At 42.8% G+C, this 144,179-nt stretch overlaps 1 protein-coding gene across 7 annotated transcripts; it reads left to right on the top strand.

The window, feature by feature from the left end:
• Positions 1 to 30,235: 30,235 nt before the first annotated feature.
• On the top strand, positions 30,236 to 130,909 carry LOC135412645 (bifunctional heparan sulfate N-deacetylase/N-sulfotransferase 4). Of its 7 annotated transcripts, none has more exons than XM_064651402.1 (18): positions 30,236 to 30,351; positions 31,356 to 31,478; positions 54,569 to 55,243; positions 61,766 to 64,331; positions 77,106 to 78,352; positions 97,634 to 97,721; positions 102,220 to 102,374; positions 107,231 to 107,416; positions 108,291 to 108,419; positions 119,374 to 119,556; positions 120,055 to 120,151; positions 120,576 to 120,699; positions 121,525 to 121,699; positions 122,683 to 122,853; positions 124,164 to 124,273; positions 126,973 to 127,075; positions 127,319 to 127,839; positions 130,416 to 130,909. In XM_064651402.1, exons 5-17 carry the CDS (start codon positions 77,372 to 77,374, stop codon positions 127,436 to 127,438), a joined length of 2,622 nt encoding a protein of 873 aa, XP_064507472.1. In that variant the 5' UTR covers positions 30,236 to 30,351; positions 31,356 to 31,478; positions 54,569 to 55,243; positions 61,766 to 64,331; positions 77,106 to 77,371; the 3' UTR covers positions 127,439 to 127,839; positions 130,416 to 130,909. The 7 variants fall into 7 exon arrangements, with proteins under 7 accessions (XP_064507472.1, XP_064507473.1, XP_064507471.1 ...); XM_064651403.1 differs by lacking the exon at positions 30,236 to 30,351 and adding an exon at positions 30,371 to 30,482 and having other exon boundaries at positions 54,569 to 54,708; XM_064651401.1 differs by lacking the exon at positions 30,236 to 30,351 and adding an exon at positions 30,371 to 30,482 and having other exon boundaries at positions 54,569 to 54,708; positions 61,763 to 64,331.
• The last annotated feature ends 13,270 nt before the right edge of the window (positions 130,910 to 144,179 follow it).

Below are 144,179 nucleotides of genomic sequence, written 5' to 3'. Positions count from 1 at the left end.
TAGAAAGATAATTACATTCTCATGGTTTAGTGCTGCCATTTGATTATTTGAAATGTCCTTTAGACTTTCAAAATTGATGCCATATAAGAACAAAAACACTTATCTCATGTTCAAGTCAGAAGTGCTTTTCAAATATTACATGCGGTATAGTTTAGAATTTATGTAACAGTTAAAGATCTTATTGAGCTGGAAAATAGAGAGATTTTTCTTTCCCAATTTGTTCCTCAGTTATTTTCCAGTCGAGTAACATAATCCTACTTTAAAACTTATAGTCAGTAAAGTGCAGTTGACTGTTCACAGGTTTTCAGCAATACAAATTGACAGCAATATTTGATAAAATATGTGGATCTCTGAAAGAAGGTTGGTTTGACAATTTTTAAATGTTAAGTTATGTAACTTCATGCATAATATTGTACTATTTTCCTTTAACAGCTTTTTCTGTCACAAGGCAATAAGTTTACATATTTACATGTGTTTGTGTACAAGAAAATATTGTATTGGTTTAAGTGGAGAAATAAATAGCCCATACACACACAAAAAAGGTCCACTTGCTAAAATAATCATACACATAAAGGAAAAGGAAATTTATTACTTAATTTTCATTTACTTAATTGTAAATAAGTGTAAAACCTACGCTTTGCATCACTCACATGCAGTCAGCATCATAAGGCAAAGTGATTTGTATATTGTAAGTAGTTTTAAATGTTATTCATCCTCAGTATACAATATTGATAAACTGACATAGAAAAATACATCTCCAAGCAGTGCAAGATCCACCTCTGCCGAAATGTTTTGTTTCCAAAGCAGAACGTTTCAGAAATGCATGGCTTCTGATAAAACTTCGAACATGAAGTCGTCTCAGGTCCAAGGTGAACATTCCCTGGTTACTCCAGACTAGAGAGACTCAAATTGAAAACTTGACCTTTCAGACTAGTAATAGACGTTTCAGCAGTTCCATTTCACAAAAATATATAAATTCTTTTGTTTCATTCTCACACTGAATGCCTGTGAAAGATGGCTGGTGTTCTCTAAACATCAGCAGCAAGTAATTTTAGCAAGGATCTTGTCATATTCTGTACTTCTAACTTTCAAAAAAAACCCCCAAACTATCACATAGTAGAACGATGTTATTTGGGTTTGGGGGAGAGTTTTTCTGGTTTCATTTTTTTTGCCTGTTTGTTTTAATAAAACCAGCTGTAAAATTCTATACTGTTATTTTATCAAGTTCATTTTAAATAATTACTGTCCTTTAAATTGTAGACATGTAGTCCTATTACCACAAGACACATCTTTCATTGGCTACCTAGGTAATTAAAAAGTCATAAACAGGCAAGTAAAATTTAAAATTTTGGCTAATGTTCTCATTAGGATCAATTGTCACTAAGAGGTTAACCTAATCACAAAAGCTTCCCAGAGACTCAAAGGAAGGTTGTTAGAACATGAGAATTCAAGACACCCGTGGCACCCCAGCACTAGAAAGACACTGTTTGAAGAATTCTAGGCCTTTCACTACCAACTCAATTTTTCAGCCATTTCCAGCTGAAATGTAAATTGTACATTAAGTTGGTGCAATACATTTTTATGTCAGTTCTCGAGCCTATTCCCAACCCAGGGAGATGGATGTGATCAGTGGGATGCTGCATCTCTCTGCACCCAGGGAGCAGCTGGCAGATACTCTTCATGGGATTCCCATTACTGCAACCAAAAAAAGGCAAAGCCCACCTACCCACAACCAAAGCACAGGATAAGTCAGTCTTTCATGTCAGACAAGTAAAACCCTATTTCAAACATCAGTAAGAAGTTTGTGAAATAGTAAAGGCCTATTAAGTAACCCAGACCTGAGGTGTGGTGTGAAGCTCCCATGAAATAGCTCCTCAAGAAAGACAGCTGGAACCATGAACCTGACAAAGTCTTTACCAGTTCTCAGAGGAGTTTCCAGGTAGAAAAAAAATTAAGAAAATAGAAGAAAATATTAAGAAAAGATGGGTTTTAAGTATGAGGAAGATGAGGCATGTATTCTACAGCATAATAAGCAATCTAGAAATTACAGTACAGCTTCTTTTCTTCAGCTGAAAGGAAAATGTAAAGTCCCTAAGCAAAGTCTCAGAATACAGGATTCAGGAAAAAAAAATCTGTAAATAGCTATGGAGAAGAAGAACAGGGTGCTAGTAGAGAGGAACCAAATATTTACACAGAGTTTGCATTTACTGCCATGTCACTTTTTTTTTGTCATGTGCCTTCAATGTCATCTTCTCTTAGGTTGATCAAACTCCAGCAAATTTTTGTTACCATACTTGGATTCAGTTTCAATTTGTTAGATACATCCCTGCAGACGTGCAAGGTGATTTGGAGTCCTGAAAGAAGATATTTTATTGCAATTGCAGTATTTCAGGACCCAAGACACAAATCTCCTCCTATCCATAATACAGATATATAGATATGTATGTTTGTGTAGTGCCTATGCATAAATGCTTCCATATATTTGTATATATACATACAAATATATATTTACAATATGTTATTACACATACACACATTTATATATATTATGAGGTTCCAAGGAGAAAAATCTCATTTGATCCATAGCTAAAACAAATTATTGTCTAAAGGTTTGAGAAGAGAAAGTGGGACATGAGAGAACAGCATTAGCAAGCACTTACTGAATAATTACCACAGTTCAAGAGACATTCTTTGACAAAGCACCATTTCTCTGAAAGCAAACTCTGAGTGCCCTGCACATCAAGTGCTGAACACTGAATTCATTTGGAATGAACACCGACCATTCCAGAGCATCCCAGGGAAAGCCCAAGGTGATGTGTCACACACTGATCAGGAACCCACCTTCAGCCCTGCTGCTATTGCTTGGACATCAGTGTGTGAATTAGCTGAGACTCACCAACAAGCCTGTTTTCCACCTCTATGAAACAATTAAATATGATACTATTAGCAGCATCAATTAAGGCAGATAAAGTAATAGCCTAATGGAATGCTCGAGGAGGCTAATGGCTTTGCTTTCACTTTGTAATGGATTGCACTCTGTGTTCCTGGGCTAGAAAGCCAGACCTGGGATCAATAGTTTCTTCTGCTTAGAAAGCCTCCTTGCCTGGGGCATAATAGATATCTAATTTAAGATTCTTTGCTCAGGCTTTCTTCTCTTAATCAAGGAATAATACATCATTTTTAAAAAAAAAATACTTTTTTTGGAGGCATAATTTCCCCATCATTGTGTTTTAAGAAAGTTTTAAGTAACTTCCTCAGCTTTAATTCCAAGGAAGCAAAAGGTCCATTTATCTTAGGACACATTCCGATGCTCACTTGGTAAAGGAGACTCTCCTGACCAGTTCAGCTGCAGAAATGTGTCCGTGTTTGGAGCCTTGCTCTCCCAGAAGGGCTCTTTAGAGACTGCAGAATGCACTACACTAACAGAGTTTGCATCCTTACAATTCAATTGAGAGGGGAAAAAAATAATTTGAATAATTTTATTGTTTTCCTTGTTCAAGGAAACATGTTGGTGGTTTTTTTTTCCTCGAGGAAGATTACCGTGAACAGATTTTGTGGCATTTCAACCCCGAATCAATGCAAAGGAGAGCTCTCAGACCCCAAATGCACCAGGATACTGAACACTCTACTATCATTTAGAACTCATATTTTCAAGGACAAATATTTTCTATTGATTGCTGGAAAACAGTGCGTCAAGAATGAATCTGTGTAAGCGACAAAGAAAAACTTTTGAGGCTCTCGTAGGAGTAGGACTTTGAAAAGAAATGGATCATGAAGGAAGAAATACTGACCTCAGCTACATTTAGCTGAAAATATATTTATATTAAAAGAGAGAGTAACCAGTAACAAACAGGCTAAATGGTTGGTGGTGAGATTTCAAAATACTAAGCAAATAATGGAATATGATTTGCTTTTAGCACTGAAATCAGAGAGTAACACGGGCAAAGAACAGCTTTTTAAAGCTGTTGATTCTGCATTTACCAGAAAAATCAGAGCAAACATGCTCACAACAGGGAAGGTATAAAATTTGTAAAGGGGAAGACAGATACAATGTTTTTTAGGACACTGTCCATTCCTCAGAATGACAATATTGTGGGTCTCTAGCGCAGGTTCCTTATCACAAATACCTGTGGCACCCGGAGGGGATGGTTCACACTCCAGTGAGCTCGAAGCACTTCGAGGAGCAGGACAAGCTCGTCCTGATTCCAGGTGGGAGGCTCAAAGCCACGCTAAGGAGGGTTCCCACACAAGCACTGCAGAGCCTCAGCTGGATAAAACAGAGGAATGCCAGAGCACAGCCCTGCGAGCAGAGAAAGCTGCAATACCTCCCAGCAACCACTGACACGGAGAGGGAGTGCGAGCTGTGCCGGGGACTGAATGCCGGCAGCGAGTTCAGGTAATGGTTATAAATATTCCAAATGGTGTTACATAGTGTCACTTATTCCCTGCTGTTATGGCAGAGTTTGACTGGAAAGCTGTACGTTTGAGGTTAATACTGTATGACACAGAGACAGTCGGAACAAACACTGAATGAAGCAGATCTCTCTCAAGGACCTGTTCCTGGAGAGAGATCCTAAAGACTCTTCACCAAGGTGTCTTTTCCAGGTATGCGATGCAATATACATTTGAAATAGGTATTATTAAAGCAGCCCCTTCAAATGACTCCCTTTCCTACTCTGAGCTGAGAAGTCTGCATTTCTGCGTTGTCAATTGTTCTCCTGAGGAATTCCCACACCCATTCCACTACTGCCTTGGGTCTGAAGGGTCTGAAAAGGCTCCACCTCAGCGTTATATTAAATCAAGAGATTTAGCTAATAACTTCATAAATACAAAATGCACATGAGTAACTTCTAACACAGTAAGAAGTAAACTAATCCAGAAACAGAGGAAGTTGGCAAACTCTTTCAAACATAAACAAGTATTTATATATATTTCTAACTTCTAGTAATCCCAGAAAAAAGCATACTGCTTTTACTGCCTTTTTTTTAGGTATATAAATGTATAAATACATATTTCTTTCTAACTCTAAGACTGACTTGCATTGAAATGCAACGGTATCCTCTCCAGCCAGTAGCAGACTATAAATTACAACACTACTCCAAAAGTAGCCTTGGTTTGCCACTGCATTTGTTTAGCTCTCTCTTCAGTTAGGTAGCTGGTGTTTTAATTCCAAATTAATCAAGGCAAACCTTTGGTGCTTCTTTCACCACCCACTATTTGCCCAGATTTAGAACTCCTCTGTGAGATTCAGACTCCCTGAGCTCTGTACAGTCCTTAGGCAGACACATTACTTAGGGATGATCCAAGAACTCATTTAAAAGTCCTTCTCTTAAACTGTGAAACAAGAGGCCTGCTATTGGGAAGGAAAAGTGGACGTTCGCAAAAGGACAAAGAAGCCAGATGAAAAAACTGGCCTTGTGAGCTCAGCTATCACATTTCTGGTCTGCACATTCTGAGAATGGACACTTGCAACACTACATTCCACTTCAAAGAACACCAACGCTCTTGTGTCAGCGCAGCGAACTCTCCAGAATCCCAATGAGAGAAAAAGAGGCATAAGCAGAAGTATTTTACTGCCACTGAGCTCTTACCATAGGTGCCCAAGTTCAAAAATTACACCTTCAAAGCTAGTCTCTCCCCAGCCACTTTCTTGAAGTTCTTCGGCACATGAGAGGTTTTTCAGTAAGTTCCCAAGGCTTACCAAGACCTCTCTGATTTCTGCAGTCATGCTCTAAATCCAGGATTATTTTGCTTTCATAGTCCTTCTCTGCTGGTCCATGGCCTCCAGACATGTCGTAGTAATCCATTATAAATCAAAAGTGAAGGAGGTTTTCTTTTCCCTCTGCCGTCAGCCCCCATTTCTCTCTGCACCCAGCACACGGACAAAACCATCCATCATATCAAAGTGTACATTTGTATTGCTCCTCTTTGAGGGAATTTCAGCTCCCTCTCCCTCTCTGCAGACACAGTATGAAAGGCAGGCTGGGCTTGCTTTTGCACCCATGCTACCCTTTTAAACTGGAACCTGTTTGACACTGGCTGTCAGATAATGGAGTAAGGCATTCAAGATGGCCCAAATGAGAAGGTAGGATGCTCAGTGGGAAGGAAGGAGAGGCGAGTTCCTGCTGTGCCTGAGGGAAGTGTCTAAATGATAAATTGAGGTAAAATGAGAAGTAACACTACTATCAAAGCTTACTCCACGAATACTTCTTCATAAAACGTATTGCAGAAAGCCTGGCTAAATGCATACTTTGCCTGCTTTCAACTTAGCATTCTTGAGGCATCAGCTGCATGTCAGCTGTGAAGCATCTTGTAATTCTGAAATTCAATTTGATAATCATTCCTTTCTCCACTATTAGCTCTAATGAAGTAGGTTTGTTAATTTTGCAACAGGTACTACTTATTTTATCAAGCCAATATGTTAAAGGATAGCAATGTGAGGGTATTCCTTCTCCAGGTTGGAAGAAATTCACTCTGAAAGGCAATGTGTACACACCAGATTCAGTCCAGAGTCTGAGAACACTGTTAGATTTTGTACCTCAGATCTATTATGAATAAAACAATAGATACTGCACAGAAATTACTTTGAAATATCATTTAACCCTATATAACATATAACAGCCACGGGTGCAGTGCACAGCTCTGAGAGCCCTGTTATACAGATGAATCCAACTCAGTGAGATTTCCCTGGATCACCTGCTGCCATGAGGATATCATGTGGTAAAGAAAGAGTACCTTCTCCTTTATTTGTAGAAGTTGTTGCTGCCACTTTTCCCCCTGACACTTTCTGTGTGTACTATTACAGCATCTTCTTTGCCAACAGCGTTTCTGAAAAGCTGGCTGGGACAGTGATTAACAATCCCTGATGTGTTTCTTAATTGGAGCATCTGCAATGTTTTCATGTTGCTCATCCCCTGTCTATTTGCAGAGGTAATCAATACTCATTTCCAACAAGAATTGCAAGATCTACTCGTGCAGCACCGGGAGCACATTGATCCCTGGCTGCATGTCAAGCATGAGAGCTGGGACACAGAAGACACCGTCTTCTGCTGGGTGTGTTTCCCTTCAGCTGGAATCCTGCCACTGATCCTGCAGGAACAGCACGGGGGAACCAGCAGGAGGAAAACCAAAGGGAAAGGAAGAATTAAGTCTTGCAGAGTGATGTTACTGCTGGAACTGAAGGTGACAGCACTTCCTCTGATACACGCAAGGACATGGAGGTAGTGCTGTTATTCCTCTTCCCCCTGACAGATGCATGAGTACCCAACAGAAAAAATCAAGTCACTTACTATGTCTTAGCACGTGACATATTTAAATGCTCAGGACGAGAGGCCAACTAGCTCTTTATCTCTTACTGGTCTGGACTGTCTCCTGGTAGTTAAAAACACATACATAAATTTTGTCGTTTCATTTCAGTCAATCAAACTGCCATCAACAAGTCACCCAAGCCACAGGAATGGGGAACAGTGGCAAAAAGCTGAAGTGGCACCAAAATCACAACTACCACTGACAAGAGAGGCTGAGTTTTCAGGGAGGAGCTAACAATGGGCTATGGCTGCATGCTGAAACAATAGAAGAGTGTAAACCTCTGTAAATCAGATGCTGCCAACAGCTACAGAGGCTTTTATAGCAGAAAACATGTTAACTGGAGTTGTAAGCACATAAAATGGAGACTGATAGAGCAGCATTTTTGAATTGGAAAGGTAAAAAAATCATCATGCCTCCTATAACTAGTTATGATTTCTCATTATACAAATGTGCCTTGAAGAGTCACATTACCGCAGGGTTATTGCACCCAGTAACTACTGACCCCTGGGTCACAAATTAAAACCAACCAGATCTACAGCTCCATTTAAATTATAATACACCTCTCATTTCATGGAGGAATCTCATCATGAAGATCATAATTGCAAATTGCCCACCACACACATTAGGCAGAAGTTGGATTTATTTTAAATTAAAAAGTAGCATTTCTTGTACCCCACCAGCATATGATAAGGGTCATTAAAACACTTTGTAAAGCTTTAGTTTTAGCTTGCCTTCAACTTTGCTGTGGCAGAAAAACAAGTTAGTTATTTGAATTAACATTCTTGATACATTTTATAAGATTATGGTAACTCTTTTCTGGCTTGTCTTTTCTCCAGTTATAAGAAAAAGTTCAATTTATCCCTGCTACCATAAAATATCAGAAGACATTTAGGAGCCTATTGTTAAACATGGAATTGAAAAAGAAATATTTTGATCAGGTTAAGGGTTATGAAAGTCTGTACTGCAGAGAAAATAATATATACATCCAAACAGGTAATTATTCATTAAAAAAATATATCAGTGGCACTGACCAAATGTAAACTGATAATCTGAAGTGATTACAGGACAGGTAGAATGTTTCCACAGGACTCGGCAATGACATAGAATATTTCAGAGAACAGAATATTTCAGTTGGAAGGGATCTACAATAATTACCCATAATTTTTATCCCAGAAGAACTTTAAGTGTTTGACTGCCTTCATGTGCAAGAATCACTTAATCCACTGAAATACAGTTCACAATAGCTAAATTAATTAGGGCTAGAATTGAAGAACAGGGATAAAAATTGGAGAGAGCACTGTCATTGTTTAGAGTCTATAGCATTTGTTAAAGGACACAAAATCTAACTATGGAAGAGCATTTAAAAAAAAAGCAGAAAAATAAACAGTAAAAATGAGAGCTGACAGTGAAGCAATTTACTCTTGACCCGGTCCCAAAGCACTGGAAGCGAATCACTGCCAAACAACTTCTCTGGATTACACATTTAATTTTTAGGGACCCAGTGGGGTATTTTGCTATCAATGCACGTAAACAGAGCAGAGCAAAAAATTGTTTTTTGAACATTTAAATTTTGAGGAGATTTTCTCCTCCTATATATTTGGCCAAGATAGAAAAACATCTATGCAACACAGTAGTTTGACCCCTCTTGAGAGTGTGTGGGTTGTATTCAATTTGTCTGACGTCATGGGAACAATTGTTCTTTAAATCAGTGCTAGAAGTGCCAAGGAGGCATTATATCCTCATCTGAGATCTTATGGGGTAAAATCAGGGTGAAGTACAAACAAATCCAACATTCCACATAAACACTGAAACATCAGCCAGGCATTTTAAGTGCAGTTCAACTATCCAGGTGAAATTCTGTTCTCAAACTACTGAAGTCACTGCAGAACAGCCATTATTGAAAAGTAAAACCACACAGAGACGATCAGCTGGGACAAACTGGAATGGCTCTGGAAAATAAAGAGGACACAAATCATCATGATGGACACCTGTCATGTATGCCAGACAGTCACTGTCAGGATTTGTAGAGCTTAAATAAGGTCTTTGAAAGAATGAAGCTTACAGATATTTCTAGAAATTTTGTCACATATTATGTGGGGTCAAGATGGGGCAAAAGTACACAGAAGTGTATTCAAAGAAAATGGACCTAAGCAGAATGCAACCTCTGGGTAAATGACAGTGTGAAAAGTGGAAAGGGAAGAAAGGTTCTCTGAAGGTCAAGTGAAAATGTTTGCTGCGAAAGAAAATTGGGAGTCTGCAGAGGAATAAAAAGCAGAGTTAAAAATGATCAGAACCACCACCAGTACACAATCTTTTGGCAGTATTCTCAAATCATACAGGAGCTTGTTACAAAAATTGGGACATTAAGCTTTGAAAGCCTGCTCGGGGAGCAATAGAGCAGAGCAACATCTTAAAGATGCTTTGGAGAAAGAATTTGTAATGGTTAGAGGCACCTGAAAAGACTAAGTTAAAGCAGCATAGGAAAACCAGATAACTGAGGTTAGATATGCTCAATCACAGAGAAGGAAGCAAGGGACAATGTCCCTTGGAGAAAAGGGCAGAGGCAGAGTAACCTTAGTCACTCTGAGCTTGATCTAGTAGCAAAGGGATGGGTAGCAGGACAGACAGATGGAGATGGGAGTTCAGAAAGAAAACAATGCTGAAGGAGAGCTGGATCTAAGGGCTGTTCACATGAAGGAAATCATGGGCACATGTTCATAGCAATTCTTCAAGGGTTTCCCAGAGCTGTGATTACAAGTGCTTTCATGGGCAGCTACACCTGCCTACAAATCATCATATTTTGAGAGACTGCAGTGATCAGAGTTCTGCATTTCCCTCCCAGGCAGTTCATATGTCTCATGTACCTCTCTGGTTGTGACAGCAACAAGGAAGGACACGGACATCTAATTTCTAGGCCCTCTGCATAAAACACAGAGCTCCAGTGCCCCATGGCACTAGGTCCTTTTTCTCCTTCAAATTCAGTAAGTACCAAACACTCTGCACCCTGCAGTAGTTTCACCTGAAAGACTACATTCTGCACAAGTTTTGAAAGCTTCCTGTTGACCTCAGCAGTTGTGTTTTCATAGGGACGTCAAAACAGCACAATTGCTCCTCACTCAGCCAGTTAAAGATTCTCAAGGATGTATTTTTGAGAGCTCAAACCCTCCTCATAACCACAGGGTTCATTATGGTGAGCTCTGTTTTCTTATTTCGTTTCCTGTGCTCTGAAACCATCGCACAAACCTTGCCTGGAAGGCCAGACTTGTTTGGGTTTTAACTTTGAAGACCTGGGAAGATTTAGGCAAGGCTTGCAGCTGACAAAACATTCTGGTAACGTCTATTTAAAAATATATAGAAAAGACATGCATATCACTGCCATACAGAAGGAGTAGAAAACCACACACTCTCCTCGTACCCAGGCACAGCACACCACACATGCAGAAACTACCATAAACCACAGGAATAACACTCTTCTAGTATTTACCAGGGTCAAAGCTTAAAAAAAAAAAAAAATCCAAATAAAATCACAATATTTAGGCCAGTTTTTCCCTAAGAAGATCCCTAAATTCTTTCTCAGCAGATTTTGTTCCCATCTCAGCTGGAAGCATCCTTTCCCCGTTTTATTTTCCTCCAGTTTTATCACTGAATGACAACAGGATTACAGGAGGCTGATCTCTGCTAAAGTATCAAGCAGATAAATATTCAGTCTACAGCTGAAGCCTAATTCTTACAATACTCAGGGTTGGGTTGATGTTTGGGGTTTTTTTTTTCTTTGGGGGGGTGCTGGGTTTGGGTTTTTTTTTAATTTTTTTTAATTATTTTTTTTTAATGCACTTCTTCACATTCACGAGTTTGAGGTAGTGATTTTTAGGACATTTCAGTGAGAATTATCAGAATTTTTCAATCCAAAGTCACTTAGATAGGTAAACACTTAAATTCATGTTTCAGTAACGCAAATGTTGAACACACAGACAAGATTTCCTAAGTGTGTAAGCAAGCCCACACAGACTAAGTTGGTTTTTCTGCTAGCCTTTACCCATGTGGAATGACTGCACTGTGGAGAACTGAGGTGGACCTTCAAGGATACAGGATAATACCCAGAATTATTCTATTTTGCTGCATATTTGCATTTCATCATTTCCATTGCTGAACCAGGCGGACTGCTAAGCTAGAGAAATACTTTGTTTGGCGGGATATATTCCGAACCTAAATATTTGGGGTTCCTGTTCTTATGTAGCAATGTTTTCCAGTTTACAACCAACATTGCAGGCAGGTGACTAGAAAGGCTAAATTACTACAGATACCATGGTCAAAGATTGTCAGTAAAGCCAACGCTTCAGAGTTCTGCAGATTTCTGTTGTTTGCATCAATATTCACAGCGCGACGCAAAGTCCCCACTAAGAACAACTAAAGCAACTTGGATATTTAGATATTCTGCTGTTTCTAACCTAGCCTAATGATTAAAGTGGAACTTTAACTGTGTTCATGATGAAATGTCTTGTCAGTAACAACCAGGCCATCAAATCCAGTTTTATTTTCTCCGGAGAAGTGGCGGTGAGCTGTTTCATTAGAGAGAAATTGTTTTGTCAGCACAGTTTAAAAGAGCAATAGGGCTGTGAGGTACAAAAATACAGATGCTGTTTACTGTAACTTACTAAACAAGAGAAACTGCATAACCTACTCATCTTTTCCGAGTGCTCAGTGCTATAAATAAGGCAAAACTCCTGAAAGCTCCATATTAAAGTATTTGAGAAGGTAGAATGTGAGTACCAAGCATTCGCTCAGATCAAATTACTCTGAAGAACCTTTGGAGCTACTTTTTACAATGTCATTCAATGAAAAGCTAATAGAGCTTTTTATCTTTCCGTGATTATTGGATCACTACATATAATAAATGTAATGGGGTTTAACCCTATTGTAAAGGAAATGTACTTTTCCAACGGCCAGAGCTATCTTTTGTCTTCAACCTCCTCTTCAAACCGCCACGTGCTTTGGACTGACCACTAAGTTGTGATCTCATCCATCAATAACTGAGAGGAAAAAATGCTCTGTTCATAGTCAAAAAATAAGCAAGATTTTACATTGAAAAAACCCAACCCTATCCTGTAATGTTACCTAATCTATAAATAATTAGATCTCAAATGCTTTCTAAAGGTCAGTGATATTATCTTTTCCCTCCTGAAAGACAAACCAAGAGTGTAGCAGAGTGATGTGGCCTCTCCAGATCCAACCAGTTAGTGGCAGATAAAAACAAAATCAGGTCTCCAGAGGTCCAGTGGACTGCTCCACTTGCAACCTTTTTTCATACCCCAGATGTACCTCAAGTGTTTCTGTGGGTTTAGAGAGATTAAAGGAGACAGCTTTGACTCCCGTAACTTTCAGATTAAATGGAGCATATGAATTAAATGGAACACCTAAAACATTTTGCACATGTAATACGAAGCAGTGATTTTAAACTCTTTATGGATAAAAAAAATTGCAGGTGAATTTTAGTTTTGAATATTCAGAAGCACACACAACTTTCCAGTTCCCTGCGCTTACCTTGACCCTCCTTCAAACCTGCCAGGAAATGTCACTTAAAGCATAAGCAGGCCGGGTCCTCAGAGCATTCAGTTTTCATTCACTGCTTGAATTTAAAACTAGCCTTTCTCATTTGCAAATTTTAAATTAGATTAGCCTTTTTTTATTCCTTTGGATGCAGAACTGTTAATGAATTAGCTCAATTAAAGCTGCCTCTATAAAGTTAACAAGTTTAAAAGAAGCCTCAGAGCAAACATGGGTCATGCAAGGAAAGTAAGGTCTGAAAGCAGCTGTCAAACAATATGACTGAATTCCAGCAGGAAATTGTGTATTCCAAGTATTTTATAAAGTTGCAAAAAAAATTTTCCAGCAGGTCATCCCCAGAAAATATTGTTATATTAGCACTAGAATACAGAACACACTGATTGCAACTAATTCTTTTTTTTAAAAAAAAGGAAAATTCAAAATGCAGAACTCAGATAGTTTTTACTATCTCACTTTAAGTTTTCCTTTTTCTCATATCAAATTCCCTTGTTCCATTTATCTTTAATCCTCTTGTATGCATTGATATGAATTATTCAATTGCAGTGAAAAATACCGTTTTTCAAAGCTCATTTGATTATTTCAGCCTTTCCTTGAAATATTTTGAGACTTTGATTTTTCAGCATACTTCAGACTGAAAACCCTAAATTGCTTTAAAATTTCCCTTTTATTTTTCCAGCTCGTGAAATAGGAAAATCATCACTGGGGAAAAAGCAAGAACATTTCCTCAACCTGCAAAAATCAAAATAAAGAAAAACAGTGTAGAAAGAAACAAATCCCAAACAGAACCTGTATTGTTTCCTGGCATGAGAAAAATACCAGATTAGGAATGTATGGTCATCCCATGAGGTCGTGTTACCTGAGGTTAGAATGAAAGCCAATAACATTTTGCACTGATGTGTGATCTTGGATATCAAATGGCCCATCCTGTAGTGCTGAGTTAGGAGGTTCACATGTTCAACACAAAATGTTGCTTGATTCAGTACTCTGAGTGGCTCCACTATGTAAAAGCAAAGGTTGGACCTCACATAGCTTAAGGGCATATGGCAGTGAAGCACTGTCACCACCTCGGGTGAAAATTCACCCTATTTCCTTTACAACCAACCTGATTTACATCTCTTTTTTTTGGTTTTTTTTTTTTTTTATTCCTGGAGCAGGGTAAGAATGGGAGGATCTGACCTACTCCGAACCTGCTCTCTGAGGAACAGAGCGGCATTTTTTTCTTGCTGCGACTTTCATCTCAGACATGAGCAAATGACCACCAGGGATGGCAGTTTGATGGCATGTCCTGGAATGATTTGAGACAGGAAGCTCCATTTCTGAGATGAAAAGGCAGTTTCTACTTAGTGGCTAAGGCTTGCTACAGGAAAGGGGTTATTAGCACAATAAAAATCAGGAACGGTGCACAGAAACAGCATCTGGATTTATGAGCTACAAATGTTCTTGGAGTCAAAGGAAACCCAGCACATTTTGACTCTGTCCTCATTACTCTACCTTCTCCTCTGGGAAAATATGTAATAGAAAAAAAAAAAGAGCATAAATGGGTATGGAAAGGATGGAGATGCCCTTTCTCTTCATGTAGGGTTTGCAGATGGGCATCTACATCATAGACAAGTGTCTTCTTAAATTATTATCAGCCAATAAAACTGCCACCATATTCTGGCAGTTTGCCACATGCCAAAGTCAAAGTTCTTGGAAATAACACCCAGCTTATGCTAAGAAAATTGGCACATGTAGGCTCACTTCTCTAGGAGTTTAGCTCAAGCTGATTTAGGGCCACCTGGATACCCTGTCAGATCCCTCAGTGATGAGAGTTGCCAAATTAAGCTCTTCCCTTCAATTGTCACGAGTGCCTTATTTCATCTGCAGCCTTGATTGCCCCCTTAAAGCACACCACAGAATATTTGCTATGCACATCAAGCAGGAAGATGAAAGAGTGTAAATCACAGATCTAGGGTGATTATCCAAAAATCAGACTGCTGAGAAATGAAGCATAATATCAGTTAAAGTGTCACTAAAACAGAGTTATGAGAATAGTCAGGTAAAATACTTGATAATTGCTTATAATTTTCAGTGTTTGGAAAACAATTTCCTGGCCAGATGTTTTCACATTGTATTAGATGTTTCATTCCCTGTCAAGTGTTGTACATTTTCCCTAGTTTATGATTCAAGGTGTTAATCATATTCAGTCTTTCAAGATGATTACCTGGTAGCATTAACATACAAATGTACAGTGATTATCTCTGCTTTTCAGAATTCTTTGCATTTTGCACAAGGAAAATAATAATACAAGAAATAAATCAGTCTCTTTCAACTTGCATGATGCCTATTTCAAAATGAAATTACTACGAATTCAGAGTCTATGAAAATTAGGTATTAATCAACTTCAAAGTACAGGAAACTTTCACCTCAGCTTGAAAGTAGCAACACAGAGTTAAGAGTCATACAACAGGCCAGAGTTGATAGGCATAACCACCTCATAAAACAAACACATTCCTTACTTGCAGTCTCCAGTGCTTTCATATCCTATTGATAAGACTTACAGCCATTTCTGAGGAATATGCAGCACTTTACAGTGGACAAAAATAAAAAATTAGGGTACTATTTCAGAGTGTAGAGGAAGTTACTATCAAATCTCCAGCCTTCTGCTGTGAAACAGAAGTAAAAATTATGTAGTAAAACTGGGTCATTCACCTGAATCTAAAAAAAAAAATAGAGGTTATTTACAAAAAAAATTGATAAAAGCAGTATGATGGGAACACATCTCCAGTTTCCACTGATTTCACAGAAGTCCCATGAAGTATCTAAATTTGTTCCTAGTGGCATTATTACAGAGTCATTTTTTCATGTCTGAATTTATTATATCCTGCTGCTCAAAGGAAACAGGGAACATCACAGCAACAATTCTTTGTAGAGTCATCGCTCTACAAGTGCTTGTGCAAGATTTGTGTCAGATGAGTGACTGCCTGAAGTGCCTAAATTAACCTCCCTGGGTATGGGGACTGCTCACGCACCTCCTGCTCAGATTTTGGCTAACACAGCCCAGGCCAAGGCCTGACCTAATGGAGCAACACCCTGGGGTCAAGGCAACAGCTCCAGAGGCAGCAGAGGTGGCCAAAAGAGCTCAAAGGCCATCCTTTAGCCATCACCACCTGCAGAGGGATGCAGCCACTACCCTTGTATAGTAAGTGTCTGGAGGCTCCACCCGAACCCACTAGCTCATGGAAGTGCTACACACCACATTGCCTTGATGGAAGGTATAAAACCAGGAGTTTACCCAAAAGAGCCTTTAAACCAGATCTAACAGCAGCTGAACTGCCAAGGATTTCATGTTTCCTGAGACAGCAACAGAGAAGGAAGGATGATGAGCACTCTCACCATTGGCTAGGTGACTAATTTTGCTCATCAGTGCACAAGTGAAAGGTTACAGGTTACAAGTTAAGAAACCTTATGACTTGAGTAGTCAAACAGTGAATTCACATGATAGAAATACAGTCTGTGCAAGGGCAATTGAGCCCTTTTGTTTGTTAAATTTATTAAAGAGCTCATAAAAAAAACTTTAATGTACACAGTACGTTGTCCTGTAAATTTGGGATATTCAAATGGCCCATGGCAGGTATTTAGAGGCAGAAGGCACAACTCCCCTTCATTCTCAGCAGGAATCAGTGGCAAACACATAGGCAGGAATACTTGATTTACACACATTCCCTCACTAATGTGGCCTAATGCATTGGCTAATTCCTGGTGCTATGCTCTGTCCATTGCTCTTGCTTCTGTTTTTCTGTTGGGCCTTTCATGTTACAGCATCAAGGCTGAATGATTGGAAAAAATAAATCCGACTAATCTTTCAATCACTTCAGCTCATTTTTATTTCTTTATTGCTCTCATAGTTGATACTCCCCCAGTCCCTTTGACCCCTCCACGGTTCTGGCCCTGAAAGATATTATTTTCAAAGAAAATGGGAGAAACAGCCAGAGGGAAACATCAATGCATTCACATTTCCCTTTGTTTTTCTGTCACTAAACTCATACATATTTGTACTGCAGACCAACAAACAGCTTCTCTTATCAGGCAGGAGCCAGGATCACCTATTTCAGAGTTTCTAAGTATTATCAGAACACCTGTATTCAAAAACAGAACTGATAAATCATCAAAAGCAGGAAATGAAGGGAAACATTTCTCTAGGTTCATAAGAAAAAATATAAATGGGAAAGTTTGAATCAAAATCATTATAAATGAGTTGCAGCATTTTGCCAGCATTTTATTAGTCCTTATTTCACTGTGATGGCAGTGCACATACTCTTCCTCCTTTTTAGAGGTAATATACAGTTTGCAATGCCAGTTTGGTTGCCAAGTCAGACTTCAAGCTCCAGTTTCACTGATGACTCCAGCATTTTCAGAGTGAGGTGCCAACAGATTCGTCTACATGTTTCAACAAACCAAACTGTGCCTAAATCACTGTTCTGTTCTCTAGCCTCAGGCTGGTTCTCAGAAATATTAAGGGTAAATTTCTGGTACTCCTCAACATTTGCTAGTATTTTGTATTAAAACAGGGTTTACTTTAAATTTTGCACCTCTGAGCCCCATTAGCCATAGAATATGCTACTGAAAGAAATCCCATAAAGACAGTAAGAGCCAAAAGAATGAATCCTGTATTTTATTCAAGCCACAGGCAAAAGGATTACAGACTTCACTGGGGTGATGTCTGCACAGAGCAGGAATGACAATTAAGGCCTGGCCAAAGGATTTATATCTACCAGACCCTGTGATGACTGTCTAATGTCTTCAAGCCAACGTTCATAAAGCACTTCTGCATTTAATCTTAATTGTACTTTCATCTATATTAATTCCATACTTTATTTATACAGATATCATTTTATTTTTCTTCAATTTTTCAAAGTTTAGCTGCAAAGAAAGTTTATGTAGAAATAACACCAAGCTTTGCTTGCAGTGATTCACCAAAATCCCTCGACCATTTAAAAGAAAACCTGCTCATTTCTGAAGGCTAATCAGCCCACAGCATGTTCTTTCATGCCCCTACATATGGGCTGACAAACTTTATCTGGTGGCTACTAGCGTGGTCTACTGAGTTACTACCTGAAGAGGCTGCATTTTCAAAAAAAAAAGGTTAACTTGTGCTTGGCTATAACATTTGTAGATTGAGAGGAGGAAAAAACCACACAGTGCTTTCAGGGCACAAGCCTACATTAGTACCTGCCATAAAACTTGTTCACAGTTCCTGGGTGAGTCACTACAGGTAAGCCAGCATCAGAGGAGAAGACTGAAAGAGTTTTTTGTAAAGATCACTCAAAAGAAGATCCACTGACCCAGAATATATTCCTCACATTCCACCTCGTGTTCTAAATTATATCTTTTATCCCATATGACTTTTCTTCAGTTGTAAGAGTGGTATGATGTAACAAAATTGCATTAATTCCATTTTAAAGGCATAAATGTTTCAGCACAGAATTTGACTTAGAATGTCAAGCTCATTAATCTATATTTATACATGTTGCTATTCAAGATATTTTTCTGTTAAAACTTGACTGATTATTTAGAAAAAAATGAAGCAAAGTGAGTGTTATTTCTAGAAAATTAGACATCTTTCAACATTAGCTAAGGAAAAATCCCAACAAATGTAACTGTTTGAGGAGTAATTAATGCATTTTCTGTCTGTCTTTATTGCAGGACTACATGATTAATGAGCTGTCATAGTCTGAAGGCATTCCTTGGCATGTTTCTGTGACTTGTTCAGATAATAAGCCTGAAGAGATGAATGAAGCATGTCCTGCCAGATCTGCTGGGATGATTTCCTTGTACTATAACCGGTGGACATGAAGTACCTCAGCTATTCCTAAAAAAATATCTGTCTCCTCATTAATCAAATCCTGCCTTACACTGTGTGAGTGCCACTGTGAAGAGAAGCACATGGTACTTACACACACACATAGGATCAAAGAATGGATTCTCCAGCTCTGCTGTCTTCCTCAGGTGAAGGAGAGATGCACCTAAATTGTCATCAGCCCTCAGAGAGCTGGTCCCCGGGGCCCAGAGTGCAATAACCACCACACCACAGGTAAACTCAGAGAAAGCACAGAAAACTTGCCTTAATCTGATTAGCCATTCTCCAGGATCTTTGTGAACAGGGCTTCTGTCAGGACACAACACACCCCACCCATCACTGTCCCTTCATGTGGGCTTACCTAAGAAAGAGCAGCTGCAGACAGGACATTGTAGGATCACTGTGCAGGGACTTCCTGGAAGAGGGACTATGCTGAGGGATGCATTTTCTTCTATAATGGAGGATCAGTGTGGTCAGCCAGTAACTCTTGCCAGGTTTTTCTGTAGAGGGAGACAAGGTTTAATGGTCACGAGAAAATACTTTTTAAAAGAGGTATGCTACCGTGAACACAGCTTAGTCTAAAAGCATCTTTGCCCAACTTGGAGGTGGTGGGGTGGTGTTTTGGGGTCTTTTTGTTTGTTTGTTTGTTTTTTAATAATAGTAGAATTACACTGACTTCACATCTGAACAGGATTCCTGGGGTTACTTACATCTTACTGTGTATAACACAAATCACTTCCTTGAGAAGTGTCCAGATTTGTTCAGATACTGAGGTAAGGCACAGTTGAAAGCAGTAGGTATGTATTTATTTCCTATCTTATCAGTATGAACTCTTAGTAAGAGAACAGCAAAGACTGAATAAATGGGTGTCTCACTCAACCAAGCAGCCAAAAATAGGAAAAGTAAGCAGCCTGTGCTTAGTGTGGGTCTTCCCTCTTAAAAAGTAAACTGAACTGTGGCTTCCATGATCCTGAGATACTGCATCTCAAGTCACAGGGGCAAAAGGCACTGCCCACTAGTCTTTGCTGCCTTAAGCTATTTGACTAACTCCCAAAATGTACCTGCTCATGTTAGGAAATTACTTGGCTGGCTTTAAACAAGGGTGGAGCTAGACAGACTGAGAACAAAAAATTGTCCCCTGATGGTCCCTCTATACCTACTGAGTAAAGTAGAAACTAACTCAGTGCAGCAGAGGAGCCATCCCAGCACCTTTAATAATACCTTTGGATTATTCATCACTAACACCAGCAACAAGTGCAAAATTGCTAATCAGAAGGGAAGCTCTATCACCCTCTGGGGTTTTTTTCTGTGCTGTCATGAGTAGAGCTTTCAATTGTTTGGACAAAAGGGATAGCTTGCAAAACAAACTATAAAATTTCACATCACTGTCATATGGAATGAATTTACAGAGAACCACCTCTGGACTGCAGTATATTGCTAGAAGTTGCCAGGAAAAAAAAAATATTCCTCCTTTGTTCTTTTATGTTTCTCTAACCTGATTTTCCTTTCCATGCCCCTATTCATCAGATGAAATGGTTTGTCCATCTTAGTTTCTAGTACAGTATTTTGACAGACTAAAGTTTTTTGACTGTCAGATGGTAAATAGTTTTGCTAGTTTTCAACTGCAAAATAAAATAAATCCCAAACAGCCAGCATTTCTTATAACTAGTCTCTTTTTGCACTATTTCTTTTATTTGCCAAGCATAAAACAAAGACCAAAACTAGATTAGGATAATTTTCACTGTTTGCTCCAGCACAGCAATAGCAAGTCATGATGCTTTCTCTGAGTTCTTAAATACTTAGAAGACAGGATTTGGGGTTTTGTAGTAGTTGTTGTTTGGGTTTTGTTTGTTTTAACCAATAAATAAAATCTGAAGGATTCATTTGAACAGAGAGGTTTTCAAAACAGAAGCAGTTATTGTAAGGTCATCTGAAGAGAGTCCTGACAAAGACCATAAAGAACTGAAGTATTTTGAGAAGAAAGGACCAGGGAAACTGGATGCAATGACTACAGCTCATCTCTTCATTGAAATCTAGGCCAGAAAGAGAAAAATTGAATCTTCTAATTTGACTGCTGTTTTGCAACAAAACCACCATATGATGGTGCTTATTAAACAGCAAAGTCTGTCCCTACCAATTGAAGAGGATCATTTATAATACCTGAATTAATAAACAGAGGACAGGTGAAATCTCTTGCTATTAATTTTTGAGCTAATTGGAGGGGAAAAGCTTTACTAGAAGCGTTTTCACGGTAACAGGTATGGTTTAGTCCATAATTTATTATGATGCAAAGAAATGCACATCTAAGTTTACAGCAAGAATTAAGTTCAATATTATCGGATAATTAATGTGACATTGACAAAGCAGCTTGTTGTGTGCATACATTACTTAGCAAAACTGGAATATATTGTCCTCTCCCGATAACCAGCTGTGCAATAAATCACAGCAGTCTTTTGGATAATTCTGCAAACTAGAAGTTATGGACTGACAGCACTAAATCAGGTAAGTTTAGTCCCCAGTATCCACGTAATTTTTCTCCACTGGCCATGGCCCTTGTTGCAGTTTAAACATGGCAGGCAGCCAGGACTAAACACAGCAAAACATAACACCACACAGGCTGCTACATAGAAAATTCCCTCTATCCAGCCAAAACCAGTACAACACCACACACATTTGTGATGGCAATACCCACCCAGCAAGGTGTTTTCAGTTCTGAAACCTGAATAACAAAGACCTCCCAGAAAAAGAGAGACAGTCTAAAGAAAATCAGTCTCTCAAGGATTTTGGCTGAATCCTTCTATACCAAATCCTCTCACACACGTGCCTATAATGACAGACTCTGGGATTTTTTTTTGTAAGGGGGGAAAAATGCTTTGTATTCTGAAAAAGAAAACATGGAAACAAATAAAACCACTGAAAACCAAATGAAAACCATAAAACCATTGCTTTCTTTTTGTGATTTACAGGTGACTTTTCAGTAGCCTGCCTTTCAGCATCACATTGTTTGCACAACTGAAAAAGTAGTGAGATGCTGGAGTCTTAGGAAGATTTAAAAAAAAAAAAAAAACAAACCAAATCAAAATATTTGCTGGAGAACAAAATAAGCTGCAGGGTAAAAGAAGGTCAATCTGTCTGGGCAGGGCACCACCAGAACATTGTTTCTGTCCCTCCTCAGAGCAGGGTCAATCAGAATCTTCTCAACCAGTACAGAGGTGCTACGTACAAGGTCAGAATGTTTTACCATTAGGCTCAGAATAAACAAATGCTGCAGAGCATCAGGGAGTTCCCGTGTCAAGCTGCCTCTAAGGGTCACGTGTTGTTTTGCTTTGAGCAAGATCATTTGAAGTCTGCCCTAAGAAAGCAAAAGTTGGAGAGTGCTTGTGGTTGCTGTGCTCCGCTCTGCTGTGCACAAACACACGCTGTGCAGAAGGTAAACCTCGTTTTACAGAGCTGCCTTTGTCACGTGTTGCACCTTGCTAAACTAACACAGAAACCCCACCAAAACCACAGGTTCTGTCTCTGGTCCCCTGTGCCCGAGCACAGGAAACGCAGGGTTTGGAGCCAAACAGGAAGCAGCGCAGCTTTCACCCCCCCCAGTGCCGCGGGTAATTAAGGAGCTGGCAGTAATTGAAAATATCCCCGCTTCTTTCACGGTAAGTACCTTGTATTACTGCTTGATGTATTGTAGCTACCGACAGATGACAGAATAATTTGTCTTTTATTCAACTCCAACACTGAATTATTGGAAGTTGGACTTGTCTGTGGCCTAGAGGGAGACATTGTGCCAGAGTTTCATTTGCTGTTATTGAAGGCAAGAGGTTTATAAAAGTTAATGAAATACAGCCAGCAAAGAGACTGCAGAGGGTCTGAATCTCAGAAGCAGCAGCACACAGATGCCTGTTATTACACAGGGCAGCAGAAAGGCATCAGTCTTTCCCATCTATACAATAGAAAATATGTAACATTTTCATATGCTAATTTTCTATCATTTGACTAACTGCTATAGCTGTTATATTTCCTCTTAGTTTTATATTTTAAGTGATGCATAGCAATCTTACAGAACAGAGATAGTGAAATGAAGACAATAGTCCAATGTCATTAAGTATTTTCATGCCTTAAGAGACTCTCTCAAGCAGTGCACATCTGCAATGAGCACACTTCAGAATCTTCAGTTAAAGATGTGTCCTGCATCACCCAGTTGTTATGGAGATAGTTGCCTGTGGACTCTGACTACAAAAAGTGCAAATAATTTCTGAAAAAACTTTTTGACAGTTAAAAATATAATCCTATGTGAGGCACAGAAACTCACATAATCCTAGAGTAAGATTAAAAGTACTTTGACAGAAAAAAAATTAACATTACTTTAGAGCTCTGTAACAGTTGAGCCATCGCTAAAGGACTTAACACCTGTTTACATGGCTTGGTTGTGGGGCTTTAAAATAAATCTCACTAATACTTTGAGAAAAATAACGATGTTATTTGCTTTCTGGGATATAAAAAGAGATTAAAATGTCAGGAAAAGCATCAAGGTTTCTAGGATGCACTATTTACTGATAATGGCTAAATAACTTTCTCTCATTATAAAGGAAAATGATTCTGTAGCAAAATATCCATGGATATCAAGTGTGATGAACTTTATCTTTAAAGCAGCAATGCTTTTCCACCAGTATAACTTGAGGGAAGAAACAGCTCACACTTCTTTCTTTTAAATGAAACAAAGGAAAAAGTATTGACCTTGAATGTCACTTTTATTACAGCAGCTCCTTCAGCTTTGTCATAAAGCTCCAAGGTTATGAGTGCTCTGGAACCCAATTACACTGTACATCACAACCATGGCTATTCTGGCTGCTGAACCCTTTTCTGAGCTGGGCATGGAAAGACCAGGCTGGCTCCAAAATAATTTCTCAGCCCTTTCCTATAAAAACCAGAAGCCTGAGTCTACAACATCTAAGCTGCTGCCTGCACAACTGAGCAGTGACTCAGGAAAGATCCTTTCCTATAGGGCACAGCATTAAACTACTTTTTTCTTCACCTGAACTCCATCTCCATAAATCTTCATGCTCTGCCTCTTGCACGTGTGACATAGCAGAGCTACTGCTGCAACAGCCCCTTTCCATCCCCTGCACTCAGGGCAGCTGATTTTCTAGTGCACTGGGAAGTTGCACGGTGCAGTGATCCTTCTTCTGCTTTCCTGAGCATCTCAGTGAATGAGGCAAATTAATAAATAGGGAAAAAAAGCGTGAAAATACAGAGAATGGGTGTAAGGAAAGAAGGAAAGTGTCCCTGATAGGAGGCTGGAGGAGACAACAGAGTAACAACTGTTACAAAGAACTCACAGAAGGGGAGAACACGTTGGAGAGAGGGTAAGGAAGTGGCTGAGCAGCACTGCAGGTAAAGCCTTCCTGTTTAGTGAAGAGCAAACCTTCTCTCCAAAGATCTCTCAAACTACTGCAGAATAAAGCCCTACCCACATAAACCCTTGAACTCCTCATTCATCCCTTTGTGACCTTTACATTCTACTGCAGTCAGGTACCACAACACAGCACACTCCAAGCAAAACCCCTTATTTATATACATATATATACACACACAAACAGTCCAGTGCTTTCAAGTGTATTTACAGGTCCCTTTCAATCTTCAGTTTTAATTCAGCATTAACAGCAGTGAGATAGCAAGCATTATGGGTTTTAACTTGAAGGCAACTCTGTGTCATAGTAGGCACACTCTTACCTTTAAATAAAATTGGAGGCTGTTCTTCACCTGATAACATTAGGCCTTAAGCCAGGATGAAAATTTTCACTGCAAGGAATTTCCAAGGCAAACAAGGTTTTTATAACTTGCAAGGCTTGCAACAAGTTAACAGTTAATTAAGAGCAGAGGGAAGTGAAAATCTTTATGCCGAAAACTGACTTTACTTAGGAACAAATAAAAATTGAAGAGTAACTTTAATTTGATGTTCTATGAACTATTTTCTTTCATAGTTATGCTGTATTGCAGATTTCTTTAGTACAAGCTACTCCTTCCTCTATAGAAATGTAATCCTATTCCCTCCAAGTAAAACAGACTTTTTGCCCCCAGAATAAGCAGGATTGGACCCTTCCAATCATATCACCAAGTTACCACTGTCTATTAAGAACTCTTGTCAGAAATGGTTTTATTACTTCATCATTTTATAAAAGACTAAATGCTATATAAATCCATGGAAATTATGGTGTTAAACATTTTAATACTCTATATACTCCAATTTCACTGTATCAAAGAGTACTGCATGCATATTTGCCATAAGAATAAGTGTTCTGCCTGCAGATATTTGCTAGTTTTGCACTAGTGGAGAAACATGCTCAGGTTACTGAAAAATAATGCTTCTCCTTCAAGTTTAAAACATTTTCTTTTTCATTCTTGTTCATTCTTCAGTCCCTTCACATACCATCTATCTAAACTATCTGCTTGTATGCTGATCTCTAATCTTGTTCAAGCATTTAAATTTGCTTTGGAGGGAGAGTTTAGGGTGTTTTGCTGTTCAGTTTTTTTTGTTGGTGTGTTGTATTTTTGAGATTTGATGGGGGGGTATGTTTTTCTTCATTTATTTTGTTTGGTTTTCCCTCTAGCATTCCAGATTTGGCTTAATTATTCCAAGTTGTCTAGGTTCCCTTTTCTCACATTTTCCTCATTTTTTCCATCCATGGAACCAGACTGTCTTCACACTTTGCAAATGTCACAAGAGAAGCACTGAAATCATGGGAGACTCCTGGGGAAGCTTTTGTACAATTGTAGAGAATTTTGTTTGCCCTGAAGAATCCTTTGTTAAAAATTCTGAAGGTTAGAATGTGCTCAAAGTTGATGTGATGCTCAATTTTTTTTTTCTGCTAAGCCAAGCACAAAAACATTGAAATGCTTTTCAGATTGAGAAAATTGATAGTCTTCAACAGGCAAAACTCACCTTTCAGAACCTGACCATAAAAAAAAACCTTATAGGATTCACACTCCTTTAACTTTATTTTATAGTTAGGAAAGACAAGTTTCTATAGAGGAAACATAGAATCGCAGCTTATCTGTTCTTCTAGAAATGATGTAGGAAAACATGATACACACATAAATTTGAATACATGTCACCAACCAGACACTACACACTGAACCAACAGCAGCTTCTCAGCCTTGCACAAGGGATAAGGTTAATCCAATGTTCCTCATCTAATCTCATTCTAAATGCTACGCTGATGTGTAACTGTGGACATCAACAGCAAAACCAGAACAAACCTTGCAGGCAAGACAGCAAAACAGGCAATAAAAAAAAAAGAATGTTTTTATTTAATGACCCCAGACTTTGGGACTTGCCAAGTCGTTTGCCTGTTTCCACCTCTGCCCCGGCCCCTGAAGGGAGCAGTTTACCTCTCAGGGCAATGTTTGGTGTGCCATCACTGTGCTCAAGGATGGAAGAGCAAGTGTTTTAGCTGGAGCATTCACTGCTCCCTGTGGCTAATGCTAACTGACACTTCTCACTGCTTGCTGTTGATGATAGTTTTGCAAAAGCTAAACTGGTTGGAGTGTAATAGTCTGCGCTCGACAAGCGCCTCGGGCCAGTATTTCAGCTGGAAGTTCCTGCTGGAACAGCCTGTCATTTTCAAGAAACATTATATTTTTCTCTTCACCTTCTTTCCCTTTCTCCCCACCCTAGTAGACTTTGTTTCATCCTTACTGAAACACAGCTGTTTTTCATTCAGCTCTCATGAGATTTCCATACACATGCTCAAGGCACTGGAGTTTGATGGTGTGTGCTAAAGGTCACCCAGCTACACATTAAATCAGTTTTTATGTCTATGAGCATTCACCTATATTCAAAAAAGCCAAGTGATTGCCTTTGTTTGATTAAAAGTTTTAAGCCTACTGACTCTAATTTCCAGAGTACCAAGCTTTTTAAAAATATTCACGTGCATTGGTCGTACAATTTAAGATTAATCAACACCATTTGGAATTCTTTCACCCAGGGAAAAGAGGAGGGTCTTAGAGTAACAAATTGTGTGTGACGAGCATAATCAGGCAGAGCTGCATTTAAGTCACACAGGTAACATATTATTTGATACCTCCCGGCTACATATCTGGGTCAGTGTTTCAAAGAGGTGAACAGTCCAGTTCACCTGCAGTTTCACATCTGTGTTGATCAGCCCTGAAAAAATACAACTGTGGGTGCAGCCTGTGTAATGCTGCAAAGTAATGGGTGTTCACAGCTCTCTGCTTCTCACTTCTCCTCTCTCCCACAACTTTCCCTCTTCCTTCTCCCTGCCCTCACATCTCCACTCATTTCACCCCACACACGGTATCCAAGCACAGGAAAAGCCACACACCTGTTAGTTCTTCACTAGGAATATGGTGACTTGAAATAGAGCCTCAGTGTCTCTCCTCTCATTTTTGGAGGATCAGAGGAACTTCAGGTGCCTGAAGGTAAAGAAGTTGAAATTTAAGTCAGAAATCAGTCAACACTTTTGGTTCTTCCATACCTACTGCCTGAAGCAGACACTGGCCTTGTAAAAGAAGGCTTTTCTGCAGTCCACACATGCATTATGAGAAAGATTTCTGATTTTCATTAAGTTTTCTCAGAGCAACTGAGTGAAGAGTGCCTGAAGAATCTCATTAAAATACTGACATAAGGGGAAAAAAAAACTGGCATTTAATATTTAACCAAAAAATAAGTGCTAGATTTCTCTTTTGTGGCGTACACTCGTCAATCACAGAATGTTTTGGGTTGGCAGGCACCTTAAAGACCATCCAGTTCCAACTCCCCTGCCATAGGCAGGGACAACTTCCACTAGACCAGGTTGCTCAAAGCTCCATCCAGCCTGGCCTTGAACACTTACAGGGATGGGGCAGCCACAGCTTCTCTGGGGGGGACACCAGCAGAACTGCAAAGTAGCCCATACACATTTGCAGAAAAGTCATGAAGGAAACTGTTCTCCTTTAAACTTTTCATTAAGTGCTACACCTAGTTAAGTTGAAAGCAAGTCTGCTACACTATAATGGACATTAAATTTTCAGTCACTGTAGCTTTTAGACTGCATGTCACAGGAGAGAACTCTCATGACAGACATTATGTGCATTTATTTTTCATATTTGACCATTGACAAACACAAATGCACGAGTTCCTGAAGTGTATGTCCCTGCACAATAGAAACAAGTGTCATTTTGGCAATTAAGGAAAGTCTTTAGGTTCAGCCTTGCTTAAGATGGAAAACACTCAAAATTACAGGACATGCCTTTCTCTGTTATGGGTATTGTTTAGGGAATGTGGTCAAAGAGCTGTCAGCTCCCATCAGTGGAGTATTTCCCTTCCAGGGAAAAACAGCCTGGTGCAGTCTGCTTGGGCCACCTCCTCTCACCAGAAGAAGGGAGGGGGTCGGGAAGAAACAGAATTTTCTTCCAGCAGATTTCCCAGGCAGGGATTTGGAGCATTTTATGACCACCCATAATTGGTTGGGTTCAGCCAACACTTTATATTCCGGCTCTCAGAACTGTATCCAAAAGGGAGAAGTCTGTTTCCTTTAGATAAAGATTCATTTTGCAGTATCAAACCTAAGGCCTCGTCCCCACTGCGCCTAGATCTGAGACTGAACACAGAGAGGGGTTTGCAACAGGATCTGACCACGGGAAAGCAAAGCTGCTTTCAGTGAGACCTGCTAGATTTGGGAGACTGTGAGCCCAAGCTGCCCAAATCCTAAAGGGTCCTCCCCAACATCTTTTGAACTGATTTACAAGTCTGACTTGAGAACTCCCTGATATGTATTTACAAAGCAAACTGTAGGCCTTTATGGGATACGAAATGGCTTTACAAAACCCGGGGTCCAAACATTCCAAGGCCTTATGATAGAGGTTTGTTGACATAAAAGAAAGTTTCTTGTACTAAAGGCTTTAAAAGTTGGCTGTAAATTTTTGCATCTATTCCTTTCCCACACCTCACACACTTCAGTGACTCGGCCTGCTGCAGTTACCTTGTACTTTAACTTTCGTATCAACAGCTTGTATTAGAAAGATAAATATTTTCACAACCATCAAACAAAATATTATGTTTTCCTTGCTACCAATACCAAAGTCTCATTTTGTCTATGCTTGTATCTTTCATTTCCTTTTTTCCTCATTGTGTGTAATTTCAGCATTTGACCTAATTCTCACCACTTTCACTTGAGGCAACACACAAAAAAAGTATTTTTAAGCAGAAAACACAGACCCTCCCCAATAACTGGCAAATATTTGCCTAAATTAAAGATAGTTATGTACCCAAGAGGAAGGGACAGGCAAAAAGTAGATATGATGTAACTCAGTTGAGACAGATGCAATTTGGTGAGTTTATACCAAAAAAACAAACATGCATTTTATACAGAGTAACTTGGAAATCAGCTGCAGAATTATTTAGAGAGCCCAAAGCTGCTTCAGAATTATCTAAAAGAGTGATAAGAACTTCAAAATAATGTAGCTAAAATGTCAATATTTATTTAACATAGCAAGACTTTATCCTTTCTCAAGAATATTTTGTTTGTTAACTTAGGTACCAAAGGCTCTCTAAGAAAAGATATCAATACAACTGTGCAAGTTTACCTGGTAGAAACCAAGATAACACTCCTAAAGAAGCCAGGATAAGGTAATTCTTGAAGTAGCTCAGAGCCCTGTGAAGGGAAGGACAGCCTTTGTGAATATATGGTGCTGCTTTTATTTTAGCTTCACCTGAAACACCTGGCTGGGACATGAAAGCACTTCATCTCTTGCCCTCACAGCAGCCCAAGAATTTCAGTATGGAAGCTGAAAATGCCAAACCAAACTTGGGCAAGTATACCAGAATGTTACATAGTACTGCAGACTTCAAATAAATCAAGACATAAAAAAATCCTTTCAGTCACTGCCTTCAAATGTATTTAACGTTTATAGTTACATATAACACATGCACTTCGGGGACCACAGGTGTTTTGCAAAAGAGATGTCAGGCTGCCCCATGACTGGAAGTTAACACCAGAAGTCTGTGTTAACTGGGAACTGGAGGGAGAACCAACCAGGCTGTTCAAACATGTGAATTAATGTCATCTTCTTGATAGATTTCACACTTTATACACCACATTCCTGACGCAGCCACATGCTTCAGCACGAATTCACAAAAACCGCTGTAGCCCCCAGGGAAGGTGACCCCACACCAGCACAGGAGTCCCCGAGGTGCTGTCCCCAGCCCCCTGGCAGCTCTGAGAGGCCCTGCACTGCGGTACCACAGGGCTGTAACCATCAGAGCCCATCGGAGAGGCTCCAGAGCCCATCACCACAACCCCGCAGCGACCCTCCTCACCTGGACACCGGCCAAACTCACCCACAGGGCTAATCAAACACACCTACCTTGGACATCACAAATGATCCCGTCCGTCCACGTCTCTCCACCGCTCAGTTCTCCTTCCCTGGTCTAGGGGATCCGCCTTTGTCCCTCGACGGTGCCGGCACCGAGGGGGTTTCGCCTCAGCTCCCGGTCCCGCCGCGCCACCCCGGGGCACACCTGGCGGAAAGGACGCGCAGAGTTCCCTATAATCGGGGGAAGCCGATTGGGGGGGATTTTAACGGCTGATTGCTCCGAACCGCCCGTTTATCACCTCCTCCTACTTTGGAGGCTCCCAAAAGTACGGAAAAAGAACTCAGGCACCCCCCGGCGCGCGCGCTCCCCTCCCCTCAGCCGCGCTCGCGCCGCCCGAGTAACACCTGAGCTGACCCGACCCGACCCGACCCGACCGAAAGGGTTCGCTAAAATCAGGTGAAGCTAGTTGGGGGTATTTGAACAGTTGATTGCCCCGAGCCGCCTGTTTTCCCACCTCTTGCGTTGGAGGTTCCTAAAAAACACGGGATGGGAACGTACACGCGCCTCCCGTCGCGCGCTCCCCCTCAGGCGCCCCCCCGTCCAGGCCCCCTCCGCCCCCCTCAGCCGCGCCCGCCCCAGTCCCGATCCCGGCCCGGGTCCCGCTCCCCTCAGGAAGGAAGTTACAGGTTGGCAAGTCAGTGGGAGAGACGCAGTGTAAAGGAGAGCAGAGGCAAGAGCGGTGACAGGAGATGGACGCGGGGGGAGCCGCGCCCCTGACCCCTGGCTGCGACCCGTGCCCAGAGCGTACCTGTGCAGGCTGCGCCTGGTGCGGAGCTGCACAGCCCCGGGTCGGCTGCCTCCAGCTCTTAAACACGCTGAAAAGCGGCAGCCAGCAGAGTTTATATATGCTGTGGTCCTTGGAGTCATAGAATCACAGGACAGTTCGGGTTGGAAGGGACCTTAAAGCTCACCTGGTTGCTCCAAGCCCTGTCCAACCTGGTCTTGAACATTTCCAGGGATGAGGCAGCCGCAGCTTCTCTGGGCAAAAACCTGTGCCGGTGCCTCACCCAGATTTTCACAATTCCCTAATTCCTTTATGAAACATTCGGATTTGCTCATTTTATCAAGATTATATATAAAGTACACCTCCTCCTCCAATGGGACAAATAGATTAAAAAAAAAAATAAAAATCTATCGGTTCATTCAACTTTTCCACTGACATCTCTGAACTGATTTCTTTTCCACTGGCACCTCTGTCTGAACTTTTGTTTTAAAACCATTATTTTCCATCTCTCATTGAATTTTTAATTTATTTTTTTTTTTCTGTAGGCAAGTACTACTCCTAAAACTGTCTCATAGCTCCTTGCCAACACCCAGCCTCTGAAGACCAGGCATTTCTGTATTGCCTTTGCTGGCCATTCCAACCTCTGGTCTGGAAGTTCCCAGAGTATGGTATGTACGTGGGTACTTAACTTTCTCATTCATCTACACCTCAGACACCACAAACATCACTGTGGGCTTGTGCAAAGACACTGACCAGAGCAGAACTGGAGAGCAGGATGCATTTTGGCAAACCCCAAAATGACCTGGCTTTCACAGCTTCACCTTTATGAGACCTCAGCTATATATTTAAAATCCTATTTCCTAGACTGTTGTGTCATAATGTCATTAGTAATAACAATATTTTCAACCTTACTACCTGTAACCTTACCCCTATAACCTGGAAACATCAGTAATCCCTAATTAAAGGCTGGTAAGTGGCAACTGATTGCAAAAGAATTGATAATCCACTCAAAAAAAAAAGAAAAGTCTTCATGCAGTGAAAGGTCTCACAGCTCTAACAGAGAAAGTTGGGGGGATTTAATAGAGTTTTGCACCAGTGCTAAACTCAGCATGTTTTGTACTCTGTGTTTTGCAATGCTCTGCACATTAAGGAAAAGCAAAATTATTACCTGTTTCCAAAAGTTCCATCTTGAAAATCTGTAATGGAAAGGCTAAACAGGATTAAATAGGCCAATATAAACCTGAGAGGAGAGTTCCATGTGAAGGTGAGAAAAATTAGCCCCAGTTTTGAAGGAAACGTTTACCAAGCCTTCAACCGATGCTTTTCATGGCAATTACTGGCATAGTTTTTATGAACATCTTGAAGATTAGCTTTCCTCAAAAGGCCCATGCCATTTCTTTGGTGATAAAGCTGATGGGATTAAGAATAAATCCATTACTGTGAATAATGCATCATGTGATGAGTTATATTGGTTGAGTCTGAGTAACCTCCCTGTCAGAGGTAAATTTAGCACAGGAAATAGTGCCTACCCACTTTGCAGAATCCAGTTCAGTCACATTAAACTTAAATGCATTACAGCAGGAAGACATCAGGCATGGCTTTTCCAGCAAAACACAGTAAAGGAGATGGCAAGTCATGAATGTTTCACAGAAGTCAAGTTAATTCTAGCATTAAGAATCAGCTTTTTGTCGGTATGATGTACAACACTCAGATTTCAGCCTGCACCACACTGGGTGTTCATACAAGGGAACACTCCATTAGTCAGCTCCCAGTAGGCCCCTGGCTTATTCCTGTCCCATAGGAATTTTAACAGCATGTTTCTAAGCACAGCCTTCTCTCAGCCTTTGGAACATCACAATTTGCAAGAAAAGCAAAATAGGGGTTAACAAGAGTTGGAGGAAAACACTCATTGTAACTGTTAAATGTGGATTTGTTTCTTAATCATACCTTGGTGTAGAAACATTATTTGTGTGCCTCTATGTAACTTATAATATACATTTTACAACATATAACTCTATAATCCATGTATATATAAAAACTATCTAAAATATATGCATTTATAATTCATGATATGTAATTATATAACCAAGTTTTAGCTCCTGAAAGGAAAAGCTCATTTACATTTTTACCAGGTACCTCAGAAACTTGGAAATGCTACAGATTAGCCTGATCTATTTTGACTCAGATTATTTATGGTCTGACTAAATGGCAGCCTGTATCCCCGGGGATGTGAAATATAAGGAAAGATCTAGCACACTTTGAAGCCATTTTGTTTAATTCATGCAAGTCTATAGGTCTCAGGAATGGGTTTAAGATTTTCTTCATCTAATTTTATGTAGCTTCTTCCCGTTTTACTGCGTTGCTGGGCTCAAGGGGCCGCAGCCCAGGGAAAAGTGGTTCTGTTTTGTTCATGGCATTTCAGGCTTAGGGCCAAGCGAAGCTCCACAGGTGTAAATAAAGAGCAGACTTGGTTCTCAGTGTCCCTTGTGCATGACTTAAAGCTTAACTCATAAGAGTAAGAAAAAAGTGGACTGAGTTCTCGCCTTATTTAATTCCCCTAGTGACCACTCTGTTGTTTAATCACACTTCTGTAATTGCAGAACCCAGGAAAAGGCTTAAGCTTAGTCCATTTGGCTGGAGTTTGTGCTTTTAAATTTCGATCACACTCTTCAAATACACCCTATATATAGTTCTATGGCCAGGAACTGACTGACTGTTAATCTATTTATGTTAACAATTATTCCTGTCATTTAGCTTACAGCTTCTTCTTTGAACAGAGCACTCCAGAAAGATCCCTGGCTCAGAGGCCTTTCTGTTGAACAAGGCTATAGTTTAGAAGGTCCAAAATATTGCTGATATATGAACTGGCAGTTAAAGACTGATAATACATATACTGGAAGCCCCTGGCTTATCTTCAGCAGCAGAAGTATGCCAAGCTGTAAGTCTGGTAAATATACATGATGATCCTTTTCCTTGGATAGATTGAGTACTAAATGTCCATTTATTTTTTCCAAATGAAAAAAACACAACAATATTAAAAGACACAGATTTTTTAGGTTTTGCCTCACAACTACATAAGAGTTTTCTGTTTCAGAGAATTGCTCCTGTTTTTATTGAAAAAAGGAAGTTTAAAAGCCATCATTCTATGTCTCCATGCAATTTATCCTTGTGCCAGGTTCCACCAAAACTAAAGAAGGAAAACCCTTGTCATTTAGAATTTGCTCATTAACCAAAATTATGAGATAGACTCTGAACTTGAGCTGTAGAGGAAGCAGAAATGGCTTCAACAACACCCACTGCAACAACTTTGCTCCGTGGGAATTAACAGAGACAACATAAAAAAGTGTTTAAAAGTTCAGAGATGAGCTTTTCTTGCCCAAAGAAGTAATTTAACCGTGAGAGCAATTCATCACACTTTCAAAACTGGATCCTGGTCCTTACAGTGGAAAACCACCATCAATATGTTCTTTAGCCAGCAGGATGTAGTTTGCTTTTTTAAATGTAAACTCCACCAACCTCTGCTGAACAGGTACCTTGGGCTGCCTGGCCTAAAAGCATATTAACTGGTTGTAATGCAAGACATCTTCATCTTCATGCAAACTGTTAATATTTAATTTAGGCATGCACAGTGAGCAAATATGTAAGTGTATTAATTCCTTTGCAGTTCTCTGATGTATACAGCAGCTCTGTGATTTGATTTGAATTGATTTTGCTGCTAACTCTGGTGACCTCCAATAAAAAATTGTTGCATTCACCACAAAGTGATTTATGATGGCAAAACTCTCTATTATATAAATACTTTCCAATGCATTAGTCAGAAATCCACTATCTTACTTCATTAAATCAACAAATATAATCAATTCTTATCTGATTTACAGTTTTTTATGCAAGGAAAAATGATTTTACCTTTATGCCAAATGGAGTTAAAATGTAGATCGTGTAATATGAAATGTCTGTGCCTCAGTGTGTAAGTGCCACTAATCAAAATCAGCGTCCACATTCAAGATTTGAGCTCTGATCACAGTCTTGCCTGCACATTACAGGAATTAAATGCATATGCATGTTTTGATAAACAGTGTTGAGCATCAGCACTGTGCCTTTTTGCAGTTAAACAGCCACCTAGTTTTAATCACAACGGAAAGTGAAAGGCATGGCTTAAACCTGAGCATCCAACAAATGACATTAGGAGACAAAGTGTTTACTACCAATTAGTTATGTGGCTCTTCTTTCAAAACATCCCCAAGTACTTCACTATCTGACTGCACATGCTTGTGCACTGATATGTGCATCCTGGAAATATTATACACAGGAATCGCTTCAACCGTATCTGAATTGCAGATACAGGATTTGCTTTCTGTATGTATGGAGACAGAGAATAACACATTTTCAGAAGTAATGCATCTTTTAATTTAGAAGGATAGATGTGCTGCTGAATCTATGGCTCCTCATTACAACACAGAGTCAATACAAAGAGCTCTCATCCAACTACTGTGGGATCCATCAATAATCCTGCCAGAAACACTAAACACTTCTTTGCTGTAGTGTCCCTCTGGCCCAGTTATTTGGATAATAATTTTGAAGTAAAACTTGTTGGGGGGGAGGTATTTGGTCATTCTTCCAAAACTGATGCTAGCCCCTAGAGCAGGGGGGAACAATGAAGGTTTTAAAAACCTAAAGCAGAAAATTAAAACAATTCTATGTTTTCTGTGCCTGAGTGATTTACTTATTGAGATACTATAAAGAGGAGAGTAGGAGAGGGAGGGTTCTGTGTGTCCTCTTCCTTTGGCAGCTGTGCTTTACAAAGGCTTGAGCTAAATCATCTCAGCCCTCTGGAGATGACCTCCAGGCTCACCAGTGGAAGGGGACACCTCTTGAGGAGTATCTTGTACATGACAGAACTCACCATCTCCTGGACTTCAGAGAGCTCCCAGTACCTGGGCACTGGCCAGTCTGACTTCAGGAGACTTCTTTGGTGTGTTGGCTGTGTTGAACAATTCCAGAAGTCAGCCAAACACCACGTTCCTGCAGCACTTGGCTCACGCTCACATCTCGCTGAGACACAGCCCAGGCACAGCTCCGCCGTAACCTTGCGCTGTCTAGAAAGCCCAGACAACCTGCATGGGCTCTGAATGCTAATGCAGGGCTTGGCTGCCCAAACATGAGGCACTGTGGAGCCTAAGGCCTTGTTAAGATTCCATGCAAAGATGAATGATTAATAGCAAACCCAAGTCATGCTCCAGATTCTGCTGACGCACACACACGCCCCGTTCTCCCGCACTGAGCGTGGCCCCAGCGTAGGGGAGGCTCTTGCTCCGGCTGCTGCAAGGGCTCTACATTTCTCTTACAGTAATTGTACCCATGCAAAGAGTTCAGTGTGTAAAACCTGTCTACGTGCTGACTTTACACACACCCGTACCAGGCCCAGCAGGGATCACCTCTGTGAACCCATTCAGTCAACATCTGAGCTACAGGAAGAGCTCACACAACCAGCCATTGCTAGCCCTCCTGTTCTTTGTCAGCACAGGTTAGACATCAGTGGGGGACTATTATCAACACACTTAGCATTACATAACTTACTAGACAAGTTATTTTTGAGCATTTCAGAGTCTCAACACTTCCAGTTCCGTGGTGGGGTTTTTTTCTGTAAGAAACAGCAGGACCCTATATAGACACCTGAAATGTCATGGGACAGACACCAGAATGAATCTGTGTCTCACCCCCTCAAGCTACAGCAGTAACTCTGCTAGCTGTCAGGAAATAACAGCCCCCTCTCTTTCTCTCTGAAGCAAAACATCTGATCTTGATCAAAAACTCTGTGTCCTACACCATTAATAGAAAATCCAGGAAATACTGGATAGCTGGGAAGGAACAGAACCACAACTCTTTGCAGCATTTAAGAAGAGGGCCTTTATTTTCTGTTCCCTCTTTCTGCGATGCAGTAAAAAGAGGAAAAGGATAAAAATATTGGTATCAGAGGACTTTTCAGAAAGGATGGATTATAGTCCTTACTAAAGGAATTCAAAGTGGTTTTGATCCATCTAGTTCACTGATATCTATAATATGCAACATCTACGGACTTTTTCCAGCTGATGTAACTTTATCAGCAGGTAGAATGTTGGCATATCTTCTAGGAGTTCCTAAACACCAAACTGCTGTTTCTGGAATTAGAGATTATTTTATACATACTAGGAGAGGCTCCTTGATAGATTTCCACTAGTTCCAAGCTACCCACACAATTCCATTGCAAGATACTATGAAACCATCTTCACAAAGATATAGTTAAGAGAGACCTCAGATGAATACATAGACAAAGCCCGACTTACAACACCAGAATCCCTTTCAGGAGGTGTTTCTCCTACACAAAGAGATTACTCAGCCTCTTGCACTGTCAGAGCATTTTCCTGTAAGACTGTACTATTTTTACATTAACTTCACACACAACTGAGCACATAATACATAGGTCAAAATAATTTGTTTCATCTTTTCTTATGTGAAATAAATGTCCTTTTGAGCCCTGTTAAGCCCTGGCACTAGAAATTCTGCATTCTGCAATGTCACACAGTCTGTGCTGAGGTGGGACAGATCAATGACACGCTCTTGATTACAAGGTACTTAAGGAGTGGGTCAGGTGTAAGTGCAGCTTTGTAAAGGCTGGCATCTGCAGAAATAGCAAGCCAGAACAGGAACTTACTTTTAATTTGGCATCCCCAGTTTTGCAATTTAGTCCTACTGCTGAATGGTTAAAATGAAAAGCAATGCCATAAATAACCCCCAAGGCTCCCTAAGCCGAGGCTGACCAGCTGTTTCAAACATAGCTGCTCATGGGCAGAGGGTAAAGAAAAAAGAGAGTTTTATAACAGCCACAAAAAAGCCTTGATTGTTGTTCATCTGGCTTTACTTTTCCCTGATGGCAATCTGTACTCGGGAGTAACAAGCAGTGCATGAGCTGAGTCCAGGACACTTGGCTGCCTGTGCCATGGCACTGATGGATGGGAATTACACAGAACTGGGCTTCCACAAGCCCTGTTCTGACAGAGTTCTTTCTTGGCTATGTGTGTGCTCCAAAATGGAACTTGGAATAAATAAGTGTTTGGAAGATCTCCACAGTTATGGAAAAAATAACAGTTTGCACGTGTTTTCAGTAAGATGAAGGCTTATTTCAAAGTTCTTGCCCATGTCTTGCCTAATCTTTTCAGGGTAGGTAAAGTGCTTAACATGTACTTAAAACACCCTAGCAAACTACTGCCATAAAAAGGGTATTAAACAAGTTTGACATCAGTTGCAAAAAAACAAGTATACATTGTGTGACATGTGAGCAGCTCACATTAGCTGCTACAGCACTCTTACAGAGAAAGAAACAGCTATTTGAAATTATAACCCACTTGCCTTCTTGAAAGCAAATAGCCAAAGAAAACACCTCAATAAACAGCAGACTTCCCGTTAGTGCAATGTGCTTTGTGCTTAGATTTTTGGCTAAGAAATGAAATGGCCATCTCCTTTGGTGGAGCTGTTTTAGCACAGTGCTAAAAACTCAGACAGAAGACACTTCTTGGGGGCCTAACAGTAGGCAAGCCCTGCTTAAATGGTATTTTGCTATGTGAATTGTATGTTTCTAGGTATGATCTGTAGATCTTTCTTTCAAATATATTTTGTCTACAAATGATTTTGTCCTCAGAATGATGCAAGACCATTTATCTATTAGTTTCAGGCTTATCACAAGAAATTAAGCATTAAGAATGCTCAGTAATTAGAGACCTCACCCTGGAAAATGGATAATGACAGAGTCCTTGAAATCAATGAAGGTTAAAGCCGCATGTTTATAACAACGTTTCTATAAACCCAGGATAAGATGTTGATTAGGATATTATATCAGCCACATAACAATTAAAATTTATATTTAATCCTGTAGGGAGAGTTTATTTTGAGCGTTGCATGACCTCACAGATTTATCCAGCAAATAACTCCCCTACTTGGATTCCAAAGACAACAAATACTGTACTTTGTTCAGACTTGTCCCATGTCCGTACACTTCTCACGGATAATCATTCAGGAACATAAACTACATGTGAGGTGTTCCTGAAAATAAATGTCTGCAGAATATCAACAAGCCCAATTTTTTTTTTTTGAATGTATAAATGAGCCAAATCACAGACAAAAGTTCCCAGTAAGATAGCTACAGATTGTATGTTGATCCATTTGGGATCTATGGATTAATAAAACAAATAGATCTGGTTTTCCCTTGTCCCACCTGACCAAGAGGCTGCCTAAGAGGTGGTAGATTCCCTAACCCTGGAAACATTCAGGGCCAGGTTGGACAGGGCTCTGAGAAACCTGATGCAGCTGAAGATGCCCCTGCTCATTGCAGGGGGGTTGGACTTTAATGGTCCCTTCCAACCCAAACCAGTCTGTGATTCCATTATCTTCCCAAGGGGCTCTACATGGATAAACAGCAAGTGTTCTTCACCTTTTTCTCACAAATTCCCATTATTAAGAAATTACAACTTTTGGAAATATGGTGGTTTAAGTTCTGTTTTTAACAGAAGTTTTGTATCTACTCTATGATTTTGCTGTCATATAAGAAATTTTTGGATCAGCCCCTCCTTTGTTTTAATCCCACAGGCAATAAGGGTCTCCAGAACAATATACACAACCTCATATTTACCACTGAGCAAGAGTGTTCACACAGTACCTAATGCAATGTAAACCTACAGTCTAATTTCTCTGTTTGTGTTCCTTCAACTAAACCTCAAATGTGCCTTTTAAATGCTAGGGAAGATCAGACTTGCTTAAAAATTGGTGCATGCTATTTAAAATAAGTTAAAGATTTCGGGGCAGGTGGAGTTGTTTTAGCACTCTTCAGGACCTACAAGCATTTGGGTGTTTGCAATAAGATGTGTTCTGTTTTCCTAGTCAAGAAGTGAAAAATAAAGTTATGAGGGGGAAAAAATATCTGACCTTCTCTAAACACTGCAATTTTTGTCACCTGAAATCAGGTCTACCCTCCATTACCTGCACACAGCACTGTCAGCATGTACATGACTAGGAAGACGAGCTCTAAATCTTTCTGAAAAGTTAAAAGTTCCACAGATTTTCACTAGATCTTCCTTTGCCCTAATTCTCTTTTGTCTTTAAATTTGCTCTTACAAAGAACCCGTGAGCTACAGAATTTGATGTATTATTTCTCACTTGTGGCTGCCTTCAACTTTTAAAGTCGATGCCCTGATCTAATTTTAGGGGTTGTGATTCATTTCTATGACTGAAGAGAAAATCACCAGAGAATTGTGTTGTGTTGCCTCATCTCTTAATGAACAAAGATAGTGCTGCTCCGAAAAGTTCCGAATTGAAAAGGATTGAGGTTTTTAGTTTAAATAGTCCACATTGCCCAGTCGAGGGCTTCTTCCTGGCAATGGGAAAGGTTGAGTCAACAACTTTAAATGCTGCAGATCTATAAATTACAGAACCTGTTAGGTAAGAGAATGCTATAGACTAATTTTCATGAAAAATACTAGATTGCAACTCCTTCCAGCTCAGCCCAACTCTGTTATTATGCCTTGTTTATGATTTTTAAGCCAAGGCTTATCTGGGCTTCTCAAGTGAATAAAACTCAACACTTGCAGCTAGACAGAAGGAAACTTTCTACACTATGCCTGTTTCTATGCCAGACAGTAAACAACCAAACACGTCCTTCTCAAACATCCTGTGTGGAAGCTTATATTGTTTAAATAACAGTTTTAGACCCAGACAGATAAAACAAGACACATCTGTTGCTTTTTTTCCTCTTAGCCTTAGTATTTGTGTAACAATAAGATTCATTCTCTTAACTGAGTTAAAGCAGGAGTCTTGTTCCTTGTGGTTTTTCTCCTTTTGTTGGATGGTAAGCTGGCAGCATCAATTGTATTAGTGTTTCTGTCAGCACCCACATTAAATATGTTTCTTCAAAAGAGACATCACATTCCAGCCTACTCTGGACATCTAAATTTATATCTTTCATCACAACCATATTGAAATCCAGCTACCACCTAGATTCATGTAGGGTTTACTCAGTGAAAAGCTCTGAACATTTCTGTTCCAAATATCAAATTAAAAATTAGCTGAAGTTTCTATTTAGGCAGAACAGCCAGTAAAACACAGACACTTTCCCCTTTTGCTTCTCTCTTTCTGCTCCTTTGTAGCGTCAGAGCAGATTTCCATAATCCAAATCAGAATTTGGTACATGCTGTGCTTGTTTGGTATTACTTTAGGCTGTGTTTATTTTCCCTTGTTTTACAAGTTTAAAATGCCTCAGTGGCACTGCAGCCTTTAGCACTGTTTTCCATGTCCTGTGAACTTTAGAAATGGATATGTGGATTTCAACAGGGTCTTCTGAGATTTTCCCATTGTGTTGACTGGAGAGCTTAGGACTAGTATGCCAGCTGAGGGTTAAATTCCCTGATGTCCATGCAGTCTCTGTTCTGGCTTACTGCCTCATTCAAGGGAAAAATAAACCAGTTTTATGAGCAGAGGACCCCACAGAAGAGGCCCTGGTTCCTGCTTTATCTCTGCCCCTCACACCTCTGTCAGCGTTCTCAGGTACAGCCAGTTCTAAGAAGCAGAAACCCAGCAGAGTTTAGATGTAGCCCTGTGCCTATGAAGAAAAGTATTCCAACATTCAGGTCTGCATCAGAACATATGTGGGCTTCCTTTCTGCAGAAATCTAGACAGCAGCTTCACAAGGAAATTCCTCATCCATAAACTTTCAGTACTGCCTCGTTCTTGCTAGGGAGGAGACTGAGGGGGGACTCATCTCCAGCCAGGTACCACATTCTTTCCCTTCTAGATAAGGTTGAAGTCAACAACCACACTCCCAGAAATGAAGTGGGTTTTTCTCTCTAAGCTAATCATATGCCTCAGAATTATTCTTGTTTCTAATTTTACTCAGCAGATCTGCCAGGCTGTATTTTCCTAATTTTCATTATCACAGCTAGAACACAAACTTCACGATGCTCATTCAAACAGCATTTTGGGCAGGGTACTTTCTTTCCTTCTGGCAAATAGTCATGGTTTCTGCTGAAATAGGGTGACACTGAAACAGTCTCATCTAATTACTTTGAAAAGTACCCTGTATCTTCCTTGAAGAGTACAACTGTGTGTAAGGATCTACAAGCAACAGGAACCATTACAACAAAATTGCATTAACCCCTGTATTACATGTTAATTTGGCACTGAGTTAAACAGCTTCTGTGAAGTGCACCTTTGCAAAAATAATCAGATTCAGAGGCACTAAGCAATGGGGAAGTTACTTTATCATTCTGCAAGGGAATAAAACAAATAAATTACATGGAGGCTTACGAGTATATTTGCATTTGAGTTTTGTGAGCTCAGATTTCAGCTGTAGCTCTTGCTTTGGCTTTGTGTCCCTTATTACAGAACACCATGGGATCAGATTTCATCTTTTTCTACAGGTAACTGGTTAGGTTCAGTTGTTAGGTGGGATTTAGCAAGCAAATATATACCATATACAGCCATCTGAGGCCTATTCTATGCATTTCAGAAGAGGCCATGACTAATTTTTACTGTTTCACTGCAGATGCCATTTATTCTTCAACTTGAACAAAGTTATCTCACTTATCTGAAATAGCCACAATTATTAAGCACAATTATATAAAAACTCCCAAGCCAACTCCAAAAGGAAAATATTGCTATATATAGTTTGTCTGCCGATTTCTTTTAGTTTTTTTGTAAGACAAGATGCTCTCAAAATCTGATTCAGGCCAGGCAAAGCCATGACAGGATTGAAACTAAGGTGTTAATTCTGTTCTTGTGAAACTCTACAAGCCTTTTAAATTTCCAGCTCAACAGCAAAATTAAGCACTTGCTTAGCTTTAAACATTTAAGTAGTTTGGCTGAACTGAGGTCTAAAGCTCCCTACTTATAATGGGCGACATAATTTAACTTTAAACTCAGGACCACTGCGAATGAGCTAATGCAGAAATCAATGGTAAAACCTAATGGAAAGTGAGAACATTTCAAGTTTCTTTTTTTTCTTTTGTTTCCTTTGAATCTAATTATGCCCTTTTAGTGCTGTTTTTCCCCTCAGTCCTTTCCACCTACTACGGCATAATTATAAACCTGCATTTAGGAACACTAATTAAGAACATATCCACAGCAAGAATAGTAGAAAGGTGGACACAGAGAAAGTGTTCGAGCACCTGAGAGCAAATTACTACCCATAAAAAAAGAAACAAAAACAGGAGAGACAATAAGGAAAGGAGAGAAAACAAGATAGCTTGCTATGTGCCAGTAAATAAACTGAAAATTACATTCCCAGATGCACACCTATAGCCTTTCCTGTCAGCACTGCACCAATGTTACTGTCACATGATGGAACATCAGATATATTTCTTGAAGTTTAGAAGATTTTATGTAAGCATCTAGCAAAATAATTAAGCAACCCCTCTGAGCTTCACCCATAAAAGTGCTGCTTTATCTGGTTTTGCAGAATAATAGGGTATTAAAGTATCCCTGGAAATGCCTGTTTACCTGCTAAATGGATGTGTGCAGCCCTAAGTGCAGATACAAATCCTCCAGGAGCAGCTTTCCAGGTGTCATTTTAGGTGATGTTCAACAACAGCAAAGTGTGGCTGGGCAGAAGCACAGTTGCACTGAGGAGGCTGAACAGATGTAGGACACTGACTACAACTTTCCCTCTGTAAGGTCAAGAACCAAAACTTCCAGTGGGAAAAAAAATCATTGTAAATTAATCAGTGCAAACAACACAACTACTGTTCAGAAATTGTGATTTAAAAAAAAAAAAAGTAGTCTTTCAATTACCTTGAAGCACACTTGCTCTGAAGTTTCATTCAGGTACACAGGTATTTATATTCAGGCATGACAATTTGCTAATGGGGAGAGAGTGCTGCTTCATGTGGTTATTCATATTTGCTTAATGGAAATATAAAAATGTGATGAAGAGACTTGTTATCCACCTTTCAGGGAAGAAAGCACAACCCCTTTTGATCCTATTTGATTTCAAGTCTTTTCTTAGCCTGTCCAAAAGTATGACATGCCATATTTTAGACAGCCATGTAATCCAGGGGATTTCAGCTCAGTCTTTGTTTCACGTGAAATTTGGAGGTGGAAACCAGCATTTTGTTATATTGTAAGTGCTTGGCAAAATACCTAAAAGCAAAGAATCATATATAATATAGAAAGACTGATTCCTTGTTCATGCTCGACAAAGTCAGTCACAGGTGCTGTAAAAACATTATTGTGACTTGAAATACTTTAGTAGCCTCCAAAACGATTTTACAGTGACCATCACAAAATCATTAGCTGTAACAAGATGAAATGGAAGGTAAATACTTAGTGGATTATGTATGAGAGATTATGAATATGACCAGGGTAATTTTTATCCATTTTAAGGGACCTATGCAAAAGACAGTAATTATGGAAGGCACTGCCAGCAGAAAACACAGGAGCAAAGGACAGCATGCTGTAAAAGGTGTTAAAAAGTGCCTGAAAAAGCACTGAAAGTCTGGATTAGCATTTGCCTAATTGCTAGGGCTGTCAGAAAACCCTTCCACCTAGTTCTTTGTGCCTAGAGTTGCTTTAAAATACTGGTGCAGCCAAAATAACATGGATTGAGCTGCAGCTGTGTCCTCAGCTGGAATTAAAGCTACAGGTCCTCCTACACAGAAGCAGCTTTACTGTAGCCCCACTTTCTCCTGGAAAAAAATGGATGAGCAAATTCCCTTTAGGGCAAGGACACCTATAGGCTGAGCAGATTAACAGACCTTACAGCAAACTATTGTAGCTAATCAGTCCAGGAATAAACTTCCTAAGGAATGCCAAACCAAACAGGAGAGACCCTGGCAATGAAAATACAACCCTCCTTACTGACACTTGGCATTTTTCCCACTGCCCTGGTACATCCACACTCAGTTCACAAGAACTGAGACTGTCTGCAGTGAGGGATGACTTTGTCCCAGCAGTTTTCATGTTGCAGAGGCCTTTCCAAAGTGCTGTGTGTCCGTTTCTTGAAAACCAGATCCTTTGAAAATGCTTTAAATTGAGAAGCCAAAACCACAACTGTCTTAAAACTTCAGGCTTCTCGTGGGGAATGCCAAAGATAAAGCTTTTCCAAGCTTTTCAACTATCTCTTTTTTTCCCCCTCCAGTTATATTATAAGCTCAGCCTGGTTCCAGAGAGCCTGTAGAACATATAAATTAGCAAAACAACCAACCTTGATTTACTCCATGTGTGAGCTGTGCTAAGTACAGTGACAAGTTACACACTGAGAAAACACAGCATGGCTCTGTAATATTTCCAGGCTCTGTGTGTAGGAGACACCAAGGAACTCAGCTTGCAGTTAAATATTTGGTATTCAGTCATATTTGTGCATAAAATGTTTAATTTCTTGGCTTCCGATTATTCATGAGCAACCAACACTCAACAGGAACATTTTGGTGGAACATTTGGCCCTCTCAATATAGGCTGCTTTTTGATTGTATGCAAGTTCTTAGAAAATCAGAGCCCTGATGCTTGTATTCAAAATTCTAAATTTAATTGCTGTAACTGTTCTGCAACTGTTGCTCCAAAAGGCCTGGTTTAACTAATGCTCATAGCTTGGATCATAATCCCACAGGATGAACTGACACAGTCGGTTCAAACACAAAAGAACTCAGCGATGGAGAGCACAGGACATAAAACACTCTCCATCCATTTTGGTGACAGGTTTCTACAATAAAAGTAAGAGTCCAAGGGTCATATTCACCAGGGCTGGCACAGGAAATCACATCCCACAGCTCCAATGACAGATTCATCTCACTTACAATTGGATAGTCCCTGCACTTCCTCGCTTACTCTGTTTCCCACTGGTGAGCTCATGCTTTGCTCAGACAGGGAACGTTCCCAGCTGATGTGTCCTCTGGCAGCTCTCAGTGCCAACTGCCCCTTCTCCCATCTGGGACAGCAGCAGCTTCCCTGCTTAGCAGTTTTTCAACACTGCTTCTACCTTTTTCACATCGACTTCCCCTCCATTTTGAGCCTTCCAGTATGAACTGGACTCCCATTTGCCAGTGGAAAAGTGAAATACAGTGAAATAATTTTCCTGCACGGCAATCAACCGCAATTCAACCCTTCAAACGTGCAACTAAAGTAGAATAATTTGGAATCAGGACCCTTTATTTTTCTTTTCTTTTCTTCTTCGCCCTCCACTGTGCTTTATTGATAGGTGAAAGGCTAATTTAGTCTCAAGAGTGTTCTGCGTCCACCCCAACTATTTCATTTCAGTAAATAACCTTGCTGTGAATTCATTTTAATTAGTGATTTCGTACTTGGAATTGTGCAGTCGTAATACAGTAGGCGTGAGGATCTATTGAAATCGCATAAGAAAGTATAATTATTTTCAAAAGCTCTGTTGGAGTAATGCAGGCAAGAAATTCTCCTGCTGTCATCTGTTTTCTGTGTCCAAGGTATCATTAGCACTTCACATTCTGTCTGTGTTTATGAAAGGGTAGATGCTTGGACTTCAGGTTGTGCAGGATGCTCCCACAGTGCTGGAGATTTTTCGTTCTTTATTTGCTGTTCCTTGCTGAGATCATTATAATGAGGACAAGATTTCTACTTTATTCAACAATTTTGGTCTAATTGACTGAAAGATATTACAAAGAAATATAGGAACAAAACCTCGAGATTCAGAAGGATTTTCTCAACTTTATGGGCCTGGACTAGGATTTTTTCATGCAATGTGGAATAAATGAAGTGGGGTCTAAGAATAAAAAAATCAAAACCTTGTCACACATGTTACTGCCAACTGCAGGCTGACAAAGAAGAGGTTGGAGAAGCAGTGAAAGAAAAATCTTTTAGAGCCATAAGTTCATTTCAGATACGAATCTGAACTTGCAAACAAGATGCTGGGCTTCAGCCCAGAGGTATAAAATTAAAGGGGCTGACAACGTACAAGGAGATGATGAAATCAGGCATTAGATGCAGCTCAGTTCATTGCAGGACACACACACCGTGGCACAGAACAAAAGGAACGCTAAAGGCCAAATGGATTCCTAAAGACTACACTAGGCTGCACTTGAGTTCCCTTGGAGGCCCTTTTTGTCTTTTATGCAAAATTATCGTGTTTAAGAACACTGCCAGAAATTCACTGGCACATCAATGAAAACAAGGAGCTTGTTCTTAAAATGTAGGCAATTTACACCTACTTAGAGCGACTATAGTTAAGGAACACATACGCATGAGCTGTCAGATCTACTCCCTTCAACTCCCTCTTGTGTCGGTGTGGACATGTTGGCAGGTTTCTGACCTGCACACAGCCTGAAGGAGTGGGCTGCCTTCAGCTGTCCGACGTGCCGGCATCTGATCCAGGATTCTCAGGCCTGGAAAGAGCAGCCTGGATGGGGGGGGAGAGCACCAAGGTCTCAACAGCACTCAGTCCCTCTGCAAAGAAAGGCTGCTCCTCATTTCTGGGAGAAGGATGACGGCGGGGACAACCAGCGTATCTTTGCATTCCCATCTCCCTTTGCTTTTGGATCTTAAATCTCTTAAGAGGGGAAGTAGCTGCAAAACTTAGATCTAGTCCATGTCTAAGCTCAGACCCTTCTCTGACACAAACAGCAGCTCTTGAGCACGCTGGCATTTCCGAGGGGGAAACGTGCTGCTCTGCGGAGGGAGCGTGGCAGTCCTCGGGCTCCGCTCTCCGTGGGCTTGGAGTGGCAGCTGCCACTTAATGGAGTGTGGCAGCATCGAGTCTAACACAGCTGACTCCAGGAATGCTTCAGCCGGTGGCAGGGCTGTTTTGTCACACGCAGATTTTGTGTTGATAGCTCTAGTGAAGTACCCGACGATAGTCAGCGGGGAGAGAAAAGCTGATGGTTTCAAAACAAATTCATAGGAAAAGTAGCGAAATGGGAGTGTTGATATTCCATTTCAAGTTTTACTCGTTCAGAAAACAAGACTTTTAAAACCTTGTAAAATTACAGATTACAAAAGCAATTTACTGAAGCTGCCATGCCTCTGAATGTGTATCTCACTGAAAAGCCTGACAGTGTCTCTGCTTGCGCTTCCCTCGATGCAGACCCGGCATCTGCTTTATTCATCCCTCATTTGTATTCCATTATTTCACCATTTCTCCTGACTAGATCTCAAATTTCTCAAACCTTAAACACCAGCATCTCCAAATGAGAGGAGCCTGGCTGCCAGGGAGAAGGAGCTTGTATGTGGCCTCCTCAGCACAGCAGCATCCTTCCCGGTGGCAGCAGAGCACTGCTAATTAATTACCTGTACATTGCTCCAGGCGGGAAGGGGTTTGAATCAAGAGGATCAAACAAGTAGTAGTTTTGTTTCCAGAGAAACCTCAGGGTAAATTATATACAGAGGGTGTCATGAGATCACCTGTCTGAATTCATCAATATTAAGGGCTTTGGAAGAGCAGAAAGATGAGGACATTTTTCGATGAGGACACCGAAAGATGAGGACTGAGAGTTCAGAAAGCAATCAGGTCACCTGAAATAGAGCAGCCCTACAACCTGAGGTCAAAAACAGGGGAGAAGGGGAAAATTAAAAAGGAATCCGAAGTATGAATGTTTAGTCAGTGACGGAAGAAATTAAGACTGAGGTGTATTTGCCTGGGCTTTTCTATGGGATGCTTGAGAAGAAATCTGAGAAAGCTGCATAAACTTAAAAACAAATTGTAACAAAGTGACTCAACAGAAGAGCGTTTAAAGGCCTAGAGAGGGGAGGATGAAGAGATAAGATAAAAAAGTCACTATGCAAAGACCTCACAAATTCTGAATTGTATGTATTCTTAACTATCAAAGTTTTAAAAGGGAAGAGAATTTGCATATTGAAGTTGCAAAGTGGAACAGAGTCTGTTTTTTGCAGATAAAGCTTCCCAAATATTGTGTATCACTGAGGAAAACAAAGCACAGAAACTAAGTTCTTCTGGGAAAAATAAGGACTGAAATCAAGAAATAAACAGGAAACCCCCCCCATATTTATCCCCACCTGCTGCCTTGCAGTTGCTGGAATTTGAACATCTTGGATGCATCTGTCTGCACTGGGCAAGTAATTGCTGTTTACCATCCTAGGGGAATGCCAGGAAAGCACAGGGAGATCATAATCCTCAGAGACTGGCCCTCTTTTTCATAAAGTATGCTCAATGAAGCTATGATCACTTAGAACACCTGATGATGTGCCTCCCCCTGGTAACCAAACCTCTGCTTTTCCCAGATACGGCAATCTTAAACATAAAAGAGCGAGGAAATTGTCCACTCCGTTTGTACTGCTGAAATCTGAGTTAGGACAGGTATCCTTATCTCCCAGGAAAATGGTCTCTGTTAATACCCTGGGAAGGGATGCACCCTTGGGAAGCGAGTGCACTCCACAGAGCTGTTCAAGGAAAGGCAGAGGGACACGCTGCTTGTTTTCCACCTCCCACTCTCTTCTGCATTTGGCTCACCGTGCATGATAGGAGTAAAGGAGAGACTGTGTTCCCATCTGACTGTTTCGGTGTTCCAGAGATGAGCAAGTACCCCAAACTGCACGCTAATCTCAGCTCAAAGCACACTTTGGTCCTAGACCAAAATTAGCCCCTCCTTGTACTTTATGAGTGGAAAAAGTAGGTGGTTGGAACACAGGGGACGCAGGCTGATGAGACACTACATTAGCACCACTTTTTGGGTCTCCAAATTAGGATGCAGAAGAAGAATGCAGTCTCTGCCTTAGCCAAATGTAAAGGGAACATTTTTGCATATTTTTGATATGTGATCTTATCAGCAGACAGCTTTTTCTTTTCAGTAATATAAATCCTGGTAATTCCACAGCACGGAAATCTGACAGTAGAGAAAGTAATCTTTATGATGGCTAAAAGTCTTTGCACAGCATATATTGCAGCTTAGGATAATTATTTATTGCTGGTGTTACCATCGCTGAGCCTTTAATGCACTTGTGGCCAGCGGGCAGAAAATAAGCAATCCCTGGTGACAAAGGCAAGAATGCACTTCTTCACGTGGCAAGGAACTTTTTAAAGTTCCTGTCAGGCTGTAATATCTTTCCCCTCCATGCAAGAGTATTAAAATACAAACTTTGGATGTATAAATCAGAGCAGGGTGAGTTCGCTCCTGTGCCAAGAGGGAGCCAAATGAATCCCAGGGATGTTAAAGCTGGAAGGGGCCTCCTAGATCATCTTGTTCTGCCTCCCTTCCCCTTGCCATTAACAGCTGCTGGTGTCACAGGAGCAGAATGTTAAACAGCACAAGCATGGGGAAGGAATCCTGGGCTCTCCCCTCCGGCTGCTCAGCAGTGCATTAACATTTTCTACAATATATTTACTACAGCTTTCTTTTTCTATACCTTTCTATTTCCTCACACGCCATATCTGATACTCACATCACCACCTCTACAGTTATGGTGAACTTTCTTTAACTAAGTTGTTCCACTGTAAGAGTGACCTTCCCTCAGGAATGCCTTTTTCTCCCAACGCATTAAAAGAATTTTCTTTTTTCTGGTTTTGGCCCATTGCGCCTTTTAAATACTCAATAATTCCTTCCCAGCTTTACTGTCACTGTAGCTATGATGTTTATAAGCAAGTGCATCCCTTCCTTATTGCTTCAGTATGGAGGCATGGAAGTGACAGCCACATGATAAATAGCCAAACTGAGGAATCACACCGGAGACTTCCAAAGCCATAAAGAGGAATTATCCATCCCAAGTGCAGGCATGTGTGTATGCACACAGGTGCCCAAAAGCAGAAGGGAAGAGAGAAAGGATTTTCAGCAAGGCTAATATTCCTCCATGAGGAATGATTCTTTTAAGATGCTTTGAGAGCAGCGAGGTGGATCTATCAGTATGCAATTTTATTTATTTCCACTTCACAGAAACAATCACTCTGGAGATGAAATAAGTCAGAGGAGGTGATCCTGTCCACCTCTTTGCCATTAGGCACTGCATAATAATACTTCATGTTTTCTGTATTGAGGTCTCTTTCTTCCCCATATTTCTTATCTCACTAATATGCTTATTAAAGCTTTTGAATATCTTTAGACCACTTGCCTGTATTAGCTTTCTGCTTTCTGAATACCAGAGTACTTGCCCAGCACTCTTGTGATACATCATCTGAATGTAGGCTGGCTTTTCCTATTATGCAAATATTATTTTACTGAGAGTTTGATCTGGTTTTCATGTATATTAAAGAGTATAACAGCTACTACTGTTATCAGTAGCAGCAACTTGCTTATTCCTGAAACAAATAATGTTAATGCTGGTGGTATAAGCTTAGTAAAAGATCTGGTATGTAAAAAGGGTTGGAAAAACAAAAAAAGGTCCAGTATGTCCTGAGGAAATGGCTCGCTGTTTCCTCTGGCTGAACAATTTAAATATTGTTAAATATCAAGTTTTTATCCACTATAAAAACTTGACTGGATGGTCTCGCATGGGTTTCAAGTTTAGTTCAGACCTGTTTTTTTCAAAAAGCCTTTTTTTTAATATAGTTCAAAGCTCCATAAGTTAGGTGCAGAGATGGTACCATAGCAACCACGAGAAAGTAAGTTTAAACACTGAGAAAATGAGCTTTTTGCTTTCTAATAGCAGAGCTTTCATATTCATATCTTCTTGCTGGGTTTGAAACACCTGTTTCTATTTCAGCTGACTTTGCTGAGAGAACAGAAGCTGTATGGCATTACTGAAGTACAATAAAATAAACCTGTTTCCTGTGAATATTCTTTGGTCATGGACAAACAGAAAACTGAATTTTGAATGGTGAGGAATTAATTTAAAAACTAAATTAAATACCATTTCCTTGAAATGGAATGTGGGTTTTTTTGGTATGAAACAGAATTGGTTCCCACAATGGATACAAGAACAAACATACTTATTCCTGCTGACTCAGGAAAATCAAATAAATCCAAACAATCACTACTGTGATTTCCTTAAATCAGTTTTGAGGCTTTCTGCTGTGTCTGCACAATAATGTGGATTTTGTCAGAACAGCTGAGGGACTGAGAGTTCCGTGTCCTGGCACGTTGCTGACTTCTTCTGTTTACCTGCCTTGAGTTTAAGGCCGAGACTCATCTTGGATTTGCATCTTTGTTTTTAAAGGTCTTGGTGTCTGGAAAAGTGGGTGTGAAATGCTGACTTAAATAGCATCTCTTCTAGTAACATCTCCACGTGCCTGTGTAGCCACTAACAAGAAAGGCAAGGGATAATAATCAATGAAGACTTTTTAACTAAAAGACTCAAAAAAAGTTTATCTTGAATCCTTTTGCCTTCTCCATTATATTTTTAAGTAGGATAATTTGTCCTGTCAGTATATTAATTGCAAGAGATACAGAGGGTCTTAGAGTCATAGAAAGGATGTCACACCAGGCACACCCTCAAATTTTGATTTATCCCGAGGTGAAATGATTTCTACCCAAGAGGAATCTCAGTATCCCCACGCTGCAGTTAATGGGAAGTGAACTTTGGGTGAAAACACACATAAATCTGACCAATTCTCCCTTCCAAGCAGTCAGCCTCCCAAACATACACCAAGACCTCCAAAGCTGTAACAGAAAAAAATAGTCCCAAATACACCATTTTACAACCTTGTGCCCTCCTCGTTAACGTGGGAACATGTGAGGCGGAGGAGACGTGTCCCTGCAATCTGGATCCCTGTCAGACATATTGTGGTGCCTCTGAAGGGCAAAGATGGGGAGGAAAAGGCAGGAAATGAGTGAGCAGAGCTCCTGGATGTTGGTGTGATGGCTGAGCTTGTCTGGGAGCTGGAGAGCTTCCAGCCCCAGCGCTGTGGAGGAGAGTTGAAGAGCTGACAGCTGCCGCACTTGACCCCCCACAATTCCGCAATTCCCCACCGCCTGCAGGGCCCAGCTGGGGCCACGGGTGCTCAGGGCCACCCTGGGGTGATCACACCCCCATGGCCTCCTGTGCCAGCACAGGTAGAGCTGCAGGACTTGTGAAAATAACAGGATGAAAATAATTCCCTATTCTTATACCATAAATGCAAATATTACACTTCCTCCCCACTGTTTCCACACCTGATTTCCATGGAAAGCAAGTCAAAACGAAAAGTTCCTTAAGAGGTTTTTGCCCCATCACCGTGAAGTAACAACCACTTAGAAATGAAACCTCTAAACTTGTAACTTCAGTTCATCTTTTGCATGACTAACCCCCACCTCAGGTTTCAGTTGTCCAAGAAGTAGTGTTATAATTCCTCACACCAACCTGTGCAAAGCCTTGGAAATTATGGAGCTTTACAACGGACCTAAAATTCTTAGGTCCAGGTTACAGAGGGATTCTCCAAACCCCAGAGCTATGCAAATGGGCTGCAGTTATGCAGAGCAGAGCCCTGAAGGACACACTGATATCCCTACCCCACACCTCCTTCGTACCTGAGGGAAGGCAGTTCCACTGCCATAATTAGTGCTCTTATTTACGGCTTACATAGTTTTTCAGTATGTGCTACTGACACATCTTCATTTTCCCTGTTCATTTTGTATTGCAATGTCATTACTGATGACTTATTAGCAGTAAAATAACAACAGTACCAAGAACAGCTGTGTTGGAGAGGTATTGATTATTGAATAATATATTATTAAAAACATGTTCGTGGTTTTTGACAAGTGTGTTAGCGGTAGTAGCTGTTCTATAGTCAGAGCTGGAGTTTCCTATTACAAGATTAATTTAGTTTTCCAATTAAGTCTTGGAAATACATATGCTTTGGTTAGCTGGAATTTACTGAAATCTGCATTCTGTCAAAAAAGGGAATGTGTGAATATAGTCTTTTCTCATTGATCATTACATTTTCCAGACTGCAGTCAGAAGAGGGAGAAAGGAAAGAGGATCAGATGGTGACTACATCCCAGCCTAAAGCAGGAAGGGAAAGGTTGATACAGGCCATTAAAGTAGAACGTGAGACAGGAAAAAATGGACTTCTTGATTCTTGTCTCATTTAGCAAGTAAGGAGTAAATAAATAAGGAGGAAGGAGAGGGAGAGATGTCATACATTAGGAAATTCTTTGACTAAATGCTGGAGGTTCCAGTTGCCCAGTGGCCACGTGTATGTCTGTCAACACCACGTCTGAATCCAGCACAGCAGGATGCAATTCTGGTAGTGACACAACATTTGAAATGTCAGGCCTCAATTTAGCCCCGAATAAAACAGAAATTATACTTGCAAAGCAAATATTAAGCTCCCTTCTTTCTCATCCTCCCTTTGAGTAGTCTGTGTGACCAGAGAAAACATGTCATTCTGGAAAGCCTCCAATAAATTTATCAGAGTTCACTTTTAATTGTTCCTTTGGATCTAATGTATGTATTCTTCTATTTACCAATATAGAGGGTTGTTCAGAAATATTTATTTTCCCTCCTGTGTTTACAGAAGCTGGAAATGTTTAATTATTTAACCGGTGTTAAACACTGTTTATTGAGAACATAAATATTCAAATCTAAGAAATGGTTATACATAAATACTTCATTGCTATTTTAAATAAGGATAATATAAATTGATGGATACAAAGTGCAACAAAGTGTCATTAACTCACTTTTAAATAAGCACTGAACGTGCAAATTAATGAGATGTGAACTCCCCAGAAGTGCAGAAAAACACTCTCTGCCAAATATCATATTAGCTAAGAGCTGAAAATTGTCATTTACAGAGCAGAGACCCTTCCATTAACTGCACTTCCCTATCATTCTTCTCTTTCATTGAATCTGCCTATTTTTGGAGCCTGACTAGCACCGACAGCCACAACCTGCTCTTTCCTGTTCTTTCCAGATTCCTGAAGCAGTGGAGAGCAGAAAATGAGGCATATGGTTCCAGAGAGGAGGTGTTGGCTGCCAGCACAGACTTCCCCAGCAGCAACAGGACAGCCCCTAAGGCTGCACCTGGACCCCCAGGTGGGGACCAGGCTTCAGGTACGAGACCTGGATGGAAAATTTAACTCAGATTAAAAAAAAAAAAACAAACAACCCCAAATCATTTATACACCAAAAATATTTGCTAGCCCATACTGAAGTTCTGGACAAAGATTTATTTTTGTTATTTCACTCCTCACTGTACCCCTGAGCTGTTTCCAAGCCAGCTGTTGGGACCAGGATTAACTTTGCCATCTCCCATTACAAAATAAGGTATTTTTGGACTGCAGAGTCACTATCTTTACCTCATTGCAGTCACCTCTCACACAACAATCTGGATTTATCCTGCACCTCCTGTCCACCCCCAACGAGTTATGGCATCCAGTGAGATCATACCACAGATACCTAAAATACCCTTGCTGTCCTCCTTTGTTCTGCTATGATTCTTTGACAGATGGAAAGAGAATTCTCATCCCTACAGGGGCAGTGCAACATATGCAACGGGCAGAACAACTACTTCTGTTTCTGTTCCTCTTGGTTGCTTTTCTTTGCTACTCCATGAAGATTTCCAAGATGACAGCAGTGAGAAACTACTGTAAGTCTCCCTGGACCACTTCTGTTGGTAAACAGTGAAACAAGTAGTGCCTCACTGACTGAACTCTGGAGTTGAGTACAGCATTTGCAGTGGGGCTTGTCATTAGTGCCACTGCTGGAACAGAGATTAAGAGAAAATAAATTTAACCATCACTGTACTTACACAACTTAGGCGAGGTAACACAGAGGAAATGTCAGCCAAAATCTGGGGATTTGAGACTTAATCACTCCCCTCCAATCCAGCTGAATTACTGAAGGATATTTGTAAATAATTGTCATTGCCCGAAACACTGGGGACACTAATACTTTTTAATTGTAGATATGTAACCATGAGGCTCCCACTCCTCCAAAAGGGGAACTTGCCTCTCTCCAATCACTCCAGATGAACTTAGACCTCTGTACCCTCATTCACGTCCAGCACAGATAACGTGAACAGCTAATTCAGATGCAACTCTACAGCAGTGCTCATGAAGCAGGTGAATAAATAGGGGAGAGAAATTTAGTATATGAGGTTATTTTAAAGGAGCATGGGCCTTTCCATGCTCCAAATACCCAGGAGGCTGAGAGAGACTGAAGTCTAGAGCCTTGTGCTGACAACACATCAAACCCGGAGAAGCACAGAAGTAAATAAAAGCGTTATAAGTCCACCCATGCATTCCACAGGAAAGAAATACCAGACAGAATCAGAAATGCAGATGATTTCACTGCACCCCAGACACATCTTGCCACAAACCCTGTTCCCAGGACTGGCACCACAGCCTTGGTCCTTTTTCTTATCAGGTTTTGAACCAACTTTAAAGGAGAGCCCTTGCTGTGACTCAGAGGCTGAACAGAGCACTGTGAACCAAAATGTGACATTTTCCCCCCCTACAACTTACAACTGGGTAATCTACAAAATTAATTTCCTTCACCTTTAACGTGGTGCTGTTCTGTGGCTGGGTGTGCATTATTGTGTGCATTACTCACAGCCTGACTGAAGGGAAATGTGGCATCAAATTTATAGTAACAGCAATTCTCCTTAAAGTACATCCACACAGATGGATTGGCAGCCCCTGATACATGGCTTTAAACTATCTTTTATACAATATTGCCCTCTATGGGAGCCCAAGATGTAACAGATTTGAAATATGCACGCTCCTGTTCTTTTGTCCTATTCATTTTCTTGAGTATACTATCTACTTGCCTAAAACACTTTTCTTGTTAACATAAAAGCTTTATGCCACCAGGAAAAAATAAACCTACTGTCCTCTCCTCATTTCATCCATTTCTTTTGAGCCTACATTTCACATTGTAACAAATATCTATTATTGGTGTTTAGCTTTTATATGATAATTTCAGTTCACAGACTCCTGCTTGAAGAGTGTGTGCCTCTCTGCTATGCTTAAACAACAACAAATAAACAAAACAAACCAAAATACACATGGCCCAGTAGCCACACATCACTGGTATAAATAGGTCAATAACATTTTGAATATTATTTCCAAGTGCCCAAAAGTCTTCAGAGAGCAAAGAGCCAGTTCCAAAATGTCATTAAAAGATAGAAACAGATATTTTCCAATGTGACCTGCTGAGCATGAGTGCCAGGGGTAAAGAAGGAATGGGCATGATAAAGGAGTATAATGGTCAAACACCAAGACCTTAATTCACTTGGAGTGCTCTCACTCTTGATTACCCCATCCTTGTTTTTCTTTGATCATTATAATCAGGCTACCTTTATTTTCTTCTCATGAGAAAAATATATTTTTTGAAGAAATCTCAGTACAAAGGTGATTGTTTGAAGAACAATGATCAGAGGACGTTGCTCACGTTGAACTCTATTGCACAGCCAAAAAAACCCCCAACCACCCTGCTGCCATCCTGATATTTTCAGAGCAGTGCTGAAAGTCTGTAAGCAATTCCTACCTCAGGAAAAGTGAATCAATAGCAGTTAGACACTAAAAGCATTTCTTTAGCTTATTAACTCTGTTCTAACAGATGTTGCAGACAGATTTCACATGTCTAAAGAAAGTAAATGTAATTCAGTTCAACATAAATATAACATCATGATCTTGGTTTCCCTTGTCAGACTACAACATTGTCAAGTCTTTTGGGCTCCCTTTTGTTGAACCCAGCTCTCTGTGTGTTTGGTTTGGGCTTTTTATTTTGTGACACAGCGTAGTCACATCAGTCTAAAAACAGACCTCAGAGGGCATACTTCCATTTCCCATTTTACTGCCATGTGTCACATTCCATGGTTTGGGGTGGCTTTTGGAAAGTGTTGTGGCCCACAAGAGAGATACCATTCCCAAAGTACCAGCCTAGGACATCAATTTTCCTAAAAGAAGGAAGACCCCTTTTAGCACCACGGACCTGCCTCAGAGCAGTGGCAACTGCGAAAGGAGAGGGTCAGGGAAGAGAACAGGAACCTATTTCCAAAGGATTGGTTCCACATCAGGATTTCCCACCCCAGTTGGAGTATCAGCACCAGATAAAGCAGAAAACAAATGATAATGGGATGATCTGAAATGAAAAAAAAATTGCTCAGAGCTGAATCAAAACACTCTGGACAAAAGGATCCGTTTATTCCAGTAATGCTAGAACACCAGTTTGAGAGTGGTTTAAGAATGGATTTTTCACTTTGAGGGTTTTTTTTCAGTTTTAAATTATGGTATATAAAAAGATATATTTATGAGAGCTAACCTAGGGAAAAAAGTCATCCTTAGAATGCAATGGAAGTTTGATATCAAGATCGCAAGGACAGAAAAGTACAAACAGAAAGATAAATGCTCTTTGTAGTTTCTCCTTTGAAAGTCATTCCTGGTTTCACCTTTTATTCAGAAGTGGATCAGAGTATTTGAAGAGCCTCTGTAGACATGGTAAAGGGGACTCCCACTGGAGCTCGGGTGTAATTAAGCTACTCTTAAGAATCATTCCACAGTTTGACTAACTCAAAGAATTAAAAAAAACCAACAACACTTAAAACATTAAACCAAGAGTTCAAGCTCCTTTAGTTTTAGTAATCAAAGAAGAAATACTTAGTTTTAAGATTTGTATGCTCTCACTTCATTTTTTGGATGATGTCCTTTGTGCTAACTGCTATGGCAGCAGCTGGTTTGCGTTCCTCTTTGTGAGAAGCCACCTTCCTCTGCGCATCTTACCCCACCTTCCTCTGCACATCTTACCAGCCCTGCTGCAGCTTCGCTGTTCATACTGTTCTCTTGCATGAGCTATTAACCACTGGATCCTCAAGGCATGTACCTGCAGTGCTGACTCACCCATTAGGAAAACCAACATGCTACACTGATACAAACCCCACTGTTCTCTCTTGACTTAGAAAGCCACCAAAGCTCAGATAAGCAGCTGACACATGACAACAATGCTGGTATTATACAGGGGTAATGGTTCCATTCTATGGAAAGCACAAATCTGCACAAATCATGGTGGGCTGTCCAGACATCACCAGGAGCTCATAGATAGATCTGCTTAAGTTCATGTGGGGAATGGCAGAGTACTGGCCAGGCTTGGAAGGAGTTCCTCAAGGTGCTGTAAAGCACTGCTGTACAGAATGTGTGACCATTTAAATGGCACTGATTTACCCCAGCCTGAACTCGGGTTGTGAGCAGGCACTGGAGACCAGCACCATGGCAGGTGCACAGCAGGATGACAACAGCTGCTGTCTGGAATACTGGGAATGAGAGAAACCATCTGATGATCTCTGATGAAGCATAACCTTCGTGAGTCACACAGGAAAGACAAAGTAAATGATTCTTTATGCTTCCACAGAAAGGGGAAATGGGAGCATGGCTGCAGTGTCTAGATCTAGATTTGTGACAGAGTGCAGTGGGGGTACCAGCAAGCTTTTCTGGTGGTTGGACCTGCACCTGGCTTTCAGTTTAGTTTTAGCAAGGATCTACAAATACGGATTGACTTGTTTATCAGCAAAGAGGTCCCAAGAACAGTGATCACGAGAACACACCAAACAGGACACAGCTCCCACACATTGTGAGGTGTTACAGGTGCAAACACAAATCACAAATGGACTGAGCAGAACACAAACCTCCTCTGGTGGCCTGGGGAAAAGCTCTTCTCATTCTAAGCTCTAGTCCTACCCCTATTTACTTCCCAGGAGCTTTCTGCTGACTTCAGGTCAAAGCTGAACCCAGGAGGGATCCTGTAAAGAAAATTGTGGCTCTATCCATAGAGCCCAAAGGCTTTATGGATACACAGAGACATGCTTCTCTCTCACACAACATGAACCCTTGTTCTCACTGTCACTCAGGAAGTGGTGACACAGATCAGGCCGTGGATCAAGCACAAACTCACTTTTTGCTTTGATGGTATCTCAGTAACAGTCCTTGAAAGACCACAGTTTATATTTTTATAGTTGAGTAAGCACTTAAGACATAAAACAGTAATGTAATTAGAGAGATGTGGAGCAGCTCTAATGCTGGATGTTAATGAATGTATGTTGGTTTAACAGATATTTCAACATTAGTTTATATCAGCACCCTTTCTGAAACTAATACATCTGAAGCCTTACAGGAACAAAGCCACAGCAGGATATCAAAGTTATCTTACAAAGGAATAAAAGATAAAGGTCATTACAGAGCTGGTGTGCACTGATTTGCCTTTATCATCTCCAGAAGTGTGTCCAGCTATAAACAAGGGAGGATAATAGAAGCTGAATTAGAGACTGTGCAGCTGGAGAAAGTCAGCAGTCAGGGAATTTAGTTCTTTTCTCCTTTTTTTTTTTTTTTTTTTTTTATTTTACTTTAGGACCATGCACAGCATTTTTGCTGTTGATGGTGTTGCAAATCAGTGCTTCATGCTTAAGTGAACTACCAGCAGCATATTCCCCCCTGTCATCTGGGAAATAAGAATAGCCTGTGACAAGGCAGGCACTCAGAGTAGAAGACACAAATGCCTTTACTGAGTTGTGGTGCATGAAACCCAGCTCCAAGTCTATCTATATTTCATCCCTACATTTCTGAGCACGTAAAACCTCTAACAAGTTTTGAGTCAGAGTCAAAACACTCAGGTTAAAAACCCCAACAACTTATTGAGATACCAAGAAAACAAAACACACTTTGCTTAATGAATTATATGAATACTCAAAAAAAAACCCAAAAAAACCCCCAAAAAAACTCCCCAACAACAAAACCCAAACCACATTCTGGTATGTCTTTATGTTTTTTCCACTTTTGATGTGAGTATTTAAGTTCTGCATATGTCAAGGAGATGCTGGAGAATTAAGTCTAATCTATAAAACTCTTACAAGTTGCCATAGTTCCTCTGAAATCAACGGATGTTTTGACAATTTACACCATCTGAGGCACTGCTCTGTGTGTTCAATAAAAGACACTTCTGTGTGTTTAATAGAAGAAACTGCTGTTTAATCACAGGCGAGTTCATAAGAAGCTCAAGAAAAAGCTGGTCCTTTCAGGAATAGTCATTTTTTGTTCTTCTCAACTCACTAGAGAGTTCAGTGTCAAAAGCCATCTTTCCTTCCATGAAGACAAAAAATGTGTCTTTAGCTGAAAGAGACAGTTCTGTGGATTGTAATGAACTTAATTTTCAAGTGCTCTGAGGTGGTTTTGGAGAGGAGAAGTAGGGAGGTACCTACTACAGTGTCACCAGAGCACTGAAATAACAGGTGAGAAGACTGGGGGCAGTCAGAGATCACAAAAGCTCAGCATGAGACCAACACAACATCAGTTCAAACATTCCAAAGTTTTTAGACAGTCTAGAAGAGTGAACCAGGGAGGTATCACATATTACATGTACTAATTTCTGAAAGGATTTGCTTGCTATTGTTCATATTTAGGAACATGGTTTAGTGGTGGCCCTGGCAGTGCTGGGTTAATAGTTGGACTCTATAACCTTAAAGGTCTTTCCCAACCCAAATGTTTCTATGATTCTATGTTTCTAAGGACAGAACTGCAGGAATTGTGTTTTTCCACCTCATAATGTGCTGTGAAGATGAATACATCAAAAACACATGTGCAGACATTGTAGAGATAGGTGTGTAAGCGCTAACAAAATTTGGACAGAACATAGAAACATTTAGTTCCACAACCCAAACAAAGCAACAAGAGCAAAAAACCCAAACCAACCAACCAAAAACCCCTCTACAAAGCCAAACAAAAAAAAAAACCTCACCAAACCCACAGTTGTAAAACCAGAAAATCATGTTTCAGAATGGTAATACTAGTTTGGGCAAAGTATTGGTAGTTTCACCTCTAACTTTTGAACTACCAATATAGGAGGAATAGGCTGTTGTGATTGCCTACCCATACAGGGGTGGGAATAAATCACACAATGACCAACAGATACAGAATTTCCACCAGCTAATGCAAAATCTGTGCTGCAGGTAAGAGCCAGAAAAACACACATCCTGTGGCAAGGATTTCAGCATAAAAGTGATACCTCATTAATACAGTATTTGTATTACTAGAATTTATCCTTTCCTGTTTCTCTCCATCCATACTTAATTTCTGTTTCCTGCTGTTCTGTTTTCTTCCTTGCATATTTTTCCCTAAAGCAGAGCATGAGAATTCCATCATGATCAGAAGGACATTCTAGGTAACTCAAGTGCATTTGTGACCGAGCAAGAAGGGTTCAATTTTCTCTATTACCCAAAGGAGAGAGAAGTGAAAATTCAAATTGCACTTTTTCCCAAGGCTTGGTGTGCTCTCTCTGTTCCACAGAGTCGGAGCAATCCTGCCAACTGATTTCCAACACATTCCTCATAAGGGCAGACCCTGGCACAGCCATTCCCCTGATCCTGCACTCCAAATGAATCCCTAGCAAAGCACACAGACACTGAGGCAGCACGAATCCACAGCCAGGCTTCTCCACGTGGAATTAACTCAGCACGGCATGGGCTTAAGCCAAGGATTTCAGCTCAGGGAGCGACTTCAGCATCCGAATTAAAACCTTCTCAGCAGTGTGTGTTACCATTTGGCCACTGGCCCGCCTTGGGAACATCTGCAGCAGTAGCTTCCAAGGGGCAGAGCGCTGCTCCCACCACATCTGGAGCAGCACAGCTGGCCTGCAGCCAAACCCTTCCGCTCCCAGGGGTCACTCCAGTGCTCCAACTGCAGCCACCAGCCAAGTGTGGGAGTACAAAGAGCAGCAAAGCAACCGGACTTGTTCTTTTCACACCACCAGATTAGGGCTGGGAAACCCTCACGGCTTTGGGACAAATTGCACCAGAAGTTTTCCTTTTTTGGGGGAAGAAACCCTGTAGCTCAACTTGGCTGTTTTAGTTTACAGCCTGATTGAAGCTCTGATGTTCACACCGGATGCAAGGAGGGACCTGCTCACCACTCAGTTGCAGTGGGAACCTCACACCCAACAGCCACAACAGCCTCTGGAAAACAAATCCCAAATCCATAGCCAGCCGTAGGCATAAGGCATTTTTAAAAGACCCCCAGTGAGTGCTTTGTAATTAGAAATTGCAGGAAATGACTCAGACATTCTCTGAATTTTAATTTTCCCTCAGTTTCTAATTTAGCTGGAAGAAATCAATTAGTCCCCAAGTTGGGAGTATCTACCATCTTTGAAACTTGGATATTCACAGAGAGCAAACAGCTCTTCATGTAGCAGGTCCCAGCTGAAGGATGCAAATGGGAAACTGCATGGAGCACCATTTATTTACACTGTCTTGGAAACACGAAAGGTTGAGCTGACCCTCCTATGATTCAAATCTGAGTTTACAGCGTCATTCATCATCTCAGAATGGGTTTGTTCCAGTCTCCTTGAACAAAACTATTTTCTCCTCACATTTGCTGCACTGAATTGGCTGAATTTCAATTCCAAGGTGTATTGTACAAAGAACAGTTTTGGAGTGAAAGGTGTCAAGCTGGCAAAAATTGAAAATTAGATTGGAATAAAATCTAATTCTTTTAATATAGAAAGTGTTTAGTTTTCCCTCTGTAATATAATTTAAAAGTCACATAGCAATCATGTTTCTTGGCCATGGAGGCAGGTTTTCATCTCTAGCTGGAGGAGATAAAGGATTTTAATAAGGAATTATGCAACAAATAGGTGGAACTTCTGTCACGTAGAGTAGGAAAATACTTTGCAACTCTGAGCACCGAATATTTGCTGCTATCAGGGACATCATTTGTAACCCACTTGCTGGGTGACCTCTGCTTGATTTCGGTCACACACTAAAACCCACCTTTTGCTGTACCAGGTGATCTTATCAATGACCTAACAAAGAGTAGGAACCAAAAAGTCTTCCAGCACTGTGGTTTTGTTGAGCCTCCTTTAGCATCTGGAGACGGTGAGGGCCAACTGGGGGCTCAAGCTTCCTGCCGTCAGCAAAATGACCCTCTCAACTTTTCCTTTCTCCCAGGCTTTCTCTCGCAGGCTCCAGGTGTAAAATCAGAAGCTGGCAGTGGCACTTCCCTCCCGCATTTTGGGCGGGCAGGAGGGGGGGTGGTCCAACCGCACAATGACAGATTATGCAAATCCTGGCGGAGCATCTAATCAATCACGGCGGCGGCAGAGGGATGCGGCTCATCTCCCAATTAGCCTCCACCGCCGCGTCCTCGCGTGAAGCAGCATCCCCCCTTCGGCTGGAATGACATCAGAGCGGCTCCGAGCCCTTGAAAGTCTGCGGGTTGATTAGCGGGAGGAATCGGCCGCTTCTGCCAATCACAGCCCTGCGAAGCCGCCCCGATACTCCCGGAGCTCCGAGGGAGAGGAGGCTGACTCCGGCGAACAGGAGCCGGGCGGCAGCGCCGACGGGAGCGGCTGCGCTCGGGGGGATCGAACAGTTCTCGCTGCCTTCCCGCTGGAGCCCGCTCGCTCCCCGGAGCGATCCCCGTGTCCAGGGAGGGAGCTGCCTTCTCAACGGTGTGCTGAAGAGAGGTTCGAATCGTTCCAGCTCGCTTTGAAAGGGACGGTCTGTGTGTAAATGAGATGTGACCGTGCCGGCAGAGTTCAGTCACTGGGGCTGGAGCAAGAGGAGCCTTCCTGGGATGCCGCTCAGGCAGCTGCTGTCAGCTGAAAACTCTCCCTAGTTTACCTGGAGCCGTGTGAAGAGGTTTGAATAGCAGATGTCTCTCTCCTGCACGCTAGCAAGAGAAATTCTTCTCTAGGTAAGCTACTGTTCAGCTTCTGAACCTATACTTCTGGGGAATATATTCATACAACCACACAGACAGTGCCTGTGCTCAGGCTAGAAAGCAGTGCAGAGCAGGTACAAATACCTACACAGCGTGTCAGACAATGTGCCTTGAACCTGTGCACAGCGAGTACACCTCAGAAAGCTGCCTAGAGCCTGGCATTCCAAGGATTATATGAAAGTTTGGGATAGCCTTTGCCACGTTTGCATGCAAATGCCCTCGATGTAAATAAATGCACAATCTCTGACGGGAAACTTGTCTGCCTAAATACATGAGAGATCCCAGAACATGGGAAGTTATGTGTGGGGAAAAAGAGGATGCTGTTGCAGTTCTTTAGTCCACTCCATATCCTTTGCTTTACTTTGCTACCATCTAGCAAAGTTAAGCAGAACTACTGTATTAAAATAGCAGAGTGAAAGCTTGGGTATATATTAAACATGCACTATTTAAAGTAAAAGTAATTGTACTGTGAGGAAGCCAAGACCTACAGATCTGCTCTCTTGCAGCACTTTTGATACCAAACAACATCTGTCAGCAACATTATTTTTTTTTTAAAGAGCATGGCCATTCATAGAGTGGAAGCAAGGGTTGTTTCAGGTAGAGAGAGGCAAACTGAAGATATCGTGTGTGCTCTTCAGACACTACAGAGCCAGAGTCCAGCAGCAGCCCTGTGTTTTTACCTTCCAGCTGGCACAGCAGCTCCAAGTCATTGCTGCTGGGAATGAACACTCATGGGAGGAGTGTTTAGAGGTGAATAAGTCCCTTCCTACAAGCACTACACTAGTGTCAGCACACACACATACAGAACCCCACACTCATTGAGTTTTCCCCATGGAATTTACCATGCCATTCTACCAAATTTACCATTACTAACTTCTGCAGTTCTCAATCACGTTGCTTGAACCCTCCCACCCCGGCAATAAATGCTGCAGAGTCTGGCCTACCCCATGTAGCAGGTTACTCTGCCATTTCTAGCCCTGAATATCACCAGAGAAAAAGATAAAGTCATTTTCACCCCGTTTCTTCAACAGTTTTAATTAAGATCCTCCTGCTACAAGATGTTCAGCTTGTGGAAGGGTAGCAGAATCTCCTTGTTCACAAAGTTTCAATAGTTGGCAACGTTTTCCAGGTGCTTCCCTGTCTTGCCCCACCACGCCTGTACACTTCCCTCATGCACATTTTTGCATCCCCCCAGCTGCACTGTCTGACTTGCTTTCCGAAATGCTGCTCTAAAGGAAGGGGAGGGGGTGCTGTGTGAAATGCCAAGTTGCTTTTAACTAAGAAAATTCCTGGCTTCCAGTTTTCTTCTGAACCTTATCACTGCAGATAATATGATCTGCCCAATTAGATTAGATGTTCCTAATGGCACTGCTCTGTGCAGAAGTTTAAGGCTGTGTATTAGTTTTCTGTGCCATTTCCTCAGAACATGGCCATTTTTTTTGATTCATAATAGATGCCTAATGTCTGAAAGCCCCAGAAATGAAAGCAGGATTATCGTAATGTCTTGTTGACACCACCCTCTTCTGTGAGGCTGGAGAAATACTCCTCTAACTTTCATTTTATTGCAGTAAATCAGATGCAAAGGGTTAGATTAAAGCAGAATGCTTGAGTGACTGACCACTTGTACACATACATACACATATATATATATACATCCAACATTTAACTCCATTTCAGTCTGAACACCCTGTTAACTCACACTATCAAGTTCTGGAAGTCCTATTAAAACTTTATGGATGTTTAGAGGTTGTGGTATCTGCTATATCACTCTTTGTAATGGCAATGAGCAAGCTCAGCTGATGTGGCAGCATGCAGGAATCATGAGCTCCTCTAGAGTTCAACCATCACTCAGCACAAGTGGGAGAAAAATATGCTAATAGTAAAGATGGGGTTTTTTAAGGTTTACAGTACAGGAATTATCCCAGCAGTATAACGAGATACTTGGAGGTAAATGTGGCCATATATTGCAAACCCATGGCAATACTGAGCAAAGAAAACGCTGATGAGTTACTATTAGTTGTGACCCAGGAGTTTTCAGTTAGATAAACAAAAAATTGCATTTAGCCATGTGCCCCCAGAAGAAGATTTTTCCCATTTTTCTACAAGCAATAAGGGAAAGAATACCATGATCTTTTACCAAAAAAAAAAACAAACAAACAAAAAAAACCAACCAAAAAAACCCCTACATAATTTCTGTTCCAAATCTTTGTGATTTAGTCCACAAACAATTTTGGTTTGATTACCCCTATGGCCATAGGGCTGGCTGAGTTTCAGCTGCACATATGCACTGATGTTTGCTTCCATCAGGTGTTTGCTTTGCAAAGCTTTCATAATCACAGAACCACAGAGTGGTTTGGGTTGGGAGGGACCCTAAAGATCATTTAGTTCCAACTCCCCTGTCATGGACAGGGATGCCTCTCTTCAGCTTCAAAGGTGCATCCAAGGACCTGCTTTCCATACCTGTGAAATTGGCTTTTCTGAACAAAGCAAACCTTGGACTAAGGGCAGCAAAGCAATGCAAGCTGGGGCCTGGATGGCTGAAGGAAAGGTTCACTTGGAATTGTGCAGAAAACTGCAATTTCCCCAGCCTGTGGAGTCATGGCAGGAGCAGGGCACTGAGCTTAAGGTGAGCCAAGGGCTCTCCATGCTTGGTGAGGGGAGCTTGGGTTTGAAACCATTTGCAGGTGTTAAGGAGCACAGTGTAAGGTGGCAGGCCAGCAAATCCCTTGTTCTCAGGCCTGGGATGCAGTTGAGGACCATTGGAGTGGGTTGAGGGGCTGGACTGTGGGAGAAGGAGGATCTCTGTGCTGGCAATTGCATGGGGCACTAATCAAAGTGTCCTGTCCCACATTTTGAGATAGGCTGAAGAAGGCTCATATCACAGCAACAAGTCCTACTAAGATGTTAAAGCAATGCTCCTCAGGAAGGTAAGCCACCCAGAAGAGTGTTAGAGAGAAATACAGAATTAATTCTCCATCTATGTCAGCATTTAAATTAGAAAAATTGAGCTATTAAAAGAATCGGGTGCTGGAAGAAATGAAAATCATTCACATCAATCCAAAACATTTGTTACAACTACTGTCAGGAATGATTACAATGGACTCACAGATTCTTCTGAAATGAACAGCTGCAATTGAAAAATAATAATATTTTACCTAAACAGTGATGCCACCAGAATCACGTGGCAGCAGCACACCAGTGTAGAAACCATGACAGTGTTTGATGAGGAAAACTCCTCGCCACCAGAAGTCACTTACGGCCATGAGATGATTTAAACTCAATTCCAAAAGGAATAGAGAAGTATTTAAACCCATTTCCTTCCCTCTGGCTACAGGAGGGGTCACAACTGCCCTCCCCAGGTGAGCAAATGAACCCTCCCTCCTCTGCTGTCAGCTTGGGTTTTTACAGCCAGAGCAAAAACAGAAGCAGAAGCCAGGGCAGAGTGGGCTTCTTTCATGAGGAGGGAAGCAAAGAGGAAGGGATTCCCTCTTCCTCCTTGGAAGCTGACAAGATAAGAACTGCCCTTGGCTTCCTCAGCTACAGACTTTTACTGATGGCTGGGTCTTCACCCCCCAAACATAAATACACAGCAGAGAGAAGAATGTGAACAGGCTCTTCCCTGAGCAGACCTGTGCAAAACCTCCCCTCCTGCAGGACCATCCACAGCTACTTATTCTGCCCCACACTCTGCCAGGCATCCACTGAAAGGATTGCATTTAGCTCTTAGTGTATTAATAAGTGTTCTGATTAATAATTAAATAGTAGCTGCTGGCCATAAAAGAGGCGACTGGTTGGGAAGTTAAAACAGTCTGTCATGAAATATGCACCCACCTCCACGTTCCAGTTTCAGGGGAGGTTTTATCCAACATCTTTGCCTTTGCATGGGACCATATTTTGCAAGGAGAAGAGCAGAGCTCAAGTTCCAGAGCCTCAGGGTATTCTTGAATTTATTCTCTCTCACTGGGATATTTATCACCCCCTAAACCACCAGAGGACAGGGCAGGTGGTCAGTGCTTCACAGGGAAATTTTTGGAAATGAGAGGAAGATTCAGTATCCAGGCCTCTGGGTAAGATACAGAAATTAGACTTACTGGTCACAATTGATTTTAAAGCCCTCAGAGATTTTTTTTTTTTTTTTAATTTAAACTAAAGCAAGGCCATCTGCCTGGATATTTTGCCAGACTACCTGCACTTTATCTACCTAAATAGCTGGTGTAACAGACTAGAGCATTTTTATTCATGACTAGTCAGTAGACTGTGTTTGGTTTGCAATTTTAAATTGTTTCACTATTCTACCCCCATACTGTTCAGGGTGGAACCATGCATCAGAAGCCTGATGAATGAATCACCTCCAGAATTGTATGTTGCTGTAATTTGTACCTGAACAATCAAAATTAAAGGGAACTCTGTGACATGCACTGTCCACACAACAAGCAAAGCAAGCCATGCACAGCTCAAAACATCTGCCACAACTCAGACTTCCATAAGACCAACTCTCCACCAGCCTTGGAGCCTGCATGAATCAGCAGCAATCATCCTGCACATTGAGATTTTTAGCTGAAGTGCCTCCAAAAAGGCTTTCTCCTCCATGGAAAGATATTTATGCTCAGGCAGAAAATTTAAGTATCCATGTATATGTTGCCTAAAACAGAGCTTTATGGATTACAACATATCATTGTGCCAACTAATGAGACATCATTCTGTTGGTTTGTAAGACCCTCCCATAAACCAGAAAGCCAGGATTTTCTCTCCCATGATACACCAGGGACATGCATATTGGAAAACACAATTATTGTTGTGCACCCAGCCCACAGGAGAGTATAGGGATGTAAAGAGACATAACTAATCCCAGCCTGATTCAGGGGCACTCAGAAAGACTTTGACAACCATCTGGATTTTTTTTTATTCCACACCCTCCCCCTTCAAATCTAAGTTAATGCCTCAGTAGTTCAATAAACAGAGATTTTTCATGAAAACAAGAGGTTAATCAAAGCCTCTCTACTCTGTCACAGAGCCCTAATGCTATTAGTTCTAGTTCCAGTCTCTGAGCTCAGTGTGACTCAACAAAAAAAATCCCTTGAATTCCTAAGTAGGACCCTTATCCTACTAGTGGTATTTCCCAGTTGAACTTTATCTAGAAAAAACAAAGAATACATCTTTGGGAAGGAAACATTTGTTTATATTTGGAACCAAAAGAAAAACCAGTATCTATAGGTCACAGATGACACACCAGAAATCTCTAAAGAGATCTTTCATTTGACTGACAAAGTGGCTTCTCGCAGAGAAACCCCATGAAAACAGTGGCAGAAATAAACACAAAGGAATTTAACCAGGAATAAGAAAAAGGGTACAAGGAATAGGAAAAAGGAAGCAAGCTCTGCAAACACATCTAATTGTACATGAAAGTGTGGATTTTGCACTGGCTTTCCCAGTGCACCCTTTGCAATATCCACACTGTACACACTTGAACCAAACCTGAATCATCTTAGAACATTTTACAGCTGATGGGCACGTAAAGGGAGAAAAGAGTAATATTCCCTCGACACAGACAGAAAAACTAAAGTACCAGAAAAAGCCAGTGGCCTCCAGAGAGCAAAACATGATGGTGGTGGCAGAAAGAAATCAGAGGTTCAGCTCCCTGCCTTATCCTCTCCCCATCAGGCATTAGTCCTCTTAATAGGTAAACAGTACCCACCCAATCATTTCCAGATCAGAAGTTGAATTTGTATTAATAATCTTCCATAACACTTCCTCAGACTGTCTTGTCTGCAATGCTTAAGTACATTAAAGTGAGATATAGCCTGTTGGGCATTGTAGTATTTTCAGTACATCATCAGGTTGCTCTGTGTAGATTAGTTTTACTGACTACAATAATATGTGCAGCCATAACTGGTTCCCAAAAAAGCCCACCTTGCCTGTTTTAAAGAACTGGTCACTCTGTTGGCTTTTCTTTGCTTGAAAGCCACTACTTGCCAGGACCTGCCAGGTTGTCACCAGCACTGGTGGCTTAAATGATGCTCCAGCCTAAACATCTGCTCTGATCAGAGGTTGCTGGGACCAAACCCTGTGTATTCTCCCCATTTTTCTACCAGATCCTCTCAGTGATCACAAAACCCTTCAGCCAGTGAGGACAAAGACTGGGCAAGGGAACTCCAGCAGAAATTACTTAAAGAGTAAATAAAGGGCTGTTGTTATAATGAGAATTAATGTATACAGAGCTAGAAAATGCTTTATGGCTGGCTGGAACCAGGCTTGAGTAAACTCAGAATAAACCCCTGTTTAAATTTCACGTGGTAGAACGTGCTGCTCTGAAGATTTAGGTACAAAGTCTTGGTTATCTGGGTTTAAATAGACTTCCTTTGCAGTGGCAATAGATCATCACTATGTGACAGCAGTGGCCCCTCTGAAATAAGTTAGTGGCCTCCTTTTAATTCCCAGCACAGATGTGACCACATCTGACTTGCTCACAAATAGCCCCTGTGACAGGATATAGACACCACAAAACACGTTATTTGGGGAAATATGTTGTCACTGATATCAGGGTGGACACATTTTAATTATCTCACATGGTGGTAAAGATTTTTAGGTCCTATAAAAGCAATAGGAGAACAGACAGTGTGGGAAACCATTAACTACTTAAAAAAAAATAAAAAAAAATCAAATATAGTTTAGTTTCTAACAGACTATTCCAGAGCCTGTGACTGTATCTTGTAGGCAAAGGGTCTCTTCATTAAAAAGGGAGCTTTCAAACTTTTTTTTGTCTAAAAAACCTCCAAAAAGTAAAGTTTCAACAGTCATCCACCAAATCTGCAATCCTTGGTAAACGTCCAAAATCGATACAGAAAATCTGCAGATATTTAGATTCTGGTAGAACTATAAAAAGGTTCTGAAATTATTTTTTTTTAATGCCTTACCCTGTATATACAATCAAACAAGATGTACAAGGTTTGACTAGTGCATTGATTGCCTTTAAGGAGTTCTAGTTAGGCAGCCATTACATTGCACAAATGTTGTCTCTCAGCTGAATTCACAACACAAATCATTCCATTGGAACTGGATAACTAATTGACAGCCTTATAAAAGCAGAAAACGGTGGCAGAATAGATGGACTGTAATAAAACTTCTGATACAATATCTCACAAAAGTTTCATTTGAAAAGCTAAATGAATTCAAATTGGCTTCCATTGAAGCATTAAACTATGAATTGAAAAGTGATGAAGAGCCATTAACCAAGTGAGAGCAGAAGATTTGTTGCACCCAGTCAGGAGAAATGTTTTGTGAGCAGCCTCGGGACAACACGTGGAGCCTGCTTTTATTCACCAGCTTCCTTCAGAAGGACTGGGGCAGTCAGAGCACATTAATTCCATCTGCACTTCCCATTAATCCCACTGGGAAGGCAAAGCATCAACTCCAAGGACTCAGTCCTGTAGGTCACACACTTCACCATCTCTGCTGTGATTGCAGGCGCAACTTTTCTGCCGTGACATTTTGGCTCTGTCATCGTGGCTTTAGCAATAAGCTCCTGACCTTCAGATCATCTCTCAACACCTTCCTTTCATCCTTGGTGGCTCAGTTACTTCCCTACAGATGTCATGAGGGTTGTAAACATCTGCTGAAGGGCGGCATGCAAGAGCAAGTGGCTGTTGCTTCCAGCTCAGCTGCCAAGGGGCTGCCCAAGTGACCTTGGAAAAGTCAAGCCTGTACCAAATAATGCTCTTCAGCTCTTTGAATTTTTGGTGAGTTACTGGTTAAAGTGACAGATCTTATCACCATCACTCAGGCAAGATGAACAAATACATTGAAAACTAAGGTACTTTTAAATCATTTTTACATTATTTTAAATCTGGACACAGAGATAAGGTGTTTTGCCCAATGACATCAAAATGCATATATTTTGGTAATTTTCATAAACTAATATATTTTGATATCTCCACACAGCCTATGGAGCTGCTCAGTGAATGTGGTCACTAACAGCTGCTTGTTCTGATGGTGACTAGTCACTCTGTCAATAAACCAGAAATACACATATAGGCTCTCTCTTCACACATGGTTCTCCTAAGACTGTACCTAAATCACTGGTTTCCAGGACCTTCCACGCCTGACACTCCAGAGAAATCAGCAGTCAGCTATTTCTGAGGAAATATTACAACTACTTATTATGTTCAGAAGTAGTGAGGCATCAGAGATCCATAAATTGTGACATTTGGAGCAAACGTCACCGAAACATCACGGATGGGATATTTAGGGGAGTTTCTGGGTGGTCCAAATGACTGGGGGGCTGTTGGGAAGTTAATGGGTCAGAAGAAAGAAGTGCTGAGGCACATCAGGCAACATTCACCACAAGTGTGGTTTAGTTAAGTTATATAATACATTTGTGCCACAAGTAAAGCAACACCAAGTGTTACATGTGAGCTAGGGAAACAAAGGAGGCAACGAATCTGTGAGGGAGGATTTGCAGAAGGAACAGTCCCATTAGTTCCCATTTGCAAAAGGTTCCCACCAATTCCTGCAGAATTCCTGCAGCAGGTATAGTTGCCTGTCTAAAAGCATCATATGCACATGTGTAAAACCCATCTCCAAAGATACCTCCAGCCACTCTGCTACAGGGAGCCTTTTTCAAAGCTCCAATTTCTGAAATCATCTGGAAAAGCTGAAAGGCACAGAGAGATAGAAGCCAGAAGGGTCAAACAGCTCCCTTCCAAGTATTGTTTCACGCTAAGACCACTCCACTTTCACTGAGTGCACGAGTTGAGGTATTTCAAACACTTTGCTTTATATTCATCGATTATTGACTTCACCCTCTGGCATCATTTAGCTTTCTGAAATCACACAAGATTACATGTGCACTATAGACTGACCAAACTGCTGAAAACACTGAAAAACTGGTGGTTTCACTTACAGATGATTATGCATTGAAAACAAACAGTAGAGATCAAAGTGCTGAGCAGCCTCTCCACTCAGAAATCATAAAACAGAAGCCAGAAGACCTGCAACAGCTTTTACCAGCTGAGAAGCTGCCCTTGTCTAGGTAAAAAGAGTTTCCTAAATCCTTGTGGTGAGCTATGAGCAGCTGTCAGCAACACCCCTTATGAGCAAAGCCACACTTATAAGCACAGAACACATTACAACCTTAAGCCTGAGAAATAAATAAAAAAAAAAGTTACTTTCAAGAAGCATATAAGTTCTGTGAACTCCCTAAAAATGTCCCTTAGAAACTTTTCAGGAAGGAAAAAGAAAAAAAAAAAACCAACAAAAAAGCTGGTTTTTTTTTTTCCTCTGCAGTGAACAGAAACCCTGAATTTTTGCTAATGGTCAGCAGGAGTCATATATCACTCAACTCAGTCACTTGTTTCTGTAATGAATGAAGAGTCACATGCAAGGAGCAGCAAGCAGGTATCATGATTCATTGGGCTGCTGGTAAACGGCAGGAGTCACACGAGCTTAGGAAGGAAGGAAGAGAGGGAAGGGCTTACATTAGATTTTTAGCCTAAAGGGAAGTCTTATATATAGAAAATAAAGACATTCTGACTTCTGACTGATGCTGGAGTAAGATGAAAGGAAACCTCTGGCCTGCCTCCAGGTGAATGACTCCCAGCGACACCGGGAGATTAGGAATGACCACAGTGCTCCAGTACAAGTGTCCCGCTCCTCTCCTCAGGGCTGTCATCAGCAACATGCTCTTAACCCTGCTTGTTCCACCACCCAGCTCTGGGAGAAGGTCTGTGTGCAGGAACTGGAGCACAAGAGGATCACAGCTTTAATTCCTGCTGCAGCGTTAACACGCGGTGTTAATAAGAGGCTGTTTCTCTTCACTATCACGCTATTGGTTTTAAATAGTCGAGTCCTAATCTCCCAATCAATCATCTTCCAAATCAGCACACTTCAGTCATCAATCAAATGCATTTGCAGGGGGAAAGAAGGAAGTATTATTTAGCAAAGAGGCAGCAATTTTTAAACCTCCGTTTTTCTTCAGCCGCCTGAATTAAAGAAAAATTACAGTCCCTGCAGATGTCTGACATCACAACAGTTACACTGCAGAGCTCTGCTCTTGCTGGGGAAAGGCCCCACAACTGAAGATCTACTGAGGGCCCAGCTCCTTGATTCCTTGACCAAAGTGTGCCCAGCTTTGGGCTTGACCCCCCCTGAGGAGTCAATGAGCGCTCATCAGTGACCATAGGAACACAGGACCTCAAATACCGGTTTCTAAAACTCCATTAGTAACACTAATTATGAAATATGGCCTATTTTCATGTTTTTCAAATTAATATAGCACAGGAACTCTCCAAAGGTCTTTGAATTTCTGAGCGAATATAAAGCTGTTGAACTTTAAGGGGGAGAGTTTCAAAGGCACAAATGGCACTTAACTTCCAATTATGCCTTGGAAAATGTCCCACTAATGGCTAATATAGCTGATTTATTTTCATAAACTTTAATTACTTCACACTATTCTTTTTTTTTTTTACTGAACAGTATAATCAATTCAACAGAGCAGTTCAAACAAAATGTGCAAACTAAAAGGAAGGTCTGCTCCAATGCCAGGTTTCCATAGGCAAGTTTAAATTCCTTGTCAGTTCCAGTATTTAGACATCTAGGTAAGTGAGAATGCTTGCACCTGTTATAACATCTGTGTACAACAGGTAGTAGTTTACATTAAAGCTGATTATTAATATTTTAACTGGAAGAGATTTTACCAGTGTTATTATTTGGAGGAAGTAATTTGGGATGAAGACGTAGTTTTGTTTTGGCTTCTATAAAGCCAGAAGCTTCTCATTTTAGTAATACAAGCAATAGTATTTGTGAAGTTGATTTTGACAGCTTGCAGTAGCAGTACCCAGGAGATCCAGCAGGACCGCAGATTGAGGGGGAAAAGTGCCATTTTAGGTCTCCTTGCATGCTATTCTGAGGGGAAAATGTGCAATTTTAGGTCTCCTTGCATGCTATTCCCTTGTGCTACAGGTGTGGGCTGAAACACTTGCTAAGTACTCAGGGTGATTTAGCAGCACATTTCTTAGAGCAGAAGCCCTGGGTTTTATTTAATTTTAAACACAGGAGCCTTAATTAAGACGTTCTACCTGCCCTGGGGATTTGGGAGCCCCTCCTGGAGGGAGCGCGCCCGCGGGCAGGGCTGTGCGCTCCGGAGCCGAGGGGAGAGCAGGTGTTGGCTCTAAAAAGCAAGAATATATTGCCCTCTAGTGCCGAAAGCAAGCGGAGGATGCAGAGTCCGACAGGGGGTTCAATTATTTTTTTCCAAGACGCCTGCCTGTCTCACGCCAGCACAACCAAGGCTTGTTGCAATCGGCTGTTTTGGGGGGCAGGTCACCCACCCACCCCTCGAGGGGTGATTTCTTTTATATTTCTTCTCTCACACGTAAGGAATCGGTAAATGCAGGACATTTTTCTCGTTTCCGTTCACTTCTGTGCACGGGTAAACTCTTCACCTGTGACACACACAGCAGGGTCACTGATGGAACTGCCCACAATCCAGGGGGATGAATCTCCCAGCACACTTCCAACTGAGGAAGGTAAATCAGACACAAACCCAAACCTGGCAAAGTCACAAACGGCCTCAGCAACAACTCCCTCTCTCTAAATGCTTCCTACAAGCACTTTCCAGTTTTAGGTGCAAAGCTTAAGATAAATGAATAGTTTTCAGAATAAAACTCAAAACGTGTAACCCGAGTTGTTAGAGGAGGACACATCAAGTGCCAAGTATCTGCCTGGAAAAAGCACTTCTTCCTTGCAGTTCCAAAATTATCCATTGTTTACCATCTCGCACTGTTCCCACAGCCAAACAACATAAATAATTCAGGAAGATGTTAATTCCTTTATAAATCCATAGAACAGCACGGGCTATTTATTTAGTTAGCTCAAACTGCCTCTGAGTCATATGGTTTACTGTTACCAATGGCAATTTGTCATGACTGCAGGGAGAACTACCAGGAATGGCACAAGAGCTTCAGAGCCAGCCAGGCAGTGAGGTTTGAGCACCTTGTACTTCATCCATGCAGGGACCTCCCAGTCCTTCAGCTGTGGGTGTCACAGACCAGGACACGCACCTCTGTGCCCACCCAACACTCACAGAATTCCCTTGTGGTACTTTTCACTCTACATAGCACCTCCCTTTGATCCCTGATGGAGGCAGAGGCACGCACAGCTGCACCCTGCAGTTTTAACAGCCTGCTCATCCACTTGGAAAAGCCCTGCACAACCTTTATTGCTCCTTAAAACGACTGTAAAGTACTGATCACTCCAAGTACGGAATGGAACCTGGAGAGACAAGTCCTACAAGTCTTTCCTCAAAGTCCTCTCGTGTCTTTCACCTTGGTCACATTAATTTCCCAGTCCAACACAGAATTTATCACCCCTTCAAAATACTTATGCAGCTTGACATGGAACACATCCCCATGTTTAAATAACATTTGCTTTTTCCTAATTTTGCCCTACAATCTTCCCATTTGCAAAAGCAATGAACCATTTCAGATAAGAAATAAATAGATAAATAGATACACATCCTCAAAAAGTTATGGTCAGACTTTATTTTTATACCCTGAGAACAGGGCAGAGCTGTTTGATGCAGCCTCTCCTGGTGCATCGAGAAAGCAAAGTGACACTGAGTGCTCCTTGAGCTGCTCACAAACTTCCCTCTCAACTCAGATTAGCAGCATCAATCACCAGCCTTATTAAGGTGTGTTTTTAATTGCTTTATGGATTTTATTTTACTTTCTCTTCTTTTACTTCTCGTTGCAGATAATGTTGAGAGTTCTCTTCATCGATTATTGGCAGCTGCCGCATTCTGAGGAAACCTCTTTCAATTTAGCTTTCCGGATCCTTTGACTTCCCGCTCCGACAGCTTTACAGCCTCCCTGACAGCTTCATAAATGCTCTGCAATGGTCACATGAACGTCTCGGGAGGGGAATCGGCACCTCTGCAGCTCCTCATTCCCATGGCGCTTTAGGAAGAGCGAGAACCGGAAGAGCGGCAGGTCCGACCGCAGCTGGAAGCCCCGCGAAAGATGAATCTGATCGTGAAGCTCCGCAGAAGTTTCCGAACACTGGTCATCCTCCTGGCAGCCTTCTGCTTGGCCAGCATCCTCATCTCTGCCTACTTCCTCTACACTGGATACAAGCAGGAAATGACCCTCGTGGAAACCACCAGAGAAGCAGAGTGTGAACCCCTCCAACTTCTACCCTACAGGTCTGCAGAGATGAGAACAGCCAAGCCCATTGACCCGTCCAAAACCGATCCCACTGTCCTGCTGTTTGTGGAGAGCCAGTACTCCCAGCTGGGGCAGGACATCATAGCCATCCTTGAGTCCAGCAGATTCCGGTACCACATGGTCATAGCGCCAGCCAAGGGGGATATTCCCCCTCTCACAGACAACGGAAGAGGGAAATACACGATTGTTATATACGAGAATATTTTAAAGTACGTATCCATGGACTCCTGGAATAGAGAGCTCCTGGAAAAATACTGTGTGGAATACAGTGTTAGCATAATTGGTTTTCATAAAGCCAACGAGAACAGCTCCCCGAGCACCAAACTGAAGGGGCTGCCCTTACACCTCTACAACAACGTGGCCCTCAAGGACTGCGTGGTGAACCCCCAGTCGCCCCTGCTGCGCATCACCAAGGCACCGAGGGCTGAGAAAGGGCCCCTGCCTGGGGAGGACTGGACGGTGTTCCAGTTCAACCATTCCACCTACCAACCGGTGCTTTTAACGGAGCTGCAGCCCTCCAGAGCCACCCCCCCGGCGCTGCCCAGGGCTGCCCTGTACCCCACCGTCATCCAGGACCTGGGGCTCCATGACGGGATCCAGAGAGTCCTCTTTGGGAACAACCTGACCTTCTGGTTGCACAAACTGATCTTTATCGATGCCATCTCCTTCCTGTCGGGAAAGAAGCTCACGCTGTCCCTGGATAGGTACATTCTGGTTGACATAGACGACATCTTCGTCGGCAAGGAGGGAACGAGGATGAACGTCAACGACGTGAAGGTAAGGCAAGGATTGGGGGATACCACCCCAGACACACGCGTGTGCAAATGGATGTTTAAAACCAGAGAAAAAGCTTGAAAAAGCCAGAAAGCTCCATTTCCTGATAAAGGCTGAAAGTGCACAACTGCAGCCAGCAGATACAGAAACCACAACCTGAGATTACTTCAAAAGCCTGTTTGCCCACACACATCCAGAGATGCACCCGTGGATGTATGGAGGGGCATACACATGTATGTGGGGGATATATATATACAAAAAAATATCATTTATAGGCCTTTCCTGTATTATTTCTTTCACTATTCCTGTAAAGTAGACAGAACAATACAAGATGGTTGCCTTTTTAAACCTCACTATCACTATATATTGGAAAAGAACAAAAGGAGCAAAAGGAAAAAAAAAAAAAGCCTGAAAAAGTTACAGCCCAAATTTGAGATAAGCACTTAAAGGTATCAATGAGGGGATGGATGCACAGCACACACTGGAGCAAGTGACATAACCATCAGACACAGTGAAAAGCCAACAGGGCTTCAGGGGCTCCTTTACACCTATTTGATGATCTGGAGTACCCAGGGATGCCACTAGATTTGTTCACAGTCATTTTCAAAGATGTGTGCAACTTGGAAAGAATAGACACAACTCTATAACATGACAGTTATTTCCTTGTAGTTTTCCACATGTGGGAATCACATTCAGAGATTAACTGAAGTCCTTAAGCATGCAATAGCACATTCTCAAGCCTTTATTCTAGAGGGTTTTTTTTTCTGTAAATACCCCAATGCTTTCAAGGACAATAAGGAAGCCTTTTGTTTTGAAATGCAGATTTCTATTTAACTTCTAAATTCTTATTTCCCGTGTCTACAATTTCTGTATTCATCTGCCTCCTCATCCGGACCGCTGACGTACCAAAACACCCAGCAAAAGCAATATTCTCATATACAATTAAAACCATTTTGCACACCAGAACAGTTTGGGTAATTCTATTAGCCAAACCAGGCGTATGAATGCTCATCAGGGCTCATTTGGAGTGCCTGGTGTCTGTGAGATCTGAGCACTGTGCACAGGCTCAGTGATCAAGTGCTCCCTCTCTCTGGAAATATCAGGGGAAATGCTCTGAGGAAGGGCTTGGATACCAGAGGAAATTAACTGAGAAGGCAATTGTGAAACAAGTTTTCCAGCAATAGCTTTCCGCCCGCACATTTTTGAGAGCGTCTCTCTGACGTGGTTTGCTCCACTAAGGAAGTCTATTATTATTCCACACCGGTTAAAGAGCCCCCATTACCAGCAGAGGAGAGTCCACAGAGAGACAGTTGGAGATTCGGGTCATACTGTTCAACGGAATTATCTCATTATGCTTAAAAAAATACCAAGTCACCTTCTTTATTACCCAGCAATCAACATTACCAGGCACACCTTTCCTCCTGTGCTTGGCAGAGCAGCCACACTTCCACTTTCAGTATAGGAGACACGGCAAAAAACTCCAGATCCAGGGGCCTGAGTAGGAGCTGGCTGCTGTTAAAAGCATTCAGCATTATTTTTATATGCTGCACGCACATTTAGCCATCTGAAAACCCACCAGTCCACGCTGCTGAATATCTAGACAGCAACAAGGAAGATTTGCTAGGATCCAGACTTTCTGCAAGGAATGCGTGGTGAGCGTTCCTTTACGGAGTATGTTTGAGTCAAGGTAGGAAGGGAAGCTTTCATTCTTCCCACATTTCCCCAGTGCCAACATAGCTGCCCACTTTCATCACAAAACCACCAACAGTGCCACTCACGAGATAAACCCTCACCTCAAACAAGAATCATGCCACAAACACAAACCATGGGGAGGAATCTTTGGCAGGCACAGGCTCAGAACCAATTTTCCCATCAAGTGCTCTTTAGGGGACAATAAAGAGTTCATCTCCCTCTTTAGCTGAAGGTTCACACATAAATCCACCTGCAACCTGACCACCTGTAGATATTCTGTGGCTTAATTTCAAATCAGTTACGTGGCACAGATTTGTTCCTCGGGGTGTCTCACAAACACTTGCTGCTCACCTCGGTCCATTCTTCGAGACTGGACGTTCCCAGAAGGCATTAACACACAAACCAGAGCACTTGCTGATGAACATAACACCGAAATCAGAGTGCACTTTGGTTAGCTTACAGAAAAAGATAATTACAGCCAGTTAGAGAACAATCTCCCCAGTCACTTGGGGAAGGAGGCAATTGAGAACCAGTGGAGCTGCCTTCACCCCGTAAGGCAGAGCAGCTCTGCTCAAGAGGCAGAAACAACAAGTATTTAGGAGGCTGATATTTAAGTGATGCCAAAGCATTGCCATGAAGGAGCGGCTGTGTCCAGCTCTTCAGAGAGGGTTCCCTTTGCAGAGCTATAGGGACTCTCTGTCAGGCTCTCCTAAGGTGCCATGCACACCCAAGTCCCCTGGAAATGCTTTAATACACATCAGGTGCATGCAAAAAAAGCAAGTAAACAATTACACATCTCCTAACCTGGGTGAAAAATACCACTAAATAACATCACCCTGCTCAACCTCTTCAGTGACCAAACATAACTGCCAACCAGAGGACACAACCAGAAATGAGTCTTCTGATGACAATATTAGTATGTAACCATAATAGCACAAGTCAACCTGTTCCCCTGTAATTACTTCCTGCAACTCCAATGTTTTTATTCCCTCACAAAGCCTTTCCTCAATTAGGCGCTTCAGGGATGAGATGTAGTTTTATAAAGGGTGGCATCAGCTAGAGAAACAGAGATTAAAGAACAGAGTTATTATGGGCTGTGTTTACCACAGAAGATCTCCTGGTCCCTTGTGTTGTACAAGTTGTGCAAGGTCATGTCTGGCTCAGTAATTAAACAGGAACTCAGCAGAGCCACAGAAAGCTGTTTTCCCCAGCTTTGCAGAGATCTATCTTGAGCCTAGCAAGCCTCTGCAAATGAATGTCTCCCTTTCCTGCCTGCCAATGTATTATCTCAGTGCTTGTTTTTAGAAGGAAAAAGAAGTCATCAGCTAATCTGCAGAATTACTGAATTTGTGTACTTGCAAATGGTATTGGTTCCCAACCACACCAAAGTCCAGTATCGTGGGCATCAGTGATTTAGCAAAAAACTCTTAGAAACATCTGGTTATGCTGTGCCTGGAAGTGCCACACAGAAAAAATTACAAAACTTTCACCTTTACAGTTTCTTTTTAACTGAGCACAAGCAAAGCTGCACTACCCAAACAGGGAGTAAGAACTTGCCCAAGCCTTTCTATTTTTTGTTGCTGTAGTATGAGATAGAACAATATTTACTCACCCAGGAAGAGCTCAACGCAGCGACCGGGGATTTTTCAGCACCTTTCTCAAATAGACTTTCTAATGTTAACTCAAAAACCCTGCAAGAACACATTGCAAGCTAGGGAATTTATTCTTTAATAAATAAAACAAATAAAGTTGTTTTTTTTTTAAAAATCCAAACAAACTAAAAAGCATTAGCCTCTCACTTGCACTCCTCTTAGCTCAAGAATTTACACTGCACCACAACTCCCCTTTTATAGCCTTCTTCCAGGTGGACTCTGTTAGGAATCACCTGCTTCCCTCTCTTCCCTACCTCTCCCAGGTGGAGCTGGTAGATAATCAAAGAGGAATTGCTCATCCCAGCACCACCATATCACACAGCCCCTTCTCTAAAGGCCAGGCTTCCCTTTTCTCTACTCCTCTAATTGCTGCCACAAGGGCAAGAGCACCCTTGGGCTTTCTGGGACACTACAAAAGGATGGAGCTTTGGAATGTTGTTTGTGTTACTGCTGACTGCAGTCCTTCCTTCTCCTTGCAGCCCATCTTGTGTTCTCCCTCCTTCTTCCACTCTGAGCTCCACTTACTTCGGTGAAAATAAGAATTGCATTAGGCTCTGACACCTCCTCACTGCCACAGCCTGCACTTTGTCTTTGACCTTCACCATCATTAAAATGCCTGGAACACTTAAAGGCTGTGATTTTTGGCTCATTTCAGTATTTTAAAGGCAAGAAAATTCATGTTGGAGTTGCATCTTTTATGGTAATTCCAAATTAAAGAGTACTGGCTCAGCAGGAGGCTGAGCTCAACAACTGAGTATCTCCAGCACTTGCTTTTCCTGATCTTTGTAGCAAGGACAACTGCTTTCAGGTGGGATAACTGGACATGTCTGGGCCACATCCCCAGGCATGGCAGAGTGATCAGTTGGTACAAAGCTGTGGGTGGGCACAGGGCTAGCAAAGCTCTCTGGGCTGCTGTGGGCAAAGAGGCAGGGCAGATGGCAATGGATACTTGGATTTCTAACTCAGGTTTTTGAGGGGTTCCTCTGGATGCCCTTGTACCCATCCTACACTCACACTGAACTGCAGGGAAGGTTATGGTGAAGCTACAGCAGCCCAACACCTCAATCTGCATCCAGCTGCTTCCAAATGTCCTCCATACAATCCCCTAAATCCCCAGTGCTTGGGCAACACTCAAAACTCCCTGCTGTGCTATAAAGAGACACAGGAAACAAACCCCTTTTGATTGTTCATTCATCTGGGGCTTTTTCCTTCAGCACAAGCTGCAAAGAGCAGTTGCTTCCCTGCTGATGATGTGAGATAAAATAATCATCCCTCTACCCTTCTAATAAGGCCCAGACCAACGGGCAGTTCAGGGAGAAAGCAAAAGCAGGAGATGAATGAGCACAGGAGGCCAGAGGAGACAGCCCAGCATCAGTCATTACAGGCTGTGTGGCACTAATGTCACCTTTTAAAGCACTTGAGAGCGGCAGTGAAGAGCACGACGAAGTGAAATTCTGGAGTTCCCACTTTTGGAAGGTCCTAAAGCATTTAAAAATGAATTTAAATAGTAGCTGAGAGGCATTATAAGAAAACCTTAATAATCAGATGATCTTTTTAAAAATGGGAGTGTCTGCTCCATTCTGCCTCATCAGAGATGACAGTTCATTCAATATTTTCCTTGTCTGGGTCTCCTGAATCACCCAATTCTTTCTGTAATAATTTGAGTGTTGAATACTGCTCAAGTGCCTTGTCAAGATACATCACACCAAATGTTCCATACTTCTTTTGTTTCAATAGACTGTCCTTTCATTCAGAATTTCAGTAACACTGTAGTTAAAAACCACAATTCCTTTGCCACCAGCAAAACATTTATTTTCCTCCTTGGCAGCCTGATGGATTGACTGCGTATCCAAATACCCTCCCCAAATAATAACAGGTTTGGGGTTCTCTCCTCTGCCAGGTTCCCACTGAAGATTTGGTAGGTCTTGATAGAAAACAAATTCTGGTGGCTGTAATTTTCTAGCTCTTTCATTTATTAAACAATTACATTCCTCTGTCACGTGGTCTAAGGGAGATTTTCCCGAATGTCTGAGAACTCACTCGGTGTTCTCCTGTCCCAGAGGACACACTGGTTTTTGGTCTGCAGGGTTACATGACTGCAAGCAGTCCAATTCAATAGTGTTTGTACAAGCACCACAGAATCATCTCAGATCTGGAAGGGTTGGGAAAAGAGTTGAATCTCCCATGAAGCAAGAAAATGAATTGAAAAAAAAAAACCTCGGAGAAAAATCATCCTTCCGGCTATTTAACAAAAAGTTAATTTTGAAAAAGATTAACCATTTTGAAATGTTAAAAAAAACGAGCACAATGCATTTTAAAATATGGAAAGGGCAGTTTTTTTCAGTTATTGGTCTCACTCAGAGATTTCTGGTGCTCACAGCCTGACTCAGCACCACTGCCTGGTGACACACTCCTTTGGCTACACTCCCCCTGATTTCCTGGATTTGTACTGATTTCTTGAATCCCTTCTCCAAAATAACTCTGAAGTCATAGGTTGTGTCATACTGGAGTATATTTCCAGGACACACGTGGTACTCCACTTAATTTAGTTTCATTTAGGGAAAAAATTTAGGAGCCAAAACCCACGTCTGCTTTACAGCAGCCCCTCGAGAGACCTGCATTAACCTGAGCTTTAAAACAAGGCATATTAGTTAAAAAAGAGCAATAACAATTGCTTCCTGCCCAACAAAATACCACTGTGGAATGATGAAACAGCTTTGCAGAAAGGCCAGGCAGTGCAGGCTGCAAGAGCAGTCCTAATTATTGCCTTAAAAGCACTTGATGCAGCAATAAACACATTACCCTGAATGCCATGTATAATGCAGTGCCTTCAGGAGCAGTGTTACTTAAGTGAACTTTAAATATGCCTTTGTCATCCAAATGTGAGCAGAAGGAACACTTAGAGCTTGGCATCCTTGGCATTATTCAAATGATGGGAAAGTGGGAAGAGGGTGGAGACAGAAGGATGGACAAACAGATGAGTAACGGAGAAAATCTGAGAGAAAAGGAGAAATTTGAAAGTTCAGTTGTTTAAATTAAATAATTAACTGGGCATTTTCTGTCCATCTCTGTATCATAAGGTAGTATGAAAACAAATATATTTGACTGTGTCTGGCTTCAAATCCTTAGACATACCTATACACCTGTCCATCCATCCACCCTTATACCTATATACACATATACTCCCACAACCCAAATCCTGTGATCTTTACCTTCTCCATGACTATGGCCAAAGACCCCTCCAATTACTGCTTTTGCTTATGGTGTTTTACATCTCCACCTGTCTCCTTTCCACACAGGCAGAACAACATTAAGGGCTTTTAGGGAAAAGTTACCAAATTGCAGCTTGTGCATCCTCAGCCTCCTCCTGGTGGGGTGAGAGCCAGGAGCACCAAAGGCACTTTAAGAGATTCACCTGCACAGGACCTTACAGTTTAAGTGTCTTTTTCTTTATTAAAATCGTATATTTTTCACATTCTTCTCTTTACTGCTGAATAGAACATTGTAAAAAAACACTCGCCCGTCCTACACTACTTAGATAAAAATGATTTTTGATTGCTATTAATTAGTTTCTCAAAAAAAAAAAAAAGCACAAAAGAATATTTTTGGTCTCTTAGGCATTTATAAAATTCTGATATAAGACTACTTATTAATTTAAATAGGTTGACAAAACTTCTAAATTTGCAATGGAAATACTAAATACTGCTATTTATCATTTCAACAATTACACTACTTTATAGATAATATTTCATAACAGACAGGAATTTCTCTCCAGAAATTCCAGGAAGAAAACAAAACTTTTTTTATTCAGTTCCAAGTAGAATTTCATTTCCAAAATTTGCAAGAAAACCAGAGGATAAGCTATTCACAATTTCCTGCAAACCAGTGCATTAGTTAAAGCCCTCTGGAGCTTTCTGGGCAGTGTTTTTGTTGGTTAGGGTTTGATTTACTGCCCCACACTGGATGCATTGGAGTGTCCTGGTGTAAAAACTCCACCATTTATCACTGCTGAGTGGAGCAGCTGCCAAAAAGCTCCTGGATTTCCAGTTTAGGCTGGCACAGGGCAGCGTGGTGTCATTCCACTGAGGGCTTCTCCATGAGCACCTTTCCCTGCTCAGAGCCCACAGTTTGTCTTGTTTAGGGAATAAAACCATGGATAATTAATTTTTTAAATCATAAACATCATTTACCAAGCCAGGACAATGCCTCTAAATATCTGTAAACCTTATTCTTCTCTGTGTTTTTGTTCTTTCTTTTAATTCCCACTGATATCACCTTCCCAATACTTTCTGACCAAGGCATGGAAAAATTTAAAGGATTTGAGATTAGGATTTTAGTTTTCCTTCCTTCCAACTTGTGTAGCCATTTATCCTTGGACTAAATAGGGTGAAAAATCCTTCCATAATGGCAAAGTGGCAATGCAGAGGAAAATGAAGTTTATATTCTTGCTACTCCATCAACTTGGACTGCTCCAGTGAAACAGCTTCTCGTGGCAAAATGTTGATTTATTAAATGCAGAATGTTTCACCAGAATATGATTCAAACAAAATTATGTTCTGCCAGCTCATCTGCTCTGGCAGACTGAAGCAAAAGTGGGCAGTTTGTAGAATATTAAAAAAAAAAAAAGTATTCCAAAGATCATAATTAAATGGAGCTTTGGAATTGCTGATCTTCCAGAAATTAAAAAATGAAAATAATTCACACACTGCTGAGAGACTTCTTTAATATGAGAATATCCCAGGCAATGGATATTTCAGGTTTATACTGCCTCTTCATTTCATGTAAAAGCCAGAATTATTAATGTAGCTTTTACATTACACATTAAATCCCAAATACCAACACTGAGGCAATTTCTAAAAATTGTCTTGATATTATACTTGAACTAAATTCAGATTGAACTAAAGCCATGGGCTTCAAGCACCTGTATGTTTTTCACCCCAAAAACATCAGCCCTTCAAGTAAAGGCAGGATAAAGGATGCTGGAATTCACATTTTTGACAGCAGCCTGGATTTGCTTGCCTTCCCCAAACCTCCTGAAATATTGGCTCTTAAAGCTGTCAGCGATTCTGCAGAGCACAAGTGCTTTTTTGGGGGAGTTCCAAGTGTCTGAACAGGGCAAATCACAGGGGCTGCAGGTTGTGCCTGGGGAAAAGCAGGACATGGGAGAGGGGCCCAAGGGATGAGGATCAAAGCTGGATCAGGGCCATGCTCTCTCCATTTCCCAGTAACATTTTAATCCCCAAGGGCTACAAAGACCGAAAACCTCCTTTGTAATAATATTTACTGTAAGTTTTTAAACAAATTAGCACAAATGTTTGGGAATTAACTGAATATACATGGATAAATAAGCATTAATCTATATGAATCTATAATTAATAGAGGCTAAATACTCCATGATCGTATTAATGTAGGAAATCTTTGATGGAGTTCCAGGCTTAAGTGTGAACTGCTGAGGATACCCTCTGCATGGTTAATAATAATAATAAAATAATAATAATAATAATAATAATGAATTACATCAAAAAAAAAAAAGGTTCATCTGCAGAATGCGAATAATAAAAAAAAAGCTCTGCATGTGTCTTCCTGGTAACATATCCCAGGATTTATGTGCATCATAAACAAATATGTCTGTGGTATTATAAAGTGTGATTCCACTGTATTTGTTATTAGGAAAGGGAATACAGTTTCCCCATATGCTCTCACTATTATTTCTCCTGTAACTGGGAACGTGCTGCCAGTACATTATCAGGAAATAAAAGCTCCCCATCCCTGCTGGAAATATTCCAAGGTGGGTGTTGCAGAGGAGCCCCAAGTTAAAGACCAGAGGGAATTTCAGGCAGCAGGTGCATTTCAAAGCCCAGCAACAATATTCTGGTTTTAGTCACTTCAGGGGCTGGTTCCCAGTTCTGTGACCTTTGGGGGGGTGCTAAACCCCAGCAGGGGGCAAAGCAGAGGGAATGCAGAGCCCATGGAAGAGCTTGAGGAACAAGGAATATTTTCCACCATGGAAAAGTACCACCTATGCCTTGTTGCAGATTATTTCCAGGATTTGGATGTACACCTTGCCCAACAATCCTGTTTGTCTAGCAGAGCATGAGCCAAGTGAAACCTATCCCAGCGAGTCAGGATTTATGATTTTTAAACAGCTACTCCCGTGTAAAACAAAATTATGGCATTACCCTTCAGCTAGGAGAGTAATAGAATCCCTCACTTCAGAAATGAGTGGAAATTTAGTGTAACAACTAAAATTAAAAGGTGGATGGCTAGCTGAACATATTTTTCTCTGTTTGATGATCCTGTGTTACATGGATTCATACTTCACATGGATTCATACTTTTCTACACTTTTCAATGGGAATATTTAGAGAAAAAAAGTTCTGCCTTTAATGATTAAGATCAAAAGCAATTAGATGTAAAAGGGAACTGACTCAGTAATGGCTTGCCACCGAAATGCATGGGAATGGTTTGAAATAGGGATCTTTTTTAAACAACCTTCCTGTGCTTCTTTTGTTTTCTGAGACAACGCTATGCAAGTATTTAATGTGCTGGTGAGCCCAGCTCTCTTCCCTCTTCCTAAGTCCTAGAGATCTATTCACCATAAAGTTTGACAACCAGTATTCTCATATGTGGGAGAACACAGAAAACCCCAAAATTTCAGCTGTTTTGAGACTTATGAAGGGCCCACAAACATCAGAAACGCTGATTTTTCACTGTATCATTGTTGTCATCAGACATTAATACTCCCAGAAGACATATCCTTCTTCTAGGATGCAGGCCACAGCTTTCCCCAAGAACTACTCCCTGTGGAAGGCTCTATCCACCACGGGAATGTGTTCTCATACAAATGATAAGTTGGGCAAAGGAAGGAGAGGTTTCAGAATTATGCTCCCATTCTCTTCCAAGCAGCCGAGAAAACACGTCACAAAAGACATCAGTAACCACTCTCTGTAAAAAAATGCCTGTTGGAAATGTTCTCTCTCCCTGCCAAATAATTCACCTGGCGTTCTCAGGCACAGCACAGCACTGGTCCTGTGTCACTTAGGAAATCAGGGATGAGGAGCTTGAGGAGAACACAGGCACACCTTCCTAAATATTGTGGGTGGATGCACAGCACTCCAGGAAATCCAGTACATTCCAACACCAAACCAGGTTGTTTGTCAGAAGCAGTTTTGGAAGCCCTGGGGATAAAGTCATCCCTGTCAGGAATGATTTAGCAGCATCTAGAAAGGGATGAGCTCCATCAGACAGTAGGGAATTTAACCCAAACCTCTTTTTCTCTCTGGTGGCCAAAATTCCCTGGGGACCTCCCACTGCTGGGGCAGGAGCAGGTATTGTCCTTGCTCAGGGTCTGTTCCAGAGCCTGGAGAGCCAGGTGATCCTCTTCCCTGCTCAGGGAGCTTTTGGACAGGTGTCATGAAACTTTTTAACCTGAACCATTTCCTTTGACTGTTAGAGAGATCCATTGTCACTTTTCTCTATAATTCCTCAATTTAATGAAAAACTAACCCACTGGAATTTCTGAGGTGCTTGATTTCAAATCAGCAGCCCCAGCTGGTGATCTGGATTGATTTTATTGGAGAACATCCCGGCCTTTGATGTTTCCATTCAAGAGAATTGAGTAGAAACTTAACATTGCTTTGGATCTTCCAGCTTCCTTCTCACTGGACAACTCACTGTGCTGGCTTCAAACTGGGAAGGATAATAAGGCAGGAGGGTTTTCTGGGATGGATTTTGCAAACTCCAGTTTTCAGTTCTCTGGACTTCCCTGGTTCCTGATTTTCATGGAGAGGGTGGGCAATGCACACACTTGCATAGGGGAAAAAAAATTAACAAAGCACACAGGCTGCAGGTGAACAGTAATTATGTGAGTGCATGACCTGGTATTCCCATTACATACTTTAGAAGAGGTTATAAGGAAAAATAGCAATTAATGATAGGAAGGACAACAAAACTGGAAATACTGAGCATGTGAGTTTAAAAATATCTGTTCACAGATGAAAAATATTGCCAAGGAAAGGCCTGTTTCTGCTCTCACATTGGATATTTTGGACATTCCTGTTTTTTACCACTGACAACAGGAACAGAGAAATTAGTACCTGCTGTGAGTTCATTTCCCCCCCTCCCCATTTAAAAGCTTTAGAAGCTCTTATTTAAACATATGGAGGTGCTCTCTTGGAGCCACTGGATCTATCCATCACTGTGCCAACACGCCCATTCCAAAAGCTGAAGGACAGACCTGAATTTTCAATATATCACCTCTTCCAATCTCTCCTTATGATTGAAACTGTGCTGGGGAAAAAAAAAAAAAAAAAGCTTAATTCCCCAGCACAAAGCATATACATCAGTTAGTTTGTAAAGCAGTAAATTAAAGCAGAAATTTGAGATTGCTGGTAGGAGTTCAGAATTTTGAGATAAATGTCCGTGCTGAGAACTTCAAGGAAGTTTTATTTTTATGACAAGTTTTCCAAGTAAATTATTTTCAAGGGCGGTAAAGGAACAGAAAACTACTCTGATTAAAGCTTAGTAGATCCAAATCCACAAATGAAAGAAGATAAATAAGGTAGTCTCCATTAGACCAGTCCTGAAATAATTTACAGCAACTGAGTGCCCACCTATAACAAGTTGGGGGTTTTTTGTTGTTGGGGGTTTTTTTTGCTTAGGGAAGCAATTCTGAACCACCAAGAAAGCAGAGAAAGCAAGCACACACAACTAAACCAAACTGCAGTTGTTGATGCTAATGGTCTTTTATTCTGTATTTGTGTTGTGCCAAAGAAGGGGAGACTTTGGTCTTTCTTTGGCATGGCCTAAACATTCCTAAACTCCTCCCTGGGTTTTCCTGCTGGTGACATGCAGCACAGTGGCTGACACACCACACTTTGCTGCAACAGGATCATGACCACTGAGCCTGAATTTTTTATTAACACACTATTTTAAACCTCGATGTGGTTGGTCCCTTTAAAGCCTCGAGATGGTTTTCTCGTTCAATACCTATTTCAGGGGTTATTTTGGTGATTGATCAGAGCTGAGATGATGGTTCTGCCTCTGCCTTTCGGGTCTCTTCCTTGCCAGCTCTGCAATGGAACCGGAGACAGACGAACCCCACCTGCCTCCTCCTGCTTCCCCAGCCTGAAGGGCCTTTCAGATTTCTTTCCCTGAAAATGCTTCAGCTTTTGAACTGATAAGAAATAAGCTCTAAAGCCCTTCACTGCTCTGCTGGAAGTGCCCCCAGCTCCTGTCCCTGCTGCAGGAGCCTGAGGGGAAGGATCCTGGCCAGCCCTGGGGCTTGAGCCAGCAGGGTCCCCACAGCCCCAGGGAACCACCACCATTCTCAGCCTGGGCACCTGCTGGTTTCCCCCTTCCAGGATTTGTCAGCAGATTTGCTTAGTATTCCTAAAAAATCCTTCAGAATCAGCAGTGATTGATATTGGAGCCCCTCAGTGATTTCCCAAAGAGGCTGTAAATCTTTCCAGCGGGCAGCGCCGACACCGGACAGCAATCACTGCTGGCAGGGAACCCCTGCAGCCATTCCCTGCTCCTGTGGGACCAGCAGCAGGTCCTGTGCATGCTCCCAGCCCTGCCCAATGCCTTTGATCTTCCCCAGCCAGACACGGCTGGAGAATGGGAAGCAGTTGCATTAACTCAGCTGTGTGGCCCCGGTTAAAACAAGCCCTGCTTTTTATTCGTGCTCTTTACTTTTAATTTATACATTTTGCCCCGTTAGCCTGTCCCCTTGCTCTTCATTTGAGCTTTTTGCTGCTAGGTGTTCTAACAAGGCCATGAATTCCTTTTTCCAAGAAGAGGGACTGAACAATTTCCATGGATATTTTTATATATCTGTGCACCCAAACGTGAGTGGTTGGTCAAGGTGCTCTCACTTTCTGGGGTATCTGTGGCACAATTCCAGCATCATCTCTCATCTAATAATTCACCAAAAGGCACCTTCTGAGTTCTCAGAGATGTTATTAACCAGTCAGTCATGAGTAGGTACTAGATTTGATGCAGTATCACCCCATTCAGCTGAAACAAGCTGAACCTTTGCTGGGACAGATGCATTCCTCTGTGCTGAATTAAAAGCAAGTAGACTCCTGGCAGTTTCCTGACTTTAGGACAGAGTTACAAAACAGCAGCAGAAGTAGAGCTGATAAATTGGGTATTCCACTCATAAAGGAAAAATAAATTTCTCTGTTTGCAATAAACATATTACACACGAGTGCAAATCATCACTTTCTTCTTGCTTCAAATAAACCCACACATCCTCTCAGACCTCACACAAAGGCAGCCAACTCGGGGGAAATGCTGAACAGAACTCAAGTAATAGCTCTACAATAAAAAATAGATCTGCAGACAGAGCTGGCTGTGCTCAGCCCCATCCCAGAGCTGCCTATTAATTATTTATATGGCACTATAGATTAGCATAGCACTTCACAGAAATAAATACACAACAAGTGCAATCCTACCTCTCAGGAAGGCAGGACAAGGGCCAAATCCTGCTGTGCTGAGTGCTCTGCACTGGGAATGACACCATGTGTGTAAAGCACTGGGTGAAAAGTGTCTCCAGAGGGAACAGGAATCCGTGAGGGTTGGCAGCCGCCCCGGGCCCTGGTTACCAGCTACTCCAGCCAGGCTTGGCACAGGCACACAGTGTGAGGGATTGTAAAATCCCACTAAAGACTGGACTAACTTCAGCCTCTAAACTCCTTTCAGACTCCAGCCAGCACGTCAATAATGTGAATTGCTCATAATTCCTGCTCTGTGGTATTACGAGCACGTGAAGGGGTTGAAATCCTCCCCACACAGAAATCATCCCCTCGGCTTCCCGGGGTTTGTAATTCCTCCCCAAGCTGTGTTTTAGCAAGTGCAGATACAGCTGAGCTGATTGTCCCCCTTATGATAGAAATTTGGGCTCCAAACTGAAAGCTGAAAATAAGAAACCCAGAATCCTGGTCTTGCAGTGACCCTGTCAGTGATGTCAGGCTAGACAGCACTTTTTTTCTTTACAAATTCAGTTTTCCTATCAGAATTAAAAAAGAAGTGGCTAGTTATTATTGTACACCTTCCAATCTTGACTATGATTATAAATATGTTGTGGTATTCCTATCAATTCCAGTTCCACTGGCTTTGAAAATTGCCAAGACCACATCAGGCATAGTCAGATTTTTTAATTATTTTTTTTTCCTAGCATAGATTTCAGGGAATGAGCAAGAGCAGGAAGAGGCAATCAAAATAAAAAAAAAATCACATCCTGACAGCAGCTGCTTGCAGTGCAGAGAAACACCCCTGAAAACATTCTCTGCTTTTTTTTCTTCCCTACAAATTTTCAGTTGGAAATCAAGAGCAAAACTACTACTTTGTAGCCCTCCAACTTTCCACAGACCACCAGCAAATTGCTGCAAGGAACAGCTTGGGAATGAACCTCAGGGCTCTATAACTGCAAAAGCACTAAGGACAGATGTTAGGGACAAAAATGAATAAATGCATTAAAAGACTTCTTGGCATTAATAACAGCTATGTGCCAGAGAAGCCTGAGAAAACTGTCTTGGAGCGAAAACCAATTTTGGTTGGAAGGGATTTCTGGAGGTGATCTAATCTAAGCCCCTGCTCAAAGCAGAGGTAATGTTGAAGTTAGATATGTGCAAATATTTGCACATATTTTCTATCTCCAGCACATACAAAGAAATAGAAAAGTGTATCTAGTGAGCATATATATAGATATTATACACACACACGGGAGACAGAAAAAACCTGCAGCAGTGGAATCGCTTTCCAGCACCAGGATCTGCTCCCAAATGAATAATGACTTTGAGTAATGGCAAGTGAGCCCATTTTTGACAAGATTCTCAGTCATATCCCTCAGCAGGTGATGGGACAACGTAACCTTGGCCAAGTACCCCTGGGATGCCAGACACTGGCACATCCTCCCACGCCAGAAGCACTTCCTAGAACGAGTCTGTGCAAGCAAAATAATTCAAGATGACAGCAAATTACAGATACAATGGAAAACAGGAATATCTGACTTTCCCTCCTTCCCTTGATCTCCTTCCAAATGGAGTGAAGAGCTACATCCTTTCTCATCTGCCCTCCACCCTGTGCAGCCCTCATGGACAGGCTCTGTAGGGACTCAGAGTCGTGTTTCCTTGGGCATGGAACGAAATGCCTGCAATGCCCCACAGGCTGGGCACTCTGGGCATCATCACCACAGGGACAGGAACCTCCAGGACCTTGAGGCTTTGCTGCTTCCCAAAATTCCCATTCCCAATGTTGCCTCTGGAAGGGCACACGTTTGACCAGGAGCTCTAATGACATCTTGGGCTTTCTGCCCTTCCTGTCTCAAACACTTTCCCTGCCCCTAAGATGGTGACCAGGTATGGAATGCTAGAGAGAGGACAAGGATCTGTGTAGTATTTCCCATCATTAACCTTTTTTTGGTTTAACTAAAGTTTCCATTTGTGCTTCCAACCCCCTGTTGGAGCACTTGCCCACACACACAAACCCAGGGCTGCACTTCCCACCTGTCTCACTACAGACAGCCCCAGCACTGACCACTTTTGCCTCATTTTCCCCCATAAGAAATATGAGCTAATGTTTTGTTGGCTCAATTAATCTGGCTCTGCCCTCTTCACCCTACAAATCATTGCACATGCAAAGAAGGGCTCACACTTCAGCAGCACTATTGATCCACCCGGACCTTTGGGTGAGGAGTAAAGCCTCTTTAATTACTTTGGCTGACTTTCAGGTTTGGTTTTGTTTGTGGGTTTGTTTTTTGTTTTTTTTTTAACTAGTACCACAATTTAGTGTTGTTATCACTTAGCTTGGATTCGGAGTTTTGCTCCCCAGAGAAACACTTCCTACCTCAGCCTGGCCTGCCCCTGCTTGGCTCCAAAATCAGAAATGGCCATTCTTCTCCCTCCTCTAAGGATTTGATAACCTCTACACTTTCCTTAGCCAGAGGTGTTTTGACCTTTAATTAAAAGGAAAATTTGTTGTCTTCCATTCAGGAGGCAGCAAATAATGAACTCATTAAAATGAGGTTAGTGCTCAGGCCTTAGAGCAATAAGAGCCCAAGTCTCATTAGCAGCTAACAATCCAGAGCAGAGCACATAAATAAACCTAATATGGCAGAGTAAAATGCCTTGGTGCATTAAATTCGAGCAGAATCAAATGTTTACAGTCAATGATGTCTGGGGCATGAAGTTTTAATGTACTTAATGAAGGAAAGCAAATTGCTTCCTATTAGGCATGAAATGTTCCTGCAGAAATCGCCCCAAAAAGTTTATTATGTAAATGAAGGACAGAGTTATAATTAAAAAGGACAGAGCAGGAAAATATCACTTCTTCCTAATAGATGCACCAATTATGAAGAATAAAGACATGGCAACTTCAAATCTACAAAAGGTAATTATATGGATTAATGTAAAAGGCTGCTGAATGTAAATGCAACATAAAAAAGAAACTGTGTCTTGTGGGTGTCAGAGAGAAGCTTCATTGACAAAGCAAAGAATCAATTAATGGAATGAAAACCGTGAGGTTTTGAGAGATTCCAGGCAATTAAGGGTTTGTGTTTGAAAGAACAGCTTAGATTACCTTAAAAAACACCCACTGTTTGCTTAGCCTGGCATGGAAACGTGTTCCATGTGCAGGTGAGTTCCATGGTTCTCTCCTTGGAGAATGATTAAGTATGATCTATTTAACTGTTTTTTTCATATTAAAGATGTAGAAGACATTACTCCCCTTCCCCCAAACAGTCAAGTAGTGACAAAATAAGTTTGGACTGGTTTAACTGACAAGATCTTCTTAGTACTGAAAAGAGGTGAGGTCATAAAAGTGAAATCTGGCTGCACATTATATAAATTAATATGCATATATGGAAATGGCAATAAAAAAAAAAGTCTTTAGGATCAAGCCAAATCCAGTGTGAGTGACAGATTTGCCCTTTAGACAGAGAAAAACGCTTGACACGCTGCAGGTTATGGGATTTACATCTTAATCCTTTTCAATGAGACCTCACCGGGCTGGAAGGCTCCTGCCCATCCTGCACTTCTGTCATCTTATGGAGATGTGAGGGAAAGGAGAGGGAAAAGCCAGGCTGGTATAATGATGATGGTTTCGTGCACCTCCTTGCACTATATATGTTAAGTGACGATAATTTCTCGAGATGTTCCTTCCTCAAAGGGAAATTAAATCGATTTTGCTCGGCCCATCAGTCTTTCTCAACGTATCTAAAATGCTGTACACAGCTTGGAAAATGATGCTCTAAAATGCAATGACTCAGATGCCGTGCCTCTGACTTTAATGGTGTCAATTTAGTGCCAGGTTTTGCCAGCTGGGGGTTCTCCTCGATGTCTCAGCTAACAGTGGTGTTGATCTCTGAGGTTTTACATTTTAGTGAGCGTTTAGCTGTTATATATTATGTAAATATAGTCCCACATGTGAAATTGTCACAGGGCTGAAACAATCAACTTACTAAATGTCTGGCAAGACAGGCTGCAAACCATGCTGCTACCTTAATATTTAATGCTAAAGCACAAGATTTACTGTCCTTGCATTGCTTCATTTCCTTTAGCAAGGAGAGGAATTTGCTTGGTGTCTGCTGTAGCTGGTAAACACCCTCTTTGCTTTACACCTTCCTTTGCCTCCTAATAAATGGTTCTATTTAAAAAATGAAGGCAGAGGCACAATGCCTGACAACCTTTTGTGTCACACACCTCAGCTGCTTAAACCTGGTGTCATCATTTACACCAGACCGGAGATAACTTTGGTTCACTGTCCCAGGCAGAGGCGGTGGTGGTTGTTGCAGTTTAAATCAGAGCAGTGGGCTCAGCAAAAAGGCAAAAAAACCTATTTTCCCGGAATGTTGAGCGAAATTAGTAATGACCACACACAAAATGTAATATTTTTCAAATGAGGGACAGCGTTAGCTGGGCTGGGGGCGCGTGGAAAGCACCGCGATCCTTTTATCGCTGAACTCGGCGAGAACGTGATCGATAGGAATGTTATTAATGGGTAATAGGAAAACTTCTCGAGAGCCACATAATGGAGACACCGAAAATTGATGAAAATAAGAGTTTATAACCCATCCAGCACCGGCAAGACCAATAGGGAGATAAATGCACTGCCCATCTCACACGTAGCTCGCTCGCATTCTGGGGGCTGGTGACTGGAAGTGCACAAGGAGCAGCTTTAGAAGCAGTGCCAGGCTGACAACTCATAGTAAATGTAAATAGCTCACACAGACTGAACCATCCTTTCTCCTTCTCTAGTAACTGGAAACATGTCCAAGGAAAAAAATGGATTGCTGAGCAGGACTACACCTATTTCTTCCATAAGCAACACCCTTTCCCTCCATTTCATTTAGAGTGGGCCAATCTTTTACCTGGAGGAGAGACTAAAAATATTTAGACAGGGATTTATTTCCTGACCTGGACATCACTTGTACTGTTGATCAAAACTGGAGTTTTGCTCATTCACACTTAGGCCTCAGTTTGCTATTCAGACACAATCCAGAACGTTTCTGCAGGTAAGTAAACCCCAGTGCCTCCCTGTCTGGATGGCAAGTAGTATTCCTTATTTTACTTCGGGTTTTAAGCACATTTTATCAAGCTTCAGTAATAACCCAGAGCATGGGGGACTTGGTGAGCCAGTGTATTGCTGCCTCTGAATGGCTGGATGCAAGTCCTGCCATAGATCACTGCCACAGTGGATGGTCCAAGCCACAGAACCATCCCCTCCTTGGGTACTTAGGTACTATCACCAGCATTTCTAGACCATCAGACCCTGATGTAACAGTCTCATAAAAAAGAATGAGCCCAAAATAAAATGTGAAGCATTTTAACAGTATCTTCTTTTTTTTGTATCTCCTCAGCTGGACACAACTTTTAAAACGAGGCATTCCAAAAATCAATATCAACTTTTCTAAATGCATCTTAATTTCTTATTTATTTCAGGCTTTACTAGAGACTCAAAATTTACTGCGCACTCAGGTTGCAAATTTTACCTTCAACCTTGGATTTTCAGGAAAATTTTACCACACAGGTAAGAAGGAACTTCCTGCTCTCAGGTAGCTGCAGTTAAATAGGGGACAGAATTTCAAACCTAGCTTTAAACATGCCCTTTTTAAATAACACAGTGAGCCAGTGGAGCAGTGGGAAATACACGTTCCCCCAGTTTAGCAGCCAGTGTCCAAAGGGGTAAAGGTGCACTATGGATAAGCTGCTCAGGTACATGAGGATGCCCTTGGTACTTTCCTGAAAGATGTGTGGTAGGAAATCTCAGAGTGATAAAGGAGGCACAGTAGCTGCTGAGTTATCTTTAATTCCACAGGACAGCACAGAAGACGTGCTAAGGGGTTTTTTTTTCCTGGCATGATGAAATATAAAAGATTGGAAAAATCCTGTTTCATAACCTCTGAAGAGGCAGAAGCATTTGAATGGATGCACAAGATTTTGTCGTGCCTGTGAAGGTGATCTGTCTCAGGGATCTGCAAAGGGGGAGGGATGATAAAAGGAAAACAACATGAAAAGGAATCTGTCCTGAAACCCTGCTCTCTCCACACCGGGGGCACTAACAGGCTGCACACTTGCACTGCTCCCGTGGAACATTAGGCACTTTTACTTCTCCTCCTCCTCCTCCTCATGACCCCTTTCTCATTTTTGCTCCATTTCTCCTCAGCACAATAGCCCTTTTTAAACATTTTATTTCTTTTCCTCCTCTTTTGCCTTCTCCTTAACACTTTGCTGCACCTCCACTCAGGCTTCCCTCCGCTGTTGCTGAGCCAGGAGGATCCCTGGTGGATCTTTTGCCAAAAGAGACTCACTGCAAGGGAGAACCTCCTGTCCTTCTCCTTTCCTAACCCCATACCTTTCCCACCTTGGAGGACCAGCTCCAAAATCCTCAGGTGTCAGCACATTCAGTGACATTCAGCACATTCAGGGAAGCTGGGATGCTCATCTGGAGCAGAGGAGGCAGCAAGAGGATGGGAGGGTGAGTTTAAAAGCTGGGAATGATGCAGTCCCTGCTTCCATGGACCATGAGGCAGCTGTGGAGGAAGGCAGGTCACCCTGGGAGAAGGGAGATGAGGAAGACTTCGAGGGCTGAGCAGGGAGAAGGCAACCAAAATGATGTATTTGTCCCCCTGTCCCTAAGTCCAGGCTGGTTTCCCCTTGTGCAAGCACATAATGCTGAGCAACTGCTGCCCAGGAAACCCAACAGAGCGAGGATACAGGGTGGAGAGCCTGAGAAAAATGAGAGGGAGAGAGAGATGGAATTACTTGCCTGGAGTCATATAACAAGGCAGTGGCAGACCTGTGATCAGAGAGCAACTTTGGAGACAGAACTGCAGTGTTCTCCGCACTTCATCTTGACCTGCCTGTGTAGTTACTCCTTCTGGAGATTAATTGGACACACACTTCATACAAGAAACCAAACAAAAATAGCCTGAGGTGCTGAGCTGCTCTAAAGCAGGAGCTGCTTGGCTGTGGCTGTCAGTGTCCACTGTGGAGAAAAGTGGTCCAAGGAAGGGAGGAGATGGACAAAGGGATGATTTTTGTAATGAATATTACGACACACTGGACAGTGGCTGGCAGAAAACACGCAGCCTGTCTGCAAGTCAACCCCCTGACCTGCCCGTGTATTTTTCCTTCCTTCATCCCAACACCCTCCACGCTGCCATCAGCTGACACAATGCTGAAATATAACAGAGAAAATAGAAGAATATGCATGTGTGCCATCCTCCTAAGGCTCTCCAGGCTCCCAGAAACAGCACGGAGGCACTTCCAAGTTGAAGGATGTCGTCGCCTCCCTGAGGGGACCTGGACTCAGTGGTGCAGCTGGGTTTTTAACTGAACGCTTCATTTACATGTTGGAGATGGTGTTTTGTCATATCAGCTTGAGTGGAAAGGTTTCAGAGTATTCTCCATGCAATATACACTTTATTGACTCGTTATAAATAAAGCATGGAAAGGTGTTCTTTAATTACTGGAAATGTGGCTTGTTTACCCAGAGGCACTTTTAGCATCAGATATTCAACGTGTTTTATTAGCAGGCTGCAACTGCTGTGCCTTATTGACTTCCTTAATGTGTGAGTTTGTTCTCCTTTCCAAGACTTGGATCATTTTAAAACTGCAGGAGGGAGATGAGCGTGGGGATGTGCTGGCAGATTTAACAGTTATACATTTTCATCCGAAGACGTTGCTGACATCTGTACCACAACAGCTGACACATCAGCAACGCTGCTCATCTCCCCACCACCATCCCCTCTGTGGCACTGGAAAACTCCACACTGCAGATTTAACACCACTGACAAAAAGGTTTTAAAATATTGGGATTGCTTATGATGCACAAACAAACTTAGAATTATGACTTGTGTAAAGAGCACTCTCAAAGCAGGTGTATGATTTCAGGTTAAAATGAAGAAAGTCACATAAACAGTGTTGATTGTACAAGAAATTAAACCTCAAAATCCCAGGTTTTGCCTCCAGTACTCTGAGTAAGGGATTGGGCAAAAATATTTAATCAATATAAGCACCCACCAAATGCTCCATTAAAACTTGACACGAGATTATTTTTGAAATACCACTACTTAAGAATTCATAAACTCAAACAATACTCTTTCCCAAGGTTTGCAAAGAAATTTGTCCTCAAAAGCAACACCACCACCAACTGTTAAACTTCCAACCTCTCTGCTTCAGCTCTACCATTACAGGATGGGGCTGTTTCTCTTCACACTGGAAAGTGTTATGATTCATTTTGTTTGATTTTTGTTACAGTAAAAAAGTGCAAAATTTGTCTAGTTGTATATCTAAAATTTACAAAGTAATGAGTAGGAAAAAATAGGGGTTTAAAGCATAGGTTTTAATAATGATGTTATTTCAAGAACCACACTCTGCTTCAAAAGCTAGTGAGGCACTAAATTATACTCTGACCTAAATCTTCTGTGAGATGATTGTAGTTCTTTATATATTTCAAATAGCCACTTTTTTCCTCTTCATCCCTGCCTTTGGCTTATCCAAAATATCTTCACTTGCTTCACAAGCCCCATTTTCTCTCTCCTCTGTCCTATTTTGAAAGCCCGTGTTGAGTTTCTTCCCTTGCACGTGCCTGAGTGACTGCAGGTGAACCACACATCCCAGAAAACAAGTCAGCAGTCACTCAACAAATGCAGGATACAGAGGGAGCAGCCACCCCTCCTTTCTTTCCAGTAAGGAATCCCCTGGTAAACAAGGTTGTTTTCTTTTTTCCAGCAACGCTTCCATCAGTGGGAGCAACTTCCTTAGAACTGGCAGAGCGAGGGGAGCAAAGGGATTCAGGGAGAAAGTTTCAAAGGAATGCTCTCCTTGTGTAGTGGCATTCTTCAAAACCCACTGCAGAAGGGAATAATAAAAGCAGAGAGCTCAAGTGCATGCACTGAACAGGCATCTCTGCGTGTTCCTGCCAACTAAACACTGACATCCGTGCAGCAGTTTCTCCCAATGATTTTTGCAACACATTAAAAAGGCTTGTAAGAAGACAAGATCTCTGTGTTTGCCTCACTGCCCTGATTTTGGCAATTATTCCTTCCACTGGAGCAAAATGAAAGCGTTTAAATGGTAAAGGAACACAGAGGAAAGCTGCTAATAAACCAAACATGGTGGAGTTATCTGAGGGTGAAGTTACTGGAATGTCACTGGGCCTTTCCAGTTTAAAAAGCAGGGCACACACATGTGCAGAGGGTGGGAGAAGCACGGTACCCTTCCCCAGATGGAAGGTTTTCTGGGATATAACCACACATCCTCTCTTCCGCCTGAAGCAGATCCTCCTCACTAGCACAGGAGGTTTGATTGGTTTGACTTCAAGATTAAATCTGGCAAAAACTGAATACTGAGCCCTAGTAAACATTTGGGAGCCCTTTGCCACTGCTGCTGCGTGCTTTCCACCTAATTATATTCTGAAACTATTGCAAACTTGTTTCACACTTCACCAAAAATTATCAGATTTCAATTAACCAAGGCTAATAAAGAGGCAGTTACAAGGGGGATGGAGGGGTGGCATTGATAAGATTTCATTATCACCCATATGTTGTCTTTATTAAGAGTATTTTGTATTTAACAGTGACATTATTATCAGGACAAAATGGAAAATAGCAGACACATGCTGAACCTTTCCTGCTTTAATACTGATCCAATGTCATCCTTTGTCCAGCTTTCAAAAGACCTGGCAACCAGCAGTAATATTCCTGACACTGTTTTGTCCCACTAAATCCAAGTCGTCAGGTTATGGCGATGTAAAGATAGTGTGGCATTAAAATTAGGCCAAGAGAGAAAAGGGGGAGGTTGGGCTTTTAAGATCACATATACTAAAAAAAAACCAAAACAACAAACCCTACTATTTTTTTTTTAGCCTTGTGTGATACACCCCGAGCACAGTGAGACACTCAGGGCAAGGACACCAGGTTTTATGGCAGCTTCTTCTGTCTTTAAAAACCAATTATGGGCCTTTTTTTTTTGCTGTTGCTTTTCTGTTACCATTTTTTCCCCTCCCTTTCTTTCTCTTGCAGGGACTGAGGAGGAGGATGAAGGTGATGACCTGCTGTTGAGATCAGTGGATGAGTTCTGGTGGTTTCCCCACATGTGGAGTCACATGCAGCCCCACCTCTTCCACAACGAGTCCTCGCTGGTGGAGCAGATGATCCTCAACAAAGAATTTGCAATAGTGAGTAAAAGTTCCCAACAGATTCACTAGGACAACCTTTGTATATGACACCTGTGCATCTACATAGACAAGCAAAGGCAGAAAGGTTAGAAGCTGAGCCCAAAAAGAGCCTTTCTGTGACTCAAACTTGGGCTGAATTTTGTCTTAGCCTTTTCTACTGCCACAGGTTTTCTGGGGAGGGAGCAGCCCCTCATCCAAGCATCCCTGTGAGATCACAGGGAACAGAAGCAGTGGGAACTCAGCAGGTACCAGCTGACCTTTTAAGCTTTAGGAAGGGGTTTGTACACAGGTTATCAGTTCCCTGAAGTCTGGCACAAATATCCTCACTAGGGGAGGGAGAAAGCTGCAGTGAACCCTACACGTGTATGGTTTGGGAGAAATCTTGACAAAGCAAATGAGGGAAGCTGCTGGATTTCACTGTGCTTTTTTAAAATGAGCTGCTTGAAAATATGCTTTTTACATAGCTAACCTGTTGCTAATCATGACAGACAATGCTGTTTCTTTCCCTTTTCCTCGTTTGTGCTGCTGTTCCATCCTCCCCACATGGCTCAGAGCACTTGTACTATTTACAGCCCTTTCAGGGTAATTCTACTGGCTGACTGAGCAGGGCAAAGAAAACCTGGAATCTACAAAGGCTGGCTTTGGTAGAGACACTGTGTGGTCTGTGAGGAGGCCAAGGAATGCCAAGCAACCAGAGCCACTCAGAGGAGCAGAGTGACACAGTGGGGCTTTCCCAGATGCTTTGGGAACAGAAATCTCAGCCCTTCCCATCTCCCAGAGGCCAGGCCCCCTCCTCCCACCCCTCACATGAGCCAAGGCACATGGGGAAAAAGGCAGAGGCAGATGCCTGAACGAGCAGTTGGAAGCAATTTATTGCCTTGTTTATGAAAATGTTTTCCTAACAACCTTTAAAGAAAATTAATTAAAAATGGCTTAACTGTTTAGTCTTCTTGCCAGACTTCCCCCTCTCCCATCTCCTGTTAGTATAGAGGCATTTTGGATGACTTCTCTTCCTTCCTACAGTTGCTGTCAGCCTCATTCCTGGCATGGCCTTTTGTGTAGCCTGGCCCATAGACCCAAACAGAGTCAAGAATTTAAATGCAAGAGTCATTTTTTAAATAATCCATATCTCAAAAATACACAGTCCCTTCATCTTTAAACCTATGGGGAAATTCTCCTCATGCTTTCAGGAAACATGAAGTCCTCCAGGTCAAACCACCTCCAGGAGTAAAATCTACAGCATAGCCTGAAAACAGAGCTGGTAATAGAGTCTGTTTTCCAGAAAGATAAAGCCTGTCTCCTGAAGGGTAGGGACTCCTTAGGGTGCCTATAAATAAGGAGCTGATGTGAGTGAAAGGCTGCTGTTATTACACTTTTATTTCCTGCTAACATTTGGGCAGGGGTTGTACCAACCCCTTGACCTTGAATCTATATGAGCTGCACAATTTACTCACGAGAACATTTCTTTTCAAAAGGCTTCCTGTGAAAGTCTCTCTTGTGGGAGAAATTCATCTTCCTGCTATGACAGCCTTCCTGATGGCTATCAGAGAGGTCCCAGCCACGACTTTGGAGTGGGTTTGATTCCTCCCTGGATTTCACATCCTCAGCATCATGTATTACTTGGGAAAGAAACTCTCTGTTCCACAGCCACACTTCTCCAAGTCTTCCAAGTTAAAGCAAACCTCTTCTCATTATTCTTTGACTTCACAACGTGGATCCAAATTTAAATTAGAGATCTGGAACAATACCTATAAAATCTGCTTGATGTTACACACGTTTTGTTTGTTTTCTAATATTTTCATTTAGTATTACACTCAGGGGGACACAGCTTGATGCTGATGCCATTTCCTCTTGCGTTCCTCATTTATCGACCATATTTCCCCACCTCCTGTTTTAGCTGCAGGTAGAGATGACACTTTGTGTGAGTTTCTGCAAGGAAAGCTGCAGTAATTCTGTGGAAGTGTGATCACATTAATTCCTCTCCTAGTGTGGTATTTCTCTGCTCATTTTGTCTCAAACATGACTAAGAAGGTAACAGGGTCTTCAGGAAGGGAGTGCACATCTTTACATCCAAGAACAACAGTCAAAGGTGGCTTAAGATCCCAAATAAGACACAAAACTTCTGTTTGTTAAGACCTGTTGGCTCCTCCTGCCTTTATCTTTTTAGAAGAAAACTAAACCAGATCACACTGCCAGGAAACCTGCACCCAAATCCCATCACAGCCATTTCTCCCTGCAAGAGAATATCAGGCTTGGGACTGACAAAGCACATGTAGAACACGTGTAGGAATTGGACACCTGAACAGTTTTGTACACACAGAACTAATTGCTAATTAGGTAACTAATTGCCTTGATTCCAGTGCAGATATGGCCACCTCTGTGTATCTGGGGCTTAGTAAAATCAACAGCCTTCAAAGGACTCCCTTCCACGCGCATTTGTTTCAGAGTATCTCAAAACCCTTTCAAGACACTGAGCCTTGGATTAAATTGTGCAGACTGATAATACCTCAGGTATTATTGTCTTTGTTTGTAGGCAATGCAATGGATACACAAATAGGTAAACAAATTCCTGTCTCTGATAGTACATATTCCAAAAAAAAACCAAACCGAGTTTGCACGGCCATCAATAACAAGATATTCTTCCTCCTCCTTTTCGTACATCCCTATCTGACAAAACCAAGTAGAATATATTTAATCCAAAGCCTGTAGCTCTTTATTTCATCCCTTGATTTGTTTGCCCAGTGATTATCTTCTGGGCTCGTTTGTGAGTGCACGTGCCCAAAGCACAGGAGAGACCGGGCAAAAAAACTCTCACTGGCTGTCAAGGGAGCCGTGATCTGATATGGAGAAAGAAACAGATACAAAACAAATCAATTCAGAACCTTTGCAGAAACACTCCTTGGCTTCCATCTCCTCTTATAAACCAACTACAGATGCACATTAGCGCTTCCTTGGCCTGAAACTTCGGAGCTGCTCAAACCACAGGGAAACCATGGGCTTTTAATACACCAATTAAATACCAAGAACGTGAAGCCCAGTGACCACACACCAAAGTATCTACACGTGATGAAAAGTGTCTAATTTGTCTCACTATTAATATCTGTACTCAGTGTTGGGAGGGAGAGATGCCCACAAGAGACTGCCTCTAAAAATGGCCTGTAAATGGTCTGCATATCTAGGATAACACCGTCCTGGGCAGTCAGGACACACAGCATTTAATTCTCCCCGAGCAAACTGAAAACAGAACTGAGGAAAGGAAATGTGATTATCTGTTAGTTGTTTCTCCTTAAAGCCACGCCGGGTATCCGAGTGCCTGCCATGTATTTGTGGGATGAGCTATGGAGCGAGCAGGTTTGCATTCAGGGGCTCATTTCCTTTTCATGTCGAGAACTCACGAAAAGCTGCCTCATTTTGTTTGTGAATGGCAGATTACCATGTCACCATCCCGTTGCCATGGCAACACCAGCATCAAGCAGTAAGCAGATAAACAGGATCTTACGCAGATCCAGCCAGATCCCTCCCTTTGGATCTGCCCTTCAGGGCAGGGTGTTCATTATCTGCCTCGGGACACGTTTGCCTCCCATTTCTGGTTCTGTGCTCCCCCCAGCACAGGCCTGGTGCAGGTTTGCAGATTGAAGCTGACCCAGGATATTTAAGTTACCAGTTTAACAGCGTGAGCGTCACAGATCACTCAGGCAGGGTAATAAATGGCCAGACTTTATGAAACCTTTAGGTACAGATTTTTTTTTCCTTTATAGGCATTCGTGGCCAAAAAAAAAAAATAGGGAACAGGGTGATTTAACATTTCTCATTGTAGAGTTATCCCTCATTTCCCCCCTAAACTGACTCATGCCTCTCCAGTAGGTAATAGCATTAATAGGCTGAAATTACATTTTGTTCTCAGCAAATTGTGAAAGGGAGAGTTTGGGTTTCTCTTTTACAAGATCAGCCAGTAACTCAAGACCTTTACTAGTAAGGAATGGATAATTTTAAGTGGTTGCATTATGTGATGTTGGAACAAGTGTTCCCTACAGATTTAACTTAATTTTTGTCAGTGAATCAAAACCCTTTCTTTGTTAAGTACTTGGAGATGCCCAGCAGAACCTGCTGTTCCTGGAATTAAAGTAATCAATGGATAATGTGGGCAAGAGGAAGGACACAAAACCTCATATAATCTTCTCATATTTTGGCCATTTCCCTCTGCACATCAATTTTATAGGAACGGAAAAGAGCTGATGTATCCTGCAGTACTGGGAGTAAAATGAATTTGTGCCTTCAGAAGATATTTCCAAGATAACCTATAGATTATATTCATGAAAGTGCACATATTTCCACATAGAAATTGAGCCAAATATAAATATTTATGAAATGAAAAAGGAGTCTGGCTTTTTTTTTTTTTTTTGCTTCTACCTTAATACCATGTTAAAAAATAAGCAGTTCAGAAGCTACGAGGAATATTTATTTACTTATTAAACAGGGAAGGAATCTTGCTCTTATTCCAGAAATAGGAAACGAAATCCCACGTATGTCACTGCAACAATTTTTTTTCCATCTGTTTACTGCTCTAATGCTGTTTGATGGCTTAGCACTGGTTTACTGGATAACCTTTAAACAGGGCCAAACAGGCAGGATGGGTATTCAAATACATGGCAAATCTATTCTGTGCAACAGTGACGTAACATAATCCAGGAGGATGATTTATTCCTCTGGAGTTACCAACCTGTAGTTCCAGTTCCCTCCATTTTCAGGCACAAGTCAGTCTAAGGACACTCCAGTGGCACCGTGGGCAGGCAAAACAAAGCTTTGACTAATTCCCTGGGGTTTTTTTCATCCCTAAACCACGTTCTTCCTTGCAGGAGCACGGCATCCCAACGGGCATGGGCTACGCGGTGGCTCCGCACCACTCCGGGGTCTATCCCGTGCACATCCAGCTGTACGAGGCCTGGAAGAAGGTCTGGCACATCCGAGTGACCAGCACGGAAGAGTATCCACACCTGAAGCCTGCACGGTACAGACGGGGCTTCATCCACAGTGGCATCATGGTACACTGCATTTCCATGTTCAGACACTTGTACTGCGGGGCCTCCCAACGGGGCTGGGCTGGCTGGGCTTCGGCTTTCCCAGCAACCACTAAAATTCCCAGTGATCCAGGATTTGTAAGGAAGCCAAAACAGTGTGTTTGTTACGCTGCCAGTTTAGCAGAGGGGAAAAAAAAATAGTCGTACGAACTCAGGCAACTGCAAACGTGCCTGTGGTGCCATCAGCTATCAGCTCTGGGAAAGTCATTAAACTGCCTAAGACCTGTGTTTCCAGCTCTGCTTCATCTTTATGCATGAAAGGATTAGAAATCCATCACCTGGGAAGGTGAGCAGGTGTAAGTAATCTCCTCCTGCGAGGAGGACACTTCTCCAAGGCCCCGGTGTGGGCTTGGCTTTGGAAATTCCCAGAGCCAGGGATTGGGACACCTGCCTGACTGCTCCAGGCCCTGCATGGGTGTGAGGAGAGAGAAGGCTCCTCACACACACTTCAAAGTGCACAGAGGGCAGGAAAATGTAGAAAATTATTTGGCCTGTCCCACATTTCAAGGGCAGGTCCCGGGATGGTTTCAAGTCCCAGCTGACCTGAATATTCCCCGTGCACATCAATCCAAAACTGTGATCCCCTAAACAAGGCAGAAGGAATGTCCTAACCCCAAGTTCCTGCACAGAGTCCAGTTCCTACTGGAATAGACTCAAAATCAGCAGTGTGTTTACACACGTATCCAAATGCTCTGCTGAATGTGGGTTTAGTTTGTTGTTTTCACCGAGTAAAAACATCAAAATATTGAATTAAGGGAAACAAAAGTCCTTTCCCAGGTCAGTTACGTCTCTGCATGGATTAGGCAATCCCAGTAAGGTGCTGTTCTTTTGTCCTCAGGTGCTCCCTCGACAGACCTGTGGCCTTTTCACTCACACCATTTTTTACAAGGAATATCCTGGGGGTCCTCAGGAGCTGGACAAAAGTATCCGAGGAGGTGAACTGTTCCTCACCATTCTCCTGAATCCCGTAGGTACCTTCTTTTGCTATTTTTTTTTTGGACTAACAGGGAAGAGGGAGGGAGGGAGATCAGTTTTCCTGGACCTTGTTTGGGAAATAAAAAGCAGGACCACTTGCTCAGGGGTAACAAGCAGTTTGAGAAGAAAGGAGAACAGTCTTCTGCCTATTTTGAACCACAGCTGTATGCAACAAGTTCCTGGAAAATGCATGAATTTCATCCTCATAGTGAAACTGGGAAGAAACTTGTTTGAGACAGCAAGGGTAGAAAAACCTGTGATCTTATTCCTCTTTTCCTTTCTTCCACAAGCTTGGCTCCTCAGGCACTCCTGATACAGCTCGGTGGAAACCTCAGGGCTCAGGCCTCATATCATTCCTCCACCACTGGCTCTTAAAAACAGCTTTTGAGCAGCTAAAAAGTCTGATGCCATTTAAGACAGCAGCCTAAAGGTGCAAGGAGCAAGGACAGCAAAACAAAAAAGCCACATATCAGTTATTTTGTCCTCCCTTGGCCCTGCTCCACCCAAAGAAGCTGCGCTAGTCACAAGATAAATGTCCCTTGTCTTGCCAGGTGGCCTCATTTTCAGTGGGTTTAAATTGCAGCACTCATTGACTCCTCTGCAGAGCTAAAGAAACTTCAGGTGGAGCTGACTCTCAAATCCAGGTCACCTTTATTTAGACACCTAAATATAGATTTATTTTTTTTTTTTTTTGGTATTATATAATTAGATGCTTGGGGGTGAAAATTTTGGCTGGGGAGCTAAGCTGGCATCCGAGCCAGATTCAGTGGGCTTAAAGAAATGGGACATTTCTATCAGGAATTTGTCTGCACCACCCACGTGACACCTAATTTGAGAATAAAATACATCCCTGTTCTTTATCCTATCTCTTGCAGTTCTCTCAGGATGACTTTTCTCCCCATAAAGCATGTTTTCACTCCATGAGTGCTCCTTACAACAGCCCAAATTCCTCAGCCAATCTGTGTCCCAATAACTTGGGAGTGCAATATATATTGTCGTGTGCCATTTGAAAAGAACAGCTTCTCTTTACTCTTAATGTTTAAATCCCCTCTCCCACTTTTATGGAAGGGAAGACTTTTCTTTTATTCAGTGCAAAAGTGTAGTGTTTCAGTGGTTAGCTTGCAAAAGCTCACAAGTTAGTACCCAAAATGCAGGGTCTGAAAAGAATCAATACAGTGCCTATTCCACTGGCCAGGTGCCAATTCAGCTGGATTAAAAAGGTGTACTTTGAATGGGATGTGTTCTCCAAACTGGCAATAGCAGCAGGACACTTCCCATCTTATACCCTGGAAGCTTTTCACACCCCTCCCCTCATTAATAAGCTTCCTTAGTGTTTGGATACCAGCTTGGATAACCAGGACCAAATATATTCACTGGTCAGGGAGAATAAGAGTACACCTGATTGTGGTTCAGTTCAGCTCCACATTATTTACAGACTAGGCTTCCAGGAGTGAAAAGCCACAATTTACACTCCAGTAAACAGAATTATTACATGTATCTCCCACACACACAGTTCAAGACAGACTTTCTCAGACTGTTTCAAACTTTAGGAATAATCCCAGTGCCTTGACTAAAATCAGCCCACCACCTCCTTTGGCTGTGGATTACAGTTTGAGAGGAAAGATTTTTTTCCAAGAGGGGTTTACAGGAATCTTGTCCCTTACTTGGGTCATCATTAGCAAATCCAGCAAATACATCACAAACAAATATTAAGCTCAAATACCAAAAATGTTTGCACTCCCATACAGTTGGTTAAATTAGGAAGTGCCCAAGTGACACTGCATTGGAACAAAGACTTTGCAGAGACTATCAAGGGGATCTTCCAAAGGGATTTTTTTTTTAAATGGCTGCTACTGAGCACTCCGTGGCTCAGAGAGATATTTTCACTTTCTAATTTATGAATCCTGAAGATGACTCATGTCTGGCAGAGATGATTTAGTAGCAGGCAGAGGAGGGATAAATTCCACCAAGACCGACAGAAATCAAACCAACTTCCCTTTTAGTTTTAATGAGGGTGACAGGAATCCCAGCCAGATCTTTCCAGGCTCCAGCTAATGCAGGGAGTCTGCAGTTTGGGGGGGACTTATTCTTTGCATAAACACTTCAAAGCAAAGCTCATTAAAGGTAGTGGGAAAGTCTCAGAGAACAGACTGGGCTTGAAACAAACCCAAACAGCAAAACTCTTCCACAAGGTATCAATCCCCTCCCAAGGGTCTCCTTCATTTGGAGGCTCAGAACAATAACAAGGAGCTTCAGTTGGATGCACAAATAAGAAATACAGGTACACTTTGGGGGAGAAAATGAGATATTATTGCCTTCTTGGGGTTTTCCTTCACAAGCAATGAAACGTCCAGCTGAAATGTTTTTCTCTCTCTCCCTTGCCAGGCAAAAGCCGGATGTTTAATCAGTGATAAGTTTTATCATCTCTGATGTTATTTACTGTGTGGTCTGACAAACATCAAACCCCAGTTATTCACTACAGCTTAATTAGGACAGACCTCCCAAAAGTCGTAGCATCAGCACTTCCACATCAGCAGTGACAGCAGAGCAGCAAAACCACCACAGTCAGTGGAAAGAAGGGAAGGGAAAATATGACATCTAAAACTTCAGTCAGTCAAAGCTGAAAAAACTGGGTTTGTGCCTAATCTAATTATAATTAAAATTAATTTTTTTATGGCATTACATTCATTTTCAGCTTTTTTTTTTTTATTCTACTTCTCATTATTTACTTAGCTTAATTGTCCTTTAGAATGACTTTTTCTTCTCACAGAACATATCCAAAGCCCCCTTCCTCTCTGCTCACTTCAGCAGTTCTGTGCCACGTTCCTTTTCTCGGCCTCCCCTTTCTGTTTAAACACATTCCCATCAACTTTCCATGCACTTCTGATTTTGACACACTCCACAGAGAAAGACAAGTTAAGCAGCACTAAAATCAACCCCTCTGGTAACATACAATTTCCAAACTGAAATACTTCCAGCTGCAAAAAGCAAAAAAATCTCCACAGGAGTCGAAGTTTTAAGGGGGATTTTCCACCTCTACATGTCAGGCTCAAAACTAAGTGGGTTCAGCCCATGTTCCCTGACTGTTGCCCTTCATTCAGCCTCCTGGGGAAAGCCCTGACATATTTAAAGGGTGCTTTTACAAATTGTTCCATTTATCACCTCTCCAGCAGCCACAGGGTCTCCCACTATCTGTCTGCTGGCTCCTCTCCTTTACTCCCCTGCTCCACGGGCCATAAACAACAGCCATAAACATTTAACAGCCAAGATAAGCTAATAAATACAGCCTTAAATATTATTGCCCCTGCAAACAACAGCCAGAGAGTCATTTCTCCTAAAAAAACCCACCTCTTTAATCCAGAGAGCTTTTTATTAAGCCAGCAAGTGACAGCACGAAAGGCACCTCTGTCAAACACGGGCTGTTTTTATTCCATCTCCCTCTAACTCCTTTCCATAGTTCCACCATGACAATATGCACAGGCCATTATTGCATTTTATTTATATATATATATATAAATCTCTCTCCTCTAGATCTACACCTGCCTCACCACAGAGGATCTAGAGTCAGGCACACAAAACACAACCCCGAGAGCTCAGCCCACTTCTAAAGTTCATAAAACCAGAAAAGCAGCAGAAAGAGGGAAAAGTTAAACACTTCTTCAGACTCCTCTTCCCCCTTCAATCAAACATCCCTAAGAAGCTTTAGCTGGAGGTGAAGTGTGGCAGATGAGTTTCAGGAAGATTAGCTCCTTTCGCTGGAATTTGGCTGGCGAGAGCGAAACCAGGCTGGTGATTGAAAGGTAACTTTGAACTCCACTCAGCAGAAGCTACAGGCAGCCCAGAATAATAATGTTCATTATTATTCCAACTCCCCTGGAAGTGGCATGGGATGCTTTTAATTTCGAAGGCCACTTAAATGCATTTACATTTTTAAACTCTCACCGTAACTAAAGGGTTATTGCTCGTTCCCAGCCCGCTAGAGCTGGGTTCTCCATGTCCCACGTGGGCCATACTTGGAAGATTTTCTTCTTGTTTCCTCCTCTCCCTCATCACAGAAACAGATGAGAATCACACGTTATTGCTTCAGCATATTAAAAGTAAACGCAGGGAGGGGTTAATTTATACCTTCCACAAGAGATTTGGGAGTGTTATTATGAAACATCTTGAGTGTTAATAATATTTTTCTTCTTATTTGCTTTGTTTCTCTGAGCAGAGCTGCAGAAAGAATAAAAAATAACCTTGGGCATTGGAGGAAATGTGCTGCAATCCAAAAGTAATTCATAATGCAGCTCTACTAAGGGCCCTGTGAATTGAGCATCTCAGCATAATTTGGAGACAGGGAAAAAAAAAAAAGGAAGCAACCTCCCCACTAAAAAAAAGTCAATATTTCTTGAGCTGCAATTAGCAAGGTATTGCCTACAGGGACAGATGTGTCCCTCTCCAACCTGACAAGAGGGATATGTTCAATCTACCAAATTAAAAGGGAGTTTTGTTAGCGAGTTCATCAGAATTTATCTCAGTGGTCACAAACGCACCGAACCAGCTCCAACCTTCCTCAGGCTTTTGACTCTTCTTTTCTGCTCTTTGTAAATCCTTATTTTCCCCCCTCATCCCACATGGCTACCCCAGCTGCACAGAGCTGGCATAGGAAACATATTATCCCGTGGAAACTCGAGCCTCCAGGAGCAGATTTAGAAACTAATTAGCTCGAAACTCGGAGCATGAAGAAAATATCTGAAGGATAACACATCCCCTCTTTCCTTCTTTCCTGACATTTCCCTGCTTTGTGCAGGCTGATGCTCCACACCACACTTATTTTAGCAGAATTACTCCCCAGCAAGTTGGGGGATGGCAGAAATAGCAACAAACAACTGCTTCCAGCAAGGGGGTTACTGGGCAAAGAGAGAGGGAGGGAATCTGTCACCTTGGAGCCCACACCACCCAGGAATTTATTAAAGTGTCAGGAGCAAGCCTTTAAGGTAAAAAACCAGCTGACTCAGAATTCCCTGATTATTGAAAATGAATCCTTAATAGAAGCAAATGGACAAGAGCAAAATCTCCTCAGTCAAAATTAATTGGGAAGTGGCTGATTGGAGAATATTATATCCTCTAGTGAGCTGAAAATGCTGGGTTTTTGGTTGGTTTTTTTTTTCCTCTGAAACCAAGAGTGGAGAATTAAATTAACTCTGAGGCTTGTTTGCTCAGGGTAGGCCACCAAAATGGATTAATTAATCATCATTTATGAACACTCCATAACGCAGAGCCGTCAGCTCTTCAGAAAACTGCTGGAATAGCAACATGACAGGAGAAGAGTTATAAAAACAAAGTGATAAATTTCCTGCATCTCCAATCTATATCAACCTGCCTGGCATTTCCTTGCAGTTCTAAAGCAAATATCCCGGTGCAAACTCCTCCTTAGAGTTTATAAGAAGAGACTTTTCCTTCCTCTGCCTGTAGACTATGAAGGGCCATGTCAAGGATAACAGGCACAATCCATCCCATCATCCCAAGCACAGGTAGAGCCAGGCCTTGTTTAACCACATTAAAGAGAAATGTCTTATCCAAACTAAAAATCATTTTGACCTTTTTTTCTTTTTGGCCTCTATAGCCCTGCTTCATGTTGACTGTGATTTAAGCCAATTGTACCCAAAACCAGTTTAATCTGCCCTACTTCTTTAATTTGAACTTGGGTTTATTCTTCAGCCTGAACTGAATAGATTTATTTTTTTCTGAGGGAGTTTATAGTCTAAGGAAGTCTTTTCAATGAGAAAACATAGATGGCAAGAAAACAAATGCCTATATCATGAATTTCACATGCCCTCATAGTAAAAAAAGCCATTTTATTTAATTGTAGACTTTTTTAAAAAAAATAAATATATAACTAATAGATGGAACTGATGGATTGGAACTTCCTAACAAGTTTCCTTCATCTTGGACCCTGCACATCCATGGTGTCAAAAATGTGTATAACCTGGGAAACAGCTGCTGTGTTGGAATATGATCATGACTTGGCCTTTATTTCAGAAGCAGAACTTGGATAAATATTAGAAAATAAAAATAAAAAAAGCAAACCTAGCAGCTTTATTCTCACAGGGAAGGGAACAACGCACAGCATTTTTCTGTCAATAATAAAGAATTCATTTAAAGCGCAGCAACTAAATAATGGAAAAGTAGAAAGCGTTCCCGGGTAAATGAGAAACAATTTTGCTCTTTGAATAGGGAATTTTAAAACAACATAGATGCTCTTTTGTACAGCTGTCCCAAGGCCACGTCCCACCACTGATGGACAGCAGCTTCCCCTCCCATCCCTGGGAACACTTGGGCTGGAAAACAGCCCCAGTCATGAATATGGGCACGGGAAATAAAACATCATTCAGCCGCTTTTTGTCTCCCCTTCAATCAAAGGCAAAAAATGTTTCTTTCCAGGCACTGCCTTTGTTGCTTTCTTTAGAGATATCATGTTTGGAAAATATTTGATTATCCTGTCGAGAAGGTTCAAATAGAAAAAGATGTGTAGAGAGGAAATAGAGTAAAAGTTAAAAAAACCAATCCAGGCGGTGATTTTCAGGCGTATAAATGATTTCGCCTCAGCGGCAGAAGGGTCATGAATATGAATAGCGCCGAATTCCAGAGACACGATTTGTCATTATTCAAATTAGTGCTTTGTCAACACAAAACCCTCCCTTCCCCGGTGCCTCCGGGCGCTGCCGCACCAAGAGCCGCGTTAAGGACCCGAGCGTCCCGGGATTCATCCCCGGGATTCATCCCCGGGAACGGGGCTCTGGCTCACGAGGTCCAAAGTCTGTGACCCACAACGGGAGGCTGCTCGGGCTGGGAGATGGATGGAACGCTCCAAAGGGAAGGAGGCACGGCCAGCCTGGCACGGAGCTGCCCCGGGTTAGCAAGGGAACACCTGGCAGTCGGGCATCCCTCAGCTGTGACATCCCACCGCGCATCCCGACGGACAGCAGCAAGATCCCATCAGGAGAGTTCACTCTTGGAGCAGCCAGGCGGCATTTTCTGAGCGCGACAGGAAAAGGTGGAACAGCAAACTTCATTTTTCTGGGAAATATGCAGGCGGGAGAGGAGCTGAGCAGGAAATGCACTCCCATGGGTTTCCCAGCATGTCTCTGTCATGCCCGAGGCTGAGCTGTACCCCTGGTTTGTTTGGCATGCATTAATCCCTCCCTCCCTTGCAAATCTTACTGAAGAGGTGCAAAAGCAAGGGAAAATGTTCTTAAAGACAGTGAGCAACAAGTTCCTCTTAGAGGAGCAGGATTCCCACATGGGCCCTATCTCTGGATCATGGGCTGTCCAGCAATGGGTCGGGGCCAAATGATGAGCAGGAGGAAAGGACCTAAAAGGGGACACTGATCCTATTTAATTCTGGAATGGCTGAGAGAATGAGGTGGAGCACATTTACACATAAGTTTTGTTGTTGACTTCTCCATGGCAAGTGCTTAATTGACAGATAAGAAGAGTTTCAAGCATCGACATCAAGAAATCATCCAATGTTTTATTCCCCATGTGGGATTGCCATCCTTGAGACTGGGTGTCATTTCAGCTGGAAGCTGGAGCACTAACAGGGGTGGGTCAGTTTGAAAACCCCACTGAGTTAAACACTTCTCACAAACTCCTCTTTAAAGCTCTGTCCACACTCCAGGACCTACAGCAGCTGGCAGTTCTCCAGGGTGAACCTCCCGAAAAAACCAAGCATGTTTTCCAGTCTCAAAGTAGACTAACATCCTAGTGCCCTCCAGAGGCAGGTGGATAATCTTTGTCCAAAACTACGTGCTTCTTGCCAAGACTATACTAAGTTTGGCAATTACAGGAGGAAACAAACCTCTACACTCTGCATTAATAGCTGTGCATCAAGTGTGAGCACAGAAGGCAGTTTCAGGGCACTCCAATATTGGTTTATAGTCCAATAATTTCGAAACAAGCCCTTTGTTTTTCTCTGCTACCCAATCTACATTTCATTTTATATATAAGACAAGCACGCATATGCAAAAATTACAGGTTCAGAATACACTATAGATGCATAATTTCTGGATAGAACTGATTTTAAAGAGCCCTGGAAACAGGAACCAGAGAGTGAAATGGTGTGGTGGTGCTGCCATTGCTTGTAAATTAATCTCATGTCATAGGTGTGACCAGTTCAGGTTTGTCAATCAGTCACTCACCAAATATTATGGTTTAGGAGCAGAGGAGCTGGTAAACAGCCCAAGGCAGAATGTGGTTTCTGTTGGGGTCTGTCAAGTGAAGGCTGTGTAAAATACCTTTCTTTCCCTCTACCCACCCAGCCTAGTGGAAATAATATGATTTAGCAGCCAGAATGGCACATTAACTTCACAGGTGCTCTCAGAAATTTAGGACCTCTGTTCTCCTCTCACCTCTTTCTTGAGAGTACAGCTACTGCAGACCACTGAGGGCACCTCTGAAACGTTAGTACAGAGCAGGCAGCAGAAAACAGGAGGGAAAAGCTCATTCCAGCAGTAAAAATCCGAATTTCCATGGTCTGAGGGCCACAGGTCTCCATTCAGATCCATGTAATTCCCCAGCCCCAGCCCCAGCCCACTGCATTTTCCATGGATTGATGCATGTGCATGGAAGCAGACTTTAGTGCCCATCCATGCTGTAAACAGGAACAGTAAAACCCCCCCTCCTTTGTCTCAAGTGATTTGGAGGTAGATAACAAAGAATTAGCCCTGTTTTTATCTCATGAATAATGCATCAGATCTGGGGGTTTCTCACTTCAAAAAAGATCAACGGAGCAAAAGAAGCCAGGAGAGAGGTCCAAGATCTTTTGACTCCATCAAAACCGATCAATTGGATCTTTTAAATGGGTTTGCAGCCCAATGATATTCCTGAAATAAAGGTACTTGTAGGAAATAGGTATTAACATTGAAAGAAAGTCTCCTCCATTTTCAAGGGTAAACAAAGCACGAGGAGCACACAGATTTACTTGCAGAACTTCATTTGCTGCAAATAATATTAAATGTCATTGGCAGACCTGTGAGCACTCATCAAAAACCACTTCAGAGACAGGATTATATCCCCCATTAACATTTCCTACAAGTGTTTTCATCACTTAGTTTGCAGGAAGCACTTGTTTTGAGGAGCTGAACTCTAAACTAGGAAGGATAAGTTTGTGTTGGGTTTTCTGGGGGAGAAGAGAGTGATTCATTACCTTCCCTATAAGTTTCTGGGGTACTACATAGAAACATGCACCAGGTTTAGGGTAATTTTTCATGTTCATTCTGTGTCAAATATTTTAGTCATAAAATGCACTGGCTCTGGAATCCACCAAGTCAAGCCAGCAGCAAAAAGAACTTGCACAGTTGCCAACTTGGGCTCAACAGAGGCTCAGAACAGAATAAAAGTGAGGGATAAATTACTTTCAGTGGGATAAAGTGTGCACACTGCAAACCCACTACAGAGGGGCCATGAGGGACACTCTCCTAAGCTCCATCTGTCTCCACCTTATAGAAGTACTAAAAGCCTTGTTAATAATTTAACAAACTAATGGATGTGTTTTTAAACCCTGTGGACTCTCATTTAGAGAAGCACCACGTTGGCAGAGCGAGACAGGGAGAGTGGGAAGCTTGTGGCTTTTTATCCCACAGGGATTTTGGAAGTCAGGAGAGCACAGTGTGCTCTGGACAAGCTTGGGATTGCAAAAAAAAAAACAAAGGGAAAATTTCATCTCCAGGTGGATCAGTGATAACAACCTTCACGAGACACATCTGAGTATTTTACAGACATTTTAGGCATGAAGGTCCCAAATTTTGAGACTCAGCACTTCCCACCAATTTAGCTGCTGGGAAGCCTGGGTGCCACCCAGCTGAGACAGAGCTGGGTGTTTCCACCAGTGTTTCCAGAGCTCTAACTCAAGGACCAGGGTGCCAGGACAGCCCACCTGTTTTCCAGCCATAAACTACCCTCAGCAACAACAGCACACACCTTGATATTCCAAGGATTGCCTCAAACTACATCCAGCTCCCCCCAGGACATTAGAGAGGAAAAGAAAGCACAACTCACCGACCTGGACGTGTCTCCTGCTGCAGCTTTCCAAAGAGGAAGGGGCACATGTTCCCCTGCAGTCTCTCCCCTTCTGCCTGCACATTACTTTATAAGCTCACACTTCCCATTCCTCATCATCCAAGCCAGGGCTCACCTGCACGCAGATATCTCCCTGCAAATCAAACCATTTACCTGTGAATCAGCTGTCCTCAGACCCTTAAATACTCTTGGCTCATCCCCCCAACCCCTGCCTGCAGCTGGAATCAGATTCCACTGCCATTCCCTCCTGTCCCAGGCTGACGTGCTGAGAAATACAGCCAAGGAACAACACCCAGTTTATGGCACCTTCATAAACCTAAGTAATGGCAATCTAATCAACAGTTGCTCTTTTCAAAAATCAGTAAGACAAGAGGGCATGGTCTTGGGCTGTGCCAGGGGAGGTTTAGGTTAGATATCAGGAAGAAATTCTTTACAGAGAGGGTAATGAGACACTGGAATGGGCTGCCCAGGGAAGTGGTGGATTCTCCGTCCCTGGAGGTTTTTAAGATGAGACTGGATGTGGCATCAGTGCCATGGTGCAGTAACCATGGTGGTAGTGGATCAAGGGTTGGACTTGGATGATCTCAGAGGTCCCTTCCAACCCAGCTGATTCTATGATTCTACGAAACCAGGCCCTGCAGCCAGAGTTTAACCACCTCAGCCCTGAAATGAAGCTTTGGCTGCACATCCAAGGAGCAGAGGGGTCCCATCTGCCAGCACCTCACCTGCCCAGGGGCGAGGAACAGGGGCGGAAAGAGGAGGAGGAGAAGCATGACCAGCTTAACTTTTCCACTCTCTTCTTTCGGGTTCGGGTGGGAGGGGAGAGGGTCTGGCAAAGCTGCCAGGAGTCCCATGACTGGAAGCCCCCCCCTCTTGCCTCCCAGATCAGCATCTTCATGACCCACCTGTCCAACTACGGCAACGACCGCCTGGGCCTCTACACCTTTGCCAACCTGGCCAGCTTCGTCAAGAGCTCCACCAACCTCAACCTGCAGACGCTGCCCCCGCTCCAGCTGGCCCACAAGTACTTCCAGCTCTTCCCGGAGCAGACAGACCCTCTCTGGCAGGTAAATGCCACATCCTCTCCCTCCTCCCATCGCGATCCGCCTCTTGGAATGAGAATTTCTTCAGGTAAAAAGGGATCTTTTGTTCACCGGGTTTTATTTTGCCTTCACAGGTGGTAGAAAGATAAGGGGATGAATAATATCCCACGTTTCTATTTCGTCCTTCCTTTTTGCATCCTCATGGCAACCAAAAGCATCTTGACACCCCAGAAAGTAATGCCTTCAGAGGTTTCCTTTTTAACTTCAAATGGAAACTTGATTAAATCAATGTTTTAAAAAAGCTCGATTAAATCAAAGTTTTAATCTTTCTTTTCCCCCCCTCTTTTCCTTCTCTTTTCTCCTAATGACCGAAATTAACCCTCAGCCATGCAAAACCATTAGACACACGCTGTGGGGTTTTACTCCTCAGTGTAACTAATGCTGTGCATTTAGATCCTGCAAAGACTGTTCAAGCAAAAATTCAGGGTGGTGCGATGAACCCAAACCCCTTTCCTCCCTCAGAACCCGTGTGACGACAAACGGCACAGGGACATTTGGTCCAGAGACAAAACCTGCGACCACCTGCCCAAATTCCTGGTGATAGGACCCCAGAAAACAGGTAAGGAGCCACAAATTTGTAAGCCAAGTTTTGTACCCGTGGGTTTGTGCCCTGTAAAGAGAAGACAGCTCCCTGCCATGGAGATGGTGCTCTCCTGATCCCTGTGGAGTTCTGTAGTTACCCCTTCACTGCCAACAGGAAGGGACAACTGTTTGTGCAGTAAAATTGCTTCGTTCATCAAAAAAAAAAACCATTCCTGGGATTTTAAAGTGTGCTTATTGCACACAGGATGGATAGCCCTGAGACAGGCAATTCATTCCTCAGAACAGGCTCCCAGGAAAAACACACCGAGGACAAAAGTGCAGTTCTGGGAGCCCCAAGAGCATCATCCCACAGTCAGAGCTTTCAGAAACTTTCTGGAATGAATAAAGCTAAAGGTGCTTTTTTCTCCTGTTTCTAATGGCATCCCTTTTTGTTACCTTAGGAACAACAGCCCTTTATTTATTCCTTCTGATGCATCCTTCCATTATCAGTAACCTCCCCAGCCCAAAAACTTTTGAGGAAGTTCAGTTCTTCAATGGCAACAACTACCACAAGGGAATTGACTGGTAAGGAGAAGAACAAATTCATTATTAATACATGGAAAATGACAATGGAACAATTCCAGAAGCATGTATGACACCACCATAATTACTTGATGAATTTGTTATGCTTGGCATTATCAGACAGAGGGAGAGTCTAATTGGTTATGATGGGACATTTAATCAAGTCCTTAATTTTGTTTAGATACTGCAGTAACAATTTCCTGATTTTTCACACCAAGATTTTTCATACAAGAGCCAGCTCAGGCATCATTTCTGTCTTCATGCTGAACAGCATCTCTGTATCTGCACTGAGTTACACCCTTTTCCTTCAAAAGTGGCTTTTCATGAAGTAAGGTTTGATTCATCTCTCCATGAGAATCCATCCAATCAATTTTAAACAGAATTCGAAGCCAAAATTCAAATCTCACATTCCGAAAGCGTCCAAAAGCAAAGATTTGTCAGCTCCAAAATGAAGCACTTCAGCAATGTTAAAATTAAATGGTTGACATTTTGAAGCTTTTCCCATTTTTTTTATCCTGCAGCTAAAACTGAACTCACTCCAGACTGGTGAAAGATATCCCTTTGACACCGGACTTATTAGCAGAAATCCCATCTGTCAAAGGAAAGACCTAATTACCTGACTTCGGGGTGGCTTTAGCTATTACCAGCACCACCTAAGAGCCAAAATTCATTCCCCTTATTCCAGCCTGCAGTGAGTGGAGAAATTCAATTTTGCTTCTGCAGGATTATGTCTGAAAACCCACCTTTTCACCTGCCACGACATGGGAAGCGCAGGGACACGGCCCTTTTGTGCTGCTGCTGATCCTAACAGGTCTCCTCCCCTCCCAGGTACATGGGTTTCTTCCCCACTCCTTCCAACGTGACCACCGACCTCCTCTTCGAGAAAAGTGCCAACTATTTCCACTCGGAGGAAGCTCCCAAGAGAGCTGCTTCCCTCATCCCCAAGGCCAAGATCATCACCATCCTCATCGACCCGTCCGACCGGGCGTATTCCTGGTACCAGGTACGGGGAGGGCGGTGGCGGGGGATGACTGTCGGCGTTGGTGGGGATTCGTGTCCTTGAGCAAGGAGTGGGATTTCTTGCCAAGCATCTGCAGCCTGTGGAAGCAGGAGGGTGCCGAGTGCCAGCTCTGGCAGGTGGCACCTGTGACACCGGTGTCACACACGATGGAACTCCCCGGCAAGGAGCTGCCACCGGCAGTAAACAAACAGCTTTGTCTCCATCACAGCTGACAGCGCCCGGAGGGAAAGCTGGGCTCCTCACCCAGGGAGGGACACGGGGGAGAGGAGAGTGGCCCAGCCAGGAAATCACAGCTCTTGCTGCTGAGTATCTGGCACCTCGTCCCTCCCTGCTGTGAGCTCAGCAATACGTGGCTGTGTACACACAGCATCTCCCAAAGTTTCCAAGGAGTTCAAAAGAGCTGTGTCTAGAGAGGCTGGCTTCTTTTCCCTTTGGAAACAAAAGCAAGCCCGCTGTTCTCCTGTGAAATCTCTAGGATGCTCCTTCTTGCCCTTTACTGAGCCCACACCTTACCCTAACAAAACCTGCACTCTTTAAAAGAGCTCCTTTTAGAGACATGTTTTAACCCTCCACGTGAAATACAGATACGGGAAAGACTAAAGCAACGTCAGAACAGACACAACTTAATAATGTTGCAATAAGCACGAAATACACCATTTCTCGTGGTTAGAAAGTTCTGCGAGGAACAAAACACGGCCTGAGGCTGCAGTTTGCACCCTTTTAACATCTCATTTGCACCCTGTTACTCTCTCATTTGCACCTTTACAACTGTCGGTGCAAAGCAGTAAAGGAATCGTGCCTGCTTTGGCAGGATTTGACTCCTCGGCTCCCAGGGGAACCCCTGACTGAATGGGGGTTCTGCTGCCTTGAAGCCCCCCACTCCTACCTGGCACAAGTGGCTCTTGAAAGATTTAAGGCTTCACCTTCAGCATCCCTGTGACGCGTCCCCAAATATCTCCCGGCAGCACCAGCGCTCCCACGAGGACCCCGCCGCCCTGAAATTCAACTTTTACGAAGTGATCACGTCCGGCCCCCGGGCACCGTCGGAGATCAGGGCCCTCCAGAAGAGGTGCCTGACCCCGGGATGGTACGCTGTGCACATCGAGAGGTGGCTGTCCCACTACCCGGCCTCCCAGGTAACGCCCTCGGGGTTCCCTTCTGGCACCAGCCCAGCTTCCCAAGGCTGCTGGCTCCCAAGAAACAGCAGCTGTGGCACGGTAGGAAGCTTTGGTCAATGCATTTCCTAAGCAGAAATGTCACCCTGCTTCCCACTCGCTCCCTTTCATTAAAAAAAAATCTTTGATCCTGGTACGGGATTGGCTTTTCTTGGGGTTCCAGCAGAAATTTCCTTCTTTTGCCTCATCTCCCTTCAGGTATTTTATTGTGCTGTCTTTTTGTAATCTTTCCCATGAAAAATTTGCCTAAACACGGAGACCTAAAGAAAATTGCTAAACTAATAACAGCAATAAAATAACCTAAGGCAAACCTTTTAGTGCCACAAAATGCAGACGTGGGCACTCTTTCTCCACGGACATGGTCATATGTCAGTCCGTGTGTCTGCCTACTACACCCTCTCATTAAACATTCAGGGGGCACGGCGACACATTTCTTGTCAAACCACTTGTGTTTCACAGTTGTGGTGATTAATTTTACAAGACACACGACAAAATGCTCCCGTTGCTGATCAGGTGCACACACGGAGTGCACTCCCAGTGCCTGCTAATGGGCACTCAGGAACGTGCATTCCCCCCGCCTGGGCACTCAAAAACTTAATAATTCATAATAAGTCCTCACAATAAATACAAAACAAGCCTGCCCAGAATAGTTATCAGCATTGCTGCTTGGTATTCCAGCAGTCTGCGGGCATATTGTCTTACTGTTTGCTTATGGGGGTCAATGCACCTTTACATCGCAGTAATCTTTAATTAAAAACCAAAAATCCCACCCCACTGCCAACAGTTTTGCAAGCCTTTATGGTTGATAGGCTGGTGGGAAGTTCCAAATAAATTGCCACCATATCACTTTTGAACATGTAATTATGTTGTTCTGAGCATTTAATTCTACAATATATATATATGACCTTTTGTTGTTTTTCATATTCCGTGCCAGATCTTCCACAGACACATCATAAGCCTCAATAATATTTTACATTCTTTCCTTATCTCTTTTTCTCAGAATTCTCTGAGACTCAGGTGTGGCTTGGGAGGTTTAACTCTTGCATTTGAACAAGAGGCACACACAGAGTTACAAAGGTGCCCACTTATAAAAATTCAAGCCAATAAAATAAAAAGCATACCTAAAGAGAAGTCCATCCATATGAATGTTGTTAGCACTGTCCAAAGTCACGTGCTAACTTAAACCCAGGTTGTCACAGGAGGGAAACAATGCCATTATTTTGTGAAGCTTTAGTCCTGTTTCTAAAAATCTGCCCCATTTACCCCTGCAGTTGCTCATTATTGATGGACAGCAGCTGAGGAGTGACCCAGCCACTGTGATGGATGAAGTGCAGAAGTTCCTTGGAGTCTCTCCTCATTACAATTACTCCGAAGCCCTAACGTGAGTCTACTCCCTTTTTTACCTGCCCCATGGGAGCAGGGGGAACATCCCCTCCCACCCAGATCCCTGGATTATGAGTTACAAATAACCAACACATTATGACAAGGATAATTTTACAAAGCTCATGTTTTTATCCTGTTCAGACAGGAGCCCCAATGGCAGAGGCTGGCTTAGAAGCTCTCACTCCCTGATCCCATTTTCACGTGGGGCTGAGACTCCTGCAGGGGTGGGAGTGGGCTGAATTTCCCTCTCCCCTCTTAATCCAGCAGAAAATCATAAGAAGCTTTAGCATGGAGTCTCCCCACAGCCCGAGGCCTGGGCCATCCGTGGGCTGGGAAGCCTGGCACGGCAGCGGAGGCCTCTCCGAGTCGCTGTGCCAGCAGAGAGCACGAGCCTGCACGTGGGGTGGGCAGCAGAAAAGCCTCCACTTGCCTTCCCTGCAGGCAGGTAGCAGGAGCACTGTGGGAAAAGCAGGCCTTTGGACTTTTCCAGCTGCCCCACACCGCTCCTCTCCGCTCACAATCACCGTTCAGTGCTATTTATGTCGCAGGCACAGAGGGAGAGTTCGGCGCTTAAGAGAGTTGCTCTGCCAAAAGCTTTCTCCAGAGGGGAAAAAATTTGGATTTCAGAATGTAATTTTTTAAGTCACTGGCTTCCGAAGAGGATGAAAGAGAGGAGGAGTTTGAGTTCAGAGCTGAGCTACTGATGTTTGAACAACTGCTGCTGCACATCTGCAGTGCCTTCTGCTAGGTTTTTAAAATACACACCCACAGACATAGATCTTCCTTTCTGGAACTAAATTAAAGTCAGTGGAGTCACACAGCGGGGAAAAATTTGGCCTCTCCTGCTGGTTTGGACAGGAAAAAATGGATTGTAAACAGATCTATAAAATTATGCACTCCCTGTTTCGAGGCATCAAGAATGCAAATGTGCCGCGGAAGCACGCACGGGTTTGGGATGGAAGAGAAAAATGCCTTAAACCCTGGAGTCGCTTTATGGCAGGACTTGTCAAAGTGAAAAAGATTGCACAGGATTGTTCCTAGTCATTACTGCCTAACAAGTGCACACCACACATCTTTAAAGTTGTCAGGAAGCAGCCCGAGGACCCAGTCCTGCAACACCAGCGAGCAACAAGTCCATCACCCTGAGTAATGAGGGGAAAGGCTCAGAGGAGGGTGAAACCAGCTCAGGCAGAGGGGAGGTGCTACCAGAGCCGTGGAAGGAGAGCAGGGGGCACACAGAGGCAGGGCTGGAGGAAAATACAGGATTAGAGGAGTGTGCTTAAGGAAATCTCCCTTGGAGTGCTGCTACATTTTGTCAGGCTAAGAGGAAGCTCCTCGCAGGGGCATTGCTCACCTCTGCACCTGCCCATCCCCAAATCCTGCCTCTCCCACGGGCTTACTCTGCAGGAAGAGAAGGTAACCAGGCCTGGGAAGGTTTCTGCTGACTGCTTTAAAAAGCTCCCTTGTAACCTTAGCCTCAGGGCTATCACTATTTTTAAATAAATACTTCCACTGTGCCCAATTATGTTTACAGAAGACCCGAGAGTTTTGTGAGACCCGAACACAGCGGGTTGAATTCAGCCTGAGCTGTCTCGCCCTCTTTTCCCCTCCCCAAATTTGCACATCCTCTTCATAATGTTCAGTATGCTTCTTCTGGGGCAGAAATACGGTTTGGGGCATAGTTTTGCAGTTTTCCTTTTACCCAGCACACTGTGTTGCTGCTCCTCTTGGGAAATTAGTGCAAGGCAGCAAAGCACTTCACCAGGAACGAGCAGATGGGAAAGGCCACAGCAGAAATGAATCCCTCATCAATATACCCATTTAATCAATGATTTATTTGTTTTTAATTGATACAGCCACCGAGACAATTTCGGAAACAAAGGTCAGGCCTGCAGTAATAGGCTAGGAAAGGAAAAAAACCATGATGAAGGTTCACCCTTCTGCTGAAATAAGTTCAGTTCTGCACAGCGGCGAATTGTGGGTGCGCTCGTGTGGCACAGACAGAGCCAGGGCAAGAAGGTGCTCTGTAACTAATTACCTCTGTGTGCCAGCCAATTACACTTCATGCTTTTCAAACATCTGCTGAACAGCAGGAATGCAGAGCATTCCAGTGTTTTATGCAGTGCTGCAAGTCCCACGGCAGTGAATTCCAAACTTAACGCCACGTGCTGCTCGTTCCTTAGTGGGTGAGTGCTTTAGAGCCTTAATCTAAAATTCCTCTGTCTCTGGATTTCAGACATCACAATCAAATGGTGTATTTCAGATAAGGCTGCTGAGAGAGTGTTTATGCTCAATGCCATCTCTGGAATGAAAATGGTATTTGGATCTAGTGATAGGGAACAGCAACTGCCCAGGTGAGGCTGAACACCCAACCAGTAATTCATTCAGGAGACCTGCAGATCAACCCTTCAAACTTGTACCCTGTGTGCTGACAAGCAGAATAAAAATCTACTCATAGTAGGTAAATCACAGTGTGAAAAAACTCCCTGCTTTGAGCCACTTCCAAAGGCAAATTTGCAGGAAAAAAATGGATCCCCAGAGTTTTCACAAGAGAGGAAAGCTGTTTCCCACTCTGTCCTCAGAATTCCACTCATCTAGACAGAGGTGTGCAGCGATATTTGTGGGCTAACACTGATGTCTTAGCAGCTGAGAGATTCTTCTGTGGTGAGGTCTTCTAAAATATATAATCCTCTACAGGTTTGACCCTCAGAAAGGCTTCTGGTGCCAGTTACTGGAAGGAGGGAAAACAAAGTGCCTGGGAAAAAGCAAAGGTCGGAAATACCCACCAATGGACCAAGAGGTAAGGGCTTCCCAGAGATTTACAACTTTTAACACAGAGCCTGCGTTTGGCTCCCAAAATAGAGACACGCTGATTTATTTTTATTTTATTTATTTGTTATATTTCCACTGTAAAAGATCAGGAGCAGGGGATGAGCTGCCTCCTGTAAGAGGAGGATGCAGTGCAGGGATGCAGGAAGCAGGGGCTGAAATGTTTCTTTCTCTAACCCTTGCTGTGTTTTTTTTTTCCCCCGCCCTCCTCCAGTCTCGAGCGTTTCTGTCGAGCTACTACAGAGACCACAACGTGGAGCTGTCCAAGCTGCTGCACAGGCTGGGGCAGCCCCTGCCCTCCTGGCTGCGACAGGAGCTGCAGAAGGTCAGGTAGCACCCAGGGGCACCCCGAGAGCAGGACCATTCCCTTCACCGCCAAACCCCCGCTTCTCCGACTCACTCGTGATCGTCAGCGCCGGACCTCATGGACAACGCTCTTCCCAGCAGAAATAAAACAACAATTCACCGAAGAATGATTGAAAAAAAAATAAAAATAACCCCCCCAGACCCGACAACCGTTCATATGCACGTGCTGACAGCTCGCAGCATCGACCCCTTCCGTCAGCTTCCAGGAAATAACCCGGAGCTCCGTGGCATTACCCCTTCTCCAGGCCGGGATTCGGGCACAGCCCAGTTCCTCTCTCCACCAGGAAGTACCAGAAACTGTGTGTAGGACAAATTGCAGTCTGTCAGGACACGAGCAAAGGATGGGAACATCTCTCTCTGGACCCTGAGGTTGGTCATCCCCTGGGCTTTTCCCACATTTGTTTTCCACTCCTTTTAAACTCCGAGCAGGCCATGCAAGCAGTGCCCTGCCCATAACCCAATATCAGCCATTTTGCCTCTCTCTGGGGAGCAGTGTTTATGCTCTGAAGCCTTCAGGGATGGGGTGAGTCGTTTAGGGTCCTGGTCTGTAAACTGTCACAGAAAAATAACTCTAATAACATTTTTTAAGGGTTTGAACCCAAACTACAGTCTGTTGAAGCAAAATTCTCTCCGTGGGCTGTTATGGAGTTGAAAGGACAAACACAGCCAGTATATAGCACATATACATGCATGATGTATATATTTTAATGCCTCGGTATCTACCTCCTGTGCATCTAGATCAGACACACCCTTAGCTTTATCTGCTTTTTGTGCCCATAGAGAAATGACAGGGTGGTTTACCAAAACCATTATATGAACTGTGCTTGGGAGTCAGACATGCAGGGCCAAGGTCAGCGAGGCTGGGCAGAGACTCACTGGGAAATTTAAGCTGAGGGAGCAAAGACCCTTTGGGCATTTTAGCCTTGTAACACTTTTCCTCAGGAAAGAAAAACCTGGCAAAACTTTGCTATACATTCTTTATGCAGCCCAAAATGCAGCGGGTTTTCATTTTCAAACTCCTCTGTCTTTCTTATTAGGCACAAATAATTTCAGGTGCTGCAGAGGCCTTATGAGTTCCTCTCCCCGTGGATCTGATCCTTACCTCCCAGCTTAGGAGACAGAACTGTTCTCATATTTTGACCAGGAGGACTCTACAAAACGAGCTAGGGCAAAATAAATGCCAAACAAAAGGAACTTTATGTGGGATTTTTGGCCAGAGGAGTCATTTACACACTTTGTATGTACCACACAAATCCCTTATCTTTTAACACTGATAATGCCAAAGATCACTTAGTGTGATGAGAGCTTTGGGTAAGGAAGGCTTGCTCAGTGAAGAAGATCTAAATCAACCCTTTGGTAGAATTTTAGCTGTTAAAATGCATTAGAATTGGCTCATCATTAATTAAAAGAGGACTTCCCAGCTTCCTGATTAAAAGCTAAATAAACATGACATTGGTTTCAGGAGTTTTTTGAGGACATGAGACCAATACCATAAAAATCTAAAAAAATTAGTTCTCATTCTTAGCTTTTCATTTGAAAAGGAGAGAAGCCTGTCTCTCCCAGCCCTCAGCTCTGTGACAGCATCATGTCCTTAAAACACACCAGATATTTTCATACCCCACTGTTACTTTTCCCAGTTTGAACGGGCATCGCATTTCCCAGAGATCTCGTGTCCCGTTGAAAACTGACATTTGAATTGATTCCATTATGTGTCATAAAGATGAAACAACAGCAGTTCAAAGTTTCATTCCTTCCACTTGTAATGGGACCCATCAGCATGGAATGTCCCTGGACCGGCCTAGGATAGAGGAGCCTTTGTGAACTACCCGTAAATGATCTCCATTTCTTTCATGCCTTTCACATCCCTGACCACGTAATTGTCGGGATTCTTAAAGACCAGCAACACAAAACCCAATAAAAAATGAAACATTTATTCATGGCAAGGGGGTTGTAGCTGGGAAAGACAGTGCTGGTCCTTCTTTCCTGTTTACAAGGCACAGGATTCCCATCCTTCACATGGTGCAGGCTGCTGGGTTTTACACACCGGAGGGCTGCAGCTGCGGTTTGCTCCCATTCCCCTGGAAATATGGATTCCAGGAGCTTTGCCACACTGAGGATCTGACCCTACTGGCCAGACACAGACATCAGGGCCCGTGGCAGCATATTTGATGGTTAAAGCAGGACCTCAGCGCTTGGAAAACCCAACTCCCCTAACTGAGGTTGTCTTTGAGAGCGGAGCAATCAGAACGGAACCCAGACCCTCCTAAATTATGCACTGACCTCTCAAGGTCTGAAATAAAGTTGTGGGATTAACTGCTCGTGGATGGTTTCTAATAAAACAAATTTCCTCTCTGATAGGGGATCAGGCTGCTGAGTGTCCCCTCAGACAGGTGGAATTATAAACTCTGGAGGGAGGGAAACATGGCACAGTGAAAGCGCTGCTGGGTCCAGGCTCTCTGATGTGATAATGAGGCAGCAGGATGTGCCCTCAATACAAAAGCAGGAGCTGAGTGTTTTCTCCTCTTCCCTCTCCTCCTTTCCCTTCCCATTCCTGCTAAAGTTTGAGCCAGTGAAATGGGGGAACATGCAGCCCCTGAATGGTCAGCCAAGAATAAATTGGATGCGGGGTGTTCGTTTCCCCTCAACTGGGCCACCCTAGGGTGAGACATCAAGTCCAAACCAGCCACTTAGTCTCCACCAGTAGCTAATTTTGTTTATAATGAGTTAAAATTGATGCTTATGAAAGGTGTGTGAGCACGTGACAGCCGTGTAAAACGGGTCCAACACAGGTACAGAACTCAGCAGTGGCCGAGTGTCCAATTTTATTATAGTTAAGTAAGATCCATTTTGCTTTTTCTTTTACCTGAGTGTATGTTCATGGGACAGGAATTTCCACCAGACAACATCTCTCACATTGTCCTTATTGTCTCTTTTTGTCCTTCCAGTTCATCCTTTTAGCGTGACTGCAAAGGTGTGGACCTGCCTATGGATTCGACTCCTCCATCCCTCTCCTTTCCAGAAAAGCTACCAAAAAAATAAGGATTTGCAAGCAACACAGATTCTGAAGTGTTCAGTGCTCCAGTGACTGGATAACTTTTATAAGACTTATGATCATTTCTGTAGTATGTCAAAACAAGAGACATCCTGTTGATAGAGCTGAAGGAAACACTTCACTGTCTTGCCCAAGCTCTTTTTTTTAAAAATTTTTCTTGCCCCTCCTACGTGACAACAGCAAGTCCAGCTGAACGAGTACTTGGTGTTGAAGCAAAGGGAATCAAAATAAATTTTGATTCCTCAAAGTATTTTTGTTGGGGGGGTGGTGGTGGTGGGGGGGGAGGTCAAAGGCTGTATTTGTTGGAATGGTTTTGAATAATTGACGTGCACACACCTGATTGCCGGTTCTTCTCACTGCCGCAGAATAAACACTTCTGAGGGTGTATTACAGAGCGCTTTGCTTCTTTCCTTAAATCCCCTTTCCCGTTTTCTGAGCCCAAATCTGCTCTTCAGCAACCTCTGCCACGGATTTCGAGCGCCCCGTCTCAGCTTCTCCCGCCTCAGCACCTCCTCAAGGCGACACAGCAACGTGGGATTTACGCCAGCACGGGGAGTGCCACTCAACTTCTCTTCCTTCTCCTCCTCCTCCTCCTCCTCCTCTTCCTTCTCCTCCTCCTTCTCCAGGCAGGCAACACGAATTCAAGGCAAGTCTGACACTCCAATATTTGTTATGCTGCACAACGTGCATTTCTGGGCCCACCTTCCCAAAGTTCTGCCTCCCTGCACCCAGGGGGAGGTGGGGGACACACAGGCAGCCCCATGCAAGCTCTTGCTCTAATTAATAATAATTAATAATGATTTCCCCTTGCTCTGTTCGAGGAACTTTAAGAGGCTCTGATTTCAGCTGATGCAAATCGCCCAAACCCTGCACTCAGAATTACCCCTCCTCCAAAAATCTCATAATGCTTCTACTTTTTATTATAAAATATTCATTTGTTTTACAGATCTATGTCAGGGTGAGGTTAAATCATCTCAGAGTCGAGGATTCTTAGTACAAACCTTACAGAATAGCAAATTATGCCTCTCTAGATCTTTTATCATCACACAAATTACAAGTGACACTACAGCAATCTGAACACCAGTTTTGGCTTTTTTTTTTTTCCCCCAGATCTGCTTGGTCCTTGCAGACAAGGGAGACACGGTAAGTGAAATATTCAAAGTATTTCAGGACTTTAAATCTCTTTGTAAAAAAAAAAAAAAAAAAAAAGATAAAAACTACTTGTTGGTCCTTAGCAACTAAAAATTAACCAGCCTTCTATCATGTCTTTTAAAAGCCCTCAGATATTCACATCACTGCTCCTTTGGACCCCGAGTGCCTTTATAGAGCTAAATGAAGTGATTACTGAAAAAAAAAAAATAAAAGAATAAAAAGAAGACAGCCAGGTTGTTTTCCTGTCACTCACAGATCCCTGTCTTTTCTTGGCCACCTCTTGTATTCCCTTCATATTCCCTGGGTGGCAAAGGAAGCCATGTGGAAATTGCAGCTGAACCTGAAAGGTTTTGGCCTGAACCAGAAACCTTTCCAGGCTCAGCTGAGTTTCCTGCCTGAGTCTTATTTAGTGAAACGATAGCAGAGTTCTGTCAAAAATTTACTATTTCTATAAAATTCATAAAGGTTTGCATTCTCCCCTCCTAGAACCAGATTATTCCCTCCCAGAACCTGGAAACCTGAAAGCACTAAATAAACTTCTGAGCTGAGCTGTTTGTGAAAAGGGCTTTTTCCACGTGCAGTTTGCAAGAGGAGAGGAGAGAACCACTTTGTCAGGCATGTAAAGATCCAAATTCCAGTTAGAAACTGATTTATAGAGTTGCAGAAATGAATTCTGCATATAATTTACACTCCCATTTCCGCTCATGAAGAATTAAAGGCTTCCCAAGGGAAAGCAGATTGGTGTTTGCATTTCGGTCAGCTGCAGCTGCTGGGTGGGGAGAAAAACATCCCAAACATCCAAATAAACACCACTTTGGGTTTACAAAGCTGTTTGTCCTGCTGCAGCCAAGCCTAACCAAACACAGGCCAGCTTTACAGTGCTCCTGTATTTCTTTGGGAATGGGAATGGGACATGTTAATACACAAATCTGCTTCCACCTCAGAAGGTCAACTCTGATGAGCTGGGAGTTGGAATCACCTCGGGCTTTTTGTCAGAGGTTATTTTCAGCCAGGGGAAGGTCAGCAGTGGGTGGAGTGGGATTGCTCCATCTAAGCTGCAATTCCATAAACTGCTAGGGGGGTTGAAAAATGCGGTTTATAATTTGGGAGATAATTGCCTGCCACTCGATTGATTTTGTGCTCGCTGCTTCTCTAACTCCGCCGTCTTGCAGAACTCATCTGCAACACACATTCCCTGTTGGGTAATTTAACTTCCCCTCATAGCAGATCCAAGAAAGAGCTGGATATACAAGGGGATGAGTTTTCACAGCGCTTGCTCTGAGGCAGATATTTATTTGCAGAGTTTTTCTCTCATTTTTTCCCTGTGTGTGTTTCCCCGTGTTTGCCTTGGCCGGGGAATCATCCCCGTATTAATCTGCACGCCCTCCAAAGGCACACAATTCCCATCAGCATCGCTGACAATTAAACATGCTCGGGAAGGAGAGAATGAACCCACCCACAGAAAATGTTATTTAATGACATTGTAGCCGCAGCACATCTTCCTGCAGAGCTTTGTGTAATCACACCGAGTAAGCAAAGAGAAATTGTTCTGCAACGTGGAGCGTTTAAAATTTCATAAAGCAATCTGATTTAAAAAGAAAAAAAAAGGCAAAAATCACCTTTCAGGTACCTTTTTATTTTAGGAGAAAGTTTTCTGCCTTAGATATTCTTGTTTTCTCCCTTCCCACAAGGCCATCTTCCTTGCCTGCTTCCCCTCCATTTTTTTCCTACTTACCCGCCCTCCTTGGGGCTACTTCTATTAATTTACCTGTAAATCTCAATCCCAACTGAATTTCTTCCTTGACTAACTTCTGCTCCCAGCTTGCAGAGAGGAAAAACGCAAATCTCCCTAGTGAGCATCATCTTTCATTTCCTAAACCATACTGGCTTTAATTACTTTTAAATAGCCTAGTTAATTAAGACACATTCTAGGAGTGTGTTGAGGATCTCTTTGATGTCCCCAGCTTTCCTGCATTATTCCCACACTTTTTCCCACTGTTCCCAGTGCCCAGAACCCATTTGTAAAGCAAGGCAGAGCGGGATGGCACCACGTGGAAATCTGCCCTCATTAAGTTGGGAGCTGCAGTTCAATTATAAATTGTCATCCTAAGCAGGAGGAACATTTTTATGGATCCTGGTTCACCCTCTGCAGACTTCAGCCCTTTCCAGTGGCTGCCACCCAGAACACACTCCAATTTGTCAGCTGCCTGGAAAAGGAGAGAGCTGAGCCCGGGGACCTAATTCCCTACAATCTTCTTAAAAGATCTGATCCGATACCTGAGGGGAAAAGCTCAGGACTGTACAGGGAGGCAATCCAAAGCAGCCAGGACAATGGGAGCAGACAGGCACCTCAGCACAACACCAAACCCCATTTTTCCAAAGGTCAGACACACACACCCCCCCAGGAAGCCCCTTCTTTTCTTTCCCTCCATGTTAGAAAACGTGGCGGAAGAAGCCGCATTTCGGGGCTTCCCTGGGTGGCTCGAGGAAGGTTTTGTGTCGGTGCTTTCACACCGACCACGTTGTCAGGGTCTTTCCAAAGCCCATTCCATGACAAGCAATTTTTTTTTTCTCCCCTCCCACGTGGGACAAGCTGAGAGACAAAATTTTGACAGGGGTGTTTTATACTGGTGGACATCTCGCAGGGAAAACATCTGTACAAGGGAGAATTTTTACGGCCTGCTCAGCAGCTGAAGGTTTTAGTGCAGATCCTAAATCACCACTTCTGTAGTGCTGCAGATTTCTTTTTTTTCCCCCAAATAGCTCCATATTTTCATAAACCCCAAGTGCTCTCCCTTAAGGCCTGGCACGTTCGCGTAGCAGAGCCAACCACTAATCAGGTGACAAGGTGAATTGTGCAGGGCAAGCCTATGAATGAGCTCAGGACACAAACCTGAAGGTGATTTTTGAAATTAGAATGCTCATTTATAGGGAAACCCTTAAAAGAAGGACGCTTTTCCTACGTCTTCCACAAAACATTGTTTGACAAAGTCTTGGGTGCTAAAGCAGAAATGTCCTTTGCAGACCCGCCTTTCCTGTGGACCTGTTTAATACTGGCACATTAAACAGGTTTTTATTTGACACATTAAAGAAGAATAATTCTGGACACTTAACAGTGACCCAAGGAAGGCATTATAAAATTTGGTAATGTGCAGTAAAACTGCTTTCCTAGGTGCCCAACCTTAAGTACATCCATTTTCTGGTTTCCTTCCAACATTAAGAGTTGCACTCCTGCACCTCCAATTACAGAGCTTAGCACCCACTTGAAATGACTCTTTTGCCCACAGATAATTCCATCACATTTTGGCTGCCTTCTCCACTGGCCACCTGTTGATTAATTGTCTTAGGAATTTATTCCTTCATACCTCCCATCCTTCTATGTAATAAAAGTGCACAGGAAAACACAGCAATAAATAGGGAATGACTAACACATCCTGAAGGGGAAAGCCCTTCTTGGAGACAGGGTTTTGCCTACAGTAAAGGAAGTCTGGAGCCCTAGCAAACCATCTCAGGAAAACCAAGCCCCCTAGATGATCTTTAAGGTCCCTTCCAAGCCAAGCCAGTCCATGATCCTATGAACTGCCATGAAAAAGCCAGCTGACAGACCTGTGGCATTTCCCAAATTAAGAAGCATGTTCAGTTCACCCTCACAGGGAACAGGTTTCATGAACTTTGCCAGAGGGTTAAGCTTGAGTCTAATTTAAGAGGCAACTGCAATGTGTTATTTTAGCGAGTGAGAGGAGCAGAGAATTGGCAGCAGCGTGAAGTGCGAGGCCTCAACAAAGGGAATTCAGGGGTGGATGGATTGGATATCCTACCTGGAGAGGCACTTCCACGGGGACAGGTTCAGAGGAGCAATTGCCACCTTTAAATACTCTGTGTCACTGAATGTTTTAGGAGTGCTGGAGGAGGGAGCTGGTTTCAGACACGAGCCAGACCGCTGGAAGCCAAACCGGGAACCAGCAGAGCTTCACCAGGAATTCCCGTTGCTGTGGGAGCCCCTGGGCTCCATGGAAAGGGTCACCCCTGGAGGTCCTGCCCCCTCTGACAGCAGAGGGCTTTCTTTGGTTGCAGAAGTGCCTGGGAAAGCCAAAGCCCTGCTCCTTGCAGCCCGGAGCCCGCGCTGCGTGTGCCTCGCCGTAATTAGCTCGAGGAATCGCACCATCGCTCTCCAGCTTCCCAAAATAATCAAAAGCCGTGGGAATCCAAAAATCTGATTTCAAAAACGCTTCTCTGAAGCTGGAATCATTCAGGGTTTAAAAGAGTAATCCTATTATGGTGGCAGAGTTTAAAAGCTTTCCCTTATCCGCCGGAGCAGAGATGACAGCCAGCGGAACGACCGGATACCCGCAGCGGTTAGACCGGGCTGGAAATGCTTAGGAGGAACCTCTGGAAAACTTGGGAGGAGCCCCTGGAAAACCCAGCCATGTGGCTGTGGGTACAGCCAGGGCACAGGAGGACCATGTCCAGATCTGCACTTCTGACACTGTAGGAAACAGGAAATAGGGATCAAAGGAGAAAGTAGGAATCAAAGGAAAAAGCCACGCTAATCTCAAAAATCCCAAATCACCGCTTCAGGAATAAGGAGCATAAAGCCCTAAAATCCTTTGGCTGATCCCAAGAAGCCAGGATGACTCAAGGGTCTTGAGTCATAGACCACGCAGGAAAATACACTCCACTGAATGGAGCTGAATGGAGCAAAGCTGAAATAAGGCGATTAGGGCTGGAAATAACTGCAGGTACTCACAACGTTTGAAGGAGTTTTCTCAACTGCAGCAGCTGAAAGTTCCCAGAAAAGTTAAATATAAATAACACAGACCTCGAAATCAGATACTGTGCCTCAAAGCAGCTGCCAACTCCAAATGTAATCACAGATATGGCGCCAGAAGTACATTTTCTTTGCTTTGTCTCCTCGCAGCATCTCGTGTTGGTGGGTAAAAAACCAAACTCATCACTAAGGATAAAATCAGGGAATCATCGAGGTTGGAAAAGATCTTTAAGATCATCAAGTCCAAATGCTACTATTAAAAGAGAAAGGGGAGGTGGGGAAAGCTTTGGCAAGACATTAGCTAAAGTTTAGCCAAATTTAGCTAGAAACCAGCACAGCATTCAACCTTTCCTTCCATCCCTAAATATCTTGCAAATGTTTAACAGCAGATTCACAAAGTAACCTTTCACTTTTTTGGGCTCGTGATGAGTATTTCTTTACTCAATTGAAGAATGGGAAGTGGGATAAATATATGTACACAGCTGCTGAGTTTGGGAGGTTAAAAATAAGATTCCTCGAGATGCAAAAGTTCCCCCACGTGCCAGCCTTTGTTTCACCAGCCCAGCAGCAAAGGAGCCACTTTTAATTAAGTGCAAGGCACGTATGGAAAACTGAGCCCGAGAAACAGGGAGAGACAGGATTATTCTAATCCAATGAGACACAATGAAATGCAGGAATCAAAGGCTCTTAGTGGCACAGAACTTGTTAGAGCCTTGAAGTGGGTATTTGCACTTTATTCTGACACGCTGCAGCTTCTTCAAACAGACAGAGCTTTTTCAGAAGGAATGAAAGGATGACAGAGACGTTCAGGAATCACTTGGAAAAAAAGGCAAAATAAGCTAAACCAGCACAAAACAACGTGACAGCAAAAGAGTGTTCCTCAAAAAAACCCCAACAAAGCAAAGCCCAGAACAGCCCAGCAGCACTGATGATGACATTATTTTGAGGTCTTTGCTCCCAGTTGTGTCTCAATAATAACCTTTCAAAGGATCAGTATCAGATACCAGAAGGAAAGCAGCAAGCCTTTGCCTCCTGCAGAGATGATTCCAGGGATCGCCTGGGAAACAGGGAAGTTGGGGCATAAACGGGCACAACTTGCAGATCCATTTTGTGCCTGAGCTCCAACTTTTAGTTTCGGGGGGTTTGTTCTTGTTGGTTTGCGGGTTTTTCTGGGGGCAGAATGGTCTTAAATCAGGTATTTGTCTCCTTTGGGACTTCCTGTGAAGCCACACCTGAGGATTTCCAGCTGCTGCTCCGAGTGGTCTCACACGGGGCCGGGGGGGGTGGTGATTTAACCCAGGGCTGCCGAGCCCCGCCTGCGCCCGTGGGGAGAGAGGGATGTGAGGGCAGTAATCAGCAGTAATTCCTCAGGGCTCTGCCGCTAAATCTGTCACCCAGCAGAGCTGGCACTGACCTGCCTGCCCAGCCAGCAGCAGCAGCAGCAGCAGGAGCCGTGCTGTGCCACGGAACGCCGCTTTGATGGACTGTCCTTCCCGCCGCCTTCCCGAGGTTGGGCGGCGTAATTTACACCCCTCTCGCTGTTGCTGGAGCAGCCAGAGCCTTGTCCCGGCGTGATTAGACTGTGATGAATTGGATGTCTGCTCCCGGAGCCCGGGTGTGCCGGTGGGGATGGTTGCCAAGTGCCAGGGACACGGCAGGGAGCAGGGGGGGCTGTGCTGACTCATCCTGCCTCACCTGCAGGGGGAAAAAGCAGCCACCCTTTTTTTATTTTGCCCTCAGAGTATGAAAAATTAAAAGGTGGGGGGATTAAAATGAACTCGTGTCATTCACCCAGGTTCCCAAATCCCTCTTAATCCTTCACTGTTTCCAGCATATGCATGGAAAAGCCAGGATGGGGTCGCTTCACCAGGAATTAGCAGAGCATGCAGTGATGGACAGGTTTGGAAACTCAGAGACAGCACCACTGGAGCCCCAGTTCACAACCAGTGGAAAGGGAGAAACCTTTTTTATCCCCCAGCAGACAGTTCTTTTACTGATGCCTCTCCAGTCCCACGCCACCCTCCCAGCAGGAATTCACATCCCTGCAGGAATGGGGGGTCCAGGAGGTGCAGTGGCCGGGCCTCATCTCCTCTCTGACCTGATTTACTGCTGGGGTTGGTGCAGAGCTACGATCCCAACTCCTTTTTGACAGGCAAAGTCCCAGCCAGGAGGGATGGCCTCTTTTCCACAGAGCACCTGGAACCTGACCTCTCCATTTGGGGATGCATGGACCAGCCTTCCTGCACACCCCAGGCAGCACAGGGAAGCCAAAGGAATAAAGTCCAGTTTTTTTTACTTCTCCCAAGCCGTTATTTAAAACAAAAACGAACCAACAAAAGCTCAGTGTAACAAAATGCCTGAAGAACCATGAACAAAACAACCAAACTGTGACCTCCACACGCCTACACGTGGTTTCCATCCTCCACCATGTGCACTGGAAAGGCAGGGAAAGGATCCAGGCCACGCTCAAGGCAACTCAAACTGGTAACTCTTTAGCACCACCAACCCCATCCCCAAAGTTAACTATAATAACTACACTTAAGATACAGAGCTGGAATATTCCACTTGTGTCATTCGTGTCCTTCACTCCTCCCAGAGCCTCCCCGAAACACGAGAGGCGCCTGCTGATGGAAACAATTCCAGCTCCTGCAGCGGAATTCAGGAGACAAACCCGGGACGAGCGTCCTTGAGGGGTGGCCTTCCTGCTCTCCTAATTCCCAAAAACGCTGAGCACACCCGGAGCCGCTGCATTTTGAGTGGGAAAAGCTGTGCCAAAGCCAGGTCTCTAGTGCCTGCAGGAATGAGGTTAGATCCCGGCGCTCCGGAAGCCTGCGGAATGCGGCTCCCACTTTCCATACCAATGAAAAGTAATTCAATTCACTTTTTCAATAATTCACTGCTAAGCCAAATACTGATTAGATTAATAAAAGAATGTCAGGAGTTGTCTTTTCAGGGTTGGGGGTTGCTTTTTTCCCCCCCTCTCCTGGTATTCTCTCTCTTTTAGCTGTCATCCTTGTTTTCTCTCCTCCCAAGACAGGGAAAGAGGACAAAAGGTCAAAAAAGAAATATATTAGATTTGCCCACTCAAAACAAAAAAAAAAAAGACCCAACATCCCCATGCTCCTGCCACCTTTTTTTATTATCTTCTCGGAAGACAGAAATAGAGAAGGAAAAGAGGGCACATTTCTTTCCTTTTAACGGGTTGGGAGATGGAGGGATAATACACAAAAATTTATCCCTGTCCCTTTCTGGGTAATCAATACACCTGAAGAAGTGTTTCCTATTGATCTCCGAGCCCCTGCATCCTTGTGCTGGCGTCAACACTATATACAAGGATCCTGGGTGGTGTATAAACAGCAAATAAAAGGCAGTATGTCTGCTGTGATATATTGATTAACTGGCTATAACACCATTGTGGAAGAGTTATCCGTGGGTGCCTGTCTTTTATTGCTGTCAAAGCCACGCTGCTTGGGCTGGAGGCACCTTTGATACTTCCAGAGATCTGTTTTTTTGGGAAGACAGAGCCCTGGGAATGATTGCTATGGCTCATTCTGCCTGACTGAGCCATCAAATGGGTTTTCCCTTCATAAGCTTTGTTTGGAGTGTGAGATAGAATCTGTCTCCCATGGGGGGAAATCTCTGCTCCCTGCAACATCCCACCAGCAGGATTGGGCTGGAGCACTTGGCTGGGCACAGGGTGACAGTCCAATGTCACTGCATCCCCATTAAATAAACATGGAGACAGCCCCATGGCTGCATGGACACAGGGCTGTGAGCAAGGAAGGCACTACCCCTGAATTCAGGGATTTCCAGCTCCCCTCCCTCCTCTGGGCTGGCCAGAGCCCCTTCCCTTAGAAATGAGAAACCAGCAGGAATTCCCCCAAGACTATCAGTAAAAAAGAGGGCAAAAAATGCCCTCAGGAGAGGACTTTTCCTCCCCTCCCCTCTCCTGGGCTTCTCTCTCAGTAAGGGCCAGTTCAGTTCTCCAGCGAGCTGTTCATCTTCTGATGCCAGAAGGGCTGTAACTTTTCTGTCTCCCCCTTTCAGAGCTTGAATACTCTCAGCATTTACTCTTCTCTCCTGACTGAATTTATTCAGGTTCAAATGAATTTCCTTCCTTTTTTTCTTTTAATTTTTTTCTTTTAACGAACCGAGTATTTTATACCTATTTTGAGTAAGATAAGCAGTAAGTAAAGCAGAAAAGCAGAGCTAAAAAGCCACATACACCTTCTCCCCTCCCTAATACGGCCAGGCATGCAGGGTAAGAAGCCCCATAGTGCCACCTTGCTCATTTATTTCGCAGCAGCCAAAGGCAATGGAGAGCTGGACCATTTCCCTCTCCATAATATGTAAACACATTTAAACAACCTAAAACAACCAACCAAACCCCACCCCGCTCCCCCAAAAAGGCACTCCTCCCTTTTCTCCAGGTGTCCAGGGAAAACAGTTGATTTTTGTCCGCTTTCTTACACCCTTTTCCATAACATCACCCCTTCCACCTTTCCTCTCTCTCTCTCTCTCTCTCCCCCTGCCCTTTGCTCCTTCCCGGATAAAAATCGATCGGTTTTCTCCCACCTTTCCCTCGCCGCAATTCCTAAACTGGAAATTTCCCAGCCAACCCCCCACACTGGGGACGAACTCACAACATCTGTTAATCACTGATATCCCACTTATACATATGTTAATGGCAAGTTCCATCGTGAGGTTAATAGCAGCAATCTGTTCCTGCCCGGAGACCGTGTGGATGTGCCCGGTAAAAAAAATCAACTTGAAGGGCACAAAAGATGGGCCCAAACGTTTCCTACTGAAAGACTGTTCTCTTAGTAGGAAGGTCAGTTCTCCAGGGTGGTGCTGGAGAAGACACAGATCTCTTTAATGCCCTTTAAAAAAAAAAAAAATATCCCACAAGCTGGAAGGCCATAAAATCTTGAGACTTGCTTAACAAAAGGCTATTCCTGGGTGATACGGCATTAAAGTGGTGAACTTTAAGATAGTTAAGGAATCTTAAAATATATCCTGAGGACTACAAAGGTCTCTATTTACTCCTTGTCTGCCCACGAATAAAAGCAGGAAAGCTTGGAGGGAAAAAAAAATCTGGAAGGAATCTGGAGAATTATTGTGGATATGAGCTGCAATCCAAAGAATCTCGAGCAGTGCCCCATCCCTGAAAGTGCCCAAGGCCAGGTTGGACGGGGCTTGGAGCAACCTGGGATAGTGGAAGGTGTCCCTGCCTGTGGCAGGGGGTGGGATAAGATGGGTTTTGAGGTTCCTTCCAACCCAAACCATTGTGGGATTCTGTGATAATACACAGCACTGCCTCTCCTCTCCCCACACACCTCCCAGTGCCAAGGACAGCCAGGGACAGGAGCACTCCTGGATCCAGGCACGTGGCTCAGATGCGATCAGCTGAGACATAAAAGCAAAATTAAGAATAAATTTAGAAGAACAAAAAAAAAAAAAGTCGCTGCCAAATTTCTGCTCTGAGAACATGAGGAGACGAATAAATGGTCACTGAACGCTTCGGGCATAAATAAAAGTGAAATCCAAGCTGTTCCGATCTGCTGACTCACAACAGACTCCACGTGGGAGCCTTGATCCCTGGCCTGTCACCGCTGGAAGAACAGCAGACCGACAAACCCTCTTCCCTGGCAAAAAAGGGACGGAACCAGGTCACTCCGGGGCTTCTCCTGGGAGCTCCAGCAGCAGTTCAGGAAGTCACCGAGCCGGGAAATCTGCTGGTGCTCAGATCATCGCTGGGAGCAGAGCAGTGAGGAGCCCGCTGGCTCCTCCCGCGGGCACATCCCACCGTGCCGCGCTCGGCTCCTTCCCCGACCCCGCTCCATCAATCTTGCGGGAGCTGCTTCGCACTTCGAACGAGCCGAAATCGGAATCAGGCCCCATTTTAGGGCCAGCGTTTCCCTACACGGGTACCAAACCCTTGTTTTGGACACGCAGAGCCCGAGACTCACTTCAGACACCTCACAGGGAGCATGGCCCCGGAAAATCCCCCCCCCTCGGAGTTTATCACCTCTGAAAGCTTGGAATTAAACCCTTGAATACAGATATTTCTTTTTTTAATCCTTAAGCTCAGAGCTGTCACAAAGCCTGGAATACCTACAAGCTGCCAAAGAGAGGACCCAGCTTTAATTTTTTTATGGATTAATCACGTGCTGCCAGGTAGGAGGCTCTGCTCTTGTAGGGCCACCCGCTCCTCTCATTATAAAATGTCTCGTACCGAGTCAGAACACGTGATAAACAATCCATACAGGCACAGAGGGAGTGTTTACTCAGCCGGTGTCAGGGTGTGGTGATCCTTGCTCTGCTCTGCTCGCTCACCCCCTGACAGGCAGTGATTGGCAGTTTATCAGTACGAGCATTTGAATCCGACACCATCCTCAGTGATTCCCAAATTGCCAGATGCCCTCTCCATGCTGCCTGCCTAAGTTTGCTGTATTCCAGCAAGGTGGGAGGAAAACAAGGCTCTGCCTCACACAGCTCCCTGAAATCCTGTTCACACCCAAGAATATCCATGAAATTGCATTTTTTTATTGGGATATTGCACTGCCCTTAGACGTCAGCAGTAAGGTGAGATTGGACAGGGCCGTGACTGCTCCTGCCTCGCACTGGCAAGAGGTTTTGCCCAAATCCTCATAAATCCCAGGGGCTCTGAGCAGGGCTGGTGGAACAGACCGAGGCTCTGAGTCATCCTTACGGAGCTGCCGTCATCCCAAGCCCCTGCCCGCCTCAGCTCCTGGCTCCTGCAGGCTGAGCATCCACAGAATGTGCCACTAAATCACCTCTTCCGTCCTCCAGCAGCGTCAGGCAAAACCAAAACGAGCACTTGCAGCACTCCCGCTCTTCCTACGCTGGCCCAGTGAGAACTTCCTGGGGTTTGTTTGCTCTCTGATCCAGCAGAAATTTAAGAGGGGCTCTGGAAACAAAGTCACCTTTGTGGCACCTGTCAGCAGAGTTTTATTGCTGTTCGGATCCCGATGGCTGTCGAGATAAACGGAGGAGTTCTTTCAAATCACACAATGGGTGTAATTCAATAGGTGATCAACAGACTCCACACCAGCAAAGAACTCGGACTGTTCCTTCTTTTCCCTTTCCTCTGCTCGTCTCACATCCCTCACAATTCCCACTATTGATTCCTGCCCGTGCCCACGGAGCGAACAGGAGGAGCTGGGGGGAGCCACGTCTCCCTCATCCCCCGCTGTGCCCAGGGCTGATTGTCTTCAGGCCACGAGATTCCGTCGGATCTTCCTCTCCTCCGCACTTCACCGGGAGAAAAGTTTTCCACGGGAACATTTTCCCTGGAGGGTTTTTGACCTGAGCAGCTTGACTCTGGTCTGGCAGTGGAATATCCCTGACCATAAAACTGGGGCAGGTTTAATGCCTGCCTGAATCGTGAGCCCTTCTGGAAAATAAAGATGATTTTCTGGGGGAGGGGAAAAAAAAATTTAAAAAAAAAAATGGGGGTTGCACATTTATTTTCCTTCTAATTAATTATCTCTCTTCCTTTATGTATGTCTTTGTAATAATAAAAAAAAAATGTCACGACCTGTTTTTTTAGCATCATCTGAGACCTTCTGCCCTCAGAAACGAAACAATAAACCCCATTTTAGACTCCTTATTAAGAGGAAGCGACGTGCTGACAGCTTAGGTGAATTATAAGAGCAGTAGGATGAAGACAAGCACGGAGAGATTTACAGCTGGAACAGAACCATCCGTGCAGCC

Source organism: Pseudopipra pipra, chromosome 4, assembly GCF_036250125.1.
Source record: "Pseudopipra pipra isolate bDixPip1 chromosome 4, bDixPip1.hap1, whole genome shotgun sequence".
Taxonomy (NCBI): domain Eukaryota; kingdom Metazoa; phylum Chordata; class Aves; order Passeriformes; family Pipridae; genus Pseudopipra; species Pseudopipra pipra.
The sequence above is the reverse complement of the archived record's forward strand: the minus strand, read 5'-3'. Positions and strand labels throughout refer to the sequence as shown.

Excerpts from the sequence above, each read along its gene's own strand:
- LOC135412645 (XM_064651402.1), top strand. The coding sequence starts at position 77,372 with ATGAATCTGATCGTGAAGCTCCGCAGAAGTTTCCGAACACTGGTCATC. Across the intron at positions 78,353-97,633 it reads TGAACGTCAACGACGTGAAG|GCTTTACTAGAGACTCAAAA; the intron begins GTAAGGCAAGGA and ends TATTTATTTCAG. Across the intron at positions 107,417-108,290 it reads TCATCCACAGTGGCATCATG|GTGCTCCCTCGACAGACCTG; the intron begins GTACACTGCATT and ends TTTTGTCCTCAG.